Consider the following 143,127-nt stretch of genomic DNA (forward strand, 5'->3'; position numbering starts at 1 on the left):
TCTGAGACTTTAAATAAAGTAAATGCTGTATTTTTGTTACCTGTTTTCACCCGTCGCTTTGGTGCTCAGTATTTAAGTTGTCGTGGAAGGAGGACTGCTCCTTTTGAAGTGTGTTTCTGGTCGGGCAGTAAGAAATGGAAGATAGGAATGTGCTATTTTTTGGTTCGTCATGTTCTGTGTTAACTTTCCTCATGTGGTAATGCCAATTTCCACCAAAAACCTTTAATTTTGGTAAATGTTAGCGTTGAGAGGCCCTAACTTCCTTCATGCTGATATTTCCTTGAATCTGTGAAGGAAATAGTTTTTCAACCAAATAAAAGATTGTTGTCAAAGCCCTTTAATATCTCAAAATGCTTAAATTCCCTTGAATTTTTAGAAACAAAATAATTACTCTAAATGTCTTTTTAAAAATGTCCTGAGTTTCTCCTGCCCTCTGCAATTTTAACCTCTTTAACCAATTTAAACCTAGCTTGTTTCTAGTAGAGACTGAACTGACCAGCAAATCTTAGTTTTGGGAGCCTTGTCTGTGGAATAATTCTGGATCTGTCTAAAACCGTACAAACACAAGATCTGCTGCCTGTGCTAACCATCCATGGATAGGTTTCATGGGAACACGTTTCAGTATTCCAAATTCAGCGTTACGGCACTCCTGATTTCCGGTTTTCAGGACTACCTTAAAAGGTAAATTGAAATAATTAAAAACAAACTTCAAACCAGCGAGCTGCTGAACGTACACGCACAGTTCCAGCAAAGCTATTTTAACATCCAGTCATTTTATACTTATCTGAGAACAGACTTAAAGTTTCTGGTTTGTTATATTACAGTTTCTTTTCACCAAGTGCTTCTCTGTAACCGCATGTAATTCTCTACTAATGGCCAAAATAGATCTTAGCTCTGTCCTGTGTTGTAGCCTCAACTTCTCTCAATTAATACATTAAATGAGTCTTGATTTTAACCCTTTCACTTAAATTTTAAGAGCATAACTAAGACTAGAGTGCCAAATTAGTGATTAAGAAACGATTTCAATGAAGAAGCACAAGCAGATGATGGAGTATATTTCTTCATTAAATGCTTGTGAGACATGCTAGCAGTGCTTACCCTTGCCGAGAACTAATGGTAACGTCCCATCACTTGTGGGGAGAATGACAACAAATCTGCGTATAGGCGCTGCAGTTACTCTGTACGTTTATTTTTTGGAGTTTCAAACAACTATTTGAATCAGTGTATTGCATAGAGTTAGTGATTTGGGTGGGATGATATTAATGGGGTTGATCTCTGTATTATTAAGTTATATTCCGTGCTGCTAAGGATCCTGCTGTCACTGTTTGCCATTCAAAAATTAGCACTTAAATAAGGTTTTGTGATTTTTTAGCCTTCAATGAAACAGGGATGTTTCAGACTTTCTGCAGCTGCACTTCTGTACAAACTGAGCAGGGTAACTTATTTTAATACAATGGAGTCATTTCAGGAATTTCAGCACTTTCTGTAAAAGTAATCTTGCTCTGTGCTAAGGGTAGGAACTATACTAAAAGAAAAATAACCATGGTAACAATACTGTTTTTCTTTCCTTTGCGGTCAGAAACAAGTATGCCAAGGGACTGTTATTCTTGCAGCAAGATAAGGAATAATTGTTCAGTTAAGGTTAATATAGCTTTGTCCACTTCTGCTGTTTCCCCCCGTGACGAGTTCAGTCGTGCAGTGGAGACTTGCTGTGACACCCACTTCACACAGCATCATCTCCGTCTGCTTCCTTGGGGCATGGGGCTCCCTCTTCCAGTCCAGTCTTACTCCCCACACCATAATATTCCCCTTCTGTTGCCTCTGACACTTCCACGGTGGCAGCAAAGGAAGGAGCTGCTTCCAACCAACGTGGCTGACTTCTGAGTCATCCCTGCAAACAGTTGGTACAACACTGCTGCATGTAGTGATGGAACAACCTGCAGCGTGGGGGGGTGGTTTTTTGTTTTGCTAAAACAGTTTAGGAAAAGAATTGCACGCCTCATCTCGCAGAACGGAAAGGCAGACAAAGAAACGTTATTTTTAAAAGGGTGGAGTGAACAGAGATACGCTATTCTCTCCCTTAGGCTTTTCTCCCGTTGTAGCTTTGTTGTACCCGTAGTGTTTTAACTTAATATGCCTTTGTTCCACCACGCAGGAGAACAACGCAGGCTTTGGAGGAAGCTGAGCCGCTTATTTTGCAAACAGCTGTGCTTTCTCGTGCCCCAGAGGTGTGAAGCTCAGACAGCTAGGAAGGTTGTGTCTGGTCTGTTTGGCTTGATACAACCCATGCTCCGTCGCCTGGAGCGTCCCAGCTTCCACTGGGGGAGTGGGCAGTGGAAGATTGATGTGGAAAATTCTGAAATGTAACGAAAACCTTTTTTTGGCTGGAGATGAGGGATTTTACAGCTCTGGCCGGAGTGTATAAATTAGCTTGAGTGTAAATGTCAGCTTTACACCACCACGAGTTACACCTCGTGTTTCCTCCGTGCCGTGTCTCTAAGATACAAAGCTGAATAACTAACCCGTTTGTTAATTTCTGCATACCTTGCTGGGGAGGCTTTAGTAAAGCTAGATGATACAAAAATCCTCGAGACTAATCTTCAGAATGAGCCTACATCCTAAATCTGTTGTAGCAAACACGTTGACGTGTCATCCAGCCTAGAGCAGCTCGGAACGATGGAATTCCAGAAATAAGCCACCGCGTGCGCCGCGTCGTCGTTGTGAAGTGACTGAGACTGGCGATGTCTTACCCAACAGATCTGTCCCCCGTTTGCTTTCAGGCTCTAATCTGTCGATCTTTAATGACGAAGATAAGCTTACGCAGGTTGTTCCTACTTGTGGTTGTGCTGTCTCTGCAGGTCTAAAAGAAAGCAGAGTTCTGTCCGCCAACAGGGCGGCGAAGCAGCCAACAAAGTGCCCAGGGGCTCTGCGGCATCGCTTACAGCAGATAGGGAAAATAAATCTTTGAAATAAGATTCCTGGATGTTTTCTGCCTGCTGTCTCTCTGAAAGATCTGACAGCTTCTGTTAGCATTGTGTTCTTAGCTGTTTCTAATAACTTACGAGGTGCAAAAGTAAAATGTAGTAATTTGAAATTCCTATTATCATCCTTTCTGTTTCTTTATTAATAGACTGATTTTTTTTTTTTTTTTTTTGCTGCCCTCAGTCCTCTGGAATTGTACATGACTTGAATCAACGTAGATTTTTAGCAGGAATTTGCCGTTTTAGACAGGATTCAGTTGCCCTTGAAATGCCAAATTGGGATGCACGTACAGCTTACTCACCCGAGCTTCCATTCCGGTGCAGTGGAGACAAAGCCGGTGCAGCAGGCGGAGCCCGGAGCGTGGTTAGTTCCCCGGGTACGTGGGTTAGGGTGAGCAGCACAGCTCTCTTGGCACCACGCTGTATTCTCCAGATCTCCTCTGAGATGTGAGCTCAGATGCCTACAGGCAGATGTCTAAATGTAGGTGGCTTAATCTGGAGCTAAGTCCTGCTCTTGCACTACTCCTTGTAGTATAACGCTTCTTAAAAATGTTATGTCACTCTTCAATTTGATTTTATTTTTCTGTCACCAAATCTTAACACGTCAGGCTGATGATAGTTTTTCATTATCAGAAAGCAAAATATGTCAGGCTGAGACTGAAGGGTGTTACGTGGGTTATACAAAACGTAACGGTTAGGATGATGCCTACGTGCCGTTTTAAAATCTTATTATAGAAAAATTAAACATGCACTTGTGCGTTCAGGTTCAGTAGCTGGATAACTGCCGAGGTTGATGTCTTAGAAATCTGATGTGCCGTGCTCTGCATGCCACCTTGAGAAGAGTTCCCCTGGAGTTCAGCTCTGAAATGGAAAACGGCTCTGATGCTTGCATTTATAGACTTGAAAGAAGTTCTCTTTGCAGAAACTTTTGTCAACAGAGGAGTATTAATTTCTTAGAATGCTGTTATTAGTGCTAGTTTCTCTTGAGTACCGTCCAGTACGATTTTTATGTTTGTAACATTCTCATTTACTTTTAAGATCTGTACCAAGTTACAGATCTCTTGTTTTTTTTTTTTTTTTATTATTTTATTCGGAGTCTGACTTTTAACGGAGCAACAGAGTCAGGTTTAACGAGGCAGAACCTACCTCATTTTGGACAACACAGAGTGCTTGGCGTGTTTGCATCCTGTTGTAGATTTGGTAAATGGGATTAAACACAATCTCTTGGGAGTAACCTGAACATCAATAATGACGCATATATATATATATATATTTATTTATTTATTTTTACTCCTACCAATATCAAAGTTTTTGCTTGGTTTCAAGTCAGTCCTCCATAGGCACCAGGGGCCGGGTGACATGGATGTGCTGGGCAGCCTGAGGGCCGCTGGAGCGCTGGTGGGAGCACCTGACCTGGAGAGCAACGCATCCGATGGCGCTCGTGTGGGCTCCTCCATGTTACGAGGAAAGAAAATGGCAAGTCAGAGGCTGGCATACCGTGACAAAGAGGTTGCAGACATTTCTCCTGTGTAATCCACAAAGGAAACAAATATGTAATTTGAGTTTGTAACTCTAAAACGGGGAAGTTGCTGCTCTATATAAAATATCTTTGATTTCTGTGTTTATTTACTGGGTTGGTAACAAGTGATGCTGGAATGCAAATGCTGGATTTAGACCCGTGTGTGGAACGCAGAAGTTTGGTTTATTCGTGTTAATAACGTTCGCGGCTGCGGTTAGTGTGAAAGCTCCGTTGACGGCGCAGAAAGAGCAAGTTCTGCCTACCCACGTGTTTGGGTAAGGGTATGATGGGGTTGTCGTGAGGCAGTGCCGTGCTTTTAAGCAACATGCTCTTTTGGGGAGCTCTTCCACTCCACTGGCAATTAATTGCAGCTACTCACAAACTGTATTTGTGAGAAGCAGCCTAATGGTAGCTGTTTTTTCATAAGTAAAACTCAGGTGGACTTTGAAAGGTAAAACCTTTACCAGTGCCCCTGCCTAGTCTGGTATTTGTATATATGGTAAGTTGGGATTGTTCTCAGGAGGCTTGGGTTGTCTTAGAGGAATTTTCTACATACCCGGCCAGTGGAATTGAAAAACACTGCAAGTTGTAGATAGTTTTAGTAATATGTCACTTAGTTTTGATTAAGCGTTTGAAGCTAGAGAACTCTGGCTAGTATCAGTTTTCAAGTTTAGCACTTAAACCTTGTAAATGCTATCATCAAGAAAAACATTTCCTCTTCTGGGGTCCCATAGCAGCCCTCAGCCGTGAATTTGCTGCACTTTTGAACATAAACCTTACTCGTGATCTCTGTCTTTCATTTGTATAATTTATAAAAGCAATGCTTTGAGTTTCCTGTGGCACTAACGAGACTTGGATGTGTTTTTTTTAACTAGGCTGTTTTCAGACCATACTTCAGCATGCAGGGAGGGGGAAACGTAGTTAGTCATCCAAATGAGAAAATTTTGTTTTCCTTCTGGTACTTCCATCAAAGAACAACCCTTGTAACACATTCAGAAGGGTGTGGCAAAGTGTACTGATGTAAAATGAGTGTTACATTATCATTCTGAAGTCTGAGCATTTAAGTCACTAAATATATTAATACAGCTTGTAAGCGTGGGCAGCGAAATCGACTTGGTGTTGCCTGTAGCGCAGCGCTTTGCTTAGGCTTGAGTTGCACGCTTCTAGCGGCGCAAGGAGAAGTAAATTTTCTTTTTAATCAGTCCCTAGGGAAGCTGTAGCTGTAAAATCCAAGCAGATTGCTCAAGATGATAGAGAGCTTTCAGGATGCTGGAAGGCCTCTTCCACCTAGTGAATACAGTATAATGCATGCTCTTTTCTCATGAGGCTAAGGCAAATCTTTTAATCTGTATACAATTTTTCATATAATAAATATGTAAATGGTAAAGCTAGAGTTTAACTGAATATTTGATGGGACATCAGAAGTAAGTAGAGCAGAAACGAGCGTTGCTAGATGGAGGGTTTATTAGAAACGTTAAGCTCTTCAGTGTATCTCTGCTTCTGTCCTTATTCCAGTCGTATACAAGCGTCAAATGCTCTGAAAAGTCTGAGCTATGATTGTGGGTATTTGCAGCTAAATAACGTTTTATCTTTCTCTACCAACTAAATTATAAGAGTGGCCCAGAAAAGTAATCTGTCCTTCTTTGGTTCTCAGGAGCAAGAGCAAAAGGCTGAAGAAGAACGAATTCGAATGGAAAACATCCTAAGTGGCAACCCGCTGCTGAACCTCACCGGCCCAGCACAGCCTCAGGCAAACTTCAAAGTGAAGAGGAGGTAGGGTGCAGTCTGTGCTGTGATGTCCATCCCTTAGTTCCCTCACGTTGTAAATGTCATCATTTCCTTCCTCAAATCTTGAAACAGCGTGATATGAAATCGGAATACAGAGGCATGTAGTGATTGTCTTGCTCGTTTCTCTGAACAAACCGTCCTGCTACTCTGTGGTACAAAAACAAAAAAGCAGATTGAGAATTGTGTCTGTGACTTTGTTCATATTGATATGAAAAGTAGCAGGACCAAAGTTCCTCGAGAAATTTGATGTAGTACTTCTCTTTAAAATGTAGCTTTATATTTATAGGGTAACTGCAATTAACAGTCTTTTTTCTGAATAGGGTTCTTGTAATTGGAATATCCGCAAACTATTGCGTTTATCAGAATTCTGAGCCATTGAAGTTTGTTTTCTGCTCTGCTCAAATATCCAATATTTTCTGCAAAGAGAAATTAACCTGTAATCCACAGATATTTTTGTTGCTTCTAACTCAAAAGCATAGAGAAGATGGCTTGGATTAGAAGAACAGATCTTTTCTTTTTAAAGACTAAAATCCACTCCTAATGACTCGTTGCTTTTCTAAATGGGAGGGCCAAATGGCATTTAAATATTTCTATAAATTGCACTGAATTTTCATATAACCTCACTGAAGTTCAACGTATCTTTACTTTCAGATGGGATGATGATGTTGTCTTCAAGAATTGTGCCAAGGGGATAGATGAAACAAAAAAGGACAAAAGATTCGTCAATGATACTCTGCGATCAGAATTTCACAAAAAGTTCATGGAAAAATACATCAAGTAGTACAGTTTTATGTGCTTTGGTGCTGAAGGACTTGGCAAGTCATGGTTGTTCCCCCCCCCACACCCCCACCCCGTCTCTCTCTGAATTCAAGGCTGAACATTTGGTCATGAATTCCCAAATGCTTCTCCAAGATTGTCGACAGCTTCATAGTTAATAATTGCTATGTATCTGGAGTTTTTATTCCTTCAGTATGCTTTCCTTTTCAGTTTTAATTAAACCAGTTTGTGTTTCATGAATGTTCTTCTGTTCGTGTGCATTTCCTTTTACCGGCCGCCTTGTAAATAGTAGGAGAGAGAAGCTGGTTTGCAGTAAATACCTCGGTTGTTTGGATTGCTTTCCAAAACAGCCTGTTTGTGATGGCGGTGGTTTGTAACTTGCACAAATTGTATGTCAGTATTGTCAAGGACAGGGAGTAGCTGAATGTGATAGGCAGCGTGCGCTGAGAAGACCTAATCTTTCTGTAACAAAGTGGACTTGCTTCCTCTTAATATCTAGTTACAAACTTAGTTAATCTTCAGTTTTAGTTTCTTCTGTTAGCAACCGAGTTACAGTTCTGCAGGCTAGCTCCAGGTTCTTACCAGCCCTGCGTTCTGGGATGTTCTGGGGCGATACAACCTGGGGGGAATACTCTTGGGAACCTGGGGGGGGTTCCTCTGTAATAAATCATCCCAGTGCTCAGTCCTTCAGGCGCAGCCACGTGGTGACAAGGCTCAGCCTGTGTGTGTGTGTGGTAATGGCATTGTCAGAAACTTGGAGTGGTTTTATTAAATGAGCGATCTCGCCGAGATACCATTGTACGCTTCAGTTTAATTTTAAAATCTTCATTTTAACATTTAAGAGGACGACATAAAATATGAATGACTGAAAAATCTCAGTTGTGAAGAGATTTATGGTTTTTTTCCCATCTTCCATCATCTCAGTTGCATTTGAAATCCTGGCCAGGCGACGTGGTGGATGTGAACCGAACCTGTGCAGAAGGCGTTGGGTAGCCCTCTGCCTAGGAGGTTACGATGGCAGAGCTCAGAGGTGTTTACGTAAAATCGGTGCCCTTTTCCTTCCCAATGTTACACTCAGTCTAGCTCATTCTTGGCGACACTCTTACAGCAGTATTATTTTCAAGCTCTTAATTTGAAGCCATATCTGATTTCATTTTCAGGGGGGCGAACGTACGTAGAGCACCGTTCGAGATTTTTTGTTGGGCATGACTCTAGTGTCCTGTAAAAGGTTTCGGTAGTTGTAGCTGTATTTTCCGCCCTCTCATTAAGCAATGCGTAGCATATTAATGCCAACAGCTAATACCCGTGTTTGCTTGGAAGAGAGATTTTCAGCATGCTTAGGGTCATGTGGCTCCTACAGCTCCTGGAGGAGTATGTGTTTGTGCTACTCGTGCTACCTGCCTCGTGATAGGAACAGCTCTCGAGAGTTAGAACATGGGTGCGGTTCAGAATTCGCTCCTTAATTTAAAGCTACTAAAATCTCGCTACATAGACAGCGTGTTTGGGGGGTGTCGGCTGCTCCTGTCAAAGCCTGGCCGTGCTGCTGCTCTCGGCCTGACCTAACAGCTCCGTTGTCGTGGCAACACCAAAAAATGCATCGGTCTAGCAGCGTTACAAGATGCGATCCCTGTGCCAAAGGGAGCGAGTAAACATACAGCTTTACTGGAGGGGGGGCGTAGCTGAAACACCAGCTCAACGCCTTCGCAGAAATCATATGCACATAAGACATCATTTTTGTTTTTGAAATAGCCCAGCTCTTCCTGGAGAAGTTTTACTTCCACGAAGTCAGATGGCCCGTGCTGGGTGAGCCCACCAGCTATGCAGGCAGTCATTTCTTTTGCAGAACCCGTAGGTGTGCTCGGTCCTGTCTGCAGCAGCTCTCTCCCTCCAAGGCCCTGGAGAAGGAGCCCCGAAGTCCATGAAGCCCAGGGTTGTAGCTCCGTGAGGTTTTCTTGTTGGTATTGCTCAGCTACACCGCAAATCTGCAGATCTTATCTCTAACCTCCTCCCCGAAGCTCTGTATCATGGCCTCCTGCAGCGAAACCTGACCCACTGGCTGGGGACTCTGCAGTACGCAAACACAATTTAGGTAATTAAGGAGGCTCGAGCCTTATCCCTTTGTGGGCTTTGCATGGTTGACTACCGAGTTCTCCTCCTCAGTACTGGAAAATTGTGAAGCACTCTGCATTTTGGCTGGGGAGAGCACTGTGCTCTCAGTAGTGATGCTGCACTGGTGTTTAATTTTCTATCGTGCTTCTAGTGTTCATCAGAGAAAAGTCAAGCAGGTCATTTGGCTCTGTAAAACTGCATTTAGACCAGTTCTTTGTAAAAAATAAAAATTAAACCAGACCGTGCTGTTCTACACCTCTGCTCCTAGCGTGGATTTTTCCAGGAACTTCTGTTTGATATGACAAATAACTTCCAGCAAAGGCAGCGGAGCTGGCAAGCCAGCCGTTGCAGGAGGTGAAAGGGGAGACAGTTACTGTTCTGTCCTTCAAGGAATGTGGTATTTTTACTGTTCTAAGGAAACGGGGTTGTTCAGTCCCGTGTTTTTGCCAGCAACACCTGAACTCGCTGTAGCTGGTGGCTCAAAACAAAGCCACTTGCGTTGGAAACAGTTTCCTCCTTGCTTATGATTATCTTCAGCGTAGCATTGGAAGTGAAATCCGGGGCCTTTCTCTACCTGGGCTTGAAAACTTTTAAGTGGGTGGTGTTTTTTTTGTTTTGTTTTAAAAAAAACGTTATCGTTCAAACTTTGACTTGAAATGCGTTTTATAATTCTAGAGGGGTTGGTAGCACGCGGAGTAAAGTTTAACGGTAGTTCTGTGCCTGGGAATAACTGCGCTGCGTGTAAACACAATTCAGAAATGTTTAGCATCTATTTTTATTCCTCAAGTCAGTGACTGAGTATGAAGGGCCTCAGCCTGCGCCAGCAAAATCATGATGGGCGTTCTTCGGGATTTCACCGAATGGTAGGTATGTTGCAAGCATCCTACGGATGGAAGCCTGGAAGTAAGCTTTAAAAAAAAAAAAAAAAAAAACCAGCCATTTTTAGTGTGTGCCCGTTCCTGCATTTACTTGATTCGTTTGAAATGAAACGTGGGGGCAGAGGTGGTGGGGTACTTGCTCCCCTTCCCCCTGAGTGCCCGGTGGGCAGCCCGGTGTCTCCTTTCAGTCGCTGGGGCAATATCAGTTCCTGTCGAGCTGCTGAAATTCCTCCCTGTGCTTTTTTCTTTCAGCTGCAAATGCCTCGCAAGTCCCGCGTGCTGGAGGCTGGATCTGAGGACGGGGTCAGAGCTCCAGATGGATGGGGCGCGTTGCCTTGGGGCGCTTCACTTCAAGGGCAGGTCTGTGGGACTCAAGCCCCAAGGGGCTGGTGCCTGGAAAGTGCTTCAGGCCGGAGCTGTTTATCTGCAGGCACGGCTCCTTGGGGCCCGAAGACTTAATTCTAGCAGGGAGGGCAGAGTCGTGTGTTAGAGGGGCTTTAGGGTTTTCTTTCTTTCTCAGTACCGAGTGCTCTGCAGTGCAGCTTCAAGGGGTGGTAAGAAAATACCTGCAGAGATGTTCTTGCCTGCGGAAGTCCTCCATGCGTCTACCGCGAACTTCTCAAATGAAATTTAGTTATTTGTTGGTCAGGAACAAAATTTCCTGCCGAATTTTGTCTTGCTTATTGGAGGTGAAGGAGGCTTTTCCCAAAGAAATAAAGCCTGTCCTTTAGTGTAAGTTTAGCTACTTTTTCTCTAGGCAAAGTGAAGTTTTTAAACAGTTCTCTTTTTCATCCATAAAAGCAAATACAGCCTCATTGCCATTCTTAACATCCCCCAAGGTAGGATTTAAGCGGAGCATAAACAGGCACAGTTGGAAATGTCATGCTTCTACAAGAAAGGCTCCTTGGAACTCTTTTTTTTGAACGGGGAGTAAGCAGAAAGAAAAAGATTGTTTCCACAGGTGCCCAAGTAATTTAAAAAAAAAAAAAAAAAAAGAAAAGAAAAGAAAAGAAAAAAACCTCATGTTTTTCAATCACATACATTTTACTGTTACGCTGCTTTCCCCGTTGACTGAGACCATACAGGGTTGACTTTCAAGAATTTCGGACTTGGGCACATCGCAGGACGTAGCTGAAGAAAGATGATTGATTCTGTGACCGGCAGGGAAATAAGATTGAAAATGAACTAGTGACTGCCTAGTTTTTAAATTGGTTCGGTTTGAAAAGTTGGGATGTGCTTAAAGGGCATGAGAAAAGTATGGGTGTGCTGTAGGGGCTTTTTCCCCTTTGTAATTTCTGACCGGGAGCAGAAGCTTATGGTGACTGATCTTACCAAAACTTGATCTTGCAAGTGGGAACCGTGCCCTGGTGATTTAAAAACAAACAAAAAGAGAAGAAACTGCTGGTAATTGAAGTATGTCTAGTGCACCTCTAGCCAGAAGGAAGATTTATCTAAAACTAAACGAATTAAATTTTCTAATCCAAATCTCGACTTCACACCAAAACCTTCTGCTGGCACTGTGCAGAAGGTGGAGAAACGGAACAGAAAGCAGGTAAGTCTGATTGCCCTCCACTGAAATCAGGAGCAATCGGTAGTTTGAGTTGAAAAAAAAAAAAAATTCTAAATCGTGCTGTAATATAACTTTATAGCTGTCGTCAGGCATCTGTTACAGATTTTACGCAAATAGAGTCTGTGAAGTAGGCTCTGTTCTGAAGAGCTTAAGTGCTCAGAAATTTGGGTGAGGGGCAGGATGGAGACAGGCTGCCCCACAAAAATCACAGAATCACAGAATGGCTTGAGTTGGAAGGGACCTTAAAGCCCACCCAGCTCCACCCCCCTGCCATGGGCAGGGACACCTCCCACCAGACCAGGTTGCCCAAAGCCCCATCCAGCCTGGCCTTGAGCACCTCCAGGGATGGGGCATCCACAGCTCCTCTGGGCAGCCTGGGCCAGGGCCTCACCACCCTCTGTGTGAAGAATTTCTTCCTAACATCCAATCTAAATCTCCCCTCTTTCAGTTTAAAACCATCCCCCCAAATGGAAAAGCTGGGACCTTTCCTGGAGCTGAGCACCTGGGAGCTGAGCAGCGAGCTCTCCTCCCTTTGGGAGCTGCCTGCTGCCCTCCCTGTAGCTCTGCCCCCCCCTCCTAACTCTTCTCTTGAAGCCCTCTTGTTAGGAAGTGGGGCTGCTTCTTTATTTTCACACTGAGCTACTTCCACAGGACAGGACTTTGAGCGGGTGGTCCTCATCCAGTGACAAAGGCTTGTGTGCACTGTACTGGGAGCGTAACGAGGTGTAAGTCAGCGCCAGGGGTGGATTTGCCAGCCAGCCTGCTTTCCCATGGGGTTGTTCTCTGTCCTCTGGCATGGCCTGGCTGGACTTTGTGGCTCGTGTGTGGCTGGGTCTGGCGCAGCACGTGGGTTCCGTGGTCCGCTGAGGCATCGTGTGCTGAACCACTCCTTGGGTGGCCGGTCAAATCCTGACGCTGACCTCCTGGATGTTCTCATTGCAGGGTAAGCTTGCCCTCTGAAGGAAAGCCCTGCTCTGACCGAAATCCCTCTCAGTCCTTCCACTGCTGCGCGCACGCCGATGCGATGTCTGGCGTTCGTGTGCCCCGGGACGGAGTCTGGGTTCCTGCTGGGTGTCTTTTTCAGCTCCCAGTGAAGCAAACGGTCCCTTGCACCCCTTCAAGGATGCCATTAAGCCAACATTCCCCAGCAAAACCTGCTCCTGCTAGCAACATACGGCTGCACCACGTCTCTAACCGCAAGGCTTACTGGGGCAGTACAGCAAAGCTGGTTAACGCTGATGTGTTTTGGAGGATGGCGCTTCGCCGGAACATCTTTTTGGTTTGAAACTTCTAGGGCTGGATTAATTTCAGATGAAGGCGCATGTAAACTGACGGTGATGACAACGAATCACATTCCCTGAGTGCTTTAGAAATTATTCGTAGATGTTAAAAACTGGAGCTGTTTTATGCACAGCTCCTCTGATTCCTTTACTTTTCAATCGCAGGCTTTTTAAAAATGTGTATTTTCTCTTTCAGTGCAGACAGCGAGAGAAGGAATATTTTTAGAGAATTGCAGGGCCAAAGAACAACAACAAAAAAAGCAGATTACAGCCCTTCTTTACGTAATGCCTCTTTCTGCCTTTTGTTCCAATAACGACTAAGAGCTAGATGGTGTTGTACGTAGGCGTTAGAGCAGGAGATGGCAATCAGGAGCCTATTTTCAGCCACCAGCCCAGGATAAGGGGCTGGTTTTCGTTCCCCTGGATTGACTCACACTGCAGGACTGCGTTATTTGTGGGGTCAGGGAGCTTCCCCTTGTCAAGGGCCTCTGCCAATCTGTCAGAAAATGAGCTGAATCCTGCGCCACCCAGGGTGCTGGATGTCGTAGCAAAGTGCTGCGTCCTAACGCGTGAAGGTGAGGACGATGTCGCGATGACAGCCCCACTCTGACACGAGGACAGCTTCGGTTTCTGGCTCTGCTGCACTTGTGGGGGGGATTTGCAGAAGTGGCTCAGCCGTGTAAATTCTTCCAGACCTACCCAAGAAGTGAGCACCGCATCCCACCCCACACAGCTCTTCTGTGCTCACAGCTCTGCCCCGCTCCCTGCCAGGGTAATTTTAAAGGATCCAGCGTATAAAGTTATGGTGCGGAGGAACGGGAATCCCTGAATGGCTCTGAAGAGACTGAACCCCACAGGGCATCGCCCAGCTGAGGCTGTTCAGGCGTTACAGTGAGAAGGTGAGCTGGGCAGGGTGGCAGCACAAGTGTGAAGAAATCTCTTGGGTCTCTTTGGGTTCCTGTCCTTTTTGAGACACGTTTGTCTGCGGAGCTGCCCAGTTAGCTTGGCCATAGCTGCAAAGCCTGAGGGTGACTGGCCCTAGCAAGGGGGAGCTACAGTCTTCAGCATCAAGATTTTATTAAAATTGCACACTATCAAAGGCAATGTTTTTGCTCCCTCAGCACTGATCTGTCCCAGAAAGATCTGTCCCCAGCAGGAGAAGCTCTTCCCACCCTGTGGAGGGGCCAGATGAGGCCAGGACACCGGGAGGCACCGAGGGGAGGTTGGGAACGGCAGCACCGGTGTGAGCGGTGGCACCCATGGGACCACCAGGAGCTGTCCCTGCAGGCCAGCTGAGCTCAGGAGAGGTGACTCCCTAGGAAATGGACCCATCCGTCCTCTGTCGACAGCTGAGCAGCACTCGGCTGCTGCAAAAGGTGAGCTTTGGTACAAACCATTGGTCTTCTGACAAACAGCCCAGGGGCTTGGCAAAGGTTTTCCAACGCATTCAACACCCGAGGTGAGAGTGACGGAGCACTGGGACAGGCTGCCCAGGGAGGTTGTGGAGTCTCCTCTGGAGATATTCAAGGCCCGTCTGGACGCCTACCTGGGCAGCCTGCTGTAAGGAACCTGCTTTGGCGGGGGGGTTGGGCCCGATGATCCCCTTAAGTTCCTTTCCAACCCCTACAGTTCTGTGATCTGCGGGAAAACGCTGAGCAGCTTCTGAGACTGTGGTCGGTTAAGAGGTGTCCAAGAAGGAGAACGGGAGCTTTTGAAGATCAGTTTTCTGCCCCACGAGGCTCAGCGAGCAGAACTCTGAGAAATGGATCCTGCGGTTGGTGTGGTGGAGGCGTTGTTCTTGGTTCCCGCTGCTGTGAATGGCGGAGCGAGACCAGGACGCTCCTAAATACTCGGAATTCTTTTCTTTAGTGAAACGTGTTTCCTCAATGGAAATAACTATAAAACCGAGGCTTTCTTGGAATATCCCAAACATCCCAAGAGCCAGCCCCCTCTGTTCCTGCTGAGTGCAGCGCAGGATCCGCCCCCGCCAGCCGCGGTGAGAGGGAATAACAAGTGTCAGAAGCAGGGCTGGAAATCGGAGGTGGCAGCTGGGCTCCCATGGGACGGTGTGATGCGGTGGTGAGGCATGGGGACAGCTCTCACCCAGCAGCTGCTCCTCCCAAGGAGATTTGTCAGCAAATTGAGATCTCCTCCCCAAGCTGTCTTCAGGGATGTCCCGACGCTTCTGCTAAGCCAGTCTCTGCCAGCAGAGACGTGGGTCCGGGCCTTGGTTTCTGCTCCTGGCTTTAGCTGCTTTCCTTTCTTTTTAATGCCTAAATTTTAAAGACAGGCAAGGCACTGGAGATACGTAGGGTTTGTTTGTTTGTTTGTTTTTCCATCTAGCATTCAGTAAGAAAGAAAACAAGTAAGTGCTAATTTTACATCTATATCCAGATGCCTCACATAAAGCTACTTCTCTTCCTTTTTCTTCTGAGCTGGGAACTGAGAAAAGCTGGGTATCTGCAGGTGATGCCTTGTGCAAGACAACCTGAATTTTGGACCTGAATCTTGGCATTGGCACCGTGGCAGCCCTGCTGTCCATATAGGTGTCCGTAGACAGATGCAGCAGCGTCTCCAGCATGGCTTGGAGCAGCACTTGCCTTCCGCCATCAGCAGCCAGGGGGGCCTGGTCCTTGCAGAGTCTCTGGGATCTGCTGGGGAGCTCGGTGGTGTCAGTAGGAAGCAAAAGGGACAGTTCTTGTGGTTTAGGTGCGGCATGAGAGCCTCCAGGGCAGAGAAGGAGGAGAGACCCCCCCAAATATATGCTTGTGATATCCTCTGCTTTGCTGAAGGTCTTTTAGCAGTGCTAAGCAGCTCTGTGAGGGCTGCAAATCTGGAGAAAACACCCAAAAAGAAGGGCATGAAATGAGAGGAGGAGCTGTGCTGCTCTCCCCCCGAGACCTCCAGGCTGTCATTTCAGCATCAGGAGCTGACTAAGACGGGGTCCTGGTACCCGCTGAGCCCCCTGTCCTGCAGCTGTGCTCCCCAAACTCTTCAAGGCGTTGCCCTGAAACCTTCTGGCTCATTTTCTCCCAACCACTTATTTATGCCATTTCAGCAGGTTTCGAGCTGTGCTGCCCGAATTCCCCCACGTAATGTCCCTCGTTGTGCCGTGCCTGGCTGCTCCTCCGGGTCACGACGCCCAGGCTGTCTCCTTCCCATCAGCCGAAGCTGCTCAACGCTGGGTGACTCCTCCCCGGCTGTGGGGCTGGCAGACAGAGCCCAGCACTCACAAACGCAGCCCCATGGTCCCTTCTTATTTCTGGGATGCATCCAGCTCCCAGAGCTGAGTCCAGCAGTCCTGGTACAGCACAGATCAACGGCGGAGAGAGCAACCCCGCGGGCAGGTCAGGGTGCCTTTTGCACTGATCCCTATGTTCTGCCAGCTCCTACATCCTACAGGCTGTAGGACATGGCGAAAAGGGTCAAGGCAAGGACAGGGATCGCAAGAGAAAGAAATGAAAACAAGCTCATTCAATATAAACTGCATGTTTTCTTGCCCCTGCTTAATTTACATGCCGCGTTTTTGCCTCCTCTCTGACAAGCAGTGTTTATCTTGCAGGGCACAGCCCTCATTAGCAGCGAGGAGCAGCATCAGATTTTTCTGTGCTTTGTTTAAACATTATCTTGGGCGTGTGTTTTCCTTACCATCGAGCAAACGGCTCGAAAGCGATCCAGGCGTGCTCCCTGCCGCTCCCCGCGGCCATCCTTTGGTGCCCTGCTCCGTGCTTCTGCTGCAGCCCCCTGCTGCAGACCCCTTCTCAAGGGTTTGGTGGTTTGGGAATTTCAAGGCAAATATAGCACTGAGTCGAGCAAAACATCTCAACTCGCTGCTTCGGAAGGGTTTGGATGGGAAAACCCGTTTTCAACAACAAAAAAAGAAGAGAGCTTTCAGTTCTCTTGAAACCGCTGGCACTTAGGCAAGCTGTTGGATCATGGCAATACAGATATTTTGAGTTTAATAATATTTAGAATAACGTGTTTATGCAGCGATCATGTTTCGCATGAAGGTCGTTTCTAGTAAGCGGGGAGCTTTCCCAGGAATAGAGCCCTTTTTCTTCAGCAAACCAGAAGAAAAGAGCAAAAGCTGTGCCTTGCCTGAGGGCAGCTGAACCAGGGGGAAGCTTGGCTTTGTTGGCTTTTGGGCACAGCGAGCTGTATTTGGGGTGAAGGGGCAGCCGGGCAGCACACCAGGGATGCTTCCTGGCCACAGAAAGGCACGGTCTGGTCCACACAGCTCTGGAGATGCTCCACGTGTGGGTCTGACCACAAGGACCCAGCCTTTGGTGGCATCAGAAGCGTCCTCAGCCCTTATTTTGGCAGTGCATTTCCGGAACAGCTCTGTGCATTCATAGCATAGAAAAATATTTAGTGCCAGTCACTAGGAGCATCACATCAACCAACGTGCAAGGAATCCCTCTTGTGCTTCTGAGGCGGTAAAAGCTTTATTCAGAAGGTTTCTTCCTACAGTTTTTTAACATTTTAGCATTTCCTGCGTGGTTTTGCTCTCCGTTGGTGTACACACCTGCAAAGCTTCCAGCTGGGGTGGTAAAGCTGGAGCAGAGCCATAGCACTGAGGCATCGTTCCTGGTGGCTGTGCTGGACGAAGAGAGGAGCTCTTGTGATTTCCTCCACCACACAGCAAGGGCTGTGCCCTACCTCACCAGGATGGGTGCTGGGTCCTGAGGCTGGCTGGGGACACCGAGGGCCCATGAGGCGGAGAGGACCCCAAGCCCAGCACCTCTCTGGGTCCCCCGACTGCTCCCCATGGATGATTTCGATGGCTCTGCGGGTTGAAGAAGTGGCTCGTGATTTATCCACAGCAGGAGACAAGCCCAAGGGCCAATCCTCACATCAACGCTGCCAACCCCCCAAGGAGAATGATTAAACCCACGGAGTCGTGGGCTTGCTTCCAGCCTCGCTGGCTGCCCCAGGACATTGCTGGCTGCTCCGAGGGGTGCTGGCAGGAGCCAAGACCGACTTTGGGCCCCCAGGGGACAGCACGGATCTAAGGGTCTGGCTCTGAGCATCCTTCTCCCTGCTCCCAGCAGGGGCTGGGGACAAGGGGATGCTGCAGAGGTCGGTCCCTCTGCCCTGGGGAAGCGAGAAATGATCCTTGCGTGGATTTCTGCTGCAGCCATGTTTCATGTCAGGAGGAATTTGCAACTCCCTTTCCAGCTCTGCTCTGCCAGACAGCAAACTGCTTTGCCACGTTGCCTGTAGCAACACCGCCTGCTTGAAAATAAGAGCTGTGACACACGGCTGAATTTGCTGGTGGCTGTGTGAGAAGGGCCGATATTATTAATTACTGCTATTACTACCACCACCGTTATTTACAGCTGCTGGAGCCTGTTTGGGTGGGATGCAGCGGCGTGTGCTTCAGGAGCAGCGTCACCCGGATGGCACCGCTGCAAGCGGAGGGCACCGGGCGCAGCAGTCTGGGGCAAAGGCACAGCACGGCGATCACAGCGGGGCTGGTTTCCCTCCTATTGCTTAAACAACTGCTTGTCTTGGCAGGGATCTTGTGGGAAGAGGCCTGCGGCATCAATAGGGAATCCTTTTTTCCTGGAAAAAAGAAGTATAATGTACGTCAGCGTGGCCAGGGCAGCCGGGCAGGGCGGCGTGTCCCCAGGGCTCAGGCTGGAGCACGTGCTGCTGGCCTCCCGCGATGGAGCAGCTCTGTGAGGTTCATGCTCAGCAGCTCACAAGAGCTGCTGCACAAAGCACAAGTCAGGGATTTTAGGCAGAGGGTGCCCTCGGAGGGGCTGAGCCATGCACAGGTGGCTCAGGGGTTTCTGGGTGACCCCACTGGAGTTATTTAAGACCGTGCAGGCAGCCCCACAGCTTACAGTCACTGAGCATATTTGCAGCTCTTGGCCCTTTCAGTCCCTGTTCACAAATTGCTGTTGGGTTGGGGCATCCATCGGTCCATTATGGCCAGGGAAACGGGGACACAGAGACAAGTGCTTTCTGCACAGGCAGCCCGGGCGCCAGGCGCTGGATTCCCAGTTTAACCCATTTGCTTATCCCACTCCACCACCCCCAGACCCACCAACCACTTGTCACGGGGTGAGAGCACCACGGTGGTTTCCATCGGGAGGATGGAAGTGGGCACCTCTGTCCCCCAGGTGGGGTTATTTAACACATTCTTGCTTCAGGGTAGGTAGGGAAAAAAAAAAAAAAAAAAAAAAACACTTCAAATGGCCCTTTGGTGCTTTGCATCCAGTTGGTGCTCCCCACTGTGTCAGCTCCCCAACGTGGATTTGAGCTCTGTCACTCAGCACTTTTTCTGGAGGGTCCTGGATGGGAGCTGGGGTATCTACAAATGGAAACACAGGAGGAAAAATGTGCTCGTGTGGTGTTTTCTTTAAGCAAGCCTCCTGGCTCCTCCTGTCCTGGTTGATGTCCACCCTCCTCCAGGCATGTTTTGATAGGAGAAAAGACCATCCCTGCTCAGCCCCTGTTCTGCAAGCTAGAAACACCAAGCCACTGCTTTTCTCCTCTCTGTGGGCATGGTCTGCATGGCTTGGCTCAGCTTCACTGTCCCAGATTAGGTTTGTTTTCCCTTGGATGTGGATGTGCCCAGTGCTCCCCCTCCTCTTCCGTGGCAAACAGGTGGATGATACTCCTGTGAGGGTACCTGGGTTCTCCATCACGCTGATGGATCATCATCATCACCTCTCTCCAGCATTCGAAAAATATATAGAGAGAGCCTGTCTTCTAGTGAACATTACCATTATCCACAAATTCATGCTTTTTATCCCATTAAATTTCATCCTATTTCTATTATTCCACTTTATGATACCACAAATTCCACTAGCAGGTAATTCATTGTGCCAATGGCATTGCCAGAAATACGAAGTGTAACCCAAGACTCATCTTTGAGGATCTCCAGTAGGCATCTCCCTGCAGCCTGGGAAAAACTTTTCTGAAACAGAACACTGATCCCTTACTCCATTTGCTACCTATCTCACAGTTTCCCCACTAGAAGATGTGGTCTTCCCCATTTTAGCTGACAAATTCACGTGGGATGCCATAAAAAAAATCTGCTGAAGTCCAGAGAGGTTTGACTGAATGCCTCTCCTTTGTCCAGAAAAATCAATTACTCAGGAAAGCTCACAGAGTTCTCAGGCAAGACTTTCATTTGGCAGACTTATTGTAGACAGGCAGAGCTGTAGTTGCCCGAGGCATCTTTCTTGCGTTTCTTAAATTACTATTTTCCAGTACCAGTTCTGAAAGGCAACAGATTAATTTCAATTACTTGCTGTTGGACTTGCAGTTTGATGGCCCTCTCTTCCCTGGCTCTGGGATGGAGCTGGTCCAGCTCCTCCAATCTGCACGCACTCAGCTCTTTGAGATTTTCTTTCCATTTAGATGTGGTCATTTCCATATCCTGATGTCCCTCATCTATCTTCATTTTGTCCGGAGATTCAGCACCCTCATTCTTCCCAAAGCCTGACACAGAACAGCCACCTCGTTTGCAGGATGTAGTTTTAGTATCTTTAAGCTCCACCACATCCTGGGCAAGCAGAAGCCACATTTCTTTGTTCTTTTCTCATTTATGACTCACGAACATTTTACTAGTTGTTTTAATTTCCTTTGTAAGATCTAACACAGGTCGACTTTGGTGATTCTCATGTTACGCTTCCTGACCTTTAACATAAAACTCTTTTTGCTGGTTAATCCCCTTTTCCATTCACTGCAGTCTTGTGGTTATTCCTGACTTTCTCATTGTGGTAATTCTTCATCCAATTAAGGCTTTGGCCTTTCCCCTGAGAGTTCGCCTCTCTTGCCTGGGATATATGATCCAGATTGTTGTAAGCTCATTTGATTTCTATGACTAATTCCCTTAATTTCTCTAAATTCCCCCTCTGAAAAAGTTAGTGTCAAGATAAATTCTTTATGATTTAAGGCATTGAGACGCCTTCAGGGCACTTGAGCCAAGATATTTTCTATGACAAATTCCTCTATAATGTCCTTACATCTTACCAAAGCCAAGCAAGAACGTCTTCCCTTTTGCTGGATTGAGGGCACTTCAGTGAAGAAAGCAGACCGTTGTGTCCAGGAGCGGCTGCATCTCGTGGCCACCAGCAACAGGATAGGAGGTTAAGGTCTTCATTAGGGACACCACTCCCACACTTGGTGGCATCAGCTGTATGACAACAGTGCAGAAATCCCTGTCCTTATCCACATCTGACCCTAATGATCTAGAGGAAACTGCCACCCCACCCTTTTGCAGGCTTTTGATGCTCCTATTTCCTTCCCATCACTGCAGACACCTCCTAGACACTTCCTAGGCAAAGCATTGCAGCTCTGGTTCCTCTCACCCAGACTCGTGCTCTGGTGAGACCGCGTTTCCTCATAGCCACGACAAGGCCCACTTACTTACTTCTCCATCCCCTCTGCCGAGTTTGTGTCCCTTTCATCATTTCCCACACGCTTCACCAGCCTGACCCCTACTTTTTGCCTGATCTTCTGCAAACTCACCCTGGAAGCTGCCATTCGAAGCACCTGGTTTGCTCGATACAACCAACCCCTTTGAGAATTACACTGTCAGCTTTCCCTTTCCTCCACCAGGATTCTCAATTAAACCTAAGCTCCTTTGATCACCATTTACCTGAGGCCCCTAATTAAGGTGTCACTTTGAAGCACCTGTGGGTGCTTGCTTGGTATCTGGGCCCCATCTCCAACCCCAAGGCCAAGGACGAGGCCAACCCGTTTTTATTCTCCCCTCTTGCCTGCTGGCCTCCTCCTTTGCCTCTCCATTGCTCCCAGTCATTGAAGTTTCCTAACTCCCCCCATCTGCAGCAATGGCAGTGGGGGGACTTTGAGGCTCAAGGCTCTTGGAGGGCTAAATTCATCCTTCTTGGCACCCAGGCGCATACACAGCTGTGATGAGGCAATGACGGACCGACCGCGGCAGGCCAGGCTGTCCAGCACCCCATCTGGCTTTGCCAGGCCGGAGCAGATCTGCGTGTTTCTAAACGTGTTTCTTCCAGGGGAAGGGTTTCTCTACCACTTGCTATAAATCTTAAATTTAAGGTGAAGCACGGAAAACTGCATTGAGCTTTCATCATGGGGAGCGGGCCTCCAAGACGAATGTTTTACCAGCAGAAGTTCCTCCCGGGGCCAGCTTTGTCTGACCAACTATACTCCTCCTTATCCTCTGACAACAGGCTTTCAATAAATGCTGTGAAAAGGAAGGGTGACAGAAAATACCTGATTTTTGACCCTTAGAGATAGCAATTGCTGCTGTCGCATGGGATGGCGCTCCCCTACCCATGCCCCTTGGGTCGCAGCCAGCAAGCAGGGGTGGAGCCTGCACGTCCCAAACATCTCCCCCGCGTAGGCCTTCGAGTGCATTTTTCACATGGGAAAAAATCTTGCCACCGGTGAAGTGTCCAAAGGGAAAGCCAACGTGCTGCAGGTCAGTACTGCCAACTGCTAAAAAATGTTTGCTTTAAGGTGTATGACATTCCTGTCTGAAACCGAAATTATTCTGGTCTTCTGGAGCATTTTCAGCTCTAACTGGTCAAATGGATGATGAGGCAAAGAGGACTTCAATGCCCAGAGACTATGTAATAAAATGAAGTTTTAAAATACTGGCCAATTCCTGTGAACACATCATCCTGTCCTCTGCATGCATCCAAGTTCAGCGCTCAGGACTAGATGTTTCACCTGGGAAGGCCCAAACGGAGCTGGCAGCACCAGCCAAAAATTCTTCACCTTCAAACCTTTCTTTTGCCACCTGTGATGGACTGAATTTCTTTTTTTTTCCTTCCCCTTCCCCTTGCCCTTCTCTTTCTTCCTCTTCCCCTCCTCTTCCCCTTCCCCTCCTCCTTCCTTTTCTCCTTCCCCTTTCCCTTCCCCTTCCCAATTCCCTTTTTCTTCCCCTTTTCCTTTCCTCTTCTCTTTCTCCTCCCTCTTCTTTTTTTTTCTTCTTTTATTCTCCTTCTCCTTTTCCTTTCTTCCTTCTTCTTCCATCTTATTTTTATTGTTTCTCTGAAGTTACTATTTATTGAGGATGGGGACGAGGGAGGCCAATGGGGTCGGGCGAGGCTGTGGGGCCCCATGGAGGAGAAGAGCCATCGCAGAGATAGTCATCTGGGTAACATGATAAGGAGCTCAGGGTGGCCGAAAATAGAGGCTCACCCAGCTGAAAAAAGCCCCGTGGTGGCACGGAGGGGCATTACTTAACACCTAAGAGACAGGGCTCTTACCTCTCTGCTGGATTTCGGCTCAGGGAATGTGTACGACACTTTGGTTTTAAAAGGAGGGGGGCAGTGAGCTGGTGAACAAATAATAAAATACAATATAATTATTTACAGGTGGAGAGAGTGCTCTGGGGCTGCCACCATGCAAGGCGCCGTACAAACACTAAATGAGGGCAGCCCCAACCTCCCAGGCGTGCAATCTTAACGTTAACCAGGGGAAATGGTAGCACAGGTGACTGGTGCGGAGATACCTGACAGTGTGGGCTTTCCCTGCCTCGTCTGGCAGGGTTTAATCAGAAAAAAGAAACATGTGGGAAGCAGCAGGGTGAGAGGGATGGAGTACGGGGGCAGGATGGGAGGAGTGCTGCGAGGATGCAGCAGCAGCGCAGGGGAGCGGGGTGGGGATGAGGACGTGCGCTGCAGAGCAATGGGGCACGGACGGGGCCGTGTCCTGCAGAGCAGCCCTGCGCACATGGGGACAGCCCCCTGCAGCCCCACTGCAGCCCCCGTGCCTGTAGCTGGAAATGCAGACCATGGCTGCGTTTGGGCAGGCAGGCTTCACCTCGCTCATCCACTTTGCCTGCTCGTTTCTGGGCATGGCATGAATTCACGCGGAATCCGTCCCTCAATCCTTATTATCCCTCAAAGTATTTTCGCACACAGTATTGCAATAAGATTATCCGAAGGGGATTTTTATTTTTATTTTCTTGAAACTGCTCAGAATTAACAGGCCAAGGGAGCACACCTCGATTTCCTCACCTGCCCTCCTCTATTCCACCGCTTCATCCCAGAGGGATTTTGCCTGTGTTGGTTGATTAAAATCCCGATTAGAGACCCCATGGAGAGCCCGGCTGCCACCGTGCCCTCGGCCCCGGCCTGAGCCCAGCTGTCCCACAGGAAGTTTTGCATTCCCGCAGGGTCACCAGCTGCCCTCGGCGCTTCTGCCGAGCTTCCAGGTAATGGATATTTCAGCCCTAGATGGGGACTCGGGTGGGCTGGAGCCCGGCCATGCCGGCCCGCTGCCACCGCAGCAGCCAGCGCAAAATAAATAGGGTCGCGGCAGGGTGAGGATTGGCGTGCTGCTGGCCGTGCTCCACGTAGAGGGGTTTCTGCTCCTGGACACCCACAGCCCTCCACCTGTGGGGGCTCGTGCTGGGACCAGTGCTCAGAACTGCAAAATGTTTGTGATTTTATTCGTATTTCAGCTCAACCTATCGGTTGCTTTAGCAGGCAGTGGTGTCAGGTCCCCAGTCTCAGCTCCTGCTTTTTACCCGTCTTTTTAGCTGAACCAGAGGATGCTCCCTGCCTGCCTGGAAAGGGACTGAAAGCAGGCGCAGGCTTTCAGACCCGCACAGACTTTTCCTCTGCCCCCCAGCAGTGGGGACTCGCTGCCCTGCTTCAAAAGCAACGCTGGCAAAGGACCAAGCATCGCGCCGCGGCAGGGCCATGCAGGGTTACTCTGGAAAATATGCAGGCTGATATTTTATTCATCTGAAGCTGAAGTGGTTGGTATGAAAGAAAATACCCCGTGGGGCTTCATACCTCGAGTCAATGAATTCCTGGTCCTTTTATAGCTCAGGAATGCCGGGTGCTCTCTGTCGGTTTTACAAGGCCGTGAAGCCGCAGCTTAAGGTCTGGATAACTATTAATCACGGCGGGGACGATGACAGCTGCTCTTGTTCTGCTGAGCTTTCAGACGGGCACCGGACTTGTGCACGCTGTGCCCTGTTCGTCCTGCTGGCTTGAGACATCGCCGCTTTTGCTTTGGTCTGGGGGGATGTTAGCTTCTTGCTTGTGGGACCACCAGTTTTGGCAGTGGTCGTGCCAGGGATTCGAATGGGGCAGTCCCTGCATGGCACACTGTTTGACCAGCCCTCTTGGAGCATGTGGGCAAGGATGAGTGATTCCCAAATTACTGAGATCTCTGTCATAAGAGCTACAGACCTACAAGAAGATGGGCTCGAAGGTCCAGGCGCAAGGGGTCTCTCCTCCCCATCAGGCACCGCTGATCCACGGCGGTGCTGTGCATTTTCTGGCTGTGCTATCACAAGGCTCGGTGTGATGTGCTCCTTGAAGTCCAGCTCCGAGAGTTGTTTAATGACGTAAGAAATCACGGCTTTTCCTCGAGAACGCATCTCACCAGCGGCTGTGTGTTTGTTCCATGACAGCACGGGGAGGAGAAAGCCCTGATTTCGGTAACAACCCAGAACAGAAAGACGTCACAGCTGTGCAGTGCACCAAATCCAAATGAGTCCTAAAAAGGTCTCCTAATTTTGGGTGGGGTTGACTCATGATTTTTGAATGCTTCTAAATGGCAGTTTTGTTAACATTTTTAGCTCTTCTGAGCTCTCTCCCTGTGTGCAATAAGCAGAGAGGACATTGTCCAATGCTTACTGTTGGGAACACGCAGTAATCAGGGATTTTAACATTTAAACAAATCGTCTCTGGAAGTTTGCTTTTTGCACTTTTTTTCCAGAGGAACATGCAAAATGTACTTAACCTGCAGACAGTGTTAGTGATGTTCTCAGCTTTTGGCCGCAGCATCCGTGAAGGCACAACCCAAAGCTGGGATAAAGCCCCTCCTCGCTATATATCTGAACACAGTGACGAGGCTTTTCCCACCTTCATACTGGTTTTGCCTCTGTTGGTTTCTTTTCTCCAATAGGAAAACAAGGAAAAGAAAAGCAAGCTTGAAACCAAAAGCTAAACCCTCAATCCTGCTTTTAAACCCTGACTCAAAGCAAGCTGAAAAGCCCCTATCTAAGCAATCACCAGATTTTTATTCCTGGTGGTAAACAGCCAGGGCGCTGCAAATACTGAGAGCTGCCACGTCCTGCAGAGGGAGTGATCAGAGGGGTCAGACCGACCTGTGCTCGTACGGGGAACACAAGGTGCCGCCACGTGGGTGAAGCACGCTGCTGCTCAAGCTCCTGCAAACCCCCTGGGTCTTGCTGACACACTCCTGCTTGGGGCAGGTTGCTTTTCTTTTGTGCAGGGTTTTGGGGAGGGAGTTGGGGCAGGCAGAGCCCACCGGGGAGAGATGCCCTTAGTGGCATTCGTGCCTTTCGTGCCTGCAGCTCGGCGGGACCCGATTCAGGAATTTTCTAACAGACACTTTCAAGAGCATGTGAGAGCGTGCTGGGCAGATCTCACTCACTCAAAGCCAGGAGCTTCTTTCAGTTGCATAAGCAAACGTGGGTGCAATATTTCCACAAGGTCTGAGCGTTCCCCTTGTCCATACAACAGCTTGAAATGGGACATGATCTTTATTCCTTACTGAGGACATCATAGTAATTCAAGAATACCAACATCCACAAGGTATTTAGGTATCTCAGTCACTTTAAGCCAACGCCTGCCAAATTAAGAAGTCTCAGACCCAGAAGGATAAATATATATATATATACATATATATATATATCAATGGGAGTGCCATGCTTAATGGGATATAGGGCTAAAGTAACTTCCGATGCTCACCAAAGTGTCTTGTTAATTTTCCACCCTGATTTCCTTCAGATAAAGATGATCTCACTAAAACCCTGCTCTTGTAGCTTGGCAAAGCTCTCTGCTTTACAGACTTAGTGATTTCATGCCCACACCTACTAGCTGATGGTACCTACTGTGGGGCCTTTCATCAACAGCTATGAAAAACACAGGAGATACAGCCTAAAGTCAACCAAGTATGACTTCTTCATCTTAGCACGTTGTGTGAAAAACTCAGAAAATTGTTTAAAAAATCCTCCCAGGGACTGAATATACTCACACTGGAAAAGTGAGGAACGAAACGTGTTTATACATTTATTATATACAATATTAAGGCACAAGTTTCAACAGCAAAGAATAAGAAATCTTTGGCTGACCAACAATATCAATATTTGCTGTGGGTGACACATAACGTTCTTCATTTACCCACCTATGTACAAACAACCCTCCAGCTGTACAAGACTGTACACCAACTTCTCTATACAACCAACGACAATAAAAAATGACAGTATTTTACAACTAGTTACCAACGTCACCTGGAATGGCTACAGCACAGTTTCTCAAAACACCATACAGTTCAAAGAGCTGGGAAAACCAGTACGAATGGAGCTGCACCGCTCTGCTGAGAGGGGCTGATTCGTGGCAGCAGTACTCCATGCAAGCCCTGCTAGTGCTTGGGCTGCGGGGGAGACCCCTGCGCCTTCAGACCTTCCCTCCAGGAAAGCTGAAATCTCTTGAGGTCAGTTAAATTGAGGAGAACGAACCTTTATGTTTATCTGAGCTGTGAACCTGAAAGTAAAATTTGCCCGCACTGTGTTTGTAACAGATGGTTTCCCACACGTGAACACAAAGCTGGGGCAGCACCAGTTGTAAACGCACCTTTGGACACCCAGAACCGGAGGGCCCGTTGTCTCCACGAGGAGGAGGAGGAGGAGGAGTGTGGTATTGTAGCTGACTTTGAGCTGCACCACAGTGAAATACAACCGACTGAAAGCACGTCACGCACACTGCTCCAACGCTGCTCCTGCCGGACACCTAGCTGCCTGCCTGTACGGAAATCATTAAATAGTGTCATCAAAAGAAATACTACAGCCAGTCATACAATGCAGCTGGGTATCCTTATTTCTTGGAGAAAGATGGGGAAATACTCACTACTGTTTAACTTATATTCCTTTGCTCTCTCACCCTCCTGCCCAGCTCCCAGTGCTGGCTCCCTTGCGGGAGGGTGACCGCGGTGGGTCGGGGGATGCTGGAGCCTGCAGCCAGCCACTGCCACGCACAGACCCGGCTTTTATGCAAACGTTTACAACATTTAAATTAACTTTAGAGAAAAAAAAAATAAAATTATTTTACAAGGCATATATTAAGCAGCGTAACATCTTCAAAGGGCTTTACACATTTGGTTTTGCAAAGCTGGTAATACTCGGAACACGCGATTCTCTTGACTACAGAGCCTACTTAGCACTACTGCGGCTAACAAGTGCAAAACTCAGCGACACCGACGTATGTCTAACTCTAGGTACACACACAAGTAAGTGCATAGACTTAGCACAGCCATTTTGTTTCCAAAAACTGGTCTCTCTCAGCCATGCAACACTGAGCGCAGGGCTCTAGCACCTGCCGGCTTTGAGCTTGCAAGGACTTCAGTTTTCAGCAAAAGCAGCGTTTAAAGTGCCTGGTGTGTTCACAATCAAGAACATTTTGATGCCTACAGGAAGGGATGACCTCGAGCCAGTCCTGAGCACATGGTTCCTTCCAGCCACACGAGCACCCATCACCTTTCCACTTCAGGCAGCTTCACACAAAATCCCATCACCCTTTTCCCAAAGCCAAATTCTCCCTAATGTCATTGGGGTGTACTGGATGATTTAGGAAGACAAAAACCGACATAGAAATACCTCAAAGAGGAACATTTCCCTATCAGCATTTGCAATACAGGAAGCAAAACGTCTAAGTAACACTGCCGGTGAGTTGGCTGTCTTACAAGACAGTTGCCACCTCTTAGAGAAATCAGGGACTGAGCTGAAAAGGAGTAATTGTCTTGGGAGAAACAAGATGAAAAGAGGCTGCTTCTCAGCACGCAGAACAGATGATGCTCATGCACCCCTTTGCAGTTAAACCCTTCCGGGCCTGACACTACACCCCTGAATGCTGAGTCCCACACCAGCCTGAACAACAGGTCTATTTGCTCAGGGAAGGTAGGATTTGGCTGCAGGCCCTGAAAATAAGGAAAAATTCCTGCTCTTACCACGAACACACTGCTTCTTCCGCTGTTGTGAACCAGTGCACAGTAAGAGGCATCTGCTGATCTCACGTGCAAGCCCAGCTTAGTTCCACTGAACTCATTTCAGAAACCCTCAGTGGGTTTTTTTGTTTTCTTTTTTTCCATCTCTCCAATGTAATTGGCCCCAAAGGGTTTGTGTTCCCTCGGGCTACGTACTACGTACAGCCTTGTGCTCAGATTCCCACCTGCTGAAACCTGCGTGCAGCTGGCAGCATCGGGGGCAGCCCAGGTTCGGGGAGTGCTGCAGGCTGGACCGACGCTGTCTGCGGGGCTATGCTCAGGGGACACGTTGTGTCAGCCCCTTCCTGCCCTCCCGCACACATCCTCGCCCACAAAATGCACCCATGCACTTCACCTCTTACCTAACCCTGCCTCGCATAGCCCCTGTAGTGGAGCTGGCTGGATCCTCCCCGACTTTCCCTCCTGAAACCTTCCCGGTGTTACAGAAGGGATTGCTTCAGCCCCTGCCGAAGGAGCTCCTGTCCTCCCCCACCTTCATCCTCCATCGAAATTCCAGCAAACAACTGCTCCTACCAAAAAAAAAGAAGCCTTAGCAAGCTCTGAGTTTGCAAGACGCGAATATTTGCACTGCAACCCAGCTCCAAGAGTAACATTTGTCCAGCCAGGAGTGAGGCACCTGACCTACATGTCCAGGAAAACCACACCACACCACTTCAAAGGGATACTTACAAGAACCTGCCGTGCACATCTACAGACCAACGCTTCACTAAAACTCAGCAGTGAATACTTTTAAGAAATGAATCAATACTGAGGAAGATGCAAGTTTCTCCTGTTATTTTCAGAAACTCGTATGGCCCCAGAAGAGCCAAGATTGTGCTCCTGTCCTGGCTGCAGAGGCAGTAAACCAGAACGGCCCCGTGCACCCAGTCTGTAACTTAGCTCCCTTCTCTTTACACCAGAAAATGCAGTTTCCTCTTTCCTCGACGATCACCTTCTCAAGCCACCTTCAGTTTTCCATGTCCCTTTCTGCTCAGAAAGTCCCAGACATTCATTTCAACTCTCCTCTTCGGTGCTCTTTACTTCTCGCCCAGTCCACAGTCTCAACGTAGCAGACTCAAGCTTCGTTTCAGGCACAAACTTTCTCCGTCCTTCTTCAAATTCTCAGAGTTCGTTTTTAAGGTTGGCACACCGACGACATCCTCAGGCCTGGAAGTATGCCCATGACACCCCAGAGATGCCATCCTCTGCTCAGATGAGGACTTCCATCATGTCTGCATCTGGAAACTCGGGCTTGTGGAGCAAGCTGCTCACCCTGCCTTTGCTGTCGGGCGGCTTCCCGTGGCTGGAGTTCTCTGCAATGGAAACAAGGGAAACAAAGTCAGTCCTCAGCTCAAATTCAACAGCAAATTGTTTGAAGCAAATAGAAAACCGTTCTTGGGGGGACACGGAGCGGGGAGGCGGGGGGCACAATTATATGTCCTAAAGATTGAAAGCCAAATTTGATCAGGAGGCCCAAAAGACGTAAACCTGAATTCCCTGCACAATGATGGAGTATCACTGATAACGGCAGGTTTGTTGGTGTGCACAGACCCCAAGGTAGGCACAAAAATAGCATTTAAGAGAAACAGACAAAAGCACCCTTTAAAAAGTGGCTGTGTCCCTGGAGAGAAGCAGCCATCTGTGGAAAGTCTGCATCACTTCAGCAACTTATTACTTATTATCTGATCCGCGCTAACTCTGCACGTCTGCATTCCTGTTCCGCTTCAGGTACAAAATTCGGGAGTCTGAAACAACGTGAAGGCAGTACACAAATAATCAGGTGGGTGTTTTAATCTAGAATATATTATTTTACCAGTGAAACAGGCTAAGAGCATGTATATGGCCAATTATGATAATCTATGATACGTTTTGTCAGCTATTTCTTTTTGTCATCATAGTTCGTGACGTTGTCAGCTTCAGCAAGAAGGACTTTCATTTCTTAAAACAGGGAAAAACCTGAAAGACTAATTTATGGGTTCCTGGAAACAAACTCCAGTCCGAATTGTATGGAACACACTAATCCAGAGTTTCAAGTAATTAAAGGTATTTAGCTCTACCAATGATATAGATGAAGTTCCTAGGGGGGGAGACTTGTTTTTGAGAACAGATAAATATGCAGGAAAATGGCTTTTTCAAAATAGCATTTGTAAAATAAATGTTTCCCCTTGCTATGGTCGCAAACCAGCAGTTTCCATTTTTCCTAAATAATTAAAAACATATTTCTTTACCAAAAATAAAAAAACAAACACGAAAACACAAACCAACAAGACATTCTCCATTTTCTCCTTATATTTTCCCAGCAGGTTTCCGTTAAAAACGAGGTGACGCTTTCGCTAAACATGGTATAAGCTGAAAAACGAGAAGGGGCTCACTATATGACCAGGTATGGAGCGTTTTACGGTGTGAAACCCTGTGATCTTGTCCATGATTGATTTTTATCTTTGGCAGCATGCGTAATTATTACATCTGTCAGAAACTCTGCCTGCCACAGATGAGCAGAACCTTACAAAAGCTGCCAAGCACCAACCTCTGCCATGCCAGACTGCGCAGCATTGAAAACTCCCCTCCTTTTTATTTTTGCTCCACCAACACCGGGGTGTCTTGTGGAATGTGCCAACAGCCCCGGGGGTGCCAGGACCTTACTGCACGTCCCTGCTGCCCCACCGGGGGGTCCAGCAGCACTCACCCAGTTTTTCGCCCGCTGGCCGTGCCCCCGGGGGCCGCGGAGCGGGGCTGTGCGACGGGGTGGTGCCCAGCCGGCCACGGCCAGGGAAGGAGGCGGCGGCGGGCCAGAAGAGCTCGGCGCTTTTGTCCGTCTGGGTGCTGTTGTCTTTGCTGCCTGTCTTCGCGTGGGAGGCTGCTGGAACTGGCGTGCACGACAAGGAGGGCAGCGGAGGAGGCAGCGAGGGGCCCGACGGGTGGTCGTGGTGCTCCTTCCCCAGGAGCAGCCCTGAGAACACACCGAGCTCAGTCACATCCCGGCCCAAATTTACGTGCTGTCCCCACGTCCCACCCCACAGCTACAAGGTGCTGGTCTGGATACGCCTCCAGCCCTTTCCCTCTGCTTATTTTTTCCCTTGGACACTGCGTGATACTCTTGTCCTGACACCCACACGGTACTTTCCCAGGCCAGACGTGCTTTTTCTGCAAACGCAGCCTTTGGAGAGCAGTGCCCTGTCCTACATCCCTTCTGCACACCGGTCCTGGTGGAACCCCCGGCACAGGCATCCCTCTGCACCCCAGTCCCATGTGGCCCCAAACCACAGGCTGTACTGCACTTGTTTCCCCGCTCAGCTGCCACATCACATCACGAACTCCCACCCAAAGGGATGCTCACCCCCTTGTTTAGCTTTAACCAAACCTTTTTTTCTGGTCCGGGTTTGGTCTCTACTCCCACAAAGTTGCAGGCATTATCTCCTTGTGTCTAGGAGTCTTTTCCCAGACTATGGCTTTCTATAATCAGTGCAGAACAGCTTAATATGATTAAAAATACAATTAAGATATGAAGGAAGGTTAAAAATGGACTAGGTTTTGACCTTGGCACAAGGACAGCGCCACAGCCATGGGCACTACTGCTAAGCTCAGGCAGGATTACCACAAAGCGATGAATGAGCCAAAGCTTAACCAAAACAACACTCACCTATGCTTCCCTTCCAGATCTTCTCCTCCTTCTTCTCCTCAGCTATCTGGTTGCTGGTGAGCGAGGTCTGGCGCGAATGCGTGCCCGCCGCAGCAGCGATGGAGGGGACGGACCGAGCAGGTCGCAGGCTGGCGCTGTCGACTTTTCCGGGATCCTTCCGCGAGCGCTGCTGAAGGACCTTGATCATGGCATCCTTCTCAATTATTTTTGCATGGAGATTCTTTATTCTGCCAAAATATGAATGCTCCGCTTACAGGAGTGGACAACGAGTTTAAACGGGCAGCAATCGGCACCCTAAGGGAGCAGGACCAGTCTGTAGGGACGTGCCCTGCTGCTCTGTCATCTCCACTTGTAAGTGACTTGGACAAGGCAGCTCCCACCAGGTCCTCCAAGGGATAATGATGCACCTCGGAACAGGAAGCATTTCTGGCTATAAACTGCTTTTTTGCAAGGTTAAATGAACCCACCTGTTGCTGTGGCTTTACCACAGCAGCAGCAATGAGAGCAATATCCTGACTGCACTGTGGATTGCTACCTTCACTGACATAATATAAAAACACAAGCAACACTCCCCCATTGCTGTCAAATCTGGAATCCCGTGCTTGGCAGACTGCCACAGGGAGGGGTTTGCCTGAGTATTATCTGAATTAAAATCCTGAGTTAACCTCATAATTCGGGTCTGTTGGCAGCTGGAGTAAAGCTCTGCTGCTGCCGAAGCGACTGAAGAAGTTCCCTTTGGTTCCTGTAACAGCTGGGCTGGGCTCCTTGTTTCCAGTAAACTCTGCAGAAACCATCTGCCTGTGGTGTGCAGAGCGGAGCAAAGCTCCCTGTGCTTTTCTAATCCAGACCTAAAGACTCTCAAAACACACAAAAAATGATTATCTGAGACTTTTCTCCAGGCATTATTAACACCAAATCATACTGAAAGGGTCTGAAACTACATTAAAAACAAAACAAAAAACTTACACATGTCAAATATGACAGTCAAAGGACTATATATTTACTGCGAAAGCAAACGCAGCTCCATTTTGTGAAGCAGTGAAAGCTAAATTGCCATGTCTGGAAAGCATATACATAAAGGGAGATAGACAGTAACTTAATGTTGGCTTTAGTTGTCATAATCAGATGTCTAATTTGCAATGAAAACACCAGATCCTAATCTATCTTTAATGAAGCCAATGGCAAAATTCCATTGCTTCACTGGAAGCAGGATTTGCTTGCATGTGTGAGTGGAAAACAAAAAATAAACCCAGTAAAAACAATCATTTACATTTTCCACAAGCAACAAATATTCTGTTTTATAAAACTGTCTGCAGACTTGTCATTCTGCGGCAAAGCCAAAAATGAAGAACAGATTTTAAGTAATTTTTCATTAAAAACCTAGGGAAATGCACGACCATTCTCAAGGGATTTTTACTGATCGAAAGGCCACTTTTCACCAGAAAAAAAAAAAAAGGCAAAGAATTATAAATGGTGCTGAGTATGTAGCCACATGTCTATTTGTGTGCTGAAAATGGAGAAGTGTCTGTGCCAAGGAATGTTACTCTTGCTGATTGCCTGTATCCAAAAAAGTTTACTTTATACCTTCTACTCCTGGAAAACACAGCTTTTTTAGCAGTGCTTTTGGTGCTAAGTTTTGCAGGCTTGTTCCTAAATGCCAGTGTGAACATCGCCCTGCTCGGATGTGTGAAACAGTGCATCTAGAAACGAGCAGGCGACTTCCGAAGGAGTGAAGAGGAAGGAAAACGCAGATGCCTGTGTTGCTGATTATGTAGGAGTGGGATTACAACTTCAGCTTTCACAACCAGACACGCTCGTTTCCAGTGGGGGATTTTCACCGAGATTAAGCAAGCATTTAGCTTCCTCCCATGCCAACCTACTTTTAATATGGGAACTGCCGCCGTTTTTCAAGAAGGCCATTTTTGGCACAGAGAAGGCTTAACTGCAAGGTGTGTGTGGGGGAAATATCTAAGGACAGCAGCTATTTAATCGCTGCCTTTATGCTGAAGAGCCTAAATCATAGTGAAGTTAAGCCCATCCTTCCCGGGTGTGCATGAAGGAACCCGAGGGCATCCTGGCCTACCTGCACAACCCCCAGCTCCAGCCAGGCGGGGTGACCCCGTCCCCAACCCCACGGCGAGCCGGCGCGGCCCCTTACGTGTACTCCATGTCCTGGCACCGCCGGTTGGCCTGCACGATCTCCTCCTCCTCCTGCCAGCCCCGCACCTCCAGCGCGCTCTCGCCGTAGCTGCCGTTGCGCGAGTGGCTCGGGGCCGAGGCGTCCCTGGCAAAGCGGTGCGACACGGTGAGTCGGGCGGACCACGGAGTCGGGTCCTACGGCCACCAGGGTGGCTTCTGCAAGGCAGCTTGGTGCTTGCAAAGGAAAACCCCAATCCCGCGTTCGAAGAGCGAGCTAGCAGTGGTTGGTTATCAAATCGGACGGCTGTCTGGTTGTCTTGCCGCAGCCTACTCTTGGCTGAGGTCATTAATGCCATTAATAATTGGGACTGGTGGAACAGGGAGCGTGCTAAAATCATGGGTGGCCCCCACGGGGTGAAACACCTGAAACACCATCCTGGAGGACGGGGTTGGAAATCGAGGGGCCTCACTCACTGGGGGAATGGTCCCAGTTACCAGGACTGCATCACAAACGAGAAGCAAAACTGTACGCCTAGGAAGGTGAAAAATAGCACAGGAATTGCTGTCTAGACTGGAGAGCAAAAGAAACTATCATACCGGGACACGCACTCAATCACACTGAGAAAGCCAAGTCTCTTCCTAGGATGTATTCAGGGGATTTGGCTCTGAAGAAACTCGGCGAGAGGTTAATTATCCCGAACCCCTCATTGCTGGAAGCCTTGCTGCTATATGCTGTGTGCTTTGGGGCACCGTGCGTGCAGACAGACAAACTGGAGACAACCCAGACGAAAGCACTGGGAAAGGGAAGGGGTTTACTACGGGACATATGAGGGATGGCTGAAGGAAGTGAGTTTAGTTCAGGCCAGGGAAGACACACGAGGGGATATGTCTTCCCGTATGTACGAGGCTGTTACAAGGTCGCCAGTGATCTGTTGTTCATCATGTACACCTGAGAAGGACAAGAATAAATTGACGTAATTTGCAGCCAAGAGGTTTAGTTTCGATATTAGGAGAACCTCTTTAATTTGAAGCTTAATGATAAACTTTTGGATATGGTCAGAAGGGTAAATCCTGCTGTATTTCACAGACGTACCACCAGGGACAGATACATTCACCTTGCCAGAGCATCTTGGGGGAAGGCAAAGCAAAACCCAGCCTGAAGAAAATATCCTTTCCTTGTTTTCTGCTGCAAATAGAGAAACGCCCGTTCCCGTTAACAACATCTCACCTCTCCGTCGCAGCCGTGGCTGCGGCGTTCATGGCGAAGTGCCTGATGGTGCTCTCCTCCAGGTACTTCTGCTCCCACTTGGTCATGTCGGCTTCCAGAGCCAGGATCCGCTCCTCCTTCTCCCGCACCAGCTCCATCAGCGCCGGGGCGTTGTGCTCCGGGAGGCTGTTTGCCTGGTAGCTTCCCTGCCTCTGCCGGGGCAAACAGCCACAGATACTCACCCTGACGAGTACGGGAGCTACCAGCCCCTTTTATCCACATTTCTCCGGAGCCCACAAAGACATCCCCTTTGCTGCCACAGCCCAAGACTTAAAGAGGGCTCCTCGTCCCACAGCAAATTTCGGAGACAAGGAGTTGCAACCACTGAGGTGTAAATGGCCCCGTCTGGGGTTCTTGGCACCGGGACACCCCGGCCATCCCCTCAAGATGAGGCCGGTGCTACACGAGGGGACTGCCACGCCTCTAAGTAAGAGCTGTGGTGTCAAAGCGGGCCAGCTCGTGCTTCCTCGGTATGGACACCTCCTTGGCTGCCACGAGAGCTGTGCCGAGACCCCTGAAAGGGTCAGGGGGAATCCCAGGCTAAGCCCCAGGGTTAGTATTGGAGGCTGGGCAGGCTGACCTGGTGTGCAGCACCAGCACCCATCTCTCCGGTGCCAGGTGCAGGGGTCCGGCTGCCCCCTGCATACGCGTGGATTTTGTGGGATGCCCCAAGCCAAGGGAAAAGGTAGGAAAAAGAAGGAACAAAGCTTTAAAGGATATTCTTCTTGCCGGAGCTTCATCACACGGCTGGGTGGCGCTCGGCATGGGGAGGCAGTTATTACCAGAGGGTTTATGTATTAAAAAAAAGAACAGAAGAAGGTGGCGTGTAACCTAGCTACAGCACAACAGAGAACGCTAGTCAGAACAGCAGCTGGGAAAATACCCCAGGCGTGGATTTATGCCTGTCTCTTCTGGCACATTTCGGCTCTAAGGTGCCCTCAGGAGGTGCTCTGTGTGGGCGGCAGGTTGCTTTCCACCCGGCTGGGCAGGAGATCCCCAGAGGCTGCGAGGTGGCTCCCGGGGGATGCTGAATGCAGCGATGGGTGTGTAAGCTCATCAACCCTTCACATCTACACTGCGAGGGAAGCACTTAGCCAGGCAGGATTCATCCCGCCCAGTCACAGGCACTTAATTACAGCACCTACGCTGCAACTGTAGCTGCCTCGAGCTTCTTTCTTTGCTGTGGAGATAGGGCAGAAGATCCAGCCCAGAGGAAGTTGGATGGGATGAGCCCACAGCAGAGGGACAGGCACGAAGCTGTGTCAGAAGTCAGCACAAGTAAATGCTGCTGGTTTTTTCAATAAAAAATACAAGAGATTTGTTACACTCCAGGGTGCACAACACTGTGCTAAAGGGGAAACTGTGTCAGGAGCAGCAGCTTTGCATCTGTGCCCCACCAGGAATTTCCACCGGTGAAGCAGGTCCCTGGCACACGCCATCCCACCAGAGCGGGGGCTGCAGCAGCCGTTTCCTTTTTCCAAAATACGTTTTCAGCTCTTCCTTCTAGACACTGATCTCCTGGTTACAGGAAGCAAGAGATAGCAGGGGAGGGCTGCAGCCCTTGGCTTTGGTGCAGTAATGACGCGTTTGGAAGACGCTTTCTGGAACAGCGCAGTAAGGAATAGCCCCTTAGGAGCAACTGCGGTGACTCTGCTCCCGCACAACAAGCCAGTACACTCGGATATTGTCAAGCTCCTGGCAGGAAGGTAATATTTTCGAAGCACAGCTCTGGCCTGTAAAATAGCATCCTGGGACACTGCGGGTGCCTGCCTCCTTCATTCGCAGTCAGAACGTCTGCCGGCCCTGCACACGCAGCCTGCAACACTAAGTCAGAAGGGTTATTACTTTTTTTGTCGTTGTTGTCCTAGCATCAGTGACAGTGAAGATTTGCTGTTTGGACTCGGCTGAGTTAAGGAAGAGAAGAGACTCTGGCTCCTTGTGTGCTGTGTCTCTTCTGCTGACTGGTAAAAGGAGAAAAAAGCTCTTTTTCTCTGCAACGAGAAACTATTTCAGGAGATATAACTGACAGCACAGAGAAGACAGCACTGAATTAAAAAGTTGGGGTCTTTTGAAGCAATGTGATTTGTTGCAGCGTTGTGGCTCACAAAGCAAAAAGTATCAAACTTAATAGGAAAAAGTACCCCTAAGTCACCCCCTCGACACTGATGTGAGATGTGAAATCAAAGAATCTTTCTTCTTAAAACTTCTTGAATGGGATGGGTGCAGGCATTTGGGAGCTATGGCAACCTAAAATGCAGTTGCTAATCACAGTTCTAAAAAAAAACTATGAAGCAACCTGTAAGCTAGAGATTTTTTTTTTTGCAAAAATAAGCAGACGTAGCCTGAACTCCCACGGCAAAGACTCAGGTGAGAGTCCATCCCAATTAATCTATCGATTTGCCCTTCTGTTCCAGCCAACAAAACAAAGCCTTCTCTAGTTCTAGTTTTACCCTCACTTGAATTTGAAGTGTATTTTCTCAAATGATCTTCCCTTTACCCCAGAGTCAGCACATTATATCCCCGCGTGATTTCTTTTTTAGAAAGGAGAAGAGCAGGCTAGGAGGCAAGTGAGAAGAGCTGCTGGAAGATGGCAGGCACAGCCTGTCCTCTGAGGCTGCGGTGGAGTGGACGAGAAAGATGCAAAGCACTGATGCGGCAGCAAGGAAGAGCCAAGAGGGACGGGAAGTGTTCCCAGAGAGGGACTTGCTCAAGTGGATTAAAGCGAGGGGTGGTGGGGCTGCCCTGCCCTGGGGATGCCGGGTGCGAAGGGGAGGTTTTCAGGTCCAGGCACCCTGACTCTGCAGGTCGCTGACACTGCCGGCCCACGGAGCTATTTCCCAGTTGCGTCCTGCTGGCGGGGTCAGCCCCTCTGCTTTCTGGCAACGTGAGCTCTCTGTAACAGCTGCTTCGGTCTTCACTGATAGCTCATAAATAAGGAAGGGTTGCTGTGGCAGATACATTTCTTGACAGAGATATGAGTGAGCCCTTCACGAGTTACAGCAGCATCGCGCCTTGCTTATGTTGCTGCTTTTCCCCAGGCGGTGGTTTGATATATGCAGAGCATCTGCTCACGCTGCTGAAGCCAGTACTCGTGGATTTGGCACGTGGTGCTGGCTGTAACCTGGAAATCCTCCCTGCGACCTCCTTGTGCTTCCCCTTTACACAGACGACTGGACTTGGGGCTTGGGGATGGGGGAGAGTATAAGAGACTGAGGTGCCCACCCAAAGGAATACCTGCATAAAATACAAGCTTAATGCCTCTCTAACCTATAACCTCTATAAATACCTCTAACCCTATACCTCTGAGGTCACAGGCTGTCAAAAAAAAGCAACAAGGACATAAAAAAAGAAATACAAGCCTGCATTTCTAGCCCATTCTGGACTAGACTTAGATCTAATTAATTTATTGTTGATGAAGGCACCATTTGTTTCCAGATCTGCTGTGGACAGAGCGTCTCTGGAACCTGGTACATCACCTTTGCCCAGAACTGAGCACGGCCTGAGCAGACAGTTGCTCCCACCTAACCCCACTTCATCCCTCCTTGCTTTTTCAATAAAAGATTGCCTGAAGACTACGGGCTAAATCTCCTGCCTGTACGTACCACAACTTTCCTCTCCTCTTTCAGTGCGGACCTGATCCTGCACAACCTGCAATTCCTGGAGAGAAGCCGCAAAGGACATCATCCCCCAGCAGGCAGATTTCACCCATCATCTGCTGAAAATCCAGGGTTAAAAGGGAAAAGTTTGGTGAACTGCCCAACAACCTGAAGCCTATGTCAAGGTGACTCCCGGCAGGGCTGCAAGCTCCCCGTCCTCACCTGCTGCATCCGCAGCGAGTCCAGCTCCCGCTCCAGGCGCGTGCGCAGCCGCCGCTCCATCTGCTCCCTCTTCTCGCAGGCCGCCTGCAGCTGCGTCAGCGCCTGCTGCAGTTTCTCCACCTTCTCCACGTAGGCCTGCTTCCTGCGCAGCTGCGGGGACAGGGGGTCAGCAGCGCCAGGGGACGGGGCACCCCCACCCCGCAGCCAGGACCCCACACGCTTGCCCACAAGCAGCCCCCCGAGTGTTTCTGAGCAAGAGCCACCGTGTTAGACGTGGTTTGGGCAAGCACATGGGCTGACCCCAGCTAGGAGACATCATAGAATGGTTTGGGTTGGAAGGGACCTTAAGGACCATCCAGTTCCAACCACGGGCAGGGACACCTCCCACCAGACCAGGCTGCCCAAAGCCCCATCCAGCCTGGCCTTGGGCACCTCCAGGGATGGGGCATCCACAGCTTCTCTGGGCAGCCTGGGCCAGGGCCTCACCGCCCTCTGAAGGAAGGATTTCCTCCTTAGATCTAATGTAAACCTCCCCTCTTTTAGATTTAAACCCTTGCCCTGTGACCAGCAGTTCTCTCTACTTTTGGCCTCCCACCACAGCACCAGGCACTCAATGACAGCGTAGCACAGCTTGGTAGGGACCCCCAGCGGGACCCAGCAAGCCTGAGAGCCCGTGGGGAGAGGAGGCTGCTGGACACAGATGGGTGTCAAAGCCCGTCCTAAAAAAGGTGTGTGCCCAGGGGTGCAGGGGGCCAGGCCCACAGCAGGGCCTGTCCTCACGGAGCACGGATGCTGAGCTGAAAACTCTCCCGTGAGGCAGGAGCAGTGGGGTCACTCTGCTCACCCCATGGGCTGAGGTCCCAGCCTCAGGAAGGCAGGCTCGTGCCTTCTCCTCCAACCTTCTGAATTCTGAATCATGAATTTTGTCACTGAAAGTTTTGGGGGTTTAGAGCTTCAGGCTTGAGGCTTGACTTAAACCCCTAACTTGGAGAGGGAGGGTGAATCTGTTTGAATAATGGATCAGATGGGCTTTGCCATTTCCAGTCAGACCCCATCTGAAGTCTGGGGGATAATAAGGGTGCGCAAGGTCATTGCCCTGATCACCATGATGCTCTTTAGGGCTTCTGGTCTCCTCTTCCTCATGTATTTGGGCACCTGTTTGAGACCTGAGTCTTTTCAGGAGCAAGACAGGAGGCAGAAAAATGCATTAACCCTCATCAGTGCTGGGGACCTACTTGAAATATCAAAGGCTAGACACGTACTAGAAGCTGGCTAGGTTAGAGCCAAGAAGATATTCTGGTGCCTACCTCTTTTTTAAGTACTTAAATCACTATTTAAGTTAACTGCAACGTGAGTTCTGATAGCGAAAAGATGTTCCCTAAACATCTGTGTGGACCTTGGAGATGTAGTGAGACATTTGCTGCCTTGTTCCTGGGCATGAGGAGCAAATAAGCACTGGTCCCTCTGGCTCTGGGGGACTCCCCTTCATCCAGCCTCCCCTGCCTAGCTTGGGGCTCCTGTGCTGCAGAGATGGTTTTTCCCCTGTGTAATGCCGGATTCACCAAGCCCCCCTACCACCAAATACAATGGTAATAAAATAGCTTTTTCTTAAAATTCTCCCACCATCCTAAATCCATCCATGTCCCAGATGAAGTGAAATTGTTCACGGCAGAAGAAAAGCTCGGTCAAAGCAAACCTCTGGCTCCCCAGCCAGAGCCAACAACCTCCCTAGCGTGACCTCCCTAGCCCCGCTGTAATCCAGGCTAATGCTCACAGCTCCTGGGGATCGCCACGAAAATTAATGAGATTATAATCCCCACTGGTCTCTGGCAGCAGCAGGAAGATTACATTCCTCGGGAGCTCCCGGCTTTGCAAGACAGACACATCGGTGATTTGTTAGCGAACGTGCTGTTTTGCAAATAGGAAAGTGCCTGCGTCACCTGCCAGCTCCATGAGCACGGATCTGAGAGGTGAAGTGGGTTTCCCCTGTCCCTCCTCGGCAGCAGACCTCATCCCCCGTGTCCTGCCTGGTGCTGGAGAGTCCATCTGTACCATGGCAGCCAGAACTGGGCCTTGCAGCAGCCCTTTAAAGCCCAGGGTTCACATGTTTATGCATGAGCATCCCTCCGTGTGTGGGGGTGAGGCCATGCACGCATTTACAGCCTTAGTAATCAATTTAGTCAGAGATATGCAACAAGACAGTTCCCACATTCATAAATTCACAGGAAGGTTCCTGAGCCAATTCTGGCTTTTTTTTTATCCTGCCTGTAGATCTGTAAGCAAATATTTCACCCAAGTACATTTAAAAATCAAAGTATAACATGTTGTCATTGAAATTAATGGGATTGCCAATTGAGTGTGCATCTGTGAGGGAGGGAGACCGCAATCAGAAACACATGATTCTAAGCTCCACTACCTCGCAGAGATGCACTCAAAGAAAAAAATGCCTGGAAGGCACGTCGGGAGGTACCAGTCCACTCTCCTGCTGCCAGGTAGGATCAGCTCTTCCTAAAACCTGCCGGATGCCTGCCTAATCTGTTTGCAAACCCTGCAGGAGTGGGGACTCCTCAACCTCCCCCTGCAAACTACTTCACGGTGTATTTTCCTTTACTGCCTGAAAACTTTTACCCTAACGTCTAATCTGTCTTTCTCTTATGCAATTTAAGCAAATTACTTCTTGTTCTGTTTCCAAATTGTGATCTACCAGAGCAAGAAGCATTTAATGAAACAATTCACATGTTCACAAGATCAGCAACTTGCCTGAACGCTGCCCTCATCCCAGTGATTAGGAAAAAAAGATTAAGAAGAGTTAAGGCCAAAAAGGGGCTGATCCAAACCTGGTCTTGATCAAGCAAGTAAGTCTGAGTAGAGACCAGTGAGTCTCACGGAAAAATATCTGCACTGTGAACATAACTCCAGTTTGAGGTACAGAACAGCAACTGGAAAAAATCTATGGGTTTGAGTTAAAGATCGTAAGAGATGGAGAATCCACTATCTCCCTAAGCAGGTTGTTCCCATGTTAAATACTCTGACTCTTTACTTTTGGCCTGATTTGCTTAGATCCAGCTCCCAAACACTGCATCTCATTATTTGTTCTTATGTTAAAAAGCCATGTTTAATCCGGCTGACAGCAATCTCTTCTTAACGTTCATGCATATGGACTGGAGCTCAGCCATCTCTTAACTAATTGTTCACAGCAAAGAACATCTTCAGGGCTTCAAATAAATTCTACAGCTGTTTCCTGAACCCTCTCCAATTATTCAGTCGTCTGAAGCGTCAACCAGACACACGATTCCAGCAGCAGTCTCCTAAATGACATGTGGTGGTAATACCACCTCCATATTTCTGAATTAAATCCTTCTACTAGCAGACATTCGGGATAACGTAGATTTACATAGTGTGTTATTTTATGTTAATTCGACTCAGTAACTGCTGCTTATTTCTCAAGCCTTGATTTAAAAAGCTTCTAAACTTAATTATTCTGATGCTAGAAGAAATCTGTGTGGATTTACAAAGCAGTGCATGAGGTGGAACTCCCTTATTAATAATAGCCATTTTTTTGCTTGAGAGATTTTGGATCTTTTGATATGTCCCAAATTATAGTAAGAACATCTGGTTTGAGATGAAGGTTCAAGACTTCAGCAGTATCTGGCTGCATATGTGTCAAATTGAGCTCCAAAACCTGGGGACTGTTAAAAAGGTGGTCGCATTCACTTGAACTCCCCCTAGAATGATAAATCAGTTAAACACTACTAGGTGGGTCTGCTGAGGCTGAGGGCTCTCACTGACAAATTCTGGCAAATATGGTCCCATCACCTCCACGTGGTGTCAACCCTTAGGTCTAACATGCCCCAGGCAGGAGGTTACCACCTCCATAACACCTAACACACCTCGAGCAGAAGGTTACCACATCTGTAACACCTAACATGCCCCAGGCATGAGTTTCCCAGGTCTCTAGAGGGGACCATTTGCCCTCTCCTCAGTTTAACTTCTGATCCCCATCCAGCAGGGGCACATTTTTATTGGATGACTAGCTAGGAACTGGCAACCACAAAGCCTTTAGGCACAGAGCCCTAAGGCTGCCAATGTGTTTACCACAGCCCAGCAGGCTCAGGGTAGTTTCTCATCCCACCTGCCTGGAAATCTGCATTTATGCTTCTGCTGCCTTCACCAGTGTGTGATCGGCAAGTTGGTGCTACCTGCCAGTGTCATACCAACAGTCTGTGGAGCAGCCAGGAGCTAACCACGCTTCTTCCCATCCCCTGCAGGATGTTGTGATTGCAGGAGCAGGTGTTGCTGCCTAAAACGTTCCTTTATTCAGCCACTTTATAACAAAATGCAAATCGAAAACCTCTGGTTGCCTTTAAGGCAAAGAGTATCAAGCGAGTAACAGACAGATTAAAGCTACACTAGCTCCTGCAGCTACCCCAAAGGGACTGCCCTAAATACACAGGGACAATGACCACACTTCAGTCTAATAAAGGAGCACTTAAACTTAATGTGATCCTCTTCTTGCTGCTGGGCGTATCTACCAGAGGCAATGGGGTTTTTAAAATGTTTCCAAATAAGAAGTCAGAATGGTCTAGTGGTCAGGAACAAAATAGCAATCACCTTTATATAATACTTTAAATCATTCAGACTGTGAGTAGCCATTAATTAGCTTAACTGGTGGTCTGCCATGCTGGATACCCTCATTAAAAAGCATTCAAATATCACCAAGGTCAATCCGTCCTTTCCAAGACAGAGACAGAAAATTAACTGCACTTAGCTAATTGCATGTATTTGATAAAAGACCTTGCCTGTTCCTCACAAGACCTCTGTGCACACAGCAGGCTCCTGTGGATTCATCCGCAGGCCAGCCTCAGGGATAGTGCAAGTGGAAAATGAGGCATTGAGGGGAACAGACCTGCCCAAGATCATGCCAGCAGTCTGTGCCAGAGCATGAGCCTCTACCTAACCCTGCTAGGTGAGCATCCTTCCCCTCACCAGTGGTCTGCCTGCTCAGATAATAAAGACTGCATCTATTTTATTCCCCATAAAACATCCTCTCTCTTTGTAGGTCACAGGGCCAGAGATTTCAGGGCCAAGAAGTCCTGTTATGACAGTCGTGTCTTATCTGCCAGAGTGCATAGACTTTCAGCTAATCATTGAAGGTCCTTAAGGAATACAATAAATTCAGATTTAGAGACCTCCAGTAACGGAGAACTGACAACATCACTCTTGGTTATAGATAAAACTGAGCATTACTTCCACTTTGAATTTGTCTAGCTTCAGCTTCCAGCTACCAGATGTTGTTCTGTATTTGTCTGTCAGTTTGAAGAGCCCTCTGTTCTTGGGATTTATCTTCCCTTCTGAATATTGATTTTCACTATCAGGCCTATAGGAACATTGCCTAAAAACATGCCGAGGGTTTTGAATAGATGGCACTCCTTGGGTTTCATTGTACAATAGTTTTTTCAGCTCTCATAAATCTTGTAGCTCTAAATCCTGGAGGTTTTGCCTCTAGCCAGATCAGCCTATTCTTCTAAGACTACCGTTGACATGCGAAGTTGTCAAGCCCTGCTTTGTTGTGCTGCTGTGCACACCTCAAAAGCCCCCTGGGAGAAATGGGATGCACCAACATCACGTGTTTATATCACAGTCCTGATTCAGTGAGTAGTCAGCTTTCTGTCTAATATTTCCGTTAAGTCCTACCAATACCTCAGCCACCAACTCACTCCAGTTTGATGACGGTCCTGGTTACATGTTGAAGACTTTGCTCTGAAAGCATCTGTGGTTGTGGTCTCCTTTGCCTGCTTGTCTGGCTCAGTGTTGTATAGCTATGTGTATTCTCTGTGGGAGGGACAGCGCGTGGGAGCAGGAAGACCTGCCACACCATGGCCAGAACAGATTTAGGACATGGATGGAGAAAGCCCTAACTGCAAACCACTGCTAGCCTCTGAGCAGAGGAATGATGCCCATGCCTCACCTCTTCTTCCAGTTTGATGACCTTGGCTTGAGCGTTGTTCAGGGCCTGGTCGAGGATTTCGATGTGCCTCCGCTGATCCTCGTTGGTGGAGCGCATGGCTGCCAGCTCCATCTCCAGCTTCTCCTTCTCCTTCAAGTGCTCCTTGTCTGGAAGAAAGACAAGAACAAGAACAGCTCCATGAGAACAGCTCACAGGTGCTGGGCCACATGCCAGAGGTAAGCTGCCACCTTCCTAGAAAAGTAAAAACTATGTGAAGCTGCAGCGAGTGGATCCATTACAATGTGTGCTGAGACACAACAGGCAAGGAATTTCTGCAGCCAGAGCTCAGTCTCTCGCCGCCCATCCTTATGCAAGCACCAGAGACAGAGACGAGTGGCATCTCAGGCTGCAGCTGCACTAACAGAGCTTGTGAACCTGTGAACCCTCACTCTTGTCCTTACTGATGAACTCCTAGCATCTTCCCCAGCAACATTTTGGCTTGCAGCAGTGACTCCTTCACCCCGCACAATGCCCAGGCACTGCTTGAGGACAGCCTGCATCAAGGACTGGTCGTAGCTGCCAGCTTGCATGTTGCCCTGCTCTAAGGGGCAAGAAACCTCGGTCGGTCACATGCATGCACCAATAAGGAAGAATAAGATAGGGGACATCTAGATGGGCTTTTTCTGTCTGTGCAGGGAAAGAGGAAGCCACAGGAGCTGAGATGTCAACCCTGAGGGGGCCCTGGGTGACTTTCATGTCCTGCATGATCTAAGTATCCAGCATTCAGTGCTGCTCTCCTGTTAAGCACCCTAATGCATGAAGAGCAAGCAGATATCCAGCAGATAACCTCCGTGACAAAAAATTATACCCTTTTTGGACAGGATTTAAAATAACACTTTAAAAAATGGCTAAATTCAGTCAGCTTTGCTCACATTTTTCCTTCATCAATGAACCTCAGGCCCACCATCAACTGCTGGCAAGCTGCACGTTGAAAGGCTCAGCGCCATCCATCTCTGCTCTGACAGTGCCGAGGAACCATTTCAGGGAATATGAACATCACAGGCTGGTTGCTGGATCTCCAACGTCAGGCTGCAAACAGTTAATGATGGGAGGAAGCAAGGGATGGAGGTTTCATTCAGTGAAATCTGAGATTTCAAAATCTGGCCTTCGTTTTGGATCACAGCAAAAATAGAACACTTGGAAAGCCTCCAGGAAGGGAAACTTCCTCCAAAAATTAATTTGGCGCCAATTAAACATTATTTTGATTTTTGACTTTCTAAACACAGCATTACAGAATTTATTATTTTTTAAATGAAGGAAAAAGTTGTTCCAAAAACATCCAAATGTGGAAAATCTGTCCCTGACATCTGTCCTCAGTCCCACCTGAGCATGAACACTCAAGCTGTGAGGCCCAGCAGTCACCTCCCCATATAGTCACTGAGGATGGACAGGACGCCTCACATGGCTGAAGCCAGCCCATTTCGGAACTGAACTGCCCCAGAACGGCCTTCTTCTTCCTTAATTATAGATAGAATGAGAATGGCATTAATTTACAACCTACTGGTACACCTCTGCAGTGAAGTGAGATGAATATGAGCTGAGCCATGTGGATCAAGGCACAAGTGGTCCAGGTAACCCCAAACCCACCTGGTCATCTCTCCATTTGTCCTAAAAGGAGGAACACCACCCCACAAAAGCAGACCCTGGCAGCAACACCAGCACATCAGGCTCTGTGGAGCCTGTGAGCGAAGCACAGCAACTGCTGTGTGCTCCACATCGCCAACTGGCACCAGGACCAGACGAGTATGACGCGGCCTACATCTTCCCACACAGGCCAGGAATTCTAAATCTGACAAGCAGGCCTCTTCCTTCAACACAAATACATTTACTTCAATACGATTCACCAGCAGAAGCATTAATATCTACTGTATGAAAGTGTAAATCCAGGCAAATTATCAAGCAGCTCCTTTTGTTAGAGGGTGAGGAGGCCAGAAGACGAACACTATTTCAGTCCTGTGGCATTCAGTCGTCTCACGCTGGGACCATGCTTGCTGTGCTTTGGACTTGAAACCTATGTTACATGAGGACTGTGTGTACAAAACCAGGATTTGGGACCTTCACTTTCAAGTTTCATCCAAGAAACTCAAAACACTCGGCTCGCCCTGCTGCAGTTAGTTTTCTAGTGCCCCCTAAAAGGAGGACAAGATCATACTGTAAACAAAATGACTGCTGAACCCACTAGAAAGCTGGCAAGAAAAAATCGCTTAACAGCTCTGAACAATTCTCCATGTCAGCTTTTCCCTGCAAAATGCTGGAGGTATACTTTATAAGCACTCTCCTATATTGCATTAATTTTTAGTAAAGAAGAACTCCATCAAACATACCTTAAATTCTCTTCAAGTATGTACAAGGTATCCTTAAAGTCTAAAAATCCTGTTTTACTGTATTACACTCTGCATATCCCTTCTATTTTGGCATGTGTTTTTTCCCCAGCAGACTCCAGCTAATAACTATTTCCATCTTCTGACAGGCCACTGCCACAACCCATTAATAAGGAATTCCCAAAAGGCTTCTCTGCTGTGGTTTACAGCACAGCTTTCCACCCACTGCCTCCGAGTGTCATACTGAAGACATCACACCTACGCTCGGGCTGGGTAGAAGAAAGAAGAGAAAAAGCGAAGAGCCTGCTAGGGTGCTTCACAAACAGGCATTTTGAGTTGCCAAGCTGGGTAGTTCCACCAAAAATAGACTAATCTTGGCCCTGCTTTAAAGCAGAAACATTAGAATTGGAGAGAGAGATTCAACCTGTGCCACCCCTGCCCTACAATCAGATGTGAGCCCAGCTTTTCACACAGACCCCATGCTTTAACAAAAGGTTTTGATCACATCAGTCTCGAAAGAAAAATGAGAAACATGTTTTTGTTTACCTATATCAGTTGAACGCTTGTCCTCAAAGCCACCCATACCTAAATACCTCATTATATCTAAGTATCAACTTATTTGACTAATTATGTGACCATATCAATACATCCCAAGCTGTTTTTCTCCTTGCTGTGATACTGCAAAGTGGTAACACTGACATCTTTTAAACACACTCCTTGTTCCTGCATTATGACCACTGGTGGAAGAAATTATATCAAACGACAGCAGCGAGAGCAGAATGTGCCTGCAGGAGATTTGCTGAAAACAAGAATCACTCCTATACCACGTTCCTTGTGGCATTTCCAATAATTTCTCGTATGCACGTTTGTATTTCTCAATGATCACTCCTCGTTCACAGCTGCTAATTCCAAAGGCGCTCTCTGGTGACCAGGCCTTTCTTAAGTAAAACCTGCAGGACTTATTTAGCCTCCAGTCAGTCTTGCAACTCCTGACACAGCAAGCGCGAGGAGGAGCTCTGTCATCTGCCATCCACAGGCATGGCCTTATGTCACAGCAGCTGCTGCCAGACCCCCTTCATCTGGGTGATTCACCAGGATGGGCCAGGGCACCAGAGCTGCCTTTTCTGCTCTTCCAGGTCCAGTCAGGCCTTGGCCAACTGCAGCGGCCTGACATCCCCGGGAGGGTGCCAGGATGGTGAGGCACAGGGCTGAAGCGTGCGATGGGCCCCTCGTATCCTGCCCCTTATCTCGGAACGACCAGCAGAAGGATTATCAAAATCTGAAGTGAGAACAGGGCCTTCTTGCCTGCTCCAAAGACCCTTCAGCTCACAGTTTCCACTCTTCCGCCCAGAGAAGCAGCAAAGCCACCGTCCATCAGTCCCTCTGCCCAAGCCTCTACAGCTCCAGTTTGGTAACAACTGGGCTGGGCCAAGGAAGGCCTGAGGCAGCAAAGCAGAACTGGGAAATGAAGCAGTTCCTTCCATCCTCACTGTCAAGTCCCAGCAAAAACAAACAAACAAACCCCACAACCCTCTCTCCCCCTAGAACAAAAAAAAAAACGATACAAATGGCCTCCCAAGATTTAACAGGCAACGTACATGAAGAAGTCTACCCTGAATGGGAGTGATAACCAAATGCTCCGTCTCAAGAGAGCATTTTTTGAAAAGCAGTAGCACAGTCTCAGTGGGTTACCATTTCTTTTTAGCTCATTCCTGCATCCAAAATGGCTTGGATTAAGCCTCTCTGTACATTCACCCCCATCGCTTCTGTGAAGATCACCTTCCTACTGATCGGGCTGAGCCCTGGCCGTTGTGCACACACCAGGAATGCAGCTCCATTCGTACAGCCTGGGCTCCCTCACTGCAAAAAATGAGACAGCACAGGACCCCCACACACTTCATAAGGAGTAGCTGCATTAACCCCTGTATCCTGGCCAAATGCCAGCAGAGCTCATTACAAGTTACTCCTCCTGCAGTTTTGCTCACAAATGGCACGTTCCTGACAGCTCTTTCGAGTCTTGGCCATGCAAAGACGAAGGAAAGGCTGGGAAGCTGCAGGCCTTTGTGCTCTGAGGAGCTGAAGTCCCTGGGTTAGTTTTCTCACATGGTGATTAATGGGGATTTTGTGCTGGAATTAATCATTATGATGAATTTTAATGTACTTAACAAATGGTTCAGTATGTGCTTAGTTATGGTCACCGACCTACGCAGGGATGCAGAAAGGTTTAAAGTTCTCTCCTCCTCTGTCGGAGAAAGTCACCACATCTCCATCTGCGTGTGCTTTTACGCACCCTACAGAAGTATCACCAGCAGCTTAAATGTGCTTTGATTTACAGCTTGGGCATTGCCCGTTGCATGTCATGAGGTTCAAGCCAGGGGAGAATTTGACCTTCACAAGTTGAAAACTGAAATTGGATTTCCCACCCACCTTCCTTTTGTAAGGTGGGGGGGAATCATGCAGAACAGATGCATTTTTTAATACAGCACTGTTTCTTCAGGCTCCTGCTCCCTATCCATGTGCCCTTGGCTCTGGGTGCATGAGGGCAGCAGCTCTCCCATCTCCCACATGTGAAGCTCACGGTGGTGAAACGACAGAGCTAGGGCCTCCCTTTCACTTGCCCATGAAACTTACGACTCTGTACTGATTATTTCCTGTCTTAATACCAAATGGCTCTCAGTCTGCCCAAAACACCACTCTCAAAAACATTTACTGTGAGCGTTTTCTTTGGCTGGGTTCATTCGATAGGAACATTTCTTTGTCTGGGATTTTTGGGACAGAGATACATGCACAAGTACTACACAGCATATCGACTGCACGTTCCCATGAAGCACGAGGCTCTACTAAGACGCTATAAAAACTGTCTGCACATCCCCCCTAATGAGTCCAGAGCCGTGCAGAGTTAACCCGGATGTGTACAGACTCCAGTCTGCCTCAGACACCTGAGAAAACAGTCCCTTGGAGGAACCCCTGCTCTGACAGAGTGGCTCAAAGTCCAGAAATCCCAGAAAAATACACAAAATTCTCAGACTCCACCAGAACAAATTTTTCCTCTGACACCCTGTATTATAACCTTTCTCTCCGGCCTGTGTCTTTGAAACCACCAGTCTTCCTGACTCTCCCTTTTCACAGCATCTTTGCCTCCTGCCTCTTCTGTTGCTTGTATGGGCCCACACACCTTCATCAGTTGCTGCTTCATGTCTTTTTTTTTTTTAAGAACCTTTTTCACTGACAAAACATCACGTAATTACCAAGGAACTAATAGGATGTGAGTTCTCTAACTGCACCCGACACAACAGGAGCATTTTTCATTCCACACAAATGCCTAGCACTTAATACTTGGAGGCATGCAGCCTGGCTTTGCCTATCCTTATTACAAAGAATAAGAGTTTTTGTCACCTTCTGTCCCCATCTCAGAGCACACAACTACTCTGTGCTGCTGCACTGCTAATGGAGAGAGCTGCCAAGAACTGAGAAGTGATCCCTGCATGCCCTGCCTCACGAGACTTCTTTCAGGGTATTCTTTCTGTGACTGGAGTTTTACCACAGTACTAATTCTGTATTTGCAGCGTTACCAATGGCAAGTGTTAAAAAACCTCAGAAGTTTTGTCTTTCTGCCTTCATCTCACCATAAGACTGGCTTTAAAATGGTAACATTTAGGAAGCTGCTAATGTTGGAGTCTTCTTATGTAACGTTTGGTTTGGGGGTGTTAAGGGTCATGTTTTCAGGTTGTTTTCCAAAAACTTTCTGAGCCCTCGGAGGAATGTTTGAGGCTGACACCCTGATATCGAGCTCATTCCTGTGTGTGCCAAACCAGTCCAAAGAACATGACTGAAGAGGACCTGCTTTACATGTGCCCACTTTTCTATTCTTGGAAGCACTCTGCATCACATTGGTAACATTGAGCTCTCTGGGCTAGACAGGAAACACTCCAAGTATCCAGCCCGTCTTATGTGATAGGATCTGAAAGGCTATATTTGTTCGCTAGCTGTGAATTGATAGCAGCAATATGCTGAGTGCACAGCACGGAGTTTTACTGCTAGATGTTTAGCATTAGAAGCACAGTGTGTGTTTATGTGCTGGAAAATAACTTAAATTCTGTCCATCCTGGGGATTTAACTCACCCTTGCAGTTACCATCGCATGTGAACACCGCCAGGCTGCCTCTATATGAAGACAGCAGAGCTCAGTCTGCAATTTGCTCTGTGCAGCTTACCCTGTTTGAACTCTTCCCAAGGAAGACAAGACTTACACAGCAATGCTATTTTCTTAACAGACCAGCCATTTGGATTCACAGCAGTACCTACACTTGCTAATATGGCAAAGCTAACACAGTCAAGGAAAAGATAATTAGATTCTCTTCTGGTTTGCGCACATATGCACCAAACCATCAGCGGTGTTGCTGTGCTGGCATCATCGCCGCAGGTGGGAGCTAGGAGAAGGCTCTCCTGCATTTGGAGAAGCTGGTGGATGTCGCAGGGCTGGTGGCGAGGCACACCGAGTGTTGTTAACACTGTGCTGTTAATGGAGATGGATGGCTCTCCAGCTAACCACTCGCAGTTGGAGCTCATCTTCCAAGAAAGCTCTCGGTGCAATAAATAAAACAGAAGAAATCCGCTGGACACAGGGTTCTGCTTTAATGGGATTTGAGCCCTCAAGGTACTGCACAGCTCCTGGGTGGTCAAGCCAAGCCCTTCTGGAAGCATACTGAAGATGCTCAGGATACACAAGAGGCTACGCGCTGTCGCACAGCATCCAGCTGCTCGGGTTTCGGTTTGCCTGGTCACGTGGAGCCACCAGCACATGGTGGGGAAATGCTGTAGTGCTGTGCTCAGTCATTATGGGAGCCTAAAATTTGATAGGAAGGGGTGTTTTTCGTAGCAGTAGAAACTACATTTTTTGTCTCAGCAGTCCTTTGTGAAAACAAAGGTCCAGCTCTGCTCTTCTTCTTGCTAATCAACCCATGGCACTGACAACAAGTCATCAGAGGTTGCTCTAGACTTTTCCCAGCCAAGAGAAGAATTTGGCCTCTCTAAAAAACATGTATTTTGAGAGATGATCCCTGCAAGCAACACTTAGCAATTTCAGACAAATATTTATAAAAAAATAAGCTAAGCTGTGTTACCATTAACTCCCACTGCCTATTTCTGGTGCTCAGAGAAAAGAACAGTCTAAACAATCCAGTTTGCAGCTTAAATAAGAGTGTATTATGAATTAGCTGAGTAGAACCAAGCCATAAGGACAATGAAAATTAACAGCAAAGCATTTGCCTCCACTCCAGTACATATATGTGTGTATGTATATATATATATATATGCACCTTGGAAACAGATTAACACAGTACTCACTCTGAGTGACATAAAGGCCCTCTGTGGACTTATCCTCGTGCCCATCGAAGTCTCTGCTGGCTAGCTGCCTGTTGGCTGTCTCCAGTCGTTCTGCAAAAAACAGGAAATACTTTAAGTATAAATATATGTATATAAAATTGTAGGCCAACCAAGAAAATAAGATATGTGCCAGCAGTGCAGTATAAATAGACTCTGAAGGAGGGCGTTTAAATGGAGGCTGACACATACATAAAAGATGAGACCTTTGACCTCTTCTGTGAAGCTGTCATTCAGATGTACAGAAGCTGGAGGAAGAACCTCTGCCATCTGCAGCTAATGTGTCCAAGCAGTTCGTTTCTCATGCTGTCCGAAACGTGCAATGCACTTGCAGTCTGACTTTACCCAGCTTTGCAAGGTGATGGATGCCTTCCCATGGCGGAGTGCAGCCCCTGGTGCTGCCAGATGCTCTGGGGCAAGGCGGCCTCCACCCTGGTGTCACTGATCCTTGGGACTGTCATGGGAAAGGAGCAGTTTCTGCAGCCGGGGATGATTTCCCCAGGGAAGGGCGGCTGTAAGAGGGATGAGACTCCCCTGCCACTAGCCTGCAGGGACACTGTGGGCAGTTTCCCACTGCCACCTGCCTTTGGGTATGCCCCCAACACACACCAAAAAAGAGCAGCCAGCCTCCTCACCTCCTCTTAAAAGTAGGAAGCTGCTTGCAAAGAGCACCTCACTGCACGAGAAGGTACCAACGTGCCCCATCAGGCACCTGGACAGCTAACAGTTACTCCTCCGTTTGCTTTCTCAAAAGGATATACCCTCAATTTCATAGGTTTTTAATACCAAAATAAGATACCCTTTGATACTTGCTACTGGTTTGTGAAGGCACTGAACTTCGAGATATATGGGTTGTATGGCAGCACTCTATATTGCAACTTGCTGTTCATTAGAGCTGGATGCAACTTCAGGGCTGGTGGCCCAGCAGTCAAACTGATATTTGCAAGTCTTAAATGCAAAGGCACCACTTAAAGCTGGCTTTCACATTTTGCCAGAAGGTTTGTTTGCAACCAGGGAAGCGACAGCAGTTTTGTCTTACGCCAGTGAGCAGGGCCTGATTTCTCAAGGAAGTTATCTAAAACGTGTGAAATTAATCCTCTAAAGCCAGCTACCCTGGAGCTTGTGAAAAGTGAAACTTGTGTCAGCTGTGGAAAACAAACAAAGAAACATGCAAACTTAACATACCACGGAGATCCCTGTTGAAATCGTGAAGTCTCCTAATTTCTCCTTCCAGTTTGTTTCTCATCGCTTTGTCCAGAGACTCCCTTTTAGTGGTGGTCTTGACCAGGCCCTCATAAGCTTCTGAAATCCTCTGAATCTCTATTTCAAACTGAAAGGAGAGAGAGCTCCCATGAAAGCCTAGCAGGGAAGCGTCCCATCTGGCATTCACCCGGAGCGTTGCGATGGGGTGCGAGTGTTGGGGCAATGCCTGTGCCCAGTGTCATACCTGGCTCTAAAATGAGAATTTCTACACATCACCAGGAACGTTATAGCCTTGAATCTTACCTCATTTCAGCTTTAAACCATTGTAGTTCACTCCTTTCTTCCCTTGACTGAATACTGCTCTACACAAGTTCTCTATAACAGGCCAAAACAATTTTGGGGGGTGTTCAATCTTCTTAACATCATCTCCTTGAAACCTGGCAAACTTGCAACTTAAAACCCGAATCCAAAAGACTGACAGGAAGGCAGTCCCAAGCAGGCTTTTGTTGCTCAGGTCAGTCAGATCCAGCTCTTTTAATTAGCTGACTTCATGTCAGGTATTACAGCTTGGCCAAATCATTGCTGAAGGAATGATCAGCACCAAGGTGGGAATCTGCTCCTGCATGCCTGGCTCTTGTGTTTGTGGAGAAAAGCTCGATAATGTGCATGGGCTGGAAACCCAAGAGATATATATAGCCTCCCACATACCTTTCTAAATCTGGTGCTTTTTGAGCCTCTTGAGTCACGGGTGGGACGGATTCGTGATTTGTGAAGCCAGGGTGCGAGCCCACCTCCACTTGTTGTGGAGGCAGGTCCCTCTCCAGGGCTCATTAAGCTTTGGGTTTAATGTGCCAGCTTCAGCGCTTGCAGAGTACAAGCTCCAGGACCAGGGATGCTGGAGCAGTCACCTTTGCCATTCGTACATTCGTTTCAGCTAACGATTCGCCACGGCTCCAAGACAAGGGTGACATGTTGAACCAGCCATAGCCCATGCTATGACACTTTCTTGGGTGAACTACAAATGATTATTCTGACTTTCCATCTTGCTCTTTCCAAGCAGGACCTCAAGGAAGCCCTGTTACGTTTTAGCTAATCACTTCTGGAAAAGCGGGTCCCCAGTCTGCCGAGACACTGCCAGACACCAAGAATGTTCCCACCACGGGGTCAGCATGCTCAGAGGAGCGCTGCGTAAATCCTAACTGCATCGCTGTAAAGTGTATGCAAAGATTATTTTTTATCCTTTCCTGCACTCAGAATGATTGGCAATGAATTTAATTCCCACCAACAGGAAACCAGTATTAAAAATATCATGCACTGGAGAATCTTGGTTTAAAATTCAGCCTGAACATTACTGTCATTCAAAAACAGACGGTAAGTTTTCTTTTTCATAGAATCACAGAATGGCTTGGGTTGGAAGGGACCTGAAATCCCACCCAGCTCCGCCCCCCTGCCATGGGCAGGGACACCTCCCACCAGACCAGGTTGCCCAAAGCCCCATCCAGCCTGGCCTTGAGCACCTCCAGGGATGGGGCATCCCCAGCTTCTCTGGGCAGCCTGGGCCAGTAAAGAATTTCCTCCTTATACCTAATCTAAACCTCCCCTCTTTTAGTTTAAAGCCATTACCTGTTATCCTACCATTACACTTCCTGATAAAGAGTCCCTCCTCAGTTCCTCTCCTGTGCTGTTATGTGTATTTTTCCTCACACACGTAACGACACAAGCTCATACAAAGCCTCATCAAAATGTATGATGTATTCCATGAGAAAATCCATTTTGTACGAATTTTGCAGAATCAGAACATACCGATTAGTTACTCAAATAACAGCATGGCTGCAGTCACTTGATCCTGTTATGGCTTTTTCTTTCTTTTTTCTTTTAGCGTGACCTCAGCTAGCAGAACTTCTCTACCTGTAAGTAATACAGGCTGTATTCAAGCTACCTTGCACCGTTCTCCTTGACCATTTACACACACTGAGCTTCAATAACTCTCCCCTTGAAAGGAAGGTTTGGCTCAGCAAAAATCATCTTTAAGGCACTTTCCTGAACCCTTAACTACAGGATCCCGGCCAGACATCATGCTCAGTTGGGTGCCCCAACATCTTCCTGCACCTCCCTTCTCCCACTGAGCCGTTACTGCAGGAGATGCCTGCAGTGCTCCTACTGCAGCAGAGCAGATTTGCCAACTCGGCAGGGGATTTTCCCAGCCCAGCAGTCCTGCCACACGCTGCTGGTGAATGCAAGGGCTGTGTTCGGCCCGTTCTCTGCTGAGGTACCCACATTTCCCAAAGCACATCACCACGCGAGCCTCCTCCAGCCCAGGAGGCAAAGACTTGCTGCAGGAAAATTAAGAACCTCCATCAGTGATGAACAAAATTAGAGGAGAGTAGAACAGCAAGAAATCATGCTGATGCTTCTCAGGAGCTCTGGGATTTCCTTTCCCTTCTTCTGCTGGAGGAAATAAATTCAGCCTCTTCTCCCCCTGGTAGCATCTAGAGCTGACCTACTCAAACAGCCCCCACAAAACAGCATGGGAAAGAGCCAGCCCAGCCCAGCAATTAAACTTCAGCAAGGTAACACTGCCCAACAAGACAAAACAACAGCAAAAAACCATAATGCTCTACTTTAGCGAAAAACTTAAAATTAAAACGTGCCCTTCCCACCCAGTTCTTTTTAGATAAGAACACCAGACAACACATCAAACAGCACAGGGATTAATTGCTGCCTTGTACCTTTCTGCACAATGTCTGTTCAGACATGACTTAGAATTTGACAACCCGCCGGGTTGATCCGTTCATAGGAATGCCCAGGGAGCAATCTGCGTCAGGCTGATTTTCCCTCTCTAATTTCTTCTCCTAATTCTGTTATGGGAATGAAAGTGCAGGGAGGGTTGCCCTACCTATAAGAACCTTGTTACACACAGATGAGAAAGAAGTACTTCTCATGACCCTTCCACTTCCAACAGCAGGGAAGAGTTTCCACGCCCAACACACGGAATTTAACTCACTGTTAGGTTTTTAGAGGTGGCATTCAGCTCAAGCTGTGGGAACACAGGAGGACCTGCCCCGTCCATGTGTTCAAACATGAAAAAAACCAGCACAGAAATGATAACGTGTATTACGGTTTTGGTTCAGGAAATTTTCCTGAAGAAAGAATGCACTTGAGCATGTGTTTTGCTTTAAGAGTCTGCTTACATTCCCCTGAAGTCAATGGGATTCGAGTCCACGCTCTGTTGACTGAAGTGAGACTTCAGCCCCGTGCCTGAATACCTTTCTGTTGGTGTCTGATGCAATCGACTCGCAGGGCATCCAAGATAAAGAGAGAGCCGTTCCTAAGAGTGTGAAAGGAAAACTGAACATTTTTGGGGCATCGTACCTTTTACTGAACAACGCAGTTTTTGTAAAATTAATAACTGGAATCCTTATTTTTGCCCACAAAATCCACAGGGAAGTCAGCCTTAAAATTCTTGCAGCCATCTTCACCAATAATGCTGCTGCAGAAATTTCTTAGCTAAGTTTAGGAGATTCTGTGAATAAAACACAGAGGAGGAGGCTGCAAAGATGGCAGTAGCTACAGAACAACAGGTCTTCTTTCTAACCTTTTTGAACCTTCTGGTCACAGATTTTCCCAAAGCTGAGGCTGGGACATGGTCTCTCAGAGCTGCCTCTCCTCCTGTGAAAGGTGGCTCCAAGAACACCCTGACAAAACACAGCACAGGAAAACTGAGCTGCTCTTGAGACTCCTAAATTCAGAGAGACCTGAAGCCTAAGCCCACTTTGGTGGGAAGTCATAAAATGACTTGCTGAGGATGCCTTCCACTCCAGATCACTGATAAAGGGGTTGAACAGGACTGGCCTTAGAATTGAGCCCTGGGGACACCACTAGTGACTGGCCACCAGTCAGACGTAGCCTCATCCACTACAACCCTCTGAGCTCTACCATCAAGCCACTTCATCACCTAGCATAGTGTGAACCTGCTCAAACCACACAGCTGGACAATTTGTCCAGAAGGATGCTGTGAGGGATGGTATCAAAGGCCTTACTGAAATCCAGAAAGATGACGTCCACTGCCTTCCCTCCATCCACCAAACAGGAAACTTGATCACAGAAGACCAAATTACTAAGGCAGGACCATATTTCCATGCCTTATAATTGTTTTACTCTTTGTCTGCCTTCCAACAGCACCCAGGATAACTGTTTCCATAACTTTTCCAGACTGAGGTTAGGCTAACAGGTCTGTAGTTCCCTGGGTCTTCTCTTACACCTCTTTTGTAGATGCCTATAACATTGGTCAGCTTCCAGTCAGCAGGGACCTCCCTGGACTCCCAAGACCCTTGGTAAAACTCCAGCTATAACGTCTGCTAACTCCTTCAGTACTCTGGGGTGAATCCCATCCAGCTCCACGGGCTTATGAACACTCAGCTGATACAACTGGTCCCTGACGATTTTGGTGACCACACATGGGAAGACACTGCTCCTCCAGTCACGATCCTCCAACTCAGAGGACAAGGCAACCCAAGATCTGTCATTAATATTAAAAACTGAGACAAAAAAGGCATTTCTCCACCTTTTCCTCTCCCTTACTTCTTAGGTGACCATCTTCATCAAGTATCTGTCCAATGTTTTCCTTAGGCCTCTTCTTGCTGTTGACATACTTGAAAAAGCCTTTTTTTGTCGTCTGACACCACAGTGGCCACTGTCAACTCAAGCTGAGCTTCGGCTTTTATGTTTTCTCCCTACAAATGTGAACCGCAGCTCTGTACTCTCTGTGTGAAGCCTGACCTTGCTTCCAGAGTTCATATATTTTCTTTTTCTTAACAAGTTCCAGGAGAAGTTCCCTGTTCAGCCAAGCCAGCCTTCTGCACCACTTGCTTGACTTGCAGCACAGTGGGATCACCTGCTCCTGGGCTTTTAAAAGGCGGCTCTCGAAAAGCGACCAGCTCTCATGGAGCCCTGAACCCTCTACAGCAGATTCCCAGGGGACACTGCTAACTAGCTCCCTGAGAAGCTTCAAGTTTGCTCTCCTAAAATCCAGGGTGGTAACTCTGATGACCTTTTCTCTTATTACACCAACCATTTTGAACTCAACTATTTCATGATAACTGTGGCCAAGACAGTCACCTGCTGTCACATCTACCACAGGGTCTTCTCTATTCCCAAACGTCAGGGCTAGGAGGGCACCTTTCCTCGTTGGCTCACTAAGTACTTGTGATGGAAATTATCTTCAACGAGCTTTAGGGCTTTCCCAGACTTGTTGCAGCAGCTTATATATTGTGTTGCCAGTTTATGTAAATAACTCACACGGCCTTGAGCCCTTGGGACCCAAAGCCAGCAGACCTGGGGAACATCTCTGCACTGACTTCAGTGAGCTCCCAGCATCTCCTTTGTTTAATTTTCCCTTGTCTTTCCTTGTCAATCCAGGCAGTGAATGAGGCATCACCCTTCTCCAATGAAAACGTCCAGTGTGCATACAGAAAAACAAGTGCAGGATCTCTTTGCAAACACGTTTTTGAGTAAAATCTTTACCAAATAGTTCATTCAGCTATGGGGGCAGTGCTTTTTGAACCAAGATGTCCAAACATATGTGTCTAAGATCACCTTTTAGAAACTCAGAGCAGTCACCGATGACCTCTATGCCAACCATATTGCCCAAACCTCATCATTTTGGTTGTTCAACCACGTTGTTCAAATCACATCAACCCCATTGCTGACCTTTATGGTTCCAGAGAGAGTGGAGTGCCATGACAGAGAATTGTGTTGAATAAAACAGCTCAGGACAGATGTGGCCGTGCTCTCCAGGTGCTCCTCACATGCAGCTCTGCTGTCTGTGCAGGACTTGGCTGCCCTGGGGAGTAGACCCTGCTCGCACAGGGCTTCTGGAGCATGCTCATGAGAAGCTGGCACTGAAGGATGGAAGGGGAAAGTCCCCATTTGAAGAAAACTCCATGGGCTGCCTCATTGTACCTCAAAGGCAGAGGAGTCCATGGGTCTTGGGGCATGGGATTACACTTTTGGGAGACCACCAAGGAGAGGCAATGGTTAGACACGACCCATTGGTACGTCCCCAATGCAGACATGACTGAGAACATCTTGAGGGACCCAAATGCAGGAGCACCGAGCCCAGACCCCATCCCCACCCCTCCACGTACCTTCTGCAGCTTGTCTGCCTTCTCGTAGTACCCCTCCAGCTCCTGCCGCAGCACATGGTTCTCCTCAGAGAGCATCTCCACCATCTGCTGCGCCCGCTCCACGATGGCGAAGGCATCGGGCGTCAGCTGCGGGCCTGGCGGCGCGGGTGGCTGGGCAGGAGCTCCCAAGGAGCCCGGGAGCAGAGGGCCGGCGGCGGAGGAGGCCTGCGAGGACATGGGGCTGTGCTGCTGGGCCGGCGGCGGCGCTGGGAAGGGCGGCTGGCATTGTCGGCTGCGGGGAAGCACAGGCAGGGGAGGCGTTAGAGCCACGCAGCCTCAAAATGCACGCGGGGGCTTCAGCGTGGTTTATTGATAGGGTTATAACTGTACGGGCGTGATTCTGGCCTTTGGTCGCTCCTAAATACCAACAATCGCGGCGGGGATGGGGGAAATTGTCTCGTCGCCTGCTCCTGACAGTGATGTATACAGCTGGCATGGAGGGATAAAGGAAGCATTGAGTGGAAAGCGGCATTTTTGCCTAGGTGCACAGCTAATATTTCAGCGCTCAGGCAGCCTCTCCCTGCCCCCGCCTCGCCGCAAACCCCACTGCCGACGGACGGATGGGACTGCAGCACAAGGGGCGCCTTACTCACCCTTCGAAAACCGAGCCGAGGGGCTGAGCGGCCGAATTCGGAGGCGAAAGGAAGTGATGTGAGCGGAGCCGCGTCCCTGCGCGGCATTAGCAAGCGGCTGAGGGAAGGGCTGCCGCCGAGCTGCTGGAAGCACACCGATCAGTCACCACGGGCAATGAAAGCCATCTTCCAGGGCAAGACCTCGTTGTGTCACTCCACGGCTAGCAGCATCCATCACCCACCAACCTTGTAGCAGGGAAGAGCAGGAGGGGGCACCCCCACGGGGCAGAGGCTGAGCTACCCCTTAGCCTAGATGCCCCAAAATCTACACCACGCTTGTTCAAGTGGCTGAGCCACACCGGGCATCAGGCTCAGAGCAGGGGACAGAGCCCAGTTTGGCTGGAAAACTAGCTGGACTTCCCCGCTTGCTCTTCCCCTCCATCAACCAAGCATTTTCCAAAAAGTATATTTTAGCTTAACGACCAGCTGTTAGGCTTGCTGTAGCCCCCGCTGCCTTTTTTCTGTACCCCGCACAAGGCAGGAGATCTCACAAATGGATGCATTTACACCATTTGGCCTCGCAGATCCATGAATGCTGTTTTTCAGGCAGACAATTTTGCGCCATATAAATACATAATAAACATGATGACTTGTCTACACGGCTCCTCAAAGTGGGGTTTTCAAAGACTCTCAGCGCTGGCCTAATTCTACTGCCAACGACAACAACCTGTCACTGCCTGCCGTGGCGGCAGAACGAGATGAAAAGCCAACAGGCTTTTTAAAAACCCGCCCTAAAAGGTGACAGATTGGGAAAACCTTCGCTGAGCTCATTTTGGGCTCACGATGGCTTTTACCTGCTCCTAGGGCTGTGCCTCCCCTGGTTAAATGAAACACCCAGGGCAGTCGGAGCACAGGAGAGAGCCGTGCCCTGAAGACAGCTCCTGGGGCCAGGGGAGTTTGCTCTCAGCCCCTGCCATAGGTGCAGCCTTAGACTTAGGGGCTAAATTTTGACAGAAAGCGGGTAAAGCTTTCCCGAGGACAGTAAGTCAGGGAGGTGTTGTTTGACGCCTTACATATGGCCAACGAAACGTGCAGTGATTAAGAAACATTGCAAAGCTTTATCCGTGGTTGCTGGTGACAGCTCTGCCCATGCTGGCCCTGCTCGCCCACCCTGTGCTGCAGCACAAAACACAGCAGCAATGCAAAAACACGGAAAACAGGGGAAGGAAAAAGGCAGCAGCTCCTCCAAAACGCCCCCCGCTGAACGCCGAGCTGCCTGGAGCCGAGCAGCATCCCACGCTGCGAGGGGAGAGGACGCCACGGCAGCTCTTTTTTCCGTACCCACTGCAGAGCTTTGCAGGGGTGCTTGACGCTGCCTGAGCGTGGAGGGGGGTACGGCAGGGGGAGCGTACCGTGTCGGTTTGTGTGCCAGGCTGCCCTGCTTGCTTGCGTTTGTCATCAGCCCCAGCGCCAGAAAGGAAAGGAGTGTGCAGAGCCCTTCCCACGCTGACTTCCTGGCTGCCGTAGCCGCTTGCAGCGGCCTTCCGACGGTGCTCAGCAAATCCCCGGCTGCAAAAGGAAGCAAGCCCCAACTTCCCCTGAAACGTCCTCAAAGTGAAGGGTCCGAGGCAGCTGCAGCTGGGCACTGGCACTAGGTTAAGACATCGGTCCCTGCTCACCCACCCTTGACTCCATCCCCTGTGCACCCTCCTTCAGGTGTTTACAGACACTGATGAGATCCCCCTGGGCCTCCTCTTCTCCAGGCTGAGCAGCCCCAGCTCTCAGCCTCTCCTCACAGCAGAGGTGCTCCAGGCCCTTCATCACCTCATGACCCTTCCCTGGACCCTTTCTAGCATGCCCAGATCTCTCCTGTACTGGGGGGCCCAGAACTGGACCCAGCACTCCAGGTGTGGCCTCACCAGTGTTGAATAGAGGGGAGGATCACCTCCCTCAGCCTGCTGGAAATGCTTTGGACCACGTAACACAGCCCAGAAGACCACTAGCCTTCTTAGTGGCAAGGGTACATTGATGGCTCATGTTCAGCTTGGTGTCTACCAGGACCCCCAGGTCTTTTTCGGCAGAGCTGGGTGGCCCTCAGCATATGCTGGGCCATTTTGCTGCTGCCATCGCTGCTGGGGACCATAACGCAGGGACAGGGCCTGGCAGAGACAGGCAGTGACTTCTCCAAAGGAGCCGCATCGACAGAATAACTGCTTGTGGCTGAAGTACCCGTGTGGAAACAGACCCGGAGATGGGCAACAGACCAGCATCTGATTCAGGTGCTGAGCGCTGAGAGCATTTTAATCCAGGGAAATCCCCCACAAACTCAAGCTGCTCAGAGCACGGGAGGCTGACAGCGCTGAGGCCACCAGGAAGACGCAGCCCAGCACGGGAGCCCTGAGGACCGTGTCAGTGTAGCTGCTTGGCTCCGCTCCCCTTTGTATTCACAAGTTTGCAACTGGGAAACTCGAAGCATTCATCTCCCCGTTACAAAAAACTCCCAAGAGAAGTCAGCGAGGTTCAAACCCCGGCAGCACCGCTTCCTGGAGCCCACAAGCACGCCGAGACCGCGCACGGTCCCCTCCAGCGTCACCGCTGCCATGTGCTGCTGGGACTGGGGGGTCACACTGAGCTGGGGGCTTGTTTTACCTTCCTGAGACCGAAACCATCGGCCTGCTGAGGTCATCCAAGCCAGCGAGCCCAGCAAGCCCCGTGCTGAGCTGCTCTGCAAATGGCAATGACAACCTGCTGCAGGCACGGCTGTCAAACCATCCTCCGAGTGCCCTCCTCTTTCTGGTGCCTAAAACCCCGCGAGGGACCCCGCACTCCTCGAGGGACCGGGATGTTGTTTTGCTTGAGAAACGGCGCAACGAAGAACGTCACGAGCGGCGGAGCAAGGGATGTCACTTGCGATGCAAGAGGTGCTCCACACGTGTGCAAAAGCAGACAAGCACGCTGCACCTCCTCGGCATAGCTGACAGCCATACATGAGCATGCACTTACGTGTTTTACCATGACAAATAACCCAGCTGAATGTGAGTGAGTTTGTCCTAAACAAAATAAAAGACAGGTATTTTTTATGCAGGTAAAAGCCCTGCTGTCTGGACACAGTAATACTGCTCCAAAGACAGGCATTTCCTACAGATACAGGTTTTCTCACTTCTTTATGGGAGCAGCTTTGAGCAATATAACACATTTATAAATTGATCTCTGAAACTAAACTGGGGGAGATGAAGCATTTTTCTCTTTTCATTACACAGCAGTGCAACTTCCTGTTGTAGATACACCCTTTGACTGCTTGCTGGAACTCTTGACACTGTACTTTTGGAAAATCTCATCCTCCCATCAGTTCGACCTTTTCACATGTTTCAGTCTGTTTAGCTTTATACTAAAGAGGGAGGAGAGGTGCCCAGGATCTCCCTTTTCTTGAATTGTGAATTGTCCATCAAGCTATGAAAGACTTACACACTGTAGCAGCAGCCAGGCACCAGCATCCTTATAGCTGGGGCCACAGGATAGGTTCTCCAAAGCGTTTCCCACCTTGGAAACCAGCACAAAGGACACTGCTCCTTCTGAAGCACTGCAGTTCAATGGGCATTAACCGTTTCTGTCTTTCACAGAATCACAGAATGGTTTGGGTTGGAAGGGACCTTAAAGCTCATCCAGTTCCAACCCCCTGCCATGGGCAGGGACACCTCCCACCAGACCAGGTTGCCCAAAGCCCCGTCCAGCCTGGCCTTGAGCACCTCCAGGGATGGGGCATCCACAGCTTCTCTGGGCAGCCTGGGCCAGGGCCTCACCACCCTCTGAGGGAAGAATTTCCTCCTTATATCCAATCTAAATGTCCCCTCTTTTAGTTTAAAGCCATTCCCCCATGTCCTATCACCGCACCCCCTGACAAAGAGTCCCTCCCCAGCTTTCCTGTAGCCCCCTTCAGGTACTGGCAGGCCGCTGTAAGGTCTCCCCGGAGCCTTTTCTTCTCCAGGCTGAACAACCCCAACTCCCTCAGCCTGTCTTCACAGGAGAGGTGCTCCAGCCCCTTGGTCATCCTCATGGCCTCCTCTGGACCCTTTCTAACAGCCCCACATCCTTCTTGTGCTGGGGTCCTGGACGCAGCACTCCAGGTGGGGCCTCACAAGGGCTGAGCAGAGGGGCACAATCCCCTCCCTCCAACCGCTGGCTACTCCTCTGTTGATGCAGCCCAGGATGCAGTCGGCCTTCTGGGCTGCAAGTATGCATTGCTGGGTCACGTTAAGCTTTTCGTCCACCAGAACCCCCAAGTCCTTCTCCACAGGGCTGCTCTCAATGAGTACTCCCCCAGCTCTCATCTAAGGGTTCAGGGAAACAAGAGACGTGAGAAGCCTGACTATCAGTGAAGACAGAAGCAAAGAAGTTGTTGGGTACCTCAGCCTTCTCCATGTCTGTTGTTATCAGTTCTCCCTTCTCATCCATCAGAGGGGACACTCTCCTTGGCCTTTCTTTGCCAAGCAATGTACCCATAGAATCCCTTCCTGTTATTCTTTATCCCTTGCCAAGCTCAGTTCGATCTGTGCCTTGGCTTTCCTGATCCCATCCCTGCACATCCAGACAGCATCCCTGTGCTCTTCCCAGGCCACATGTCCCTGCTTCCACCGCCTGTGCACTTCCTTCTTGTGCCTCAATTTGACCAGCAGGTCCTTGCTCAGCCATCCTGGTTGTCTGCCCTCCCTGCCTGCTTTCTTATCATGGGGATGGAGATTAAATATTCATTTAATCTGCCCCGATTTAATTATGACTTAACCAACTGTAAAATCTCTGAGTGTATATATCCCATAAAATCAACACAGCGAGTCATGTTAACAAATCATCATCTGTAGGAATAGGAGAATTAAAACATCGGCTTTGTTCACATCCAAGCTCTCATGTAAAAACTCCAGAGAAACAAAGCAATCAGGATTATCCTGAGCTCCTTTGGACTTAGTAAAGAATGACATTCTCAGAATGCTTCTACCGTATTTTAAGCATCGATCTTACTCTGCACTAGAGCAGGTTAAAATCTTCCAGCCAACCACAGTTTCATCAAAAATTGTTCTTCTTAAAAGCACGCAACTGTGGAACAGTATGAGTTTGGACTATTTCTGCAACACTACTGCAGCATTTGTATTGAGAACGTATTTTTTCTTGACGTGATTCTAGAAATAGGGCTCCCATATACTTCTGCAATGCAATACTAAAAATGAAAAAATGCAGGAAATCAATTTTTAGAATATAGAGAGACACAGATATAGAGAGAGCTTTTCAAGGGCTATCATGCTAGGCTCGCTATACTGCACTCTCTCTCTCTTAAATGGATTATGGATTTGCAATATATAGAACTTGCTATGGATAGCTTGCAATACGCTGTCTTCAGCAGAATACTTGGCCACGGACCTCACTTTCATAAGAAATCCCACAGAATTCAGCACGGCCATCCACAACCCTAAATTCAGGCACGGTCTTAATACACCTGTTGGACTGGAACCCCTGGGAGAAAGAATGATCAACACAAAGGAATATCGAGGGCAATCTGTAGCTGTATGCAGGAGTAAGAAGCCAATTAATGATGGAGTCCACTTGCTGTTGACTACCAGGAAGCTGTAAATACAGAAGAGCTATTGCTCGACAAAGCAGGGCAGCATTAAGAAGTAATGAAACTAAAATCCCTGTAAATATTCTGGAAAGTCTACCCTTGCACTGGTGCGGATACAGGTCAGCTCTCTATGCAGGGACAGAGAGCAGCCAGTTGAGTAAGGACTTTGGTTGCAACATACCACGACATTTACATTCATAATTAAAATCCCCTCCTCTGATCTCTTTAGCTTATCTTTCTCTGCATGCTTTGCCTTCCTCTGCCTCCAGGGCAGACTGGCCGGTTTTATCCCTGAAAGGCTCTCCCAAAGGCCTTCATCTCCCAGCTTCACGTGTCTGCTGGGGATGCTGTACCTGAGTCAGAGAAACCAGCATCACTAGGGTGAAGTTCTTTGCAATTACCTTAAGTTTCAGCCTTACAATGAGAGCAGAAAGTGCAAGAAAGGTGCTTATTGCTGCCCATCGACTGGGAGCCTTGAGCCTGGATGCTAATTTCAGAGACAGGCATCCCCCTGAGTTCCAGTATGATTTCTGCAGCATGAAGAAGCCTTTAAATGCTGTTCTTTGTATCTGTGGGTAACATGGAAGAATCAGTGATGTCAGTATTTGGGAAAAGGGCAAGATCCCGGAGAAGTCGGTAAGCCCAGTCTGCTGGGCACGGTGCAAGGAAACACAGTTGTATGCCTATTATTAAATGCTGATACAGCCAGAAATGAGAGAAAACTTTCAGTAGCCAAGACATAGCCCTCGTAGTATTCCCTGCTTTATGGGAAAAGCAACAGCCTAAGCACCTTGCAAACACAAAGGTTTATTTCAAACCCATTTTTGCACACTTGGACTCACCCTTCCAGAACTCACCATTTTGTTAGTGATGTTTATTAATGCTGGCAGGACTTGGTCCAACTACTTTGTGATTACATTACAAGTTGCAGGGGAAAATTATCTGAAAAGGCATACTGTATTAAACACAACCTCCATAGTTAAGAGAGGGAGGGGATATATTTCTTCACAGGGAGCTACACACAGAATATTCGTTATAAGGACTGCTGATCTTCAGCAAAGGAAAAGGTGTGCTCCCCAGCTGTGCCCTCCTAGAAGAAACAAGTGGGATGATAACACAGCAGGAGAAAGAGAAGTGACATTGGCACCACTGAAGCTGTTGGAACAGCTTCATTTTTCTTTTGTTCATTTTAATGAAAGACAGACTGGGCCGGGGGATGATACAAATCTCTTCTGCAGTGACTGGTGCCACAACCTCCATCAGCCTCGGGGACGTGATGCAACGCTCCAGCCTTCCTTACAGCTGCCAGCATCCACGTCAGCTGGCGGCGCTGCCTGCGAGCCACGCTCCTGCTTACGCCAATCTCGCCGAGGAACATCAGCACACGTCAGCCTGGGTGCCTGACGCTGATGTCCGCCCCAGGGACATCCATCAGCCTTCCCGGGGTGTCTCCAGGAGAAAAAGGACCTCCTTGTAGTCCCCTGGGTGGCTGCAGACGTGTGGTTGAATGAGTAAATATAGACAGGTTGTCTGAAAACAGCAGCGGCGTGGGGGAGTTAAGGCACAAATAACCAGAGAAGCCGCAGACTATGCTAGCAGTTAAATATAGGTTTGCAGATCCAGGCCGGGGGAAATTTTCTGAGGCACATAAAAAACTGGCCTGGCTTTAAAACAGCCTAAATCCATCCTTCGGTTTCGTGCCATCTTTTAAACGCGCGGATTAAATCGGAATTAAAAGGTGACCGCACGAAAGACTTCTGCACGTCGCCCCTCGCCAAGCAGCGGTGTTTCCAGTTCAAGGCTTCGTTCACATCACGCACACTTTTTATTAACTGGGTGAGGAAATCATTCTGCATAAAAGACACCAGGATCTGACTAGGGACACAGGGAGCAATGAAAAGGATTCATTGCTCACATTGAGTGATCTGGATCACTGCTTAAACGGGGCACAAAGAAACAATATGTGCTTGAACAGGTCCAAACAGAAGTCCTTCCCCCAAGGGATAAATACAGCAGGCTACAGTAAGGGGTAGGAATCCCTGTCCTGGGACTACCCTCACACATCTGAACGGGTAACGAGGTGGACGGCGAGCTCCCAGGGTGCCGACGTCTGACATGGAAAGCGTTCATGAGATCCATAAACAAGGGCCATGGAGTTGCATTGCAGAGGTGATGTTACGTCTGATTTGCCTTGCGTCTCATTCAGCTTTCCACAAGGAAAAAAGTTCTTTTTTTTCCCCCTCTCAACAGCGAAATAATTAAGGGGCTCCAGGCTCCGTCTGTTTAATGCATTAAAGAACTGACAGCATGGGGCTCCTCGCTGTATCCGAGGGAGATATTGCAAAATCCAAACTGGTAACTAGAAAATACAGGCTGAGACGGAGATGCAGATCTGTGCCAGAGATGGCAGCGAGCGAGTGGAACAAGCCTGTAAAGGCCGTGATGGATTCTCCAGCTGGAGAATGTTATAACCATCAGGACTGAATGTTTTGCAAACTGCAGTTAATTCACGGTGTCATGCCACCAAATTAGGTTATTTCAAAGCCCTTTTACCTGACAAGCTCCGAGTCTCTGAACATGCATCTCAGGAAAGTTAGCAGGCACCGTTAAGGAACGGCTGCGCTCTAGAAGCTAGCGTCTAGGAAAGGAAAAGTTGATTTTTATTTTTTTTTTAAGGATTATTACACCTGGCCAGCCTAAGGCATTCACAAGTTGTGAGTCAGTGCCCAAGGCACCACGCAGCCGATTGAAAAATATGCGTATTTTACAACAAGAATAAATATCGCTTCATTTTTATTTGCCTTCTGTCTTTTTGGACTTTCAAGCTTCAGGCTTCAAGCTCTGCTCTACAATCGTGATGTCCATAAAGTAGAGGTCACTGAGCCTAATTTATGCAAATACACTGATTACTGTATAACTGTAAGAGGTGTTCAGGATAATACCAGATATTTTGATATAGGATAGTTCATTTGGAAGGGACCTTCAAAGATCATCTAGTCCAACCACACCACTGATATTTGCAGTATCAAATCCTCCCTCCTGAACTGGTATTTACAGAAAAGATGTGAGATTTCACCACCATGATTATTAAAGGCACTCTTCCCTTTTAAAGCCAGCCACATTGGAAAGGGGGGAAAAAAAATGTTAGGCAGCAGCTGCAGTTATTCCATCTCCTTCAACAGCTACCTGCCAACATCTGTGGGTTTCCAGTCACAGTTCCCTCACCACACACGGACCAGAGGGAGGAGAGGGGGATCAGTGACTCTACAGGCCTTTTTCATCCCTGATATCTGTGGGTACTCCCTGCAGACCAATGCAGCTTTGTGCTTCTCCCCTCTCTCTTCTGGAATGCAGAAGCCTTTTGCGCAGTCCCTCCTCCCCAGAGGGTGCCAGGACGGATGTGCTGGGGAACAGACACCGGCCAGGACAGAGGAGAGGAGATGCCGGCGCTATGAGATTCCCACAGGACCCCAGGCAAAGCTCCATTGCCATTAGGCTCCTTCCCAGGCCCTCCCACAGAGATGAAAGCTGGAATTTCTCACCTCGGTTCCCCTACCAGAAAAAAAAAAACCAGCATCTCCAGACCCTACCCCTTTTGTCACCCAAACATTCCTGGATACCAGGGCTGTAAGGAGACCCTGCAGCCCAGGGGGACAGACAGGAGCTGGTGTAGAGCAGGGGGGGAAAGAAACCAAACCAGTTCACACCAGTTAAATCTGGGTAATGCCATCAGAGAAGATTTCAGTATGGGCAAGCATTTGCTGGAAAAGGCTGTGATGACCCAAGATGAGGATGAGGACCAGCACGTAGCCAAGAGGCTCGCCGTCACACGTTTCCTGTGCAGCCAAACACACTTTGCAGTGGCACAAGACGCACAGAACGCAAGTATGAATCCAAAGCTGTCTCTAATGAGCTGTGGCCCATGAATGAATAATTTCAGTCTGCACGCTAGCGACTGTCCTGCTGGTGCTGATTACTGCCTAGGACGTAGCCAGCAGGAGCACATCCCCCAAAAAACAGGCAGGGTGTGCCAGGAGCTTGGAGAGCGCGAAGACCCAGGGTGCGTACCAGGACACGGAGCAGCCCCAGAGAGACCGACCGTGTGCTGGAGGTGGAATCGAGCACACAGGGGTGGCAGAATCCCCTCTGCGGTGTGATTTGGGGGTCAAACCGTGCTGCCTTACCAGGAACGAGCATAACCACTGTCAGGAGCTTTGCAGGCTTTGTCCCTGGTGCCGGGGTCATCCTGCAGAGCTGGGGCTGGGCGTAGAAAACCTCAGCACACCACGGGATTTCTCAGCATTGCCCTCGCTGACCGGGCACCTGGGACGGGTTTGGACACTGGCCCCAAAGGATTTCTTACCGGACACCGGTGCCAATTCCCAGTCAGCCGCAGAAGTTAGCGCAGCGCCCAGCTCTGCTCGTTTGCATGGACTCAGCAGAACTGCTTATTGAATCAGCATCTTCCAAAAGCGATAAACTCCAACCAGTTCCTTTTATGTGTGGATGAACGCGGTGCTGGAGATGTTTGTTAGCACAACCAACAGCTGCTGGAGCCCTGCTCAGGCTTCCTGAGAGCACAGCCTCAACTTGACCCCGCTGCGCTCGAGTTCATATAGCTGTTTCTTTGCATAAACAGAGATTTTCGCTTAGCTCTTTAAAATATCATCTTGCTCTGAAAAATTACAGAGACTCCACACAGGGAAGGCTGGTAAGCAAAACACATCTCACTGGGGTTAGGCCAGCAGCGCTCTCTGCTCAGAGGGATAGCGAGAGTCCTATCCTTGTCACAACTTGCAACATTTACCAAAGCCATGCTCTGAATTCATCCCTGTTTTGAAGCAAAGGCAAAACTTTTTCAAACACTAGAAGTAGAGCATCCACTCCCTGGTTTTATGCCGTAAGAACTTCATAAAGGGAGCAGGGGGGCAGCTGCACCATCATTTCTCTGCAGCAAAACTAGTGCACGCACCAAGTTACACACCGAGTCAAAACCTCGGGGCATTCTGGGGTCAATGAAGACCTAATTAAGCAACTCCCCAAACGAAAACCACATTCACGCGAGACAGCTCCAGCCGTCCAAAACCAGCAAGGCTGGCAAAACGCTGCCCAAGAGGTCAAAGAGCGGGTGGGGTGAAACACAGAGACGTTTGCATTTAGGGAGAGCGAGGAAAGCAGGTTAACGTGGCCGTGCCATGGACAGACGGACGGAGGAAGCCATATAACCCCACGGGCCTGCCTCTGCCTGCAGCCCCGAGCAAGCGAAAGCACCCAGGCGGTGCGGTGCTGGCAGGAGCCGTGCGGCTCTCAGCAATCAGCTCACAGGAAATAAACACTCCGGATTATTTTTAATGCGCTTGGAATAAAACCACCCTCACGCAGAGGCCCAGCACGAGGGGCCAAGTACCATAAAAGTCTCATGTAAGCTTTGTTTGGAGGATTTAAGTAGGGCATAAGTGATGTATACACTTTATCTGGCCCTCTTTGTAAAGGGAAGCATTTCACCCCACTGCTGGAAGCATCATCGAGTGATGAGAAAGGTCTGAAATAAAGAGAGACCTCTACCTCAGAAATAAGCTTCATGCAAATTTTTCCACAGGTTTTTCAATTTGGGGTTTCGAAGATCTCAGGGATACTGCGCTTAGGCTATAAACTTTCACATTTTTAGAAAGCAGTCTTTTTCACTCTCACTCAAGTACAGGCCAAACCTCATCTCCAAACTTCTGCTCTTCCACGTGAATTACAAAGCACAAAACCCCAGCTGCTGCCAAGGTACAACACGACCTTGCATTTCCTCACTAAAATTCAGTGTTACAGCAAGAGCCGGATGCCACATCAGCTGGGTAGAGATGAATTTTTATCATGGAATCAAAGAATGGTTTGGGCAGGATGAGACCCTTAAAGCCCACCCAGTTCCACCCCCCTGCCATGGGCAGGGACACCTCCCACCAGACCAGGTTGCCCAAAGCCCCATCCAGCCTGGCCTTGAGCACCTCCAGGGATGGGGCATCCACAGCTTCTCTGGGCAGCCTGTGCCAGGGCCTCACCACCCCCACAGTCAAGAATTTCTTCTGAATATCTAATCTAAATTGAGTCTCTTTTAGTTTAAAGCCATCCCCCCATGTCCTATCACTGCACCCCCTGACCAAGAGTCCCTCCCCAGCTTTCCTGTAGCCCCCTTTAGGTACTGGCAGGCCGCTGTAAGGTCTCGCCGGAGCCTTCTCTTCTCCAGGCTGAACAACCCCAACTCCCTCAGCCTGTTTTTGTAGGAGAGGTGCTCCAGGCCCCTGATCATCCTTGTGGCCCTCCCCTGGACCTGCTCCAACAGCTCCGTGTCCCCACGCTGTGGCCCCAGAGCTGAACGCAGGGCTCCAGGTGGGCTCTCACAGCTTTTCAGGTGAAGAAGAACTACAAGCAGGCCATGAAAGGGGAAGCCCCCAAGGCAACTTGGCCCCAAATGCCGAAGGTCACAAGCCACCAGCCCAGCTCCTGCTGCCCACCATGTCCCGAACAAGGCAGCGCGGTGCCACCATGCCCCAGCCCTTACCTGGTCACCCCGTACTCCGGGGGCGGCTGGTACCGGACAACCGCCACCTCCGTCCGGGCGGGCTGGGGGGCCACATAGGAAGCCTTGAGGACGTCCTGCGCTCCCGCTGGGTGCTGCTCACCATAGAAGAGCCCGTGCTCAGGCACCTTGCTGCCAGGGGACGCCGCCACCGCCGCTGCCTTGGCTTTGTAGGGGTACTCGGGTGGCGGGCCCCGCGGGTCCATGCCCTTGCTGGGTGCCGGGGCCGCCTTCAGCCCCTTGCTGCCCGCCGGGGCCGGCAGGTGCTGCTTGGCCCCGTTCCTCTCCAGCGAGAGCTGCATGATCCTCTCGCTCAGCGAGCGCACGTGGCCCTGCTTCAGCTCCTTCAGTGCGTCGTCCTTATGCGCCTGCCCGCTGCCGGCCCGGCTCACCGTCGGCCTCCCCTCCGTCCTGGACTTCTGGCCGGAGGTGCCGGCGACATAAAATCCCGGCCCCGTCGGCGGCTGTCCCCGGAAAAACTGGGACTGGGCCTTGGCTTCCTCGTAGGTGGGGAGCTCTTCGCTGCTGTGCGGGGGCTGCGCGGCCCGGGGCTGCTTCTCCATCGCAGCACCGTCCCCCTGGTGCTCCTGCCCCTGCGGTTCCTGCCGCGCCGACGGCTGGACCATTTGTGGGTCCTCTGGCGCGAGGTTTTCTGTGGAAGAGAGAGTGCTGGCAGTGCTGTTGGAGGGGCCGGCGCTGCCCGTCGCTTGGTGCTGTATGGCCAGCAGGTTCATGTTCTCACTGGGGTTGCCATACCTCAGCTGCTCCTGGATCAGGCGCTGCAGGACCGTGCCGGCTGCCACCTCCTCCGAGCCTCGCATCTCCACCTCTGAGCTCCGGAGGAAGTTTGGAGGGTGCAAGGTGCAGAGGGCTTCCTCGGCTACGTGGGGAGAGAGAGGCAGCGGTTAGCCCTGCGCCAGCCCGGGGGTTTGCTCAAAGATTGGGGTGCACCTCAGTTTTGGCTGCCTGGAACCAGCGCCACGTTCTTCATGTGGAGGCCTGGCACCCCTCTGCCCCTCCTAAGCCCCATGGCTGTCATCCTCACCCCCCACCCCAGCCCATCCTTCATTCTGTGTGCAGTGACCCCCAAGAAACACACACTCGTCCCTTCAACACCCTCCTTGTGCCCCACACCAACACCAGTCAATGGAGGGACAGGTGGACCCATACCGACCCCAGTCAATGGAAGCACAGGAAAATGTGATCTTTTCTAAGACACGAATTGGGAAAATCCCTCCCTGGAGATGCCTTGCACAGATTAGAGGCAGCCTCCATGGCAATACCAAATCAGATGACGCATTTTTGACAGCTGAAGTTCGATGAGATGAATCCCCTCACAAGTGCACTGCATGCCACAAGAAAATGTAATGCAGAACGTGTCACAAAAAAACCTCTAAAATTACACTGAAAATAAAAGGGCTCAGAGAGTGTAATTAAAAAGGAATCTGTGCTCTGGCATCTTGTCTTAAAACTGCAATTTCCCCTCTGGCCAATAACGCTATTTCTATGTGAGTCAATACTAACTTTTGTAATTTTGCTGGGTGAGTACAAAGACGACGTTAAGGTCACGGATGTAATATCAGCGTTTTAAATATCACAGAACAAACTACCGTAGCAGAGACTACTGAAGTAAAGCAGAGGATATGGTGTAATTTTTTCACCCAGTCTCCCAAGCTGCATTTGCATGGGATAAGGTGTTACCGGTGCTGTACACTGGAGTGAAGCTGCGCAGCTTGAGGGTTGGTGCCAAATACTGAAACAGGCTCCAGCTCCCTTTTCCAACTCACCCCTGCTTGTTACGTGTAGCAGCATGGGCATCACAAACCACAGAAAGTGAAATATGCAGTGAAATTTGCATTTGTAGTGAAGAAGCAAAGCATCTAAAAACATAATCCTTCCTTCCTGAAGCCCACCATCCCAAGGATGTGTAAAGATCTGTATGAGGGCTGCCTGCACCCAAAGGGGTGCTCCTGAAAGATAGACCCTGCTATAGGCAAAAACAAAAATAGGCCCTCAGCTCTGCACACAGTCCTCCCGATTTCCTAGGCAAGAAGGAGGTGCTGTTCTGAGTTCAGTTTTTGAGGTCATTCTTGGCAACTTTTTTTCTCTATCCTGCTGTTTCCAATTCTCAAAGGAGTTCTTCAGCAGTACTTGCATTTGTTTTTCTGGCATCCGAAAGTAGTTAAAAAGCAAAACTTTCTCCTGAGGTCTGGTATTTCCCTGAGGTTTCATCAGTTATTGCACATGCTGTGGGATAACTTATATACAATCCGGATGCCAGAGGGGAAGAGAAGCCTTTGACTCTTAACTGTGAGAATAGGTCATTTCCACTAACATTTTTTTTTTGTGGCAAAAGCTTAAACATGATTGTGGGGCTTGAGAGGGAGAGAAGGTTCCCAGGCTGTTCCACTCCATGCCTGCTCTGCAAAACATACTTCTCCTCCGCTTTCCCTGGGACAACATTACCTGCCCGTCAGCCTGACTGGCTGGGGTGGCAGCCTGGCCACTAGGTTTCTGAGGGTCTGCCAGCTCCCTGGGCCAGTGCTGGAGCCAACAAGAAGCAGACGCGTGCACAGATAGATAGCTGCACAACAGCCAAGCATCCACCTACATTACATGTCCCCGCAGCTACAGCAAACTCCTACTGCTGTATTTGCATTATCACAGCACACAGAAGTCTTGCCATAATGGACATTTCTTCAGACTTGCAATAAAAACCTCCCTTATGTGAGAGAAAGCTCACAGTCTAGTTATTAGACTAGGAGTGAGGGAAGTGGATAAAGCCAACGCCACACACTCAAGACAGCTCTTTATCATACACCACGAGGATCTTCTCTCCTGTGCTAGTCACCCGTCGGCATCCTTATATTCAGGAGATGCACTTCAGGAGTCTATTTTTGAGGCCCAAAAGGACTGAGCACCGTGTGCCTTATACAGGGTACCAGCAATCCTGCTCCCTCAGCAAAAAGCTACGGACCTCAGTGCAGCTGTTCAGAGAAGAGCATCCACGTCCAGAAGGACGAGCAGAAACGGTGCATCCTCCACAAGCACAGGTGACAAACGATGGTGGGTTCTGACACTCATGTCAAAGGCAACTCTCCTTTGACCGTGCTGGGGATGAGGAGCTGGGCTTTCACCTCTGTAAATATTACTGCAAATGGTCCGAGCTGTTTGGTTTATGCTCAGGGAAAAGCCTGGATGTAACTGCGATGGGTTCCTATGGAAGAGCGGCCACCCACTTACCAGCTTTCTCTTTAGCGCTGATGGCTTCAGCTGTTAGCGGAGAAACTTCATGCCTGCCAGCAAACAACTGGTGGTCCTGGTAAAGAAAGCCAGCGTCTTCCAGTAGCTGGCCTGGGGTGGTAGGCTTGTAACAAACAGCTGTGGAGCCTGCGAGGAAGAAAGATGGGTTGTCAGTAAATAAACCACTTGCATGACAAAGTATAAAGCCATGATTAATGACAGAAGCCCCCCAGAAATAATCTTGAGCCTTGTTAGGTGCCTGAGAAGCCCTGCTGGGGTCACCCAGCCAACCATCTCTGCTGTCCTCACCACCACATCAGCTCTGAGGAACGAGTGGCAGCTGCCAAGTCATCAGTGCTATTTTGTGCACCAGCACAGCCTGGTTTCCAGTCTAGGACCAAAGCAAGGCTGACCAAGCCTGGCTCATAATAGCCAACAGATTTACAAGATGCTCATAGAGGTTGTGGAGTCTCCTCCTTGGAGATCTTCTAAAACCACCTGGACTTGGTCCTGAGCACCCTGCTCTGGGTGTCCCTGCTTGAGCAGGGGCTGGACCAGATGGACCCAGAGGTCCCTTCCAACCCTTCTGTGGCTCTCTGAACAGCAACAAGCTCACAAACGAGGCACAGCCCCAGGACACGAAGCCAAGACCCAGCATAAAACCAAAAGAGGGAGTGGGTAAGGAGGAGGACAGACGGATAGGTGAGGACCCAGCCACACGTTCAACAGGGCCACAGTCTGAAAGGCTTAACCGCAAAATCTGCTCACATCTAACAGCTCATTAAGACAGAAAATTACTGAGACATAAAATATGGCCAACGCTATCAAGGGAGTTCATGAATCACTTGGACCAGATGTTCTTAATACGGTAGAGAGAGGATGTAGCTGGAGAGCCCCCGGACACATCCGGCAGGAGCCGTGCGCCCCAGCTCAGGCATCCCACGGACAGGGGAGGCTGGATCAGTCCCGCAGCACCAGGCTCTCTGTACGCGCACTGAGGCTCTTCCTAAATCTGCTCTCAGGGTGCCTTTTTCTAGCAGTGTTTGTTTTAACGAGCTCACGCAAAATGCCTCTTGGCCGTGTTAAGGTGGGAATGGCATTGGCTTCTTCCCCTTCCGACTCCTTTCTCTGAGCGCTGCCTCATCTTCCCAAAGAGAAGGCTCGTTGAGGTCCAGACCTTGGAGGTGAGCATCTCATCCCCCAGCGGGGATGCAGCCAAATCCCCCTCCACACCACCACTGGTTGCCAAAAATTTTGGGCTAAGAGATGGCCATCGACCTCCAGCACTGCTGAGGGACGTGCTCGGGCAGGAGGTGAAGGGTTTGTGGTGGCACCAGCAGGGCGTCCACCCATCCCAGCAGGACATCTGTCCATCCTGGCAGGGTAGGAAGCCGACGAGCACAGGGACAAGCTTGCAGAAGAAGCTCACACATTTTTACATCCAATTCATCGCTGACTCCACGCCCCTGCACGGACCAGGGCAGCAGGAGGAGGCAGGATCTAGCCCATCGTCATTGCAGGCATGAAGACGCAGAAATTATTTTCCTCTGAGCGCCGAGGAGAGGAAATGGGCATTTCTGCGAAATGTTAATGAATTCAGCACTTCACCATTTATATTATGCACGAATCTGCACGGCGGTTAGCTATATTTAGAGAGCAAGGAGGGAAGATTGCTCACTTGAGTAGATATGAGGCAAATAAGTTTGTCAAAATTAGCACGGGAGACAGCTCCAGCACAAATGCTGATACAGATACATACAAAAAAAAAAATATCTCAGGACCCAGTTTCCAACACTACCTCCATAATCTGGCGCAGACCATCACCACAGACACCCTTCACTGCTCCTGCACACACACACACAGCCCTGCCCCGGAATTGGGGATTCTGCCTGAAACAGAAGAGTTACGAGTCCGGGCTTGGTTTAAAAATAAAGGCTGGACTGGGATAAAACAAAATCTGCACACACAAGGAAGAAAAATGGTCTTGAGCATTGCAAGCAACCTCAACCACCAGCTAGGCCTCACCACTCACCGAACAAAGCCTAAAAGAAAGAAACTGCTACTAAAATTTTACTTTCTTCCAGTTGCCTCCTGCATTTTGAGCCAGTAGGCACCCTGGGGTAGCATCTTCAAATCTTCCTAGGTGCAAAAAAGCAAATAAAGACTTGGTTTTCTGTAATGGCAGCAGAAATTCTCACCTGACTGCTTGTCTTTGGGGGTTGTACCCACGGCAAAGGACACAGGAGGAGAAGCAAGTGAGATGGTTTTGCTGGGAATTACAGCAAAAGGTGAGGAGGGAGATGAGAAGCAGCTCACCCAGGGAATCCGGTGACCACAGGTGAATGATTTAGAGACCGAGCAACATCAGACGCTTGCTGAGACACCTTGGTGAGCAGCACAGGCTCCTTCAGTCATAAGAGAGAGCTTCATCCTCAGAGGGGGACTGAGCCCTCCGAACAGGGAGGAGATGCTCCCCAGCTAAGACCCTGGTCTTGGGCATTGCCCAGAAGTTACATTTTTTGGACCAGATCCCCTTCCAGCACAGCTCATGCAGCACCGAGGTACTGCTCCGAGCCTCTCTCCCCCATGAGACCTCAGTCCGGCCAATTGCACTGGCCACTGTTCACCTAAAGTATTATAAAGTAACACCTTAAATTAAAGATAAAACTGAGGGAGCTGCGTTGCACTACTGAAAGGCACAGTTTTATGGAAACCCCTTTGTTCAGCCAGTCAAAACCTTTCCACGTAACAGCTCCACTCCCTAACAATGTGAACGCTCACCAACCATAAGCATAAAACTATAGGAAAAAAAAAATAAAAACCCAGCTGCAAGTCCATGGCACATGCTGCCACATCACCGGGCACCATGGGACCATCACCCCTCCCAGGACACATCCCCAGGGAACGCAGAGGACGCAGAGCGGTGCACAGACATCACCCTTCCAGCTGCCACATACCTGGTGCCTGCTACATCTGAGGCATTACCACGTTCCTGGGCTGGGTCAGTCCTTGCTGGATTCACCCCTCGTTACTGATTCTCCCCTATCTGAGTGCCTGCCCGGCACCCGTTCGTGTGTTTCCCTGGTTTAAGCCAAGCACACGTCACGCCGCGTTATCCCGGAGCCTCACCACGCAGCCGTGCAATTCATTTGAAGATTCCCGACTATTTCGGTGAATCACTCGCTAAGATTAACGCCAGGGACTCGGCAAGGACCCACAGATGGAGGAGCGATGCTTGAATATTTCCCGTTTCTGATGTGGTTTCGGTCTGGTTTTGAGTGGGAGCTGAACCAAAACCCCATAGGAAGTGCGGGGCCGCGACATTACAGGAAAGCCACGTCTGTAGAGCAACGCCAGCATCTCCCAGCAGCACATTTCCTCCTCAAACCGTATCTGGAGTAGGCGGTGTTCTTTCAGCCCACTTATACGTCTTCACCAAAACACCCCAAAACTGACAGAACCAAAACGACAGCGTTTCAAAGCCCACATCTGTCCTCCTGTCTCGCAGCCGAGCCAGCAGGGAATATAAATACCTTATTCCACCTTCGAAATGCTTCCTCCGTGGAAGTATCCCAGGCCACCGAGAAAGGAAGAGAATTACCCAAGGGCTCTCCTGCCCAAAAAGAGCTCCATGAGCCCCCCCCAGCATAGGCACCGTCACTTCCCTCGCCAAACATTGCATCATCCAAATGAGCACCGAACTACAAAGGCTAACAAGAAAAGGAGATGGGGGCATCCAAACCCCATCGCTGCCAAGGAATCGGGCGAAAATACCCAAATTTAAGGGCAGCTAAGGCGGAACGCTCTCCATTTCGCTTCAGCCCGACGCGCCGATTTTCATCTACGTTTCCCCCCGGCAAAAAAACAAAGCGACCCAACGCCGAGCTCGGCACAAAGCAGAGCAGCCACCCTTGGAAAGCAGCTCCCGGAGCTGGCAGAGGATCACATGGATGCTGGGAAGAGCGGGGCCAAGCCTCCCTGCCCGGCGGATGCCCGCAGATCAGGTGCACGGGCGTGCAGGGGCACACGGGCGGCGGCAGAGCTTTCATCTCGCAGGGATAGGATTTTTATGAAATTTTAATCATTCACAGGTTGTTGGTTTTTCTTTCCCCTCCTCCCCATCTTCCCAGGCTCGCACGCTGCGGAGGAGCGGGATGCACGGGGGGTGTTGTAACAGCAGCGGGATGTTATCGCACCTGCACAGCCAGGCGGGGCGAGGAGACACGCTTTCATGTGGCTTCGGTACGGTTTGCAGAAAAATACGTGCCTCTATTCATTATAAGCTGCGAATTTGCCTCTAAGGCTGCGGCACCGCTCCGCAGTACTGCCTGGATTTATAATGAGGGCTCAAGGAATCGAATCAATAACTGAAATTTCTGCTTTGATCCAGGCGCCGTGATTACGACTTCTGTCAGCGTCGCCGTTCGGAGATAAAAGGTGAGGTGGTGTTCAGAGCTGGAGGCAGGGAGGGAAGAAACTGTCGAGGAGTGAAGTACAAAGGCTGGCACGGAGCTGGTGAATCAGAGCAGCGCTTGTACTGGAGACATTTCACTACTCTGTCAATTCTCCTTCCCAAGGCATGAAAAAACCCTTTCATCCGAGAGAGAAGTCATCATGCAAATTCTTAGGGAATGAAAACGCCTTTTTTTTTTTTTTTTTCTTTAGCAGAAAATAATATAATCATGCATCAACCAGCCACAACATACTGACAAAGCATCAGCAAAGCCGGAGTTTAAGCTACGGTCAACTTTGCTGTACTTACTGCCTTTAAAAACGATCACATTGCAGACAGGCGCTGGCACGATCGGTTTCACGGGATATTTAAGCCCTTCCATTAATTAAACAGAAGTGAAACGGGACCTCGGACTGCACAGACACTGCGGATCATTAAGTCTGGTTCCTCGGTACTTCAAGCAACCACGTTATAAAACTCCCCTCTCGCTCTGCTTGAACGGCACCTTAAAAAGCAGAGGTTTTTCTTTTTTGCCCCGTTCCTCCCATTTGGAGGCTGTTTAGGGTCCTGTTCCTCTGCTACACACACAAACCCCTCTCGTTTCCCGCTCGCAGCCCCGCCATCGCTCTTTATCCACGTATTTTTTCGCCAGTGGTGTCCTTTAGGTTAAATAGCTTTCTCCCTGAGTCATTCCCACAAACTTGCAAGCGTACAAAGGAGTCTGGGATACGGGCAGAACAAAAATAGTACAAAGACCGTACAGTGCTCTTGAACGGAAAATGCAGGCATTGAACTCTATCTTATGCATCTTCATATTTCTCGAGCTTTTCCTTTTTTAAACGCAGCCAGCACGCCGTACACCAGGCACTTCATTTGATCCACGTTAAGAGCCGCTCGTGATAACCCAGCCCTGAGCATAATGCAAGGGCTCTGCTTATCTCAGACGGCACGTCTCAGGGAAAAAGACACGAAGCCTTCTTCCCACCCAAATATATATTGAAATTACAAGCCTCCCATTATTAAATCATCACACGCAATTTATATTCGGCCGCTTTTGAGAGGCAGAAGCGCAGTAAAGCCGCTACCCGCAGAAGCGCTAACAAGATAATTGCCTCTCGCTCCCGCTCCCAAACGGCTGAGCTCAGATTTACAGCGGGGAAAATCGCTCTAACGGCCCACAGCGAGCAGCCTGCGGCTCCAAAAAGGTTCAGAAACGGCCCCAAACCAACAGACGCTGCAGGCAGGGGAAGACGTACCCGCTACGGGACACCCAAATGCCCTGCTCGGCCCTGGGACCCGCTGCCTACCCCGAGCAGCGCACACCCGGGTGCCTCCAGCCACCTCGGGGGACCCCAGGGCCATCCCCAGATCCAACAGGGATTTCCCCTGAATAAACCAAACTAAAGCACATTTACATCAAAAACAGCTAGTCCCAAGAATTGTTCTGCTATTTCATCCCAGGCTCTGCTTTCCTGAAATGCAGCATCCCACTGCTTCTGCCCTCACGTGCACCAGGACGCCTCTGAAGGGACTTCACTCGGCTGTTCCCCAGCTTTACGCCCCAAAAATTCAGCGCTGAATCCCACCTACTGAAAAAGCCACATAAAACACCAGAAAAAGAGATACACTTTCTAAATGCCTAAAGTTTCAATAAAAACAGTTTCCTTAGTGATTTTCTAACAGAAGAAGGTGATGTAGTTCTTCTTATTAGCATTATTTTGTACTTCTATTTCTGATGAATGAAGGCTGTTCTATTTTAAAATTCAGGACATAAATGGGAACCAGATCACATCCACCCCAAAGCTGCCAAAAAAGACACTGCTGTACGAAACCAAAAATCCTCCTGGGATTTTCCCAAATCCACAAAACATTCCCCAGCACCGAAGTTTCCACTGGGACTACTCCACAAGCAGCCGGTCGCTGGGTGAGAACGTCAGCGCTCAGCCCTCCTCTTCAGGGTTTCCAGTCCGGTGGGGCCACGAAAGGCACGCTCTCCCACCTCACCCCAAGGAACATTGCCCCTAAAGCCAGCCAGCTGCTGGAAACACCTTCAGCCTCGTCCCCCCGTGCCCGCAGCTCCGCCTGGGCGATCGGATCCCGGGGGCACAGCGGAGCCCTCCCCGGCGAGGCCGAAGCCCCGCGGCTTTCCGAAATCAGCTTGGGTTTGTCCGACCGGCAGCGAGGGAAGAAGCGGTTTTAAACGAGCAAATTTGGAAGCACGGGGATGGAGTAAAACAGCCGAAGCTTCTGCAGAGGAAACCTGTGCTTCGGTCCCGTTTTGCACCGCTTTGCTGCAGCGGACCTGGCGGAGAGGCAGGGATCACCACCGAGACGCGCATCTGCCGGGTAAACGCCACGCGGTCGCCTCCGGGACGAGCAGCACGGGCACTGCCCCGAGCTCCTCCGCAGCACCTCAGCAGTCATTTGTGGGTACAAACGAGAAATAAGTTAGAGCAATCCCAAACTCTGCCATCCTCGGGGGGGCCTCGGAGGGGCAGCGCCTGCGCCGAGAGGTCGAAGCTGTCCCCTCTCAGTGCTCCCCGAGGGGAAAGCGAAGCCTGGGGCGCATCCCCCCCCCTCTATTTGCCACCCCAACACGCTGCACCACGCCGGCCTCACCTCCGTGCCAAAGCCTCGCCGGTTTCTGCCCCCTTCTCCCTTTTACAGCCTCGCTCCCGTTTCCCCGGCAGGACGGGGTCGGGATGCTTTTTTGTCTGAAACATCCTCTTGCCAGCCCCGAGGACTGGATCCCTTATAGAGATTTTAGAGCCCAGTGAGCACAAAGTCATTCGGAGTCATTTCCCAACGGCTAGAGAGAGAGAGACCCACGGACATACACATATGGGAACGGCACCCTGGAAAAACAAGGGGACACCCCGACTTCAAAGCCACTCCTCCCTCAGAAAGCCCTCTCGGCTTATTTCTGAAGGGGGAAAAAAACACAGATACGTGTACAAATGTCAAAGCAGAAAGCCCCGAGCTGGCTGGACGCGGCCCGAGGCCCCGCAGACGCCCTGGAGCAGCTCCGGGTCCCCGCAGGCGCGTGGCAGCCCCTCCGCACAGCACCAGGAAAACGAAAAAAATAAAAATAAACAACAAAAAAACCACCACCGCACACCACTTTTTTTTTTTTTTTTTTTCCATCGCAAGAGGAAAACGAGCGAGCGGCGACCTTCCTGGATGCAAAACCACGGAGCACAAAACCTGGCGGGAGGACTGCGATGGGGGGGGGGGGGGGGATGTAACTTGGCGTGGGGTGTGGGTTTTGTCGGGGGGGTTTAACTCCTCTTTCAACGCATTTTGCGCTCGGACACGAGTTGCTCTCTGCTCTCCCTGCGGGGGTAGGGGGGGGTGAAATCTCAACCCCCCCCCCCCGCACCACCAGGAAAAGCCGCGGCAGGCCCCGGGTCCGAGCCGCAGCGAAGCCCCGTCTGCAGCCAGAACCGACCCCCCCCCCCCCTCCCCCCGCGCTCCTCCTTCAAAATCCCCCCAAAAAACGTCACTTTTGGGGCCGCCCCCGTCCCCCCTCCCCGCTCCTCTCCCGGTTTTCGGTGCCGAGCGGGGAAAACTCCCCCGGGTGCCCCGGGGAAGGTGCGGGGGGGACACGGCCGGGCTGGGTGAAGGCGGCCCCGAGCCCACCGCGATGGGGGGGGGGGGGGGGGCGGGAGTCCCACGACAACCGCGGGGGTCCCACGGTCACGGGAGGGTCCCCACGGTCACCGGAGGGGTCCCCACGACCACGAGGGGGGTCCCCACGACCACCGGGGGGATCCCCACGGTCACGGGGGGGGGGGGGGGAATCCCACGGACACGGGGGCGTTCCCACGGTCACCGGGACCCCGGAGGAGGGCCGTTTCCCACCGGATCCCCCCCCCCCTCGCGTTCCCCCCCGGACATATCCCCGGGAGCACCCCGCCGCGGTTCCGGCCGTGCGCCGCCGCTTCCCCGCACACGTGGCCGCGGGCACCCCCAACCCCCCCCCCCGCCGTGCGCGGGGAGCTGCGGACGGCCGGACGGACACGGACACGGACACGGACACGGACGGGGCCGCCCCCCGCCGGTTACCTCCGGCTCCGCGCCCCGCCGTCCCCGGCAGCCCCGCGGCCATCCGCGCCCCGCCGCTCCCCGCCGCGATCCGCCCGGGGCCGCGGGGCGGGGCGGGCGGCCGAGGGCGGCGGGGGGGGGGGCGGGGCCTAGCGTTGTGGGCGGGGCTTTTTGACCGTGCGGGGCGTGGCCGAGCCTTTTGTGGGCGGTGGTGGAGGGTTGTGGGCGTGGCCTAGGTTGGTGGGCGGGGTTAGCGGGTGGGGGGCGGGGTTAGCGGGTGGGGGGGCGGGGTTAGCGGGTGGGGGGCGGGGTTAGCGGGTGGGGGCTGGGGCAGCCGCGGGCCGCTGGGGGAGGCTCCGGGGCTGAGCCCCCCGTCCTAGGGGCCTGCGGGGGTGCGGGTGGTGCCCGTAGGGCCACACGGAGTCCCAGAGCCGTGGGTTAAGCCGAGGCAGCCTCCCTTAGTCCCTAGGGCGTCCTGTCTGTCCCCTAGGGCATCGTCCCCAGCCCCTAGGGCATCGTCCCAGCCCCCTAGGGCACCCTCTCCGTTTCCTACGGCAGCCTGCCCGGCCCCTAGGACATCCTTGCCACCTCCTAAGGCATCCTCCACATCCCCTAGTGCATCCTCCCCATCCCCTAAAGCACCCTCCCCCTCCCCTAAAGCATCCTCCCCATCCCCTAAGGCAGCCTCCCTGTCTCCTAAGGCATCCTGCCCATCCATAGGATATTGTCCCCATCCCCTAAGATATCCCTCCCCATCCCTAGGGCATCCTCCCCATCCCTAGGACATCCTTCCCATCCCCTAGGGCATCCTCCCCAGCTCCTAGGGCCCCATCCCCTAAGACACCCTCCCTATCCCCTAAGACATTCTCCCCATCCCTAGGGCAACCTTCCCATCTCCTAGGACACCCCTCCATCTCCTAAGGCATCCTCCCCATCCATAGGACATCTTCCCCATCCCCTAGGACATCCTACCCATCCCCTAGGGCCTCATCCCCTAGGGTATCCTCTCTGTCTCCTAAGGCAACCTCCCCATCCATAGGACATCTCCCCCATCCCCTAGGGCTGCATCCCCTAGGGTCTCATCCCCTAGGGCATACTTCCCGTCCCCTAAGACATCCTCCCCATCCCCTAAGGCATCCTCCCCATCCCTAGGGCATCCTCCCCAGCCCCTAGAGCTCCATACTCTAGAGTATCCTCCTCATCCTCTAAGACATCCTCCCCGTCTCCTAGGGTCCCATCCCCTAGGACAACCTCCCCATCCCCTAAGACATCCTCCCGACCCCTAGGGCATCCTCCAGCTTCACCTCGAAGCCCTGAGCACGGGGTTACAAACACAGCCCCTTCCCCTTGCTGCCCACCCGCTGCATCGCCCAGTTGCATGCGTGCAGGGCGCTTCACGCCGACCCCAGGATTTACGGGACCAGCTCTGTGGCGAGAGGAAATTGGCCAGTTGGGGTTTTCTCTGTGCCTCAGGACACCGGCCCCACAGGATGCGTTTCCATCTCGGCGGGGGTGAATCACCAACGCATCGCGGCACCGCTCCCCGGGGGCTGGCACAGCCCGGCGCTCCCCTCCTCGGCACATCCGAGCCTCGCACGGAGCCGTGCGGAGGCAGGCGGGGCCGAGCAGCCCCTCTGCACCCTTTTCCCGGTGATGCCCCATGAGACGGACCTCTTTTGGGGTGCTGGGCACCGCGAGCATGCTGCTTGGGTTCCTGCGTCCCGTTGTCCCAGGCGCTTTCAGCCGAGCGAGCTGTGTGGTGGCCACCCTTCTGCTTGCACTCCTTTCTCCTCGATCTTCATACACGGACACGATATTCAGGCCCCAGAGAGACTGACAGCGGGCTCTGCTTTCAAAATACCGCGCTGAAGGCGGAAATTTGGGTAGCAATGCAGCAAGAGCTGCTGTCCCTGCAGGATTCTCCGAAGCTTTGGAGCTGAAGCACCTACGGGAGCCGTCTGAGTTTTAGGGGCGCTGCCCTCCAGGGTGTGGGGCTGGTTTGGGAACAAGCACGGCAGAGATCCGGGGCACCTCCCTGGGCAGCTGATACAGGCTGGGTTTGCACTTGAGCAGAACAGGGAATTGCAAATCCCCTCTGCTGTTCAAGGCGGAGGCAAGGAAAAACATCGCATCCTTGGCGCACATTTTAACTTCCTCGGGGAAAAATAAACAGACTTAGGGGAGCAGACTTGGATGAGAGAGGGATGCTCAGTTCCCTCACCTGCTGCGGATGCCCTGAGTATCTCACAGCAGATAATTTAGGTCCAAATTCAAGATTTTCAATGACTAAATCCTCTGTGAAATCAAGGGAAACCTTGACAATAGATAATTAGGCACCTTGATCCACTGGACGATCAGGTCTTTAGTATCCCCGGTTGTGCAGCATCCTCTCCTACCTGCCCTGGAGAGGAATTCTGGCTTTGCTTACACACACTGGTGAACCATGAGCCCACCTGTCTATAAATGGAGGCAAAATTCATCAGCGATGATTTCAGTGCTAGAGGAACAAACATATGAAGAAATGGGATTATTTGCCCTCTTGTCTCTCAGTAGTATAGCAAGGGCAGCACGAGTTGCGCCACTACATTTCTGAGGAAAGCAACCTGTTATTCTGCTTAGAAGTGTAATTTCTCTTTTTCCCCATATCCCTCATTTTCTGGAGCATGTTTCCAAGTGATCCTCAAGGACTTTTTCCTCTTCAATTCCGTTTTGATTCAATAAACCCAGAGCTGGGGACCTCTGCGCTGCTGTCGCCCCCAGACCTGGGGCTGGACATCCCAAACCCCAAGTGACCCAGGTGTGGATGCCTGTAACATTTCCATCCACCCACGTGTGCAAAGCACACAGATTCCTAATGCCACAAGCAAAAAAACAATTGTACCACCTGCCGCATCGGATGGAAACAGCCTCACCTTTCCTCACCGGCCACAGCTCGTGTCAGCTCCTTTTAACCATCCTCACCTTCCCCCAAACACCTGTGAGCTCCGGGCAGAGGTGAGTCCCCTTGCAGCAGTTTCAAGCCCCGTCTGGCGGAGGTGTGTGAAGAAGCCAGCTACCGGGTGGGCCGGGAGCTCAGCTGCTGGCGCAGCCCTGAAGAAATGCACCCGGACAAATTAACAGCCACTGTAAGGTTTACACAGCGACAACTGTGAATATTTACCAGGTCCCCTCCGGTAAGTGCTTCATAGGCAGTGTTGTATCCGGAGGCAGCAGAAAGCGCTCTGCACATCTGTTTTTCCAGTTCTGCCAAAGAGCCTTTCATTTTTCCCCAATAACTTGACCTGCCTGGTTTCTGGCAGGCGCTGCGCAGCCGAGCGCTGCTCCCTGGGCTCCCTCCAGCATGGGATGAGGTCAAGGCAACGAGGAAAAAGAAACAGCTGGATGGCTGCTCAGCACTGGGAACAAACAGGGCAGGGTCCGGGGCTTTTTTTTTTCTTCCTTCCCTTTTTGCTTACCCAGTGGGATTTCATTCCTGGATGTATTTATTCCCCCGGCACACTGCAGCACCGAAGCAGCGTTTCCTGCAGTCGGCGGCTGTGGGAGCCTCCTGCTCCTGCTGCTGGCCCTGCTACAGGTGCAGAGAGCACATCAAGATAACCACCGCTGTGTCCATTTATCCAGCACGGGTCCTTGGGCTTTCCGCTCATCCACACGAGCATTTTGATCCTGATTTCCCTGGGTGGGTTTCACACCTTGCCCTCCCGCTCTGTTTTTCCATGTCAGCACGCTCCCATTAGCCTGCCCAAGAGCCTGGGGCAGGGAGGGCTGGGGGTCTCCCTTTTCAATCACATTTTTTCCTTTTTTTTTCTCTGCCATTCAGGCAGATCATCTGAAAACAGTGAGCGGAAACATTTCCAGTGGAGAGGGAAGGACGTGGGAAAGAAGGGGGGGATGAGGGAATGGAAGAGAAGGGAGGAGAGAAGGGAGCAAGCAAGGGAGAGAGACAGAAAAGCCATCTGCACATGTTCCTCCGTGGGGAAAGTTTCTCCCTCCCTGACCTCACTTTCTCCAAGGCCAGAAATTCCACCTCAGGCCTCGCCAAGGAGACAATGCAGGGCCACAGAGCGAGCGTGAAATGTTCTGGTTTCATCATTTGCAGAACAAAAGGAACACAACAGCCACAGCCTGATTCATATCTGCTGCAATCCAGCAGCCAGGCTGTGGGAGAGGAGAGGCAGGCAAGCAAAGGAAAAGAGGAGGAGGTGTGGGTTGGTGGTGGTTTTTACTCATGGTTAATCACCGTAGACACACGAAGGACCGCCTTGGCTTATACTAACCTGGTGTCTTCTCTCTGACATGGCCACTAAGCAGACGACAGCAGGGAAAATATAAGGAAGAGGACAAACACATGTGCTGTTTCCTCTAGTACACAAACCTATTCTCCAGCAGTTCCTGCACTGCGGGAACTTCCTGAGCCAGAGGCTGCAGCTACATCGTTGGGTTTGAGAGCCCTTCATGGACTTTTCTTCCATGATGTTTTCTAATCACTTTTTGAGCCCATTCATACTTTTGGCAAGCTGGACATCCTGTGGCAATGAGTTGCACAATGTAATTGTGCACTGTGTGAAGACACACTTCCTTTGGGTTGTTTTAGGGCTTTCCTTATTTACTCCTATGTCATTCATAACTCCCATATGTCTACCGTATCCTCCTTCAAGCACCTCTTTTCCACCTCAGCAAGCTGTAATTTACCCAGTGTCTGCTTTCATGGAAGCTGCTCTGTCCCTTGGTCACCATTGCCTCCCTTGCCCTCTGCTTAGAATCACAGAATCACTGAGTAGTTTATGTTGGAAGAGACCTTAAAGCCCACCCAGTCCCACCCCCCTGCCATGGGCAGGGACACCTCCCACCAGACCAGGTTGCCCAAAGCCCCATCCAGTCTGGCCTTGAGCACCTCCAGGGATGGGGCATCCAAAGAGAAGCTCTGCGAGGGCCTCATCACCCTCTGAGTGAAGAATTTCCTCTTTATATCTAATCTAAATTGAGTCTCTTTTAGTTTAAAGCCATTCCCCCTTGTCCTATCCCTAAAACCCCTGACCAAGAGTCCCTCCCCAGCTTTCCTGTAGCCCCCTTTAGGTACTGGCAGGCCGCTGTAAGGTCTCCCCGGAGCCTTCTCTTCTCCAGAGAAGCCCAGAAATGGGCTCGTAGCTCAAGGTACCGTTGAGCCATGCCCTGGTTACTCAACAGCAGAGCAAGGAGGGGTTTCCAAAGGTTGGGTTGGGCATGACAAGCAGAGCCCAGTCCTTAACAGGCAGAGAGAAAGAAGTGTTAGGAAGGGATTTTCCAGCCATTGTTCATTCCATTCTCGGAAACATGAGAATGATCAAAAGCTTTGCAAATGTGCAGGAAAGGAGGATATGAGTAACAGCCAGCAGAGATTCAGCAAGAACAGAGCTGGTCAGACTAATTTAATCTTCTGTGATGAGGTGATAAACCTTGTAGATGAGGGGGGAATTGCAGATATCATTTATATGGGCATATATGTAAGGATTTTAATACCGCGTCATATGGTATCACTCTAAGCAAGAGAGAGAGAGGAACCTGGGCTAGAAGAAAGAATTAATAGATGACACCATGACTGGTCAAAACCCTTCTCAGAGCTTAGTGACTAATGCCATGAGGCTACACAAAAAGCCTCTCCTAAATATGGTACTGATCAGCATTTCCAGGAATGATTCAGAATCCAAGCACAGCTTTTTCTGTTTGCAGTTGACATCAGGCTGGGACAAACTGCCAGTAAGCTGGACACAGGGACTGGAGTTCAAGGCAGGCTTGACAAGCAGGAAAAAAAGGATGCGAGTTGGTGATCTGCAGTTGGGTAGCGCCTGGAAGAGGAGAAGCTCCAGATGAAGTGGCAGTTCTGTGTGACCTGCAGATCCCTTGCCAAGCATGAGCCAGGACCATGCTCTTGTGGGAAAGGAAGACCTTGAAAGAGATGTTGGCACTGCACTGCTCCCAGCTTGGCCCACGGAAGGGCTTTCTCCAGTCCTCCTGCCCTCTGACGGCCTCAGCCAGGCGGCTTCTTCCAGCTCAGGAAAGATGAGAAACATTTAGAGACAAAGGAGAGCGGGGAAAACCACTACAAGTCTAGAAAAAACATCCTGTGAGAGAAGGGATTTGGGTTATTTAACACAGCCAATGGAAGGATGTATTAAAGAAAGAACAACCTTCAAGCACAGAAGGCACAATGAAACAAAGAGAAAATGAGTAAACTCTTTCTGCTTGGTTTTGGCAGCACAATGCGTCATTGGCTTACGTTCCAGACATTTAATTAGATATCAAGAAAACTTGCAGCGTTTGGAGCAGGGAAGCACTGGAGCAGGCTCCCTGGGAAGGCTGCTGGAAGTTCTCAAGACAGGTTGCTCCACCATGCCTTGGTGGTTTTGTCTGTGAGTCTTGCCCTCGGGCAGAAGGGAGGCGTAGCTGACCCCTGCTCAGACCTGCCTTTCTGTGACTTTTAGGATAGTGAAGCTTTGTTACCATATTGATGTTTTGTCTCAGGATGTTATTATTAAAATGCTGCTTTATTCTCTGCTCCTCTACCAGGTGCCCCGTTTCACAAGGGCTGAGCACTGACCTGGTGCTGCCAAGCCCTGGTTCCACCACCACTTAAATGCAGCATACATCTGATGGATGCTCTCGTCCTCTCCCCCCGCACCCTGTGGTTGCTCTTACCACCCCGCTGGCCTGGCAGAGGAGCTCATGCAGCTGTGCATGACTCAGGTCAGGAGGCTGATCCAGCTGAAAATTCACCAGCCAGGAGGGAGGCAAGAAGAGGGATCAGTTTTCCATTACTCGTCCTGCTATCTCACATGCTTTTGTCTGCTGTGTCTACCTCGGATGGAGCAATCACGTCTTGTGCTGTGCTTGGAAGGCAGAGTGGAAATGTAAGGTGAAACGAGCACTGCTTTCAATAATCTTTTCCAGACTGAGGGATGTCTGATAGCACTAGGCAGAGGGAAGTGGTGTCGGAGGAGTTTCTCCTGCCCCTCAGCTGGGAGCAGGGCTGGGCAGAGGCCCTGGGAGATGCTGACCAGCACGGCCAAGTGCCCCAGTAGGAAACAGCTCACACTGGATGCCACACACTGCTTTGTTAACATGGGGGAGATGCCAGGAACCAGGCTTCCCTGTGCTCCATCCCTGATCCCTGCCCCATCCAGAGTCCTGCCCCTTGACCGAAGTCATCAAGAAAACAGAGATAAATCTTATTTTGCACATCGTAAAAATCTGCTTCTAAACTAAAACCAACCAAATCTTATGTTGAAGAGGGAGCTTGTCTTTGTCACTGACTATGTTTGCTCAGACTTGGAGGTTTTGCCAAGGCTAAGAGAAACAGGCACCTGTCCCTGTAGGAAGGCACCAGTCAAGGGAAAATTGAAGAGATGCAGAAGATCAAGAAGAAAAGGAGCTGGAGGAAGCTGTGTCAAAGAAAATGTGTTTTAAAGTAACTTCATTCGGTTTACATCAGCTGGGCAGTGAATGAGGCAGCCAAGGGGAGGTTGTTGGCTCTATTCCCATTCCCTGTTAGACGTCCGTCTGGCCAAACGCGTGTCAAAGCAGTCTCTATCCTGACACCAAGTGGAGAGAGCTCACAAGAACTCCTTTAAAATGCAATCAAATGTATGAGACTGCCAGTGAGGACGGCTGCTGGCCCTGCCATCCCTTCTAGAGCCAGCGAGGCATCATGCAGTTCATGGACATCTCTGGATTTACAGTATTTTTTTCAAGATCCTGGGTCTTAGCAGCAGTGGTTTACAGAAGAGGTGGATGCACACGATAAAAATCACCACTCTGGGCTCCTGCACTTTTACCATCCTACCCCAGTTTCTACCAGTTTCTCATGTATTGAGCAGCCCAACACATGCACACTGAGCATCCTTACTGGGGACAAGGAGGGTTTCAAGAGCAGTGGGGAAACCGTCACCTGTAAAGTGAAGAGGAGGGCTCCTTTCCATGAGGAAGAAGGGCTGGTGCTCTGCCATTTGGTGACGGAATCCATGGTCCCATCGAATGGTGCTGAGCCCGGCACCATCCCCAGCCACCATCATTTGCCCCATCTCTAGCCTTCCCCCATGTCCTCAGGAGGGGCTGGTGCCTCCTTGATCTTCCCCCTTCCCTGAGTGCCAGACCTGCAGGGTTGGAGGTTGGGGGACCTCCTGCAGAGGTTCCCCACCCTGCACCTCATCTCCTCACCCTTTCTGCTAATTCATCCTGAGAAATGCATCTTTCTTGACCATTGCCTTGGAATTAAGGGGAGATTGCTTTCCACACCTCTACTTCTGGCTCCCAGGGCTAAAAACAAAACCACAAAACCCAAAGCCAAACAAGCAAACAAAAACTCATCCTGTTGCAAGGCATCAGTAAGTCACAGAAGTGCCAGCCAAGGGTTGGACTTCCAACCCAGAGCCCAGCAGCACCCAAGCACTAGGAAGGTGGCAGCTCAGCTCCCAGAGAAGAAATTCTGCACAAATTTCACACAGAAAGGTGCTAAATGCCTCTAGCATCCATCCCTCTGGTGGACAGAGTTCAAAAGCAACACAAAAAAAGGCCCTGGTGGTGATGAATTTAAGCACTGGAAAACATTCAACGTCTGCCCTGGGTTTTAACAAAGTCATTTCCTAATCACTCTGCTGGGTACAGAGGAAAAAAAAAGAAAGACAAAAACGTATTGCATATGGACTTACCCAGTTGATCCCGAGCAAATAGGGCTGGTGCACCTTCAGAAATGTCATTGTCTGAGAGAAGAAGAAGAAATGCTCAGAAAGGTCAGCTCAAGAGGTAGGTGCATAGAGCTTGGGTGAAAACGTCTGCTTTAAGCTCACTCTGCACGTGCCTGTCCCCCTTGAGGACAGACAGGTGATAGCACGAGCTGCCCAGGGGCTGTGCAGTCTCTGACCTTGCAGGTTGTTGAGACCCGGCAGGATACGGCCCTGAGCAGCCAGGTCAGACCTCCCACGTCCTCTCCATCACCCTACAACGCTCTGGCACTGCAGCATGGGCAGGGGATGCGAGCTGCTTGCAGTTGCACAGCTCGATACAGGCAGGACTGAGAGATGACTGTTTTGGAAGTGGTGGAGGTTTATTTATTTTCCAACACTTCATTCAATAACAAAGTGCTGCTGAAGTCCAGAAACTCAATGTAATTTTCAAAAAGAAAAAAAAATGCAGAGGGTTTTTTTTTTATTATTATTATTTTACTTTATTTCATTTCAGGTTTAAAACACTTGCTCAATACCTTGGCCAGACTAAATAAAAAGAAATAAATTTTAGTCTGGAAACTGTGGACTGCTGCTAGGGGGATCACAGAGGGTGTTTAAGACAGGCAGGTTCATGACATAATATAGCAGTCTATACCTATGGCGTTGCTAAGAGATCTTTCCACCCACTATAAAATGCTGTGAGATCAGTTAGAAAAGACTACTAGTTTAGAACAGCAATGGGCTGCATACAAAACTAAAGTCCAATGTTTCTTTAACTACTTTGTGTTTTTATAAGTTGTTGATGGCAGCAACTCTGCCCTCCTCTGCTTTACAGACCCAAGCGCGGTGGGATCCTGAATCCAAGAGAGATTTGGTTGCTTCAGCTATAAAACAATAACACAAAGCATGTCCATGGCAAAAAAAAAATAAAAAAAAAATAACGAAGCAGAGGTTGTTCTAAGGGGCAAAAAGCAGGGACTGTGGCAAATCCCCCATGCCCATCTCTTAGAGATGCCCCACACTGGCTGGCTTCATAAGCAGCAGCTGTGCTGTTAAAAAGATGCTACCCAAGGGTGCTCAGCTGGTAGGTTGTGCCCAGGGCTGCCGTGTTCCTAAAGCACTAATTTCCTTATCTAATTCAGCTCTGGTGGAAATGGAGGTGATGCTGTCCCCAGCGAGGAACAGCTAGTGCTGGCCTGGGGTGATGGGGCCGGGCAGGAGCACACGGGGTTGTGTCTGCCACATGTTTGAATGGGAAATAAAAAGCAAATCCCAGCAGCTGGCTGGAAATTAAGTAGAGATTAATTGATGCAGGAAATTGGTCTGCTGGCTATTTCCCATTGCATCTTCCCCAAGTACTTTCCTGGCAATTTCTGGAGAGTCATGCACTTGGGCTGGGAGGTCTAGTGTCATGTTAAATTGGGATGAAACCATAGGTGGTCCCACACAGGGCAGCCCTCATCCCTCCTGTCACTGCTGGGACAGCATCCCTGAGCACCCATCTTAAATGTTTCCACACAAATATGATTGAAGAGAGAATGGAATCTTTTACCAGCTCTCTTCCTCACTCCTCCTTAACCATGGTCATCGTGGACAATTAGGGTGGCGACACCTACCATAAGTGCTGTACTAACTTACCAAAACTTATTTTTTTATTTTTATTTTTTTATTTATTTGGCAAAAGGCTATTCCAAGGAATGAAATCAAGCAACAGATCGAGCTTGTCAGTCAATCTGCCAGTCCCTGCAGTTTGGATCAGACCTTTCCCACCTTTACACTGAGCACTACTTGGGCTGGATATAGCCGCATGCAGCCCCTAGGACTACTGCAAGCACAGTGATGGGCAGCAGCACATCGGGAAGGCTCCCAGCATGGTCACCAGGCAGATTAAAAACTGCAGTGATGTCCTACCTCCTTTCACACTGGCAAAGGGATGGATCCCACCACGAGACAACCAGTTGGTTTCATCCAGCTTCCAGTTTTCACCAAGGTCCATCTCTGATCTGCAGCATCAAAGCTCTGCTTGTGATGCCTCCTGCAGCTCTCTCTGGGGAATAACCAGAAGACAACACTGAATGCCTGTCCTGCTCCACACCACTGACAGCTGCTGAGGAGCTTCTCTCAGCAGAGGAAAATGTCTTCTCAATGTTTCAGGCAGAAAGGAAAAGATTAAAAATTTCATGTTTCAAGGAAGAATATTGGACCAAGGGGTAGGTAGCTGCCTCTGCCAAACCTCAACTTATCATATTGACAACTCTGTTGGCTGGGTCAAAAGGCCACTGATACTTCAACCATCTCCAATTTCTGCTAATGCTGAGAAGTTCCTAATCCCTTGCCATATTTCTGGGGATGGAGTTTTATTTCTGAACAGGATGATGTACTGCAAGGGCATTAGTCATGGCTGGGATTCACAGCACAAGGAGACAGCAGCTCACATTTTCCCTCCCGGACGCCTTGGACCTGTGCATCTGTGATGCACCGGGGACATTTCACCCATCTTCCTTTCACTAAAGTAGGGTTATAGAATCACAGAATGGCTTGAGTTGGAAGGGACCTTAAAGCCCACCCAGCTCCACCCCCCTGCCATGGGCAGGGACACCTCCCACCACACCAGGTTGCCCAAAGCCCCATCCAGCCTGGCCTTGAGCACCTCCAGGGATGGGGCATCCACAGCTTCTCTGGGCAGCCTGGGCCAGGGCCTCACCACCCTCCTTATACCCAATCTAAATCTACCCTCTTGCAATGTAAAACTATTACCCCTTACCCTGCTGTTATGGACCCTAGTAAAAAGTCTTTCTGTCTTTCTTATAAGCCCCCTTTATCATCACAATTTATAGGAATTAGTTGGAATTTGATGCCATCATGGGCCTGAATTTAGGGTGCCCCTGGGAGGAGCAGGTAGCGATGGAGGGACACCATCACAACAGCACCATTTCTTTATGAAACAAGGCACAGGAAAAGAAGGATGGGCCCTGTCTCCATGGCCCAGTCCTACCACATGCATGGGCTCCATCTCCATGGCCTAGCACCACCACATGGGAGGGCCCTGCCTCCATGGCCTAGCGTCACATGTATGGGTCCTGTCTCCATGACCCAGCCCCACCACCACATCTCCTGTGCACAGGTGAATCCCGGCCACCACCCCACCATGGGGAGATGCCACAGGAAGACGTGGCAGCCCCAGGTCAGCATGTCAGCCTGGCAAGCCAGCTGTGTCCCCGTCGGGGTGAATCATGGCTGTACCAGTGCTTCCCTGGCTGGACAGGCCTGTGAGAGGTCACTGCACCCGCTCCCTTGCCCAACACCTTCATTATGTGTAATTAAATCCTTGTGCGGGTGCATTTGCTGAGCAGCACACAGAACAGGTCACTGCTGCGTGCAGACAGCATGATGTTTTCTTGATGTTGCAAATTCACCCGAAGCACAATTACGAGGTACTGAAACTCTCAGAGAGTTTGGGCTGAATATGTAACTAGTTTTAGCTGAAAGAGCAAACATTCTGAGAGAAGCTGCAAGACTCCATTTTGACATTTTAATAATGAAATATTTTTGTTGTTTTTTCAAATGATGTTTTCTGTCTGGGATTGACCTAGTTTGCTTTTTCTTTTCTTTTTTCTTTCTTTTTTTTTTTTTTTTTTAAGCTATGAAAAGCACTAAATAATCCTAACCAGAATGTATCATGCAATGCCTATGAAAAGGAATAAAAAAATCCTAGAGAAGAAAAGAAACATTCTCCTTTAGGGGGTGACCCAAAACAAAAAGTATTTTCTATTTTTCAGTTCAGCAACTGAAATGAAAAACCTATTATTTGCACAGCTCCACTACTGAAAGGCATCTCGTAAACGCGTACTGCTGGCAATTTATTCTTTCCACCTGCCAAGGGACAGGCTTGTCTGCAAGTTCAGTAAAAGTATGAGAGAGAAAGAACGAAAAGGCAGTTTATCAACATTGCAGAGAAGATAAAATGGCTTTTCCATATTCACTAGTTTCTTTAACGGAAGAAAAAAGCCAGCTTCCAGACCCCAGCCCTTTGCCTGCTGTCCATCTCTGTTCAGAGTCACATGGACATGAAATGATTCAGACACAAGCCCCAAGCTCCCATCAAACAGAAAATTAATTGCAAATGTACAACTTCCGACTTTACTGATGCATAAGATCTAGTCAGTACAGGAGAAAGCAAAAGTAGGTTGGCATGGAAAGAGATAGACACGGAGCAGGGCCCACCAGCTGTAAGCAATGTTTGTGCAGAGGACTTGCTAAAATACAAAGGAAAAGAAAGAGGCATTGCTGCTCTGCCCGGTGACTTGATTTACACTCTGGCTGCTCGAAGTGCTCGGGCTTGTTGCAGTCAATAGCCAGCACCTATTACCTCCATCTTTTAAGAAAACAAACAAACAAACAAAAATGTCAGATTTCCAGAGTGCCTCCACTCAGATCCTGTGCTCGGTCTCCATTTAGAACAGGAGAAGCTCATTTTACACACCCACAGCTTCCACCAGTCATCTGAAAACACAAGATGAGCAAAAAGACATGACATTCCTGCTATGATACGTGATACCTTAATACAATATAAAAAATAATGGAAGGCAGGGTAAGTTAAGACCCCATTTACTTCACAGCCTTCACTATACTTCAGCTAACACCCACACAGATCACAAAGCACTGTCCCTTTTCATCTTGACCTATAAAGCTCTTCCAAACTGCAGAATAAAATAGCATAACACTGGAATAATGATTTCAGCAATATTTTACCACCTCTCTGATCTATCAGAAATGTCTGGCAGAGAACAAGCCTCGTTCAGGCTCCTCATTGGGAACATTTCTAGTTTAAAACAATCTGCCACACAGCACTTCTGGGCGCCCAGCAGCTGCGCTGGGAAATTTTTTTTCAGTATCATGAAATACAGAATTCACATTGCCAGACCAGGAGGAATATAAAAGTTAATGACTTGAGACTAACCCAGATGGAAAACTGATTACAGTGTCAAACCCTAAACACTCCAGCAAGCAGGGCTTAAGCTAGACGACAAGAAGAAGCTGGCAGCTCTCACCCAAACACAGCCCACAAAACCTGCTCCATCCTCACGGCTCACCAAAACAGGACATTGCTGACTGGATGTGAGCTGTTGCACGAAGGATCTCCCATTTCTCAGAGCTACTCTATCTCCTTTCTCACAGTTCAACTCCAGAGCTGTTGAACAGGCTGTAGCTGCAACCACCTACTTGATGGGAGGGAAAAAACAGTGATATTTTCCAGGAGCCACAGGCTGGAGGTGGTTTCCATGGTCAAGCTAAGCATTTCTGGTCCTTCTTTCTTCCACAAGGAATGAAGGAGGGCACAGTTTCACAAGATGCTTATTCCCACCTGACCTAGTGCGTGGTTAGGGCCGGAGATCACCACACACCGCCGTATTGGTCTGAGCTTCCAATGCAGAGAAACAGTTGGTATTGAATGATTTGGTCATTTGGATGATGAACCTTTCCAGTGACTTGTGGTGGTTAGGAGCTCATGTGTGAAGCTTGCAGAGCAGGGTCCAGCCTAGCAGAGTGGTGTGGTGTGGGGTACCTTGATGGTGGAGAAGCACCAAGTCAACCGATACTGCCTTGGCCTGTATGGGAGGGCCGTATCACAGAATCGCAGAATGGCTGAGGTTGGAAGGGACCTCTGGGTCCGTCTGGTCCAACCTCTGCTCAGGCAGGGACACCCAGAGCAGGCTGCCCAGCACCACACCCAGGCAGCTTTTGAAGATCCCAAGGAGGAGACCTCACAACCTCTCTGGGCAGCCTGTACCAGGGCTCCGTCACCCACACAGCATAGAAGTGCTGCCTGGTGCTCAGAGGGAGCCTCCTGGGTGCCAGTTTGTGCCCATTGCCTCTTGTCCTGGCACTGGGCACCACCGACAAGAGCCTGGCTTAGTCCTCATTGCACTCTCGTTTTAGGTATTTATAGACACTGATGAAATCCCCCCTGAGCCTCTTCTTCTCCAGGCTGAACAACCCCAGCTCTCTCAATCTCTTCTCACAGGAGAGATGCTCCAGTCCCTTCGTCATCCTCTTGGACCATGGCAAGGGCCAAGCCAAAGTGGCTTGGGAGAACAGAACATGGGAGAGAAATCTCGGTTTCTGCTCATGTTGCAACCCCCCCCAGCAGGGACTGGACACTTCTAGTGCATTTCCAGCAAGAAAGAGCACCAATCATTTTTGGGGGATTTGGGATGGACATTGGCCATGGCAAAGGGATGAGGAGGGCAGCCAAGGCAGGACTGAGACAAGCAGAAGGGGATGAAGAAGGGCACTTGGTCTGGCTGGAGAAGAGGGAGAGAGCTTGGGCAGGTCGCTGCATTTCACCTCCCACTGCACCACTTTGCTGCCCTGAACACTCTCCTTTAAGTAGTCCAAAAGGTGACTAATGAGCTGTTTGTTAATGCCATCATTCAAAAAGCTCTATTTGTAGCTGGTCTTAAAGAGTTTTTTTAAAGCGGTGCGTTTCAGCCAACTGGCACAGAGCGTGATTGCAAGTTAATAACATGACCTCATGGTAGTTATCTCAAACTAATACATCATTAATCTGATCTTACGACAGCTACAGGAGAAGCCCAGAGCCAAGAAGCACTTGCAGGCTCCCCAGTCCCCAGGACAGAAGCCCTTTTCATAAAAGCTGAGGGTTTACATACAGCAGACATGTCAGGACAGGCTCCTCTGCAAGTTATATCGCTCCCCTTGCCTCAACTAAAGAAAGAAATGGAAAACAAACAAACAAACAAACAAAAACAACAAAAAAAAACCAAAACAGAACAGCAATGAAAAAAAAAACGAACAAACAAACAAAAAAACACCAAAACATCCAGGAGCCATGAAACACATCTCCTCCAAAAGGATCCTTTCCCAAAAGAGCAACCACCATGGAAGCAAGCAGGTGGGCTCCCAGCATCATAGGGGCACATTGGGTTGTCTCTGGTACATGACAAAGCCCTCTTGGAGGGCCTGGCCCAGGCTGATATCAGGGGTGATATTCACAGGTCTCAAGTCACCTGCACTGAAGGGGACAGGAGCTCAAACTCTTCTATATCCCTTTGGGTATGGAGTAATTGTGGAAAGCAAATCAATAACCACTGTTTGCATGTCATGATTTCAATTGAATAGCCCTTCTCTATCTGGGTACATGCATCTACATAGATATTCGGGAACAATAACTTGAAAAGCTTTAAAGATCTTGTCTTTAAGGTCAGCCAAGCTCTTACTCCCACTCCTGAGCAAGGACCCCTCAGGAATGGCCCCAAAGAACACAATGGGACGCCCACAGCCTCTCCCAGCACTGACTGCCCCTTCAGTAAAACCCATCTGAGGTTCTGGGTCAACCCAGGTTTGTGGTGGTTTTAAGTAAGGTCCCCCAAGTTACTGCAGGGAATAATAACATTTCTTCTACTTTTCTGTTTTCTTCCAAATTCAGCAAATTAAATTGTAACGCAATGATTCAGATGTTAAACCACCTAATTCAAAGACAGTGTCTCGTTTTGTGTCTTCCACAGATCTGCCTGTGCTAAAACAATGCTACCAACCACCACCACACCTCATTTTTTGCCACTTATCTTCACCGGTGATTAGCTGCCAGGTTGTTTTACCTGTAACAATCACTTATCTAGTTAAGAGATGATAATTTCTCCGTGCTGTTTGTTTTTTGCATCCAGATTTCACCTCCCAGCTCCAATCTCAGTTTGTACACGATCTCTCAAGAAGCAGTAAAATACAAATGGTAAATCTTACCTCGCAAAATGTCCGTGATTTCTCCAGCAATAAAAAGAGCCTGTGCCTCGGTGCTGCAAGACCAAGCTTTCTTTCTCAGGGAGGTGTTTGTCCTTTGTTAGGAAAGGGCTCCACAAAAACTATGCAGCCATTGCCTGGACTTGCTTTGGGTTGTGTGGGTAAGTCACGGGAATTCAGCTGCTCTTGTGTGTTCAAAGAGCTTCAAAATTCTCTAACCCACCTATCGGCATTATGGTTCCCACAAATATGTGAAGTATGCGTTTGTCTTCCTGAGTCATATAATTATCTTGGAGAAAGTAAAGCCACGGAAGTGCAACGGAGGGGAAAAACATGGACTGGCCACTTGAATTCCTCGAAGGTCAGCAGTGACCCGGCAAGAAGATCACCTCCAAAAGGTGACAACGGCATGAAGGAGACTTTGCTAATTCCTATGTACCAAACATGAATCTAATGGAGGTGTGGGGCTGTCTGCTTCCACTCCTGCCTTTCCCCATGCTAGACGTGCCAAGGAGAATCGGCAGCACCTTCTCGAAAGCAGACAGAGTGCTAGGGGAGCTGGCGTGAAGCTTGGTGGATTGCACAGGTTACAGGATGGCCTCTGGCCAAGGAGAAATGTAGTGGGATGATTACTGGGTGACTGACTGTGAATGGAGACTGAGTCATCAGTGATATGAATTGAAAAAATGATGTGAGGCATCGGTGTCTGGGCTAGTTCCATCTTGATAAGGGTGGTGGGTGGCTTCCTGCATTTTCTGTTGAGTCAAAAGCACCTGGGGAAAGGTGACAGCAGCAAAGGAATTTGTGCTATGATCAAATGCCACCTCAGGCAGTCCCAGAAGAGGAATAGATACCATGAGAGAACAAGGTAACACAAAGGTGAGCTTCCCAGAAAAGCTCCTTATGCCAAGCATGAGAAAATGGTGAGCAAAGAGTGACAGGGTCCTAGATTACGCCATCTTTTTGCAGAGAAGAATATGGGCTTACCGTGGAGCACATAGCTCCAGCAGATGTTGACACATGGCAACAGTGAAGCAGATTTGCAATTTTTCCCAGATGTCTAATAATGAAGACATCTCAGAAGTGAAGCTCCAGATCACTCCAATTCACACAGGAAAACAGCCAGCTCTCTTGGGCAAGTCCACGTACCTGAGACAATTGTGAATAGATCTTAGTTTTTGGTCCATCTCCCAGAAGACCAAGCCCATCCATCATTTTCTTTGGCAGCGTATGGAGGTGATTTCAAAGTTATGAGCTCAACCACATGGTGTTTCCAGCCACCAGGTTAAACAGAAAACCTCAGACCTGGGAAGCCAAGAGCTCCCTCTCCCATGGTGCTCCAAGCAACCATGTGGGGTGAAGACATAGAGAAATGTGCTGCGCAGGCTTTGAGCCTTTGTGACTTGAGAAGAGCCCTGGTGCTGGGACATCCTGAGGATGTCCTCAGGTCCAGGCTCACCCATGCAGTGCTGAAGCTCCCCCACTGATCCCCAGGGTGCTGGTGACCCAGAACCTGCCCATAGGATGGGGAAGCCCCAAAGTGTTGACTGTGTACTGGGAGAGACTGGGAGAAACATCACCGCTTGGGCACAAGTGAGCCATCAGAAGTTCAGTATTCACAGCAAAAGTTTTGGATTACGCTTGTTAAAAGAAAAAAAAAAGAATTGAAATCCTACATAGCAGACTTGTAATTACAGAGGCAGAGTGAGTCATTAGTTATCCTGCAGGTTTACGGCGGGCTGCACCAATCTGCCCTGCAGGCAAACGAAGCAAGCACCTGCAGCCCAAATCCAACTCTTCCCGGTGGGAAGGGGCAAGGCGGTGAGGAGCCGTCCCTGCATGGCATTGTGCCTGCGGAGCTGGGATTGCCCACGAAAGGAGTGGCTCTGCTCTCCTCCCAGCCCATGCTGGAGATGGGGTTCATGCTGAGTGCCACCAGCCTTCATGCTCTTTCTCCATCCTCTTCTCCTGAGCCTTGGGTGAGTTAATCCATTGGGCATCAACAATGTTGAGGTCCCAACCTCATGCCTCCACCTGGCCTTGGTCTGGAAGTGTTCACCGCACAGACAGAGGTGTGCAAGGTACCCTTTGCGTATTAATTAGGGAGGTCTCGTTCTCAAGACTTCTTCCTCTTAATCACAAACTACTCTCTGGTGAAGCACAAGAGCAGAGTGAGGAAGCTTCTCTACCCCAAAACCTAAAGTAAACCATTCGATGTAACTGCAGTGTGTCTCAGGCGGGATGTCTGCTGTCAGATGGGAAATACTAGAGCTTTTTGTTTAAGCTGCATTATTTTTCAGAGAACTGAGTTAGAAATAAACCTGTAACACCGCTGCCTCCAGAGGAATCTTCTTTGGGGGATGTCACTGTGCTAAAAATAAAAAAATAATAAAAAAATCCAGAGCTCTGCAGGGAAAAATAAAAAGGGAATCCAAACAGCATGACACTGAGTGGTTTCTCTGCGATCTGAAAGGAGCCAGAAATGGGTTATTAAAACAGTGATGCTTTGGCGACTCTGGGAGGAATTGTGTCAAAAACAGACCCTCTGCTTGCTGGTCCACGTGAAGGATGCTTGTCCTTTCCACCATCATCTGGCTGCATACACAGAGTATGTGACCCTGCACCTGGTCTGGCTCCTAATCCGTCCTCCTATATTCAAAGTTCACCCAGTACTATTGTTCCACACCCTGGCTCCCTCCGGCTCCTCCTGCACAGCTCTGACCTTCCCCGGTGCCACATTTCACCATCCCAGGACAAGCCGGTGCTTGCAGCTGCCGTGCCTCTCCCCGGGGCCTCCCAGAGCCCCAGCTCCTCCTGCCAAACACACCCAGCACCGTGCCACTCCTGAGGCTCATCCGGATGGTGCTGGTGCTTGAGAGGTGCCGGTGCTGGGGGCTCGCCTCACCCTGGACACGGTGCAAGCCCCTGCCTGGAGCAAATGTCTGACAGAGGCACAAGTGACTGCTGGTTGATTGTCTCGCATGGGTCATGCGTGGGTTTAGATATTTAAACCCACAGATATTCAAAGGGCAGACCAAGTGGGACCTCGTCACGGCAGTAAAAGGCAGGCTTGCTCACGTCCACCATGCAAAAGGGAGTGTGAAAGCCCCTGCTGTGGTGATGTGGAGAAACAAGACAAAGTTCCCTTCTCCTTTCTCTAAGAGAAATGCATGGAGAGTGCGGTGCTGATGATCTCTGCCCCCTGGGAGGAGAGAAGGAAAAGCAGAAGCAGTCTATTGTGGCACAGCGACTTCATGTCTTGCTGTCAGGGCCAAACAAATGCAGCCACCAGCCACTCCTGGGTAGCAGCCCTCCTTTCAGCCAATACTTCACTCAGCCTGGAACCATCACCGATGTCCCAGCACAAGAAGACTTTCATGGTCCCACCTGAAGGCACAGAAGAAGACCTCGAGCCATGCCTGGGGTCTTTGAGCAGCCGGGCTCAGGGAGCAGGGACCTGGGCAGAGGTTACACAAGGAGGTCTGTGTGGGCATTGTGTGGGGAAAGGCTGTCACATTTGTCCTCCAACCCTTCCACAGGCATCATGTACTCATGTGCACAAGGACACTCAGGCCCTGGAGCATGTCCAGAGAAGGGCTACGAAGCTGGTGAAAGGCCTGGAGCACAAGTCCTGTGAGGAGCGGCTGAGGGAACTGGGGGTGTTTGGTCTGGAGAAGAGGAGGCTCAGGGGAGACCTCATTGCTCTCTACAGCTACCTGAAAGGAAGGTGTGGGGAGCTGGCGGTCAGCCTCTTCTCGCAGGTAACTCGTAGGACTAGAATGGGAATGGCCTCATGTTGTGCCAGGGGAGGTTTAGTCTGGAAATGAGGAGACATTTCTTCTCAGAAAGAGCAGTCAGGCATTGGGACGGGTTGCCCAGGGAGGTGGTGGGGTCACCGTCCCTGGGGGTGTTCAAGGAAAGGTTGGACGTGGTGCTGAGGGACATGGTTTAGTGGGTGATAGTGGTGGTAGGGGGTTGGTTGGACCAGATGATCTTGGAGGTCTTTTCTGACCCTAATGATTCTGTGATTCTAGGATAAAGGGCAAATCATCTGGCTTGGCACTCACTGGGGATGAGGAGGGCACACCTGTGAGCCCCACCACTACTGACAAGGGGCTGGCCACGTGTCTCAGATACGGCCTGGTGGGGTGAGTCCCTGTCACCAAGCCCAGCCCTCACTCTCTTCAGTTCTCAAGAAGTGGATGCCTTGGCTTTGGTCCACATCAGAACAAAACCAAATGCTGAATTTTCTAAATACCTCATAAAAGAGAAATGCCATTTTCCAGCCAGCTCCACTTGCTGCTTAAGAAAACAAAGCTATCTTCACCAGAAAAGTATCTGCATGGTACTGATATTTTTTCCAGCTAAAATGTGAAGCGTACCAGCTCCATTTCTCCTTTCACATTTTAAAGGGTTGACTGCCCTTTAGACTTGCACTTTGTGGCAATCAGGGGCTGTTGATTTGTGCATGTTATTTAAACCCTCAGCAAGGAACCAAAGTAACAATTATCCGTCCCATGGTCTGGTGATTCACAGGAGACCAACAAGCACAGCGATGCCATGTAACCGCTATGAGCTATCGGTGAGGAATGACCATAAAGTCTGCTCAGGTTCATTATGGGAGGGCAGTGTCTAGCAGGACGTGTCCAGATGTATCCTTGAAACTGAGGAGCTGGGTGATTTAATCATTCCATGAGGTAATACGCAGCTGATTATTACTTGTGTGCATTATGGAAAAAATTAACAGTAAACCAATGTTAGTGGGTAACAACTTCTCTAATGGAAATTGCTCCAGGTGTAGGGCAGAGATGGAGCAGCTCCCTGATATGGGACCTCCCCAGGTCAATGACTTGACCAGACCCCAGTTACAACAAAGTGAGTATACATGGGCTAGCTTTATCTTTTTACTGTATGATATACAGCAATTCACCTGCACTTCATAATAGCTAAAAAGACACCTGCTTTAACACTAGAAAGGCTGAAAAAAAAAAAAAAAGCCAACAATCTAAACAATTTTCCTGTGGCTTTACCAGGCTGCTCACTGTAACAGTCAGTCCTACCCACTTTGGTCGCTGTGATTCTCTAGTCTCTGGCTGGAGGCATCTTGGACATGGACTCTTTTCACAGGTGGGGTTGTTTTTTGTTGTTGTTATTTTTATTTATTTATTTGCTACCACTCATAAATGAAGAACAAGTATTAAATCCTATTAGAGATGTTAGATTTTGTCTGACTCCCTCTCCTGCAAAGGAAGAAACTGCTCTCAAGCCTTTTTCTGTTCTTGCTGTGACCCCCGCACTGGAAGCACATCTGAGCAAATTGGAGGCACCTTCTTCTGGGGCATGGAGCAATCTGATGGCTTTTCCCAAAAAGATGATGCAACAGAGGCTGCCTTTCCCTTTCTCTCCTTCCAGTAACCGCTTAACCCAACCTCCCCATCACTACAGCTGGAAGAAACCTGCTGGTGCTCCTTGGTTCCCCCACATCTCAGTCCTGTCTCTCCTCACCGAGCAGGCAGGGTCCCTGCACACCCACCTTCTGCTCTCTTCTGGGGACAGTGAACCCTACTGGATGTGCATCTCAGGTTATCCTAAAAACCAGAGTTAGGTTTTTCTCTGGGATTTTTTTCAAGAGGGACACACCATTACGTACGTGCCCTGCATGAACTGAAAGAGACATCTACCTCTTTTCCCCCCATGAGCAAACTCTAACAGTCCATTCTTGACCATCTGCGGCTTGGGCTGCATCACTGGGGTTTCCACTGTTTTTTTTCCAGACACACAGACCTCCTCACTCTTCCAAGGGGCCAGCAGCAGTCAGGACACATGGAGGCCCCAGGGCTGCTCCCTTTCCATGGAAGAGCCGTGTCCATCTGATGTATGCACACAAGCAGGTCAGCAGCAACTCCTGCAGCACCCACTGCCCACAGCAGGCAGAAATGCCTTGATAAAGCATATTTTCCCCTGGAAAATATCGATTCATCCTTATTTTTTCACCTCTTTTTGGGAACATACCACTTTCAACAAAATCTCTGCCAGGAAAAGTTTCTCAGGCTGGAATTTTCAGTCGATGTGTGGAAAAGCCACCTGGGAGCTGCCAGCAGCTAGCGGACTTCAGATGGCCGGTTTCAAATAAACATCCCCGATCCAAGCTTCCCACATCATTAACCCCTTGGTTATTACCTTGGGCTCCAACTCTTGTTCCAACAAAATCAATAAATCAAAAAACATAAAGATGAGGCTTGGTCCTCCTGCAAAGTAGGAAAAAAAGAAAAAAAAAAAAAAAAGAAGACCGAAGAAACATTTCTCCCCAGCCACAGCTCAGGCTGTTTGCTTTCCAGGAAACGGTCTCCATGTCTTTCCCATGATATCTGCGTGTCCCAAGCTGAAATCCCACCTGTGATCCTGAGATCCCACCTGAGATCCCACTGTGGCTGTGCTCTGGGAGACATGAAGGGCTACAAGCTACAGCAGGAATTTAACAACCTGAAGCCAAACCAAAATGCAGAGGTGATGTTTGTCCTGTGCTACCTTGGCTCAAGCCTTCTGCCCACCCACATCCCATCCTGCCTTCACACATCCCCATGCCTCGAGCAGTAAAATGCCACATATGGCTGTGACTGACATTTCCCTAATAGCACCAAACAACTCCATTCCCACAAACGACAAATCCCATCCAAACACCTTCAAGCCAAAGATCCCATCCCTCTCAGCTTGTCATGGTCCCCACTTCCTCTGAACTGATGGGGAAAGCCCTTTATGCCAGGACTTGTCTTCTGTTAAACATCTGTCCAGCTGCAAGCACTGGGCTCCCTCAGAAGAGCAGGGAATGGAGAGGGTCACAGTGGGCAGACTGATGAGAAGAGTCATCCCACTATGGTTAGTAAAATCCCAAAACAGACCTTTTTTTCCTAGGAAAGCCTTTCTGGGTGAGAGCTCACACAGCAGCTCATGGAGTTTGGTGGGAGCCTGTCCTCCATGCCTCGACCATCCCATATGCTGCCTCTCGAGGGCAGGAAAGGAAGGAGGGAGCAGATGGGAAGCTGGACAGGGTGGCTGCCACTCTTTCAAATACATTTTCTGTGAAATGAGCCATTCGTTTCCCTTGTTCTCCTTACAGACACCCAAAGTGGAATCAGTCATCTCCAGCCCCATCCAACGTTTTCTTCTGAACGGACCTTTTCTCTTCTTCCCTGTGTAGTTTTAATGACAACCCTCCCTCAAAAAAAAAAAAAAATAAATAAAATGCAACATACATTTAAATCCAGACCGAAGTGGGTTTTCTTCCCCCTGCCAATTTGTCAGTTCGGAAGCCAAAGCAAACACAGCTGTCCTCATGCCTGCTCTCCGGGCACTGCTGGAGCAATAAATAACAATCCTGCTCCCAGCCTACCTCGAGAGGTCCCTCCTTGTCCCACTGGCCGCATCCAGCTCTCCTGCTGCGAGTTTGCCCCAGCTGCGGTGCTGCTCCCCCTGCACGAGCATGGCTCAGGGGGCTGTGCTATGGGAATGGGCACCAGGAGGCATGGCCTGGGTTGGGATTCAACCCTCTGTGTTCAGGGAGTTATTCCTGGCTCCCGCCGGGGTGTGTGGGAGCAGAGCTCGGTGCAGGGAGCTAACACGAGCCTTTGACATCAGCAGTTAAATTTAGGATTAACGCAGTCCTAAAATGGTCTAGAGGGAAGCTGGCAGGAGAGACGCAGCTCCCTGCCACTGCCTCCAACACAACACACAAGCCAAGCGTGCCTGTATCAGCCGCATTGCTATGCGGCTCACACCTTCAGGAGGAGCAGCTTCCAGTCCCTGGCCTCCTGAATCCATCTCATCCCCATCCTGTAGCTCTGGGCAGCCAGAGCAGGACCAGGAGCAGGTTCCTCCAGACAGTCCCGGGACAAGCGTGCCTTCAAACTGCCACAAAAGATGAGGCTGCAGACCCACAGAAGATGAGGAGGCGCCCATAGGAAACACTAAAAGCCATGAAAAGCCTTTTTTTCTGAATTCCAAACATGTGTGCACTTCATAGAGGCGGATGGAAGCCGTAGCTGTGTAAATGCAATTCAGGTTGTTCTGGCAATCTGAAGATGGCTTCTACAGTGTATGGTTTCCTTTCTTGGACACTTATTTCTCCTTGATTCCTTGATGATTCCTGGAAATTCCTCTCTGTTCTTCATGTGAATAACATCCCAAGGCACCACTGAGACAATACCCTCGAATTTTCATTTATCTTCATTATGCAGATCAAAGGGTCACTCTTTTGGCATGACCAGCAGCAGCAGCCCTCTGTTTCTGAGTGCACCTCCTTGCACGAGCAACTGCCGTATTTTGTTGCAGTCGCGTGGCACCTGTATAATGAAGACCAGAGCATTCAGGGTGCGAGGTAAGAGCCCTCTGTTTGCAGTCCTGCAGGCACAGCTCTGCTGCCACCACACAGCCAGCTGTGTGACCACGAGTACACTAATGTGGCAGTTGTAGAGTTCCTCGAGGTCTCAGTATAAAGAATTTTCCTTCACATCTTAATTTATTGGATATGTTGAAGGTCTGCTGTTGGCATTTCCAAATTGCTCTGTCTCTGGGAAAATAATCTCCATAGCTTCAGCTGCTGAAGGTTTCCCATGCCCATGGGATGTGGAGGGCTCATGTTCAGGGTGCTGCCCCAAGAGCCGAGCCCAGACGGAGGGCACCAACCCACATGGGCTCCAGACAGCACTGTGCAGGGAAATAGCAGGATCGCCATCTGCCAGGTCAAAGCATCACCTCAGCTTCCTTTCAGAGCATGCAGCGTCCTTTCTAACCTCCTTGGGGAAGGATGGAAGCTCAATACAAAAGCCTGAAATGGTTCTCATTGCAAAACTTGAGCACTTCTCACAGCAAAGCCCACGTTTCATTCTCTGGGTACAAACACCTGATCAGCTACCGCCACTTCCCTTCTGTTTCCAGTGTTGGTACCTGTGCACCTAGACAACTGCGCACTGATTTTATGACCACTTTTTGCTGTTCATCAGTCTCCAGGTTTTCACAGTCTGTGACCACCAAGGACCTTTGCTGCAATTTGGCTCTGCAGCTAATGACCAAGGTGCGGTGTTCTCAGATCAGTCATTCTCCTGCCCTTTTTGTTCCTGCTTGATTAATGCCTCTCCTGCTCAGGGACACGTTTCAAGTGCCTTCATCTTCCCACCTCTGCTGTAATCACTGAAGGTCATCAATCATTTCCTCTGGCCCAATTACCTCTGCAGAAGAGGTGATTCACCTTTCATACTGAATTGTTTGAACATAACGAGCTCGCAGGTGATCAGAGCTGATCCAAGAACTTGTTGAGAAGAATAAGACCATGAAGATTATCTACATGAAAAGCCCTCACTGCATCATACTGGGAACAGAAGATGGCTGCAGCAGAGCTCCCAGGTCATCGCACTCCATTGCTGCCTGCCACGGGGAATCACATCATGAGATGGTGCCAAGCTGACCAAGGCGTATCTCACAGCTAGTGTCAGCCTCTATCTCCATTTTTCCTATCAGAAAGATGCTCTGAAAGCTCATTCTTCTGATGGTCACAGGCTTTCTTCCAGTCTAAACACGTTCTCAGGCAGTTTACATTCATTTTTAGTTAAGCCTATGTTCTCTTTAATTTAAATAGCTTAATCCCATCTCTGTTTTCTAGCCCAGGAATCTATTTTTAAAAGAGCAACCATAACCCATTTATACAGCACTAAGCTGTATTATACATTTCAGCTGCTCTATACTGGCCCCCTAAGGCTCTGACATGCAAAAATTCCTCTGCTTAATTTTATTTTAACATGTAGGACTATTAAAATTACTGGGACTATTCAGAAATAAATGAAGCATAACTTTGCAGGAAAATTTGCTGTGCAATTAGCTGCATCTATGCCTTGTCTGCATCTAAAAGTCTGCACTGCTTTTCAAAAGGATTATAATAGGTATTTTCTGTCAATAGAAACAAATCTTTAATTTGCCTTCTTTCATTAGGAAATTAAAGAGCTCTGTGAGAAATAAGTACAATTACTTTGGTTTAAAAACCATTACAAGCATTTCTAAAGCTGTAGAGCTGCCACAATAGCTTCGTATTAAGAGTAACACAAAATCCAGATCCAAACTCCGCACCCAGCTCCTCTCTCGGCTGAGCATCCCCTTGGCACGGGGTGGGCAGGTGAGGATGTGCCTCGCGGCGCCACCAGGCAGTCACAGCAGCTGTGTGGGCTCGGCTCGCAGCCCTGCTCACTTTAACAGCCCGTGTCTGTTTGTCTGTCCATCAGCACAGGCATCTGGATGGGCTCTGAGGGCGGCGAAGGTCACGCAACTTTAATAATGACAGTTCTTTATCGCTTGGTCTGCAGCTCCCTATTGCCTCTGGTTGCTGTATATGAATTTTGCATGCAGTTTAGTAATAAAAAGCAAAGAAAACTTCAGCCAAGTAAGCACCATGTTGTCCATAAAAGCAGAGCATACACCATTTTTAACTACATAAGGGTTAGCATGCAGCTAACAAAAATGTATTTATTAAGTGATTCTGCAACCAACACCTCCCACCGTCTTCACCTGCACAGTACCTGGGCACACAGCTAAATTGCCTCATGCTAACAAACTTTCAATATATAAATACCCACCTCGGGTAAAACTGCTTTTTATTATTATTATTTTCTTAACATAAATTCCTTGAGAACACAAGCATGGACTCAGCCTGGAATAACTGGAAATATGAAATGCCCATGGCCCAGCACCACAGCTTCTCCTCCCACCAAGGTCTGTAGAGAAAATTCTTTTCTAAGCAACTGTCCTGAGAACTTTTGCTCTTTTAACCTGGATGTTGGGGCAACAAAATGAGCCTCAGCAGCTTCCTCCATGTTGGTCCATTTGACTTCTCCCTCCTTGTGCATACACGTGCATATATATATATATATATATACACAGGCTGGACAGCCAGCTCCCAGGTAGACACCTTGCCTAGGTGTTGACCTTGCAAAGCTGCACCTCCACTCCTTGTGAGCAGCCTGGCTTAACAGCGTTTGAAGCCCTATCCTCAGAGGCTATGCTGGGGGACACACTCCTTGTTTTGTGTGAGATCAGAGACTTCGTGGGTTTGTACTTGTTCAGCACATACACGATTTCCCTCTGGGCTAACCTCCAGTGTTCTTCTGCCCAGTGCTCTCAGCACTGCACCTGCAACCACCAAATCAGTCCTAGCTACCTTTGCGCTACCAAACCCCCGTATTTCTAGTTCATAAAATATTTCCTGTATTCCCCAATTGCCCTTTTCTTATTTTTAAGCAATATGTGGTTTATGGACAGTTTTGGTTAACACTGGCTTGCCTCAGCTGAAGACAACGAGCATTTCCAGGGGATGATTCAGCCAACCAGCCTACCAACTCTCTTAAATGGATGAATTGTCCTGCAAAAGTGTCTGTTCTTCTCTAGTGATGACAAAGAAAACCTAAGGCAACTACTTCGGACTTGGCTAGCCAATTTCTGAATGTCCTACAGATGAGGAGTGAATCCCACCCAAAATGGATCTACAATTGCAGACTACTTTCAAAATTTTCTCATCTAATGGATGGGGCTCGCTTCACATTATTTAAGCTGTAAAATTTATCCCAGGTGAACGGCGGTTCCTGCATTCAGGATGGGATGAATCACACTGAATTGCTGTCTTGGGATGGGCTGAATCACTCTCACAACTTGCCTCTCTCTCTCTTCACCAGCACCAGCAATGAGGTGACCAATTCAGGTCAGCCACAGCTGGGAGAAGGCCACTCCACACCTTCATGTGATCCGTGATCCATACGGTTAGAGCAATCAACATGCTGGGAACTCTACAAGCAGCTTTGTTTTGTATTTCTTGCATTTAAAAGCTAGGATCTTTTAAATTCTTTCAGTTTCTTATAATTTAGGTAGATTTCCACCCTATGCCCACTGCTGAATTTGCATAGCTACATTGGGCTGTCTGTGCTCCTCCCGTGACTGCTACGTAAAGCGTGCTGCTGAGCTATGAGGGCTTTCCCAGGAAAAGATGTTCTTCAGACTTCCTCAAAGCATCTTTTCCATTTTCTACTGGAGTTTTTGCTGCTCTCTGTTTTCTGTTTGGGTGTTTCCTCAGCCTGCACTGCTTGTGCAGCGTCTTCAGGCAGATCGCCACGTCCGTCAGCATGACAGGGATGCTCCACGTGGTGGCTGCATCTCCACAAGGCAGCAGCCACTCCAGAAACACTTCCCTACAGCTTAGTGGGATGGAAAAATGTCATTCTTTAGCCACCATTATGTCAAAATACTGTGTTTCAGTTAAACTATCCACCAACCTTTAGAGGAATAGAAGAATATGGCTGTTCTCTGGACTGCAATGAGCGATTGTGATAAACCTGACTTCACCTGCTGCTGATGGATAGGGTGGCAGACAACATTTCCTTCTGTAGCACATCTTTTTTGCTCTCTTACACACACACACATGTATTTTGCCCTCCTTCCCCAATTATTTTCATGGCATTACAGTGTAAATCCCTTCACCACGATTTTGGTTTCAGTTCAGAGATGCTTCACAGTTCTCAGCTTCAGAGTTGACTTTTTCTTTGCAGCTGCAGGGATTGTACTGCTTTTTCCTGCCTTTCTTTTGGAGCTTCATTTTAGGGATGCTTTAAATGCAGGAGCTGCAGCCACCCACAGCTGCTGCCTGGGACCTGCACGCTGACGTCCCTCAGCCCACGTGAACCAAAACCCCTCAGGTTTGCAAAGCTCAACTATTTGACCCACTTAAATCCAAATGAACTGAAAATCTCCATGGACCCTCAAATTACATGGCAGGCTCTCTTGTCAGAAGCCCAGGGTTGTGCCAGCTTAATTAAACCAGTGCAATGTTGCAAGTTTAGGCAGGTATCTTTCAGTTTTAAATCAGAACCTTTGATAGGTGGAACCATACTGGATTTAACAGTCAAAACCAGACCACTCCTAAAAATTTGGAGTAAATATCACTGGGCTCACTCAGTTCTGGCTTGCTCCGGTAGGTACGAGGCGGGTGCTACTCCTCAAATATCAGCGTAGTCGCTCTTCTGAAACTGGTGGGGAAGGCACAAGAACGTGCAAGCACCTGGCTTCTCATCTGGTTGAAGTTATGATTGCCAAAGCAAAATAGTTTTGTGTTTTGACTTCCCAGAACTCATAAAAACAAAGTGGGCAGCTGAGATCAGCATGATGGCTTAGACAGGCAAATGGTTCGGGCATGCACGTTAAGATAATTTTGTATTTTTTGTGATATTTTTGGCTTTCTGGAGAATTTCAGAAAAAAAAAAAATGAAGAAATTAACCTGAATTCCTCTATCCTGCTGCTTTAAAGAGAGGGGGAAAATTCCTGCTGACCAGAAATGGGCATGAAGGAAACATTTCTATATTAAATGTCTAGAAGCTTGCTGCTTTTGGAACTAGAAAACATTTTACCTTAAGCACTCGTACGTGCAAAAAAACCCCAAGCAGAAAGCCAACATGGCATGCTCTAATACAAAATGAAACATGACCTTTTAAGAAACCTTAAGCTTCTGGAAGAGTAAATGTTAACTCTCTATATAATTGAAAGTATGTTGGCTAAATTACATGCTGCATTCAAAGCTGTCCTGTGTAAAACCATCTTCAAATTCAGTTTTTGGCTTTATTTATTCTGTGCGGTTAAAAAAAAAGGTCTTTGAAGATTTTCTGTTATTAAGCAATTTGCTGCATGGGCAAACCTGCTGTCGACAGCAGAGCTGCTGCAGAGCCTGTGTGGAGAAAGATGCACATACAGCTTTAATAGCCATATTGCCCAGGGCAGGATCTGGGTACCGGGCTGATGCTCGACCCAGGTTTGTGATGGAGCTGCCAGGGCAGAGTGCAGAGCCACGGGCTCAGGCTGCAGCTAAAATAAACACAAGGTAGGATATTGATGGTGACATTCATCCCCGGGCGCTTATCACCTCTGCTGAGCCAGCTGTTTGCTGTAAAAGTAGGTTCTCTGAAAAAAATGTAAAGTTACTTACTGATGCTTGAAGATCCCACCCCTTTCCTTCAGCCACAAATTACTATACTGCCGTGTTATCAGGGAGTGAAAACATCGAGTCAAAACCAGTGTTTTCCTATTAAAACTCCCACTCATAGTTATTTCGAAAAGAATTTACTTGCTTTGAAATGAACTGCTTTGAAAAGCATCTGAAAAGCAAGCACCAAGCTGCAATTAAGTTGCTTTAATTTTAAGTTACTTTACTTACCTTTTCATTAAGCACATCTGTTTAATAGCCCCACCACAGTGATGTGAAGAACTTCTGATCACACTGGGCATGGCGAGATGCTAAGAACACAAATAAATTTGGGTATTAAGACATGTCCTATTGATATGTTTTTTTTGTTTTGTTTTGTTTTGTTTTGTTTTTATTGCATATTATACAGGGCTCATTCTGGAGCACTGCCACAGGAGCAACGCTTCCCAGCCCATGTGTTTTCATGCATCCCTCTGCTCCTGCACTGTAACACCGTTAGCACTCATTTTCCAAACCGTCCTAGCCAGTGACTGTTTCCTTTTCATCAAGATCACCTCGGTATCAAGATTAACAACAGAATGAGCTCAGAAAAATGTTTGGTGTAATATATTCTTAGTGTTTGAACATTCATGTTATGTGTTAAAAATACTCCTTTAATTCTTAAAACTTATTTGGAATCTCTTGCAAATGGACAATAAAAATACAGTAACTAGAAAAGAGGCCCTGAAAAGGAATTTATAAGATAAATGGCAACTGGGTGCCTGCCGAGCAAGATGGGGTCTATTTATGTAGGTAAAATCTTCGTGGACAAATTGTATGCCCCACATCTCACAGTGTTAGAGAGAATTTTGCTCCTGGACTCAAGAGATGTGAATTTAAACAGCAAAATTCCTGATGCTGTGCTGCACCGGGCATGCAGAGTGCTCAGCTGGCCTAATGCAGAGAACAGATTATTCCTCATTTTAAATACAAAACCAAATATTTTTCCCCTTCTACTGCAAGGGAGATTTATAGAAGAACTGTATTGGCAGTTGTGAGATTCCAGCAAGGTTTTTGAAAATCATATTTATGGAGTGAAGTTATTCTCTTCACCAGACACAGAGGCTGGTCAGCAGCCCAAGGCTTGGCCCCCCAAGGCTGCTCCGTCTGGGGACATCTGTGGGGACAGGGATAGGGTGTTCACAAGTTGACCGGACCCAAAGAAAAGCACATTTGAAGGAAGTTAATGGTCATTTCTGCCTTTTCTGTACACACCACTGTCATAAGATTGCTCTTCCCATCACCAGTGGGCATGGGCTGCCCAAGGTCACGCTCTGCATGTTTGGCCAGAGGCTCCCTTCCACTATGAACACTGTATTTCTGGGGTTGTGATATTTATACTTGGTGGAAGGAAAGACATTTTTTCCCATTTTTGGACTAGACCTGCACAAAGCTCCTTAAAACTCCGCTAATGAGAAGGCATAATGCTGTCAGGACACCTCCTCCCACCGTCACAACAGTTGGATGTTGTCGGGGGCTGCTGCTCCTCCTCCTTGAGCCCTTTCTCACCCCACTCAGGCCACCCTGGCGCTACTCAGGTTGCCTGTGGTAGGACACAGCCCAGAGGTAGGACAAACTGTGCTAGAGCACCAAGGAGGGAGAGATTGCTCCCTGCAGTGAACAGATCACGTGAACTCAAACTTTCCTTTTAGATTTGTCAGCTTGCCTTCTTAGCCCTCTCATCTTCTGCCTTACAGCCTTCCACACCTTAGTCTTCTCCTTAGAACTTAGAGACATCTCTAGTAATAGTCATTGAGACATTTCTTCGTGATTCTACTTGAGTCTTTACTCTGAAATCTTTAATATTTCTACTGACACCTTTCTCTGATGCCTCTGAGTATGGTTATCAATCAATAGCTAATGCCCTATTTCATTCTGGATGACCAAGAATTTCAATCTAATCAGATCTTAAAGCAACCTGTATTTTAGTAATGCACATATTTATCTCCACACTGCAGGGAGCCATGCTCTGGTGTCAGTATAAGGGTGCTGTAGCTGTATAGCTGTTTGTGACAGAAGGGTACATTTAGGCACTGCACACATCCCCTATTTCCAGTACAGAATGAGGATGTCTACTGGAGTCTTTAAGACATTGCTGCATAACCTGAAATACAGGGACTGCAGTCACGAGTAGGCGCCACGTCCCCTGACTCCTTACCGCTGTATAAAGAGCAGTTCAGAAGCTGACCCCAAGCACCCAGCCCATGCACAAGTCTACTTTGGTTGCTAGTACAGGTGGCAAGGTGTGATCTGGGCTCCCCGTGCCCAGCACCAGCCAGGGCAAAGCCACCTGTCCCACCCCCGGGTGAGCCCTCCCATTCAGCAGAAATCCCATCTTCCAAGGGGGCTGCACTCTAAGGACAATCCCATCCTGGACAAAGCATTATGCACATTGAATTATTTGTAAGTCTGCTTTGGATCTGGGACAAGCTACACTATTTGGAGTTAAGAGCTTTTGCAGGTCCCAAGGCTCAGCTCTTCCATGGCTCCTGGGATCCTGTAGGGCACCAAAAAGCAGCTTCTGTGCAGGCATCGATCCTTGCACCTGCTTCAACCATGCTCCAGGAGGTGGAAGAGCTTTTTGTGCACATCAGCATCAAACCAACTGGTTTTTATTCTAGGAAATCCTCTCCTGCCCAATACACCCTCACTTCTGCTTTCAAATGTTATGAACCGATATCCAAATGCAGACTTCTTCCATATGAATTCTTGAGAATATATTATCTGTTGAAATTAATATTTAATATTGTTTCTTGGCCAGTAAGGTTATTACTATATTTCACTCCAGTGTAATGGCTCTGAAATTACTTTGGCAGCAATTCAGAACTGTTATAAGAAACTGGGGGATGAGATTGATGTGAATCACTTTCAGAGAAATCTTACGCTTATATTTCTCTCCTCCCTGAGGGACGTGTATTAGGAATTATCCTTAAAATCTAAGGCTACGCCGGTGAAATTGGTCTAGATGCCATGTCTTCTATTTTTAATGAACTGTGATCATCCTAGAGCAATAAAAAAGTTAACATGGATTGTTATGCACCTGTTGCAATGCAACTAATGACTCTGTCAGGAAGTCCTACATTGCAATTTTAATATACACTTGTAATTTTAAAAATATGAGAATTTCTGTAAAATAGTGAGATGAGGCAAATTTTATTAGCTGAAGAAATAGTCATACCCTTCTTCTTTCAGATCTGGTATAGGAATTGAATGCTCTCACCAAACACTGAGCAGATAGCCAGTGGGCAACACTACTTCCCTCTTCACTGGGTCCTACACAGATGTCAAATACTTGCTCAGCCCGATGCAAATTCCCCCCTGCCAGGGATGATTTCCTCCTTGCCAAGATGCCTTGGGTTTTGAAACAATGGAGAACAAATAGTACACATATCCAGGTAATTATATATATCATATTTCCTAAATATAAGCAAATTTAAGCTCAGATTCATCTCACCTAAGGATGCACTTGAAACATCTTAAGTCCTAGGATCCAGCCCTATGTGTGAGCCCTGTGAACTGAGCATCACTAAAGATGGGCTCACTCCTTGTGCAATCTGGTTTCCTTCCTGCAGCTGCACAGTCGTCTTCTCCATGTATCAGCAGAGCCCACAGCAGCTGCACATCTCCTGTGGTACCTGAGCTGTGTGTCTGGAGGTGGGCAAGGCGAGCACGGACCCAACAGCAGAGGCAGAGGAGCTCAGTGTGTGATACTGCGACCATTCATGGTGAACACCACCTCCGTGCCGAAGCAGTTTGTTAGGTTTGGGAGGTGAAACGCATCCGGTACTGCGAAACTGGGCAGTGCCGCTCTAAATCCAGCTTCCTTAAGGAAATCAGGAATATTAAAACTTTAAAGCTTTTATATATATATTTTCTAGAAAACAAACAAACAAACAAAAACATAAAGGTTATATACAAAGGACAAAAATATACAAAGGGCAAAAATTATGCGAAGGACAAAATTTGTACATCCAGGAGCTTGCATTAAGTTGGCATTATTTGAAATATAGGTTAAACCTTTGACCACCAATGGGTTGCAGCACGGTAGTGTTCATGTGTGGCCTTCATCAAAAGTGCTTTGGATTTTGTTTTACAGCAATGTATAATGAAGCACTGCATTTTGGTGAGTCACTGTCTGTATCTGACAGTTGTAGGAAGAGAAGCACCGAGAGCTGACCATCCAATTGACCAGGTCAAGGGAAATATGTGGAATTCAATCTGTTTCTAGATGATGGGAGTGTTGACACTCTCAGAGCAAAATGGAGTATTTTTCTGAATCTCTGTCTGAGTAATTACACAGAAAACCAGAAAAAAAGTTAATGCCAGGCAGCTTCATGTGCCTTTGCTGGATGGCCCCAGCCCAGAGGATGAGGGCAGCTCTGGGTCTCATGTTCTCCCACATGAAAAATAGGGCTCATAGTGGAGGACTGATCGTGGCCCATGGCAACTTTTTTTCCAAAAATCAAAAAAATTAATAATTACCTCTCTCCTGAATCTATCTAGCTTTGACTTTCAGCCACTGGGTTTTGCTGCAACTTTTTCCAATATACTAGAGCATTTGTCATCAAATCAGTTCCTCAAACAGCTACAGGGATCCATCATCCTGGTGGCCCTGCATTGGGATCTCCCCAGTATGTACAGGTCTCTTTTGTACTGGGGGGCCCAAGAGAGACCTGGACCTCCCTCACACCCCCGAGGTGACACCCCCCCCGGGGACACCATGGTCCCCTCGCAGTGACACAGTTCAGGGTGCCACTCCAAGGAGAGAAGACCCACACTGCACGACCAGGCTCATCAGATACATGACACAGAATCACAGAATTGCAGGGGTTGGGAGGGACCTCCAGAGATCATCGGGTCCAACCCCCTGCCAAAGCAGGTTCCTTAGAGCAGGCTGCCCAGGTAGGCGTCCAGACAGGCCTTGAATATCTCCAGAGAAGGAGACTCCACAACCTCCCTGGGCAGCCTGTCCCAGTGCTCCGTCACCCTCACCGTGAAGAAGTTCTTTCGCATGCTGGTGCGGAACTTCCTGGGATCCATTTTGTTGCCATTGCCCCTTGTCCTGTCCTGTCCTCATCACCACCTCCTGCAAGCGTCTGGTCATGGATGGAGGTGATTGGGCCATTCTGCACCTGCAGCCCTCTCCTCCCTCCTCCGTTTCTTAACATTTGGGTCAGATACAAGTCTCATCATGTATGATTTTGCAGATATTGCAGTTTTTGCAGATTTTGCAGGTTTTCCGGCTCAGCGATGGTCTGATTCATCTGAGGCAGTCAGGGTGGGAAGGAAACCTCAGCCTGCCCTAACAAGGCAGGCAGGCACAGCAATAATAGCGGCAGTGTTAGAAAAGCCTTACCTCACCCCGTAGGAATTAGGGTGGGCCACCAGCCCCGCTGCCGAGCCTTCTGCACTGAGGGGGTCTGTACCCACACCAACCACCATGAGCGATGTGAGACGTGGAATAAGGAATTTAAATCCAGAAAGATTTAGTGATAAACTGCTTCTGACGTCTGCTAAAGCACCATCTTCGGCTTGGTGTGGTAACTCTGCCAGGCCCTGGCCTTCTGCTGGGCTTGGCCCTCCTGCTAGGCCATGCCACCAGCTCACCAGCAAATGGTGCTTGCAGCCTGACAGCGATTTCCCACTGTGCTTAGTTCTCAATTCTTTCTTTATTCCCCCTCTGCCCACATAAAAAAACTGCCCAAATTGTATAAATATATTTTAGATATTCAACGTTGTATGTGTTTGTTACTGAAGGCAAGATCAAGGCAGGTATCTTGCACAAACACAATGAAAACAGAGGACTACAAAACTGCTTACAACCAGCTTGGAACAGTTAAAGCCAATTGTCTCTTGGATTTTGGTGGTTCATCAGAAACAAACACTGAGGATGAGGAGAAACAAACATGAGGACATGGAAAGATGAATCTCAGGTGAACTACAAACCTTTTATACGTTATTTTATTGTGCCTGGTGGTGCTGCTTGCACCTTGCACAATGCCCATGCACTGTTGAAGAGAAGGGTTGGTTGAAGGGTTGAAGAGAAGACTTGGTTTTACACCTGGCCCATGCTGGAGCTGGGCACAGAAGTCAAACCAAGGGGTGGATTTCAATAATGTGGCTTCCCAGTGATGGATCACTTCAAACCAAGTGGTGTGGCTCAGTTACACTGGTGTTTGAACTTGCACAGTGCTGACGAAACCCTTTTTTTTTTTTTTAATAAAGAAGATGGAAAAAAATACAGTAAAGAAAGCCAGACTTATTGTTGGTGCATCAATAGCATAGAAACAAACTTTTCCTATCACTAATACATTGAGAAAATGTACAAAGCATTATCTAAATAACTAAGCACCTGCTCATTTTTGAAGACTGAGTAGCATTTCACTGTGTGGGTGATCCACCCCCAAATGGCCAAGCATTTCAAAGGCAACACCATCAATAAACCCTGCATCAGTGCCTGCTGAGGTCTGAGGCTCATTGCACTTGTTCAAGGTACATGTTATTAGTTTAGTTTCCAGTCCAGACAGAGCAAAGAGGAAATATTGAGTAACTTTGGCAAGTTTGTCTTGCTTATAAAGCTTAGCTTTGCAGCAAGGCGAGCCTAGCCAAGGATGGGCAGCTAACTCTGTGCTCATGGTGCTGCACCGGGTTTGTCTGCCTGACAAAACCTCCAACATCACTTGGCAGGCCACTAGGCCTCCAGGACCTACGTGAAGCAAAAGCTGACGTGTTTCCAGCACTCATTTGCAGAGGAAGAGGTTTTCCCTGTTTGTTTTTTGGCCTGTCTCCTTGTATAGAGCAGCGTCCCTGTAGAGCCCGCTGCTAACCCTGGGGGATGCTCCCTGCTTTCTGCTCTTCCCCCAAACACCCGCGTGTTCCTAAAACATGTTCCCCTTGGCACTGGTAGATTCAGGTGCCTTCAGTATCAGGGACAGAAATGAACAAAAGTACCAAAGAAGGCACCAGGACTCCTGTACATGTCCTTGTGAGACACCAAGCTTCACATGTGAATTTCACTGAAGCCTTTAATTTCTTGTTGTCTTAATGAGAAACGTTCCCATTTCCACGTGTCCCTTATAGACTTACTTTTTCATACCAGATGGCAGCTGGAAAATGATACCCACATACCAAGGCTGAAGGTGCCTGCCTAAATGTCCCGTGATTGAACAAGCCGGTGACTCAGCTTAAGGCCAAATCCTGCTGGGAGGAAAGGAGCTGAAGCACCGGAGGGTGAGCCCCCTGTGATGGTAACACTGCCAGGCAGGGGGAGCAAATGCAGAACACTCACTTTAGTCCTGTTCTGGGGAAGAAAAGCAAACGTTTCTACAAAAGATGTGGACCCAGTGCTCCCTGTAGCTCTGGTGCCTGCGGCAGGTCCACCGCCTCCTCCACGGCCTCTTCGTGCCTACCTTAAAAAAATAAAGAAATGACTGCACCTTGCACAAAAAATACCTCATATAGCTTTAAACCAGCTAGTCCCAATTCTGATCACAGCCTTGCCCCAAGAGCACAAATTTCAGAGCAGGCTGCAGGGCAAAACTCAGTCCCCCTGCAGTCATGCTGGTACCAGTAGGCAGCTTTTCTGCTTTAAGGTTTCCATCCTCTGAGCTGTCAAAAAGGCAAGCTTTATTCCTTCTCCATCTCCCCTCCCTAAGGGCCAGAAGTCAGGCTGTATTTTTCCCAAAAGCTGCACAAACCAGTGTCCGCGTGAATGAAAGGCAGAACAGCCTGGCTGTGGGTCCGAACTCCCCGCTGCTGCACTGCCACAGGAACGTCACCGGCACCTGCAGCCTGAACAAATATGCATGCAGTACATGCATGCTCTAAACCCTCCCAGATTTGGTGTTTGTTTTTTTTTTTTTTTTTGGTAAAACCTGATATTTTGGGGTAACCAGTTCTTAAAAAAAAATAAATTGCTTCTAGAGTGAGTATATAAAACAAGCTGCAGTAATACCTGCTTGTGGCAGCCGCCGAGGAAGCAGTCCCTTCTTAGGCCACTCTGGCCCTGGAAACTGAGTCTGTGCAGGCACACACACCTTCTTCAAACACAGTCGAAAGCAGTTAACCACCCAACGTAAGTCCAGCTCTAGCAGGAGCGGAACCTAGGAAAGATGCTCAGCAAAGCAGAGTAACGCTGGTGTAGGACCCGTGCAAGCACCAAGACCTATGTCCAGCACAGCAGGCTCGGCTCTCGCTGCCAGGACGTGCTCCATCTCCACTCCCAGCTCTGAAGCATCTTCTGAGACAGGATTTAGAGAAGACTGTCCCTTTTTTGTTACCAGTTTGGATTGGGACTTTTTCTCTCTCAGAGGCGGAGTGCTCTGAGAGTCAACACAGCACTCGAGAGCGATGCAGGCTGAGAGATGCTCTTCACTGCAATAAGGTGCTGAAGCTGGAAAACAACCGCTAAGCCAACCCAGGCACCTCTGAGAAACCTCACGGTTTGGGATATTTGATACGAAATCCCCAAACTGAGAAATCCTGGTATTTCTCACAGACCCACGCCTGCCCAGGCAGGAGAAGCAGAGTTGTGCAGCCAGAGCATCTGCAGCTGCGTCTCCTGGGGCTGGCTGCAGCCACATCCCCGTGAGCCCCTTTCACTGCCTGTTCTTGAACAGCATCCCCTGCACATCTGGATCACCCTGCCTGCGTGCCTGGAGAGAGGAGTAAGAGGCTGATGGGTACACAGGCTTCTCAGAAATGTCATGCTTACCAAGAGCTCAGGAGTAGATTTCCTTTGGTCCTGTAAGTAAGGACATCGCTTGCCTTCGAGTTGCCTCAAAGAACAGCTAGCGGGAAGTCCCAGCATGTGGAGAGACACAGAAATAAGCAATTTAAGGTGAAAATTAGGTTTGTGAGCTCACCCTCTGCTCTTCCATTAAGATTGCTCAGCCAGGAGTGCTTGTTCAGTCAAGGAAATCTGGCACACGAGCTGCATGGCCAGATCCCCAATATAAATGAGCCTTTTTGTTTCTGCAGAGCATTTTATTTGATATAAAAGACAAGATTTTTAGTACACCAACAAAATCCTAAAAGAAACAGCTATCAAATGAGCAAACCTGAGTTTCCAAAGAATCTGGTTGCATTGCATTTCCACCTTTATAACGCAAGAAAAAAAAAAATACCAGCAGATTAGACTGGGTTGCATCTACTAACCCGATGCGAGCCCTCCGAAGACAAGACATCTTTATGGTTTGCCTGTGTTGTCTGCTGGTCCCCTGAGTGTGCAGAAGAAGCACCAGCAGGTTCCGAGCCTCGTGGTGCTGTAACACCTCCGAGGGGACTCCGTCACCTCCCGAGAGGGATGTGCAGCTGGGAGACCAGTGCTGGGTGAGAAGGGCACTGCTTTTTATAGAAAATTACATTGCTCCAAGCCCCAGGTGCTCACTTTCCCTGCCCTTTCCATACTGCTGATTTGTTGCACAGCTCTTAAACTCTCCTATTTTTACCTGCACCACATCTCCCTCGCCCTTTTTTCAGCTTTCATCTCATTTTAGCATGTATGTTGCTACTCTAGTCGTCATTTTCCCTGCCTGTTGCCAACAGTAAGTACTGATTATACATAAACCTGAGGATGTGCTATACAAGATCAAGCACTTTAAGAGGGATTAGACTGGTTAAATACAATTGGAACAAAGATGACTTTAAAAAGCTTGTAAACCCATGAACACAGAATAATTTTCTACGACATGAAGAAGTAAAATGAAGCCTGGCTTTGGAAAATGAATGCTCCACTCCTTCTGCTCACATCGGGCTTAGCGTGGAGGAGCAGAGAGCATCTCCCATCACTTCCATTCAGCGCAAACCTTCCTGAGTGCTTTTGCAGCCAGAGCAAGCCCTCCATTTGTATGATGCACAGGTGCTCTGAATCTCACTGTTTCTGTGACCCCAGCACAAGGACATGGAAGTACCAGAGCAAGACCAGAGGAGGACCACAAAGATGATCAGAGGGCTGGAGCACCTCTCCTGTGAAGACAGGCTGAGGGAGTTGGGGTTGTTCAGCCTGGAGGAGAGAAGGCTCTGGGGAGACCTTACAGTGGAGTATAGTGATAGGAAAAGGGGGAATGGATTTAAACTAAAAAAAGTGAGATTTAGATTCAATATTAGGAAGAAATTCTTCTCTCAGAGGGTGGTGAGGCCCTGGCCCAGGCTGCCCAGAGAAGCTGTGGATGCCCCATCCCTGGAGGTGTTCAAGGCCAGGCTGGATGGGCTTTGGGCAACCTGGTGTGGTGGGAGGTGTCCCTGCCCATGGCGGGGGGGGGTGGAGTTAGGTGGGCTTTAAGGTCCCTTCCAACCCAAACCATTCTATTACTCTGTGATTCAGGTACCTTTATTTTATGTACAAACACTCTTCTTACAACAGTCCTAATCCTCAGAGTACCCACAATGTTATGCATTTCAGGCAGCATCCAGATGCCCCATTGCCTCCAGGGGAGTTGTTTGGAGCTTGAACTGATGTGCAGGAGAACAGTGTCTGTCTTGGCACAGCAAAGATTTCGAGATGCTTAAGAAGAAATAGCAACCCTAGGTACACATGGCTTTTCTGTACGGTGCTGCCAACCTTTGGCCATTGGACTGTGTCAGGCTGCCCAGGGAAATGGTGAAGTCCCCATCCCTGGAAGTATTTAAGAGGTGTGTGGACATGGCAGTAAGTGACATAGTTTAGTGGTAGAACTTGGTAGGGTGGGTTGCTGGCCGTACATGATGATCCTGAAGATCTTTTCTAACCTAGATAATTTTATGATCCCTACTTCTTTTGTGAGGCTGGTAGGTATCACATCTGCCCTGATGACTGCTCCTTCCCTGGAGCTGACACAGAGACTAAAATAACAAGGCCATTGCCTTTCATAGCAAAGGGAAAAAAGACACTTTAGAAAATAAAAGAAGGATGAAGGGCTGAGTATCTATGACCACTGCCTCCTAAGCACAACACATTAGCAAAGACATATAAGCTGCTTGCCTGTCTAATTTCAGACTTTTCAGTGCCACCTCTAAGTTAAAAAGAAAAAAAAAAAAAAAGATTTTTTTTAGAACAGTTTGTATATAGACATTGTATATAGACAGCAGGTAACAGCTCCATTCCATTTCCTGCAAGGAGAGTTTAAAAAGTAGCTTCTGCTTTCTGAATCCCTAAGATAAGAGCCCACACCTCACTAGCATAAACTGCGGCTGCCCCCTGGTCATTGACGTTCAAGGGACTGTGCGGCAGCAGGAAACCTGAGCAGACAGCAGGGTCCACCCGCCCTGCACCGAGCGCCCTTCGAATTTCAGCCGAGAGAAAATGACTCCAGAAGCACATCAAATGGGAAAACATTTTCATTTACACAGCTATTTGGTATCCACGCAGAAATTTGCATTTTTAGATATCATGGCGTGGCTTTGATCTGTCTCTGGAATGATCGCGTTGGCTTCAGCTGAATTCTTTGTGATTTACAGCAGGAAATAGCAACTGAAGGTAATCTCACTTCAGTGCACCTGTGGGTGCCTGACATTGTGGCCATAAATGCAGAAAAAACAAAAAGCAGTGAGGTGGCTGTTCAGAAAAATATATATATATATCATCTCACACACTTTCTAGCTTAAATATTTATTTGAAAGCAAGGACATACACATCCTAAACCCACATTTTTGTTTGACAGAAAGGACACAATTCTACTCTGCCATGAGGTAGAATACCTTAATCTGAGTATTTGAGAGCATCTTAATCTGAGTATCTCAGAAAACATGTTTTTGTGCTTAAACGATAAGTTTTAAGCACAAAAACATGGGTTCTGTCACACTTATCCAAACCAAAGAATAAATTGATGTAGAGAGGTAACGTGGCAAGTCTCACTCGGTGTTTAGACCCCACTTCCCCTGGGACATCGCCCATGTCACAGCACTGCCAGCAGCTCCAGCTTGACCTCACCCAGCACCACTTCTCCCTCCCACATGATATTGTAAAAGGGAAAATGCCATTTTTTTTCAAAAAACACCTGGAGGCACCTAAAGGGGTTCTGCCCATGAGTATCCCAGAGGTTTTGTTGTCCCCACACAACCAGGGACCAGGCGAGCTCCAGCTGTGGCATGGGGTCGGCCGCATGGTGGTGGCATTGCCAGACCCCAGCACTGCCCCATGTCCGCCCATGCCACTGTAAGGGGGACGTAGGGTGTTGGGGAAGGAGGTGACAGCCCATTTCCTCTCCACAGTGGGTCACTGGGGTACAGCCATCACCCTCTGGGTTCCCAGTGGACTCGTTCTGCTGCAGCTTGAGGGCTTGTGCCAGGGGTTCCCTGCCCTACAAACGTCCCCTCGCACGGCCACATCGGATGGCACAGAGAGGAAGACACCGTTTCATAGGGACTGCAGGCTGAAGTCCATCCTTTTTATAGATTTAAAGCCAGAAGAGACCTCTCTTTAGACTGCATGAATAACACAAAGCAATCATTTCATGCTCTGGCTCCAATGCCTTGGCTTAGACCAAAGCACTCGCATCCTCAGGAGGACTTTGCCATGTAATCTATAGCCATTGCTACTTCTTTTTCCGATACTTTTTATATGTTTGTAGAAACACATAAACCTCTTAGCACTCAGGAGGATAAGCCCAAGCAGATCCAGATGCTCACAGAGTTCCCTGCCTTATGTTTGTGGTGGCTTATGGCAACAAGCGTGCTTGTTTTGGAAACGTGCTATGTGCAAGAGCCCAAGCACATGTACAACCGTGGAGTGCCACCTTCTGTTTCACCACGAGCACAGAGCTGGGAGAGCAACGACACAGGTGCTGCCTGAAGTTTTAGATTAAATAAAAATTAACTCCTGCCTGTCAAAAGCAGCTTGATACCGTTTTGCCATGTACCAGCCGTGGATTTTCCCATGTTGTTAACACCTACAATTTCTGCAGACTTGGCAGGCATTGCTGCTGTTGGCAGCCACCATCCAGCAGCTGTCAAAAACATGCCAAAGTTAGCAAATAATACATTTTTCTTTTCTATATATTACACAGCTGCATTGAAGACGAGGCTGGGCTTCCTTGGAAAAAGCCAGTGGTTTGTAATAGTTGCTTAACAATTCCTGTTAACAATTCCTAGCTGCAAAGGATGGAAACCAACTCTTCGGTTTCCAGGCAATGGGATTGTGAGCTGTCTTCTCCATCGGTGTGTTACAGGACGCTGGTCCATGCTTCCCTTGTATTTACAGGTAATTTGTTCATGTGACAGAAGCAAAAGCTCCGTTCACCATCTCCTCAACAAAGCTGATGAAAAACTTCACTAAAAATTCATAAAACCCAAATAAATCATAAAGCCCCCATTCCCCGTTCCCCTGAGCTGCTCAGGGAAGGAGGTAGAACAGGATGGTTGCGGGGAAGGTGTTTTTAGTTTGCTTTTAGTTTCTCACTGCTCTAGCCTGTTAGCAATAGGTAATAAATTACATTAATCTCCCTACTCTGAGACTGTTTTGCCCGTGATAATAACTGTTGAGTAATCTCTCCGTCCTTATCTCAACCCTTGAGCCCTATCCATCATATTTTCTCCCCTTTTCCCTTTGGGGAGGGGGAGTGAGAGAGCGGCTGTGGTGGAGCTCAGCGGCCCAGTTGAGTAAAACCACCACAGGTTCCTGGACCCCCACCTCACATTTGAACACCTCATTCAAGCACCCTAATCCAGAGCTGCATCCTGCCCCGAGGAGAGCTTTCCAAAAGTAAGATGGGCTGAGCAGAGTGTTTGTGTAGGTCAGTGAAATCACCATTACTAGGGGACTTTAGGAAAAAAGTGAGACAAATCTATGTCAAAAACAAGGTCCTTCATACCTTACTTACAATGCATATCTCAACATACTTTTCCTAAAGAGAAAAGGGGTAACCACCTGCTGTTTAATACATTCCCAAGCACATCAATCCTTACATCAGAAATCTTGGTTGGGCTTGTAATACACGGGACATCGTGACATCCAGAAAACAGCATATAAACAAAATTAGAATGTCCTGTTTCTTACCCATAAAACATCTGCACTGGCTTTTTTTTTTCCCTTACATGCTTTCCTTCCCATTAGAGGTACTGCTAATGGGAACAAGAATTTCTGTCAGGAATCTGGAGTATCCAAACCACCATAACAATTTTGGGTTTGGTGTGGTAGTAGGGGTTCTGCTTACAAACAAAATGCTGAAATAAAGATGATTTGCAGAAACAAAAAATAAGCAAAGTCTTTTAAAATTATCGAATTCCAGGATAACAAAATCTAGAGAGGTGGGAAAAAAAAAAAAAAAAAAAAAAGAAACAGTCAAAGAATTGCCACCAGCTTTGAAGGACTTTAGAACTTCTCCCATTAGGAGAGGTTTTTTACAACCTTACCACATATCGCACAGGAGAAGATTTACCACATATCACATCAAAAGGTGTTGGAAATGGCAAAACCACTGGCCAGGCTGATGGCCATGCATTAAACATCAGTGTGTAGCTCAACTCAGAAAGTTGCACAGAGTAGTTAAACAAAATTAAGCCTTCATTTGTTACTTTTTCAAGCAAACCAAACATGCAAAATTGCATCCCAATTTATCTACCTTGGCGGTGTTAAGTTTCATGTGGTTTTCTAGCTCCTGTAACTGAGGCGTTGCTCCATCAAATGCTTCAGCCTTTCCATGCAAATCCTCAAGGCTGTAAAGCGAAGCAAGCAGCAGGCACCTTGAATCCAACCTGGAGTCAAACGTCGCATGTTTTGGTGACGGAGCACTGGGACAGGCTGCCCAGGGAGGTTGTGGAGTCTCCTTCTCTGGAGATATTCAAGGCCCGTCTGGACGCCTACCTGGGCAGCCTGCTGTAGGGAACCTGCTTTGGCAGGGGGGTTGGGCCCGATGATCTCTGGAGGTCCCTTCCAACCCCTACAATTCTGTGATCGCATGTCGTTGATATAGAGGCAAGCTTCAGCAAACCTCAGCTACTGAGTCTCGTGTCCGTGTTCCTGCAATTCCGCTGGTACCTACAGAAGTCTGTTCTAAATGAAAAAAAGAGGGGGAACATTTTTAATACTAATATCTTAATTCCTATTAACGTGTGCTGCTGGTATCTTCTTTGGTGAAGCATAAGAAGATATAAGCAGCCTGAAGTGAGAAAAAAAAAAAAAAAAAAAAAAGATTTTCCACCATCAACATCTATTACCTTATGGGAACACACATTATGAAGTTGCTGACAAAATTAAGTGGAAGAACAGAAAAAGCTAACCGTAAAGCAACAAGTAAATATGGGAAAATGAGCATTAAGCTAACCTTCTGGAGTCTTCTGAAGGTCTATAAAACAAGACTCAGGACCAAAATCATGGGGACCCCCTTCACAACTGTGCTGAGAGCAAATGCAGAGAGCCCTGAAAATTGCTGTCACCAGAAGCAGGTGCCTGTAAAATGCTTATTGCCACACAGCCGACCCTGCACTGATTTTCCAGTTATCCCCAAGCATAAGGGGATAGCTGACACACAACAGCATCCCATGAGCAAAAATGTGGCTTTGCATTGCTGCATCCTCTCCTGCAGTGTGGAAAAAGGTGGGGGAAAATGGAAATACAGAGAAAAGCATAAGATTGTTCATTTTTACTGGGTCCTGTGGGACTGGTGAAGTTTAGATGCAGCTAGTATTACAGTCTTCTGGTTTCCCTGGGTTTGCAAAATGAATAGCAAATCTGAAGGTTCATTGCAGTTTATTGCTTTTCATCTGGCCAGCAGAGCACACAGGATCAGGAGACAAAATTAATCTACTAAACTTGTCCCAGTCAGCTTAATGACTAGTACGGCAGTGTAATCTATTAACTCCTCTTTCTGAAAATGTCAAAGATAAATTATTTTATAAACAGAAAACAAAAGTGGTGCTTTATTTTTGTAAAATTTATTTATTTTTTTCTTACAAAAAGGTTACAAAAGACAGTTGCCTCTGAGATGGTCATTTTAGGCTCCTTCTCTAGTCACTGGGAAGATATCGGCCATAATTCAGCCCTTCCTAAAAATAGCTAGTTGGAGAGGCTAATTAAATTAGTAAGGTAAATTAAATTAGTAAGGTAAATTAAGCTACAGGCTGATAAATATCCATTCCTCCTATATATTCTTGTGCAGCACAGATAAAACACAGCAGTCATTGTGCATTCAGTACAGTAATATCTTTCAAGAGTTACAAGAAAAACGACTCGCCCCCAAATTAGCAGAGCTATTTTCTTTTTTTTTTTTTGCTGTTGGAGGAATGTAGAGTGGACCTTTTCACGGGGTCCGTGACTAATACAAAACAGTGAGCCAGGACTGCCACTTTTATGTCTTACCACTACCATTAACCATATTTATTTGTCTGGGTCTGGTTTCCACTGTACCAGGGACTGCACAAGCAGGGAAATGGGGCTTCCTCTGCTCTTACCATCTGCCAATAAACATCAGCATCAGCTCGGTCCTCCCGTCCAGACTTGCATAGTCCATCTACAGATTCAAGACATTAAAGAAATGATGCACAAGGACACCAAAGCACATCTTTACCTTACTCTTCAGTAAAAGCTTTAATGCCCTAAAGCCAACACAGTGCAGAAGCAGTGACACGAAAGAAGCAACAGAACAGATATTCAATACATAACGCTTCAGCTAAAACAGCAAGCTTACAGAGAGAAATCAACAGAGGGAAGAAGCTTTAAACTTTTCCCTGCCTTTCTTCAGCCTGGAGAAGAGAAGGCTCCGGGGAGACCTCACAGCGGCCTGCCAGTACCTAAAGGGGGCTACAGGAAAGCTGGGGAGGGACTCTTGGTCAGGGGGTGCGGTGACAGGACAAGCACACAAGCCATGGGGCTGGACCATGGGAATGTGCAGCATCATTGCCCTGCACAACCCCCCAGATCCTGGACTCCTGCTAATGGTGTGTTGGACAGGGGGCTGACTGTGGGTTGTTTTCTGCTGATTCCTAAATCCCTGAAATCTGAGATTTCTGAGCCATCTTGATACAGTTACAGCAGGGATGGTGCTCCCACAGCAGCTCTGGCCAGGGCTTGCAGGGTTGATTTTATGCTCAATTTATGTTAAAAGTCAGTTCCTTGCCTCCTGAAACAGAAATGACTCAGACCTAATAATATCCATCATCTGCTACCGTGCTCATCTCTGCTCTCGGGATTTGAAGGAGCAGTGAATAAGCTGAGCTCGGTACTGGAAGGCTGCTGTTAATATGACATTTCCTTTCTTATTTTATGTTTCAGGAAGTATGAATGGCTTCTTTTTGATACCTGCAAACACCATGTTTCTATCAGAGGTGGGACACAGGCAGCCCTAGACAAGCCCTTTGTTCATTTTATAATTCTTAATGCACAGGTACAAAAACACAAAGGACAGCAAAATGCAAGATATCAGCTATACAGTTGGAGAACTGATAAGCGAGTAAATACCCACAGAGAAAACAAGCCAAATTTTTTGGCTTTTAATTGGAACCATTCAGTTTTCAAAAGCATGCCCGTTCTGGCTGTCACACGTGATGTGACAACAAGAGAACAGGCAATTCCCCTGCTAGTCCACAAACAAAATTAAGTGTTCTCCAAACAGAGAAAATCAGTGTAATCAGTATTTCTGTGTGTTCATGGGCATACGTTCTGTTTGGAGTGAAACGTTAATGCAGTTAGCCGTGTTTGTGGTTGTCCCAAATAGAAGCTTAGCACTTTAATTACACCAAAAATATTGGAGGCTAGATGAAGATTTGGCGAAAAAGCAATCGTCAAAGCTTTTGATCTCAGTCTCTGTGGGCATGTTCTGCAATACCTGCTAAGGAACACAGCTTGTCACTGAACAGAGATCTGATTATCTGCATCTTGTCTGACCTGAGGAAGTGCAGCGGAACAAAGAGTTGGGCATTCAGATGAGCCCTGGCCTTGGATGAGAGCCCTCTGGCAGTGATGCAGTGTGGAAAGTCCCGAGATAAAGGACCTGATTTTTGGAAAGGACCAAGGAGGAGGAGTGACAATTACACCCCTGTGCCTGACTCAGCTGCCACTTGTGTGATGTGCGACCAAAGAGCCTGTGTGACTCTTCTTGTTCAATGCTGTCTTATTTAAAATCAATAACAACTTTTGAGGTAGAAACCTGCCCTTCCTATTAAGAAGGACATTGCTAGCAGGGGCTTTCATTAGCTACTACACGTATTGCTCTTCAGGAGGTTTTTCTCTCCACGGCATATAAAAGCTGGGCGGAGGATTAGGGCAAGTCGTTCTTTACTGTGCAGGTCAAGTGTTCTTCTGTTCGCTTCAGCCCATTATTGTGAGGTTTTACTCTGGACACCCATGCATGAGAGAGTAAATTAATGCCCTATTAAGCTTCAAAGAGAATAAGGAGCACAATCTCCAGAGAGAAAGGAAAAAAAAAAAAAAAAAGAAAAAAAAATACTTCTTTTTACCCAAAACCTACGTAGTAGCCTGGCCAAGGACAGGTAGTGACGGCTGCCACCAGCACTGAGCAGCTCGGTGCCTCTCTGCCTGCTCTAGGGGCTGCAGCCCCTGTTCTGCTCCTGTACACATCCCTGCCACGGGATGTGCTTTGCTGCACGCAGACACAAACACGTTCCCCATTGCCATCTCCTTGTGCTCTGCTTTGGGGCCGTGGGCTTCTCTGAAACTCTGAGCTTCTTTGCTTCATTAGCTTGAGAGAAAACGTCCTAAAATTTTTACTAAAAGCCTACGCTGATGTATATTGCTCCTGTTAAGAGTCAGCTCGAGGTATTGCAGCAGGGCTGCCATTCAAAGCCAGGACAAAGCTCGTGTAAAGCCCAGAACTCCACCACATGCTTTGTGATGTTACATACTTGGACTAAACTTGTCATCTGGCTCAAAACTGGTCAGAAATACCACGTCACGCGCACTGTAAAGGAAATTCCACTTGAAAATAGGGGAGATGCAGAGCAAGTGACCTTGGTATTTTTATTCCCCAGTATTTTTATTCTTGACACAGCCAAGGTTCATGCATTTAGGTCCAGGAGAAATGAAATCCACAAGGTTATGCCCACTGCAAGCACAGGAACACAACACGGCGTTACTTCCTGCAGCCCCTGCTCTATTTGTGCTGCAATTTGCGTGATTACAAAGATCAAAGGGATGTAAAGCACCGGGAATATGTACACCTATTACTAAATTAAAGCAATGTAAACACTGCTCGTGGAAGGAACAATCTGACCTTATTTTGCTTTCTGCTGCTTTCGGAGCAAACACCACGTCAGCGCGGGTTGGCGCTGCAGCAGTGCCCTGTCCCGAGATAATTTCTGCAGTGGCCATGTAGGCACAGCACCTAGCCTTCAGGTGACACCAACCGTTCTCTGTAGGGACTTTCCATGTTTTGGTGAGTGCTGGGTGAGGAGATGGCTTTGGTGCACCAGGCCAAACTGACTGGGAGTGCTGGCCCGAAGGAGACGTCCCCCTCTCCAGCAGAGGCTGAGATCAGCATCGCTGTGCTGCAAATTTCCTCAGGAGGGCAAAGCCCGGGGGTTACAGCTGTGCTGCCAGGGAGAAGTGAGAACTCCCGTGAGAGCATCAGCTCAGAAAAGATGCCCGTGGCTGGTCCCAGCAGAGCCCCTGGGCCCAGACTGTGTTCGTACAGCACTACTCTGCTTTCTTCAGGCTGCCACCTGCTCGTGTCGTCTCCAGCATCAGTTGCTCTGCACTACCACGGTAGATTTTTCTTTGTAGATCTTATAATACTTTATTAATGGAAAAAGCTATCTCACTATACCTCAGCTTGGCTTCGATGAAAAATGGTATCTTAGTAACTGGCTAATGATGAGGCGTTTCTCATACAAGAGGCGGTGAATTTGTGTCCCAGAACACCGGGACACTAGGAAAAAGCCCTAGTTCCAGCGTATCAAAAGGACAAAAAATACTGCCTCTATCAATTGTAGAGACTAGTTTGAGGCCTTTATCAGAAAGGTAGGGGACACAGATAAGCTCCTTCCACTCCACCAGCTGGAATAAACCCAAGGAGCAAATGAAATAGATTCCAGAAGTTGCTCTCCCCTTCCCACACCGCACCGGCTGCGTGTGGACAGCCTGGCCACATACCCTCCTGGCTCGGAGAGACTGAATTCCTGTTATTGCCAATAAAGAGTGCAAGTTGCTGTTTGAGGAGCAGATCAAATGTCTACGACAGGGCCCTAAGCTTTCAAATGCAATGGCTCTGTCAGCTGGGAAAGATGCTGAGGCTGGACATGGACTTTGAAACTCCTCAGACATCCTTCTCGTGTTTTATACCGACTTCGTGGAGGCAGGAGCCGAGAGAAGTTTCTTTGACATTTTCACTAAAGCCATAAATTCTTTTAGCTTAAAGCTAAAATACCAAGTAACCTGAGATATAACTGAGCTTATTTTCTCTCAGCAGAGTGGAGCAGTACCTGTGAAATCGGCTGAGTGACAGCCCTGGAAATTCAATATCCCCACAGCAGTCGATTGCCTCGCTGGCGTTTTTTATCCTGCTCCAGTTAAACCAGACGGGTGAGATGCTGCTGAGACTAATGCATACTTTTACTTTCATCCAGCTGTAGCGTTTTAGAGGGATCGATATAGAAGGCTTTAATACACTGAGAGCACCAGGAGAAATGAGATGAGCCCAGGAGGGACAACGCATCAGACCCCTCGGTGAGAACAAAGCCACCGTCCCCCTGCAATTAGGTTTGGGGCCAAATTCAGGCCCCTGACAACCACCCAGGCGCTCTTTGTGCTATTACTGACCTGTCAATCATCCAGGCCATATTTCTTTAGCATTTCCATGTGCCAAGGTATATCTAGACTGCAAATGCAGTGGAGGACACCATTCTTCCTACGAATACCTTGGTGAAGGCAGCAGGGCTGCGTGCAGACAGCACTATGAGCGGGTGCCAGCCCCGTGCCTGACCCAGGACCTGGATCCTGCTCACACCTACACAAATGCTGCCTCCCCCGTCATGTTCCCCACTGTTCATTGCTCCCCCCAATATACTGCCCCTCCTGCTTGCCCCCACTACAGCTCTAATCCACCAGCGGGCTTACACAGGCACTTTTTCAGCTCAAACGGGGAAAGGTGGTGTGCCAGTAAAAGCCAGTTTCTGCATGCTGACTTCCTGAAACAAATACAGGTTCCTACAGATGTGCCAATTAGCCTTAATTTCAATATAAAGTGAAACTAGTGGTCCAAGTCTGGATGGTGTAGCACTCTGCTTTGACTGCTGGATCTTTGATGCCAAAGCATCTTGCAGCAAAATCGCCCATTCATAATACACAGAAATGATACACGTGCTGCTCTTTCATAGCAAACTTCAAATTAAAGCCAGCGGGTAAGCCACAGGGAATCAACATATGCATCCATATGACACAGTAAAGCCTATAGATAAATAAACATTAGTTAGGATTTGAGGCTTCACCTGAAGAGCAGAAAAATGACTCTGCAAGCACTGAAGGCCATGAACTCCACCTCACCAGAGACGGACCTGCCATCCAGCCTCAACATGCCTGAGCAGGAGGGGGCAGTCACAGCGTAGTTAGGAAATTTGTTGCCCCCCCTCACTTGTGTTCTGCCAAGCGAGCCCTGCCTTAGCAGATGGGCTCTCAGCTGCTCCGTCCTGGAGCTGCAAGGCTCAAATTTAAGCTTCCAGCTGGAAGCAACACTGCAATCACTGGGATAACCATGTAGCAGGTACTAAAGCTGCTTGGTACTTGTGCAACTTGAGATAACCCATTTACAATTATCTTCTCCATTCTCGGGTTAAAGCTTTACAATAAAGGAGCTGTTTCATCTGAACTGATGAAATCTGTTCGATTCCCTTGTGTATTTGCCTCTGTTTTCGTGGCAGCCTTAAAGCTGCTACACCAGCATACGTGCCAGATACACAAAGGCAGCGCAGCACAGCGCACCAGTGCAGTAATTGTGTTATCTCAGCACAATTTAAAACACTGGTCCCAATCTAGACTTAGAGAAATGGACATGACATAGAAAAATTTACCAGTTTTGCTTGAATTTCTGGCTTCCTAGCGCATAACGTGTCCAAAAAACTTGCACACTTTTGAAATCCAGAGGACGCGTGCATGTTGGCAGACAGTGTAAGCAGCACGTGGCTCACCAACATCCCAAGCAGCCAGATTTTTTCGGGCAGCCTGTACATACACCAGCAGGTAGCATCAGGAAAAAAGCAAGCTGCTTTCTCTTCAGACAAGATGACACTGCAGCTTTTGTAAAATAAATGAGGTCATTCACAAGAAAACAAACAGGAGATGGCCTGCAGTGGTGCAGTCTTTCTGCGGTACCCAAGACCTCGTAAGGGATGTATCCAGAGATCACTGTGCTGCTTTACTTGTGAGTTTAGCTTGTGGGTTTTTTAAGGATGTGGGTCTAAGATGTAATCTGCCATAACAGAGGCAGTGCACCACAAATAATGCCATTCAAGTACTTAGACAAACTACAAGATGGGGGGCACAGGGGTGCCTCGGAGCACCAGGCATCTCACAGGGCTGACCTGTGCAACCAGGTGTGGCTCCGCATCCTGTCGGCAGCTGTGTGCATGGAATCTGAGCCATCGGTGCTCCCAGCACAGAGCTCACTGCCTGCTGCTGGTCCCCTGCATCTGCCAGAGGAAACGATCAACAGCAAGTGGGTAACCTTGAGGGAAGATTATAACCAGTCTGGATCCCCCTGCAGATAAGCGAGATGAAGCAGGTGAACATGTTATGTGAAGAGGCACAAGGTGAGGGAGTCAGGGATTGAGACAGTCAGGGACTGAATCTAAATTTGCAGAGAAACAGGAATTTATAAAAAAGAAATGGAGATCTTCCCCATCTCCATTTCTGCCACTGTTGTGGAGAACATTACAGTACATATATGGGGAGTTTTGTCAGTTTGCCATTTCGAGACACTTGCCTTCTGGAAGCTCTTCCATCCTTCAGGTACGATTAAGCTGTGGTTAAGGCAAAGAAATACAGCATTCATTTCATCACCAAACTTTCCTTCTCTTCTCAGTTGCTTGATAACTCCCCAGCCTGGCTATCTGCAATCCCTAAACAGCACCAAACAAAGAAAATCTCACACATACCGGTTGTTCCATGATAGTACTTTTCCCGAGTTGAGTACCGCAGCCCGCCAGGCCAGACTGACTGCCCAAGCAGTCGAGCAGGCCATGAAGAGGGAAATGAAAGCATGCTGTGGAAGATGGCCCACAGCAGATGTGTAATAGATAAGTGCACAGGGAGATAAATCAACCCCTAGAGCAATAGGAACAGAGAAAACATTTAAACCCATAAATCATCTATCCGTATCTAGCTGTCCCACAGCTAGCAGACACTGACGGTCATTAGTTTAGCCAGCTAATTAACCTTAGCTTGATGTTCGGTGCCCTGGTGGTCCTAGTGATGCCCAGCCTAGGGGCAGAGTGGATCATACATCCTGCTGGTGTGCTCAGGGTATAACTGCTCCCAGGGGGGAGATCCAAAAGGGAGCCCCCCCAGCCCTGGTCAGGTCACCAGGGGATGCTCATCAGCCTTCCAAGTTCCTGCAGTTTTTTCATCTATCACATTTCTTTTATTGCCTTGGTGATGCCCTTGCTTTCTCTTGCTCTCTTCTGATTGCTGCATGTGTAAAAAAGCCTTGGAGCTTATGGGAACACGCTGAGGCCCAGCTACGACAAAGTCCCTGCCTGACATCAAAATGGTCTCTTCTTGTGTTGTGCTGTGAAGTTCTTTGCATTCCTCAAGTTCTTCAGGCACTGGGTCTCAAAGTATTACTTCAGCATCTTAAAAAAAATCCTCTGGTGACATTCATTTCTCTGCCTCACACGTGGCCAGGTCTGCCATTCATTCACACTGCCTGCACTGCTGCTGCCACTGGGGGCTGCCCCGGAACACCCTAAGCCAGGTGTCCAGAAGGGAGAGAAGATGCCCCAAGCTGCAGCATCAGCCCAGGTGCTGTGTGGGCAGAAACACTGACCTGAATCCCCTCGGCATCTGTCCCTCCGGCGCTGTCACCTGGTGGGTGCCTCCCTGAGGCCCACGCGTCGCTGCCGGGCAGGGCTTGTCAGCAACCTTAACGGGGTGAGAAGAGAAAGCTTTGGGGTGTGCACTGGGCTTTGAACTGCTCCTGGCAAACCAGTTGTGGGTGGTGTCTCGCTGTCGGTGGTTTGCAGCCCATGACAAGGCAGAGCTGTGGTTAGCAGACAGGCTTTCCGGACTCCTTGGCTTGGAGCAGGCCAGATTTCCTCTCTTCCATACGGGTATCACAGATGAAAAAATGTTTACTACTAACTCACCAGCTGCTGTAAACTATTCCTCACTTCAGCAACTTTCTAATTAGTAGAACTGGAAATGGCTAAACTGTAATGCCAAGCTATCATACAGCTTCAGGCAAAGAATCTGAAGTGAAAACTAAATACCAAAACTAAAGGAATGGCATCTTCTGTAAACCCCAAAATATATCTAAGGTGGCTTTCCGAAGACATTAGTACTACTATTCGTACTATTAGTACTACTAGTAGTACTATTAATACTAATTAATTAGCAACTACTAATATTTCAAGAATGAAATGAAGTGCTTTAGGAAGTAAAGGTGGACAAGCTGTTTTCCATCTTTAAGAGCTTGATCTCATTTTCCTAGCTCCTTATAAAGTTTGAAGCAGAAAGACACCTCGTGCAGGAGAGGTTACTGTGTGAGACAAAAAGACTGCTAGAATCTGCTAAGTTTCAGGAAATGTCTTTCCCTCCAGGGCTAATGCAAAAATAAAATAAGCAAAACAGACACCCACACCTTTTTTTTTTTTTCCATATTAATTGGGGCTGTCCAAGTGAGCATTTCAGTTGCCATCTCTGCCCTGCATCTTCCTGCACTGAACCCTGCCCTCCTAGTCCTCTCTCTCAAGCTTTTTTTTATGGGATACAATGGGAGTTTTATTGAAAATTGAACATTTGCCACTGAGGAGAAGAATAAAGTAAACAGCCATAACTCGCAGGATGAGGTTACCTCTGTAGCTTCACGCAACTTGGCAGAATGCTCATTTTTTGCGCTGTGGATAAAGCAGGGTTTTTAATGACTGATTTTATCCATTACCAAGGGCAGATGCAAAATGAATGGAATCCTGTTTCCAATGTGAGCAGTGTCCAAACTCTTACTGACGTGAAATGGAGTCATAAGCACTTGACCCTCGGACAAACAGCCATAATTTTAGTTGGATTACTGCTTTCCATGGTATTTTGAAAGGTTCTTATTCCACAGGGCAGTTGTGGTCCAACAGAGGCGACCTCAGGCTGTGAAAGTGATGAGGACAGAAGGGATGTGTTTTCCATCCTCTCCTACAATGATCCCAGATAACTAGCAGTTCTCCGGGTACAAAAAAGGTCTGAAACTAGCTTGTGCCTCCCCTAGCACAACCACCTTTTGTCAAGAAGTTTAAGAAGACTGTAAATTGGGAAGCGTGATTGGGAAGATCTCTTTCATTCTCTTCATTTCCCTGCTGCACTCTCAAGCTCTCTTTTGAGCTTGGACTAAAAGCATCAGCCAGAACAAGGATGGGAACGGAACAGAAGGCTGCAGCAGAAGAGACAGAGGAGGTGGTGGCAACTTTGGCTCTTCTTGTCTTGCAGGGGCAGAAGTAGGGACAAGCAGATAAAGCCCAGGATGCAAGCTTCAGGTCACAGCTTTGCACACCTGGAGTACTCTCTGGGAATCAAATCCAAGAGCAACTTTCCTTTTCCAGTTACATCAGTGAAATATATTTTTTTTTAATTCTTGTTATTATTTAAAGTACTTTTGAAGAGTGGGAGAATACACTTAATATCTGTGTTTAGGAATAGATTCAACATAATGGCAGCAATTTTATATTTGCAATAAGAAGCCACTGTGAATGAAGAGTAACTCAGCACCATTCAGGCTCTTCCTCCAAAAATTCGGTGCAGAAAATATTCCTCACCACACTGAACAGGCTGGGCAGTAAACAGCAAACCTGTGGCTTTTTTTATGAATATGCCTGGTGGTGCTCAATGAGAGCTTGAACCCAGCACAAATTCTGCTGTACTTAACCTGACTCATTTTTTCACAGCGCAGACATACTGAGTGAGGTCTTTGTGTTCATAGTCCATCTCTGAGGAATAAAGGACTGGAAATCTTCAGGGCTACCTGGTAATATAATCTTCACAAATAAATCACTAATGCTGTTTCTTCCCGGACTTAGCGTCCCATCATCCAAAACGCCTAGAATGTTTTTTACTCTGGTGTCAAATCTGAGGATGTAAATGCTGAGCCGACTTCCATAACACATACAGCCAAGCCACGGGCTGATTAACTTCAAAAGATGGTTTAATAAACAATAGGGAAAATACAAGATGCTCCAGGTTTCAAGTTTTGCACTGCCTTTTGATAGTAATTAAAAGGATATTACTAAAATCCTACGTGTCACTAAAATAATGTACAATTTGAACTCTCTTCACAGAATTTTAACCCATACAATTATATAATTCCAAGGACCTGAAATCCCTGAAGGACTTTACTGGTTTAGGGCAGTATTGACTTCTTAAGAGAAAACTGCCCACTGTACAGGGCTCCTGGTTTCCAAATGCTTCCTGAGCGCTCTGAGCACCTCACTGCTGAATCCCCGCAGCTTCCAAAGCCTCCCGAGGACCAGGTTTTCTCTTACTCGTCCCGGAGTCTTTGCAGTGAGGCCCTCAGGAACAGCAGCAACTGTAAGGCACAACATCTGCAGAATTTAGCAGAGGCATAGGTACTGTGGCCTCAGAAGAAAGCTGGCCTCAGAAGAAAGCACAGGAGTATACGGAGCATAACTGATAAACAGTCAGTTACGAGATATATTTGAATTATTCAAATAACCCTTTTCTTTTTTTTTTCCTGATTAGAAACAGGTGTTTAGACTTGGATCCTGGTTTATCTTTAGTTAAGTACCACTTAAATCCATGTTAAGTCACCATGTTCTCTTGAACAGATTGCAGACTGAGCCAGCTCTATGCTTCCTACAAGGGACTGTTTACGCTCTGAAAACAAATACCATTTTATATGATTGCTGGATAAAGAGTGAGTTTAAAACTCATCAAGCATAACTCACATCTTACTTAAAAGTCAGCAAACAAGCTTGAACAAATGGTACCCGATGTTTGGTAGATAAATATTTCCACGCGTTTCCACCGCCCAGAGTCCAATCACGGTTGGAAAACCAGCAAAAAAACATTTCCCGTCTTGGGCACAGGTAAACAAGCAGTTGGTTTACAAAAGTTAAATGGGGTGGTGACACAGCACAAACCACCTGAAGGAAAAAAAAAAAGCGAGCACTGCAGCACTTACCACATCCTGGGGAAGGGGGGTGGAAGTTTCAAGAGAAGT

General features: G+C 48.6%; 2 protein-coding genes across 8 annotated transcripts in view; one reads left to right on the top strand and one right to left on the bottom strand.

The window, feature by feature from the left end:
* CWC15 (CWC15 spliceosome associated protein homolog) overlaps positions 1-7,305 on the top strand; it is a 16,163-nt gene extending 8,858 nt beyond the window's left edge. For all 4 annotated transcript variants that reach the window (XM_040544210.1, XM_040544212.1, XM_040544211.1 and 1 more), the window contains exons 6-7: positions 6,155-6,273; positions 6,940-7,305. In XM_040544210.1, coding sequence (XP_040400144.1) covers positions 6,155-6,273; positions 6,940-7,069 — 249 coding nt within the window. In that variant the 3' untranslated portion in view covers positions 7,070-7,305. The remainder of the gene's footprint in view (positions 1-6,154; positions 6,274-6,939) is intronic.
* A 19,581-nt stretch (positions 7,306-26,886) lies between these two features.
* Positions 26,887-101,957, bottom strand: AMOTL1 (angiomotin like 1). Of its 4 annotated transcripts, XM_040544214.1 has the most exons (15): positions 101,790-101,957; positions 95,937-96,072; positions 94,011-94,061; positions 76,830-76,976; positions 73,569-74,466; positions 60,803-61,073; positions 54,639-54,783; positions 53,418-53,507; positions 45,713-45,858; positions 39,745-39,894; positions 35,888-36,078; positions 34,679-34,804; positions 32,521-32,747; positions 31,567-31,830; positions 26,887-30,193 (listed from the first exon to the last, which is right to left on the bottom strand). In XM_040544214.1, exons 2-15 carry the CDS (start codon positions 96,019-96,021, stop codon positions 30,090-30,092), a joined length of 2,895 nt encoding a protein of 964 aa, XP_040400148.1. In that variant the 5' UTR covers positions 96,022-96,072; positions 101,790-101,957; the 3' UTR covers positions 26,887-30,089. The 4 variants fall into 4 exon arrangements, with proteins under 4 accessions (XP_040400148.1, XP_040400151.1, XP_040400149.1 ...); XM_040544217.1 differs by lacking the exons at positions 94,011-94,061; positions 95,937-96,072; positions 101,790-101,957 and adding an exon at positions 85,348-85,429; XM_040544215.1 differs by lacking the exons at positions 94,011-94,061; positions 95,937-96,072; positions 101,790-101,957 and adding an exon at positions 81,592-83,002.
* Positions 101,958-143,127: the final 41,170 nt, after the last annotated feature.

This window comes from Cygnus olor, chromosome 1 (genome assembly GCF_009769625.2).
Source record: "Cygnus olor isolate bCygOlo1 chromosome 1, bCygOlo1.pri.v2, whole genome shotgun sequence".
Taxonomy (NCBI): Eukaryota; Metazoa; Chordata; class Aves; order Anseriformes; family Anatidae; genus Cygnus; species Cygnus olor.

What these genes read in the sequence shown, in the direction of transcription:
- AMOTL1 (XM_040544214.1), bottom strand. Translation starts at nt 96,021, where the DNA reads ATGGACCTTGGTGAAAACTGGAAGCTGGATGAAACCAACTGGTTGTCT. An exon ending in ACTCGCTGCGGATGCAGCAG is followed by an intron (nt 36,079 to 39,744) that starts GTGAGGACGGGG and finishes TTGCCCCGGCAG; the next exon opens with AGGCAGGGAAGCTACCAGGC. An exon ending in GCCAGCGGGCGAAAAACTGG is followed by an intron (nt 30,194 to 31,566) that starts GTGAGTGCTGCT and finishes TTTCCATTGCAG; the next exon opens with AGAACTCCAGCCACGGGAAG.